The sequence below is a fragment of the Capra hircus genome, chromosome 1, assembly GCF_001704415.2.
Source record: "Capra hircus breed San Clemente chromosome 1, ASM170441v1, whole genome shotgun sequence".
Lineage (NCBI taxonomy): Eukaryota > Metazoa > Chordata > Mammalia > Artiodactyla > Bovidae > Capra > Capra hircus.
The window spans coordinates 49,508,800-49,652,978 of NC_030808.1; the positions used below are offsets into that span (position 1 = coordinate 49,508,800).

General features: G+C 37.3%; 1 pseudogene; it reads left to right on the forward strand.

The window, feature by feature from the left end:
* On the forward strand, positions 18,808-118,392 carry LOC102170735 (annotated as a pseudogene).

A 144,179-nucleotide genomic window follows, 5' to 3' on the forward strand; every position in this document is an offset into this window, starting at 1 on the left:
CCAAAAAAGATATCCTTTTCATTAGAGGGGACTGGAATGCAAAGGTAGGAAGTCAAGAAACACCTGGAGTAACAGGCAAATTTGGCCTTGGAATGCAGAATGAAGAGGGTAAAGACTAATAGAGTTTTGCCAAGAAAATGCACTGGTCATAGCAAACACCCATTTCCAACAACACAAGAGAAGACTCTACACATGGACATCACCAGACGGTCAACACCAAAATTAGATTGATTATGTTCTTTGCAGCCAAAGACAGAGAAGCTCTACACAGTCAACAAAAAAAAGACTGGGAGCTGACTGCGGCTCAGATTATGAACTCCTTATTGTCAAATTTAGACTGAAATTGAAGAAAGTAGGGAAAACCACCAGACCATTCAGGTATGACCTAATTCAAATCCCTTATGATTATACAGTGGAAGTGAGAAATAGATTTAAGGGACTAGATCTGATAGACAGAGTGCCTGATGAAACATGGACGGAGGTTCGTGACATTGTACAGGAGACAGGGATCAAGACCATCCCCATGGAAAAGAAATGCAGAAAAGCAAAATGGCTGTCTGGGGAGGCCTTACAAATAGCTGTGAAAAGAAGAGAAGAGAAAAGCAAAGGAGAAAAGGAAAGATAAGCATGTGAATGCAGAGTTCCAAAGAATAGCAAGAAGAGATAAGAAAGCCTTCCTCAGCGATCAGTGCAAAGAAATAGAGGGAAACAACAGAATGGGAAACTCTAAAGGTCTCTTCAAGAAAATTAGAGATACCAAGGGAACATTTCATGCAAAGATGGACTTGATAAAGGACAGAAATGATATGGACCTAACAGAAGCAGAAGATATTAAGAAGAGGTGGCAAGAATACACAGAAGAACTGTACAAAAAGATCTTCATGGCCCAGATAATCACTATGGTGTGATCACTCACCTAGAGCCAGACATCTTGGAATGTGAAGTCAAGTGGGCCTTAGAAAGCATCACCACGAACAAAGTTAGTGGAGGTGACGGAATTCCAGTTGAGCATTTTCAAATTCTGAAAGATGATGCTGTCAAAGTGCTACATTCAATATGCCAGCATATTTAGAAAACTCAACAGTGGCCACAGGACTGGAAAAGGTCGGTTTTCATTCCAATCCCAAAGAAAGGCAATGCCAAAGAATGCTCAAACTACCACACAATCGCACTCATCTCACAAGCTAGTAAAGTAATGCTCAAAATTCTCCAAGCCAGGCTTCAGCAATACGTGATTTGTGAACTTCCAGATGTTCAAGCTGGTTTTAGAAAAGGCAGAGGAACTGGAGACCAAATTGCCAACATCTGCTGTGTCATGGAAAAAGCAAGAGAGTTTCAGAAAAACATCTATTTCTGCTTTATTAACTATGCCAAAGCCTTTGACTGGTTGAATCACAATAAACTCTGGAAATTTCTGAAAGAGATGGTAATACCAGACCACCTGACCTGCCTCTTGAGCAACCTGTATGCAGGTCAGGAGGCAACAGTTAGAACTGGACATGGAACAACAGACTGGTTCGAAATAGGAAAAGGAGTATGTCAAGGCTGCATATTGTCACCCTGCTTATTTAACTTCTCTGCAGGGTACATCATGAGAAATGCAGGGCTGGAAGAAGCATAAGCTGGAATCAAGATTGCCAGGAGAAATATCAATAAGCTCAGATACGCAGATGACACCACCCTTATGGCAGAAAGTGAAGAGGAACTAAAAAGCCTCTTGATGAAAGTGAAAGTGGAGAGTGAAAAAGTTGGCTTAAAGCTCAACATTCAAAAAATGAAGACCATGGCATCTGGTCCCATCACTTCATGGGAAATAGATGGGGGGCTCCAAAATCACTGCAGGTGGTGACTGCAGCCATGAAATTAAAAGACACTTACTCCTTGGAAGAAAATTTATGACCAACCTAGATAGCATGTTGAAAAGCAGAGACATTACTTTGCCAACAAAGGTCTGTCTATTCATGGCTATGGTTTTTCGAGTGGTCATGTATGGATGTGAGAGTTGGACTGTAAAGTAATCTGAGAGCCGAAGAATTGATGCTTTTGAACTGCGGTGTTGGAGAAGCCTCTTGAGAGTCCTTTGGACTGCAAGGAGATCCAACCAGTCCATTCTGGAGGAGATCAGCCCTGGGTGTTCTTCAGAAGGGATGATGCTAAAGCTGAAACTCCATTACTTTGGCCACCTCATGCGAAGAGTTGACTCATTGGAAAAGACTCTGTTGCTGGGAGGGATTGGGGGCAGGAGGAGAAGGGGACGACAGAGGATGAGATGGCTGAATGGTATCACTGACTCGATGGACGTGAGCCTAAGTGAACTCAGGAGTTGGTGATGGACAGGGAAGCCTGGCGTGCTGTGATTCATGGGGTCACAAAGAGTCGGACACGACTGAGTGACTGATCTGAACTGAACTAAATGCCATCAAAAAACCGCTGAACATGAAATTGATTTTGTCCCCCATTGACTTAAAACATTCCAATATTTTCCTATTATAACCTTACTTTGGCATCAAAGCTCTTCACGATCTGGCCCCATTCCTCATCTTCAGTCTTATATTATATCCACCAAACTATACTATATACACTTCCTGCTGCCACACTGTAATTTCCACTTCCTTTGGGATAAAGCATTTATTTTGTACATGCATATGTTTTGGCCTAAATAAACGCATGTTAGCATTTTATCCTTGCAAAATCTCATTAGTCCTTCAAGACATACATTAAAAATTACCTTCAGTGTAAATTCATGCATGACTCTTCCAAGTAGAATCATTAGCATCACTCTAAAATGCATCCCCATAGCACTTTATTCATGTCACTAATATGGTACTCATGATATTTACTTGCTTATATGTTTTTCTCCTTGTTCTGTATTGAAAATGAGTACATATTTATACCCCACAAATTTAGTCCATTTCTAGAAATTTATTGGCCTTACTGCAAGAATACAAGTCCAAGTTATAAAGATATAAGTTGAAATTTCAATTTTGTGGCTGGATTCAAATTTAAGATCCAACATTGACTGGCTGTAGAAAATATTCAGCCTTTCTGTATATGAAATTATCTACAATATATAGCTTATAACACTTATCTAATTGCTATAATAGATAGTACAATAATTATAAAAATGATTTTACCTGTATATTACACACTCCCTTTAAATAAAATTTTTTATTATATCTCATTAGAAAACAGTTTAGGAAATGATTGTTTAAACAGTTCCATAATTTTATTATGTGGTTTAGCTTCTAGCCACTGAATCTGCACCCAATAACAGGTCAAAAAAGAACAGATATAAAACTACCTCTTTTGCTTAGATGAAAACAGTGCAAAGAATGTTGCTTCCACATCCACAATGAATAAAAGCTGAAAAAACACAAAATCACAATTTCTTGAATCACAATCGGAGAGTAAAACTCATAAGGGACTGTCAACCAGGTAACTTTCAAAGGAACAAGCTTCTCCAATGAGAAACAAGGTACGAAAATGTCCTATCTGTGATAGACCACAGAATAAAGAGACACCAACCCACCATTTAAACAAATAAGAAAAAACAGCCAAAATTTAACTTAACTGCCATAGTCCTAGTCTAAACAAGTTTATCAGTTTGAAATAGCTGAATCTTGGACAAAAAGGAAGTCTCCACTCATCTGCAGAACTTTCTCATAGGTCTCTACCAATTGAGATAAGAAAGATTTGGGGCAGAACATGAGCAGAGAATGAGTAATGCAGGTGTGTGTTCTAAGCTGTTCAGTCATGTCCAACTTTTTGAGACCCCATAGACTGTAGCCCACCAGTCTCTGTCCATGAGGTTTCTCCAAGCAAGAACACTGGAGTGGATTGTCGTGCCCTTCTCCAAAGGATTTTCCCAACCCACTGATCGAACCCTGGTCTCCTGTGGCTTCTGCATAATAAAACAAAGCTATTTAGTGTTATTATTGCATTGTATTCAAAATCATACCAATACAACTATACAAGAAAAGGAAATGAATGGTAAAGAGATTAAAAGGAAAAAATAAACTTTTTTGTAAAGAAAAATGTTTTCTTCATAGAGCATTCCAAAGTCTCCAGGGCGGGAGTGTGGGGGGGGGGTGGGGGGGAAGCTACTAGAATCAATAAGTAAAATTATTTGTATCTTTAAGCTATAAATGAAAAACTAATTGAAATAATTATTACCATCTGAAATAATAGTAAATATATAAAATTCTTAGAAATAAATCTATCAAATTATTTGAATTATCTATATGCTGAAAAACACTGATGAGATAAATCAATGAACCAAAATAAATGAAGAGATATACCATGTACATGGATATGAAAAGTTAATATTTTTAATAGGACTTTTATCTCCAGGCCAGAATACTGGAGTGGGTAGCTGTTCCCTCCTCCAGGGGATCTTCCCAACCCAGGGATTAAACCCAGGTCTCCCACACTGCAGGGGGATTCTTTACCAGCTGAGCCACCAGGGAGGCCCCAAATAGATGTAGAGAGTGAATGTTATCCCATCAGAAATTTCAGAAGTCTGTTTTGTTTGTGTTCTATTTTATTTTGCTTAATAAACAATAGGAATCTAAAAATTATATAGAAAAATAAATGACAACATGGATAAACACTTTGGAAAACTTAGAACTAACCTGAAGGATTCACATCTCCTAATTTAAAGCATACTATAGAGCTAAAATAATAAGTGTAGAATTGACAAATCAACAAATATAAAAGTTAATTAAATAGAACAAAATCCAGAAATAGAAGCACATGTAAGAAAAAATGATCTCCAACAAAGATACAAAGATAATCCAATGGAAGAAGTTAGTAATTTCAACAGTAATGCATGAAATACTGAACATTCATATGCAAAATAAACTAACTTTTATTATCTTGTGAAATATACTAATTTATGTCCTTCTTGAAAATACACTTATTGCAGCACAGTATCCCTAGTGTCTTAATTCATTTCCACATCCATTCTAAAGATTAAAATCCATATTCTTATCTAAATCAGACATGGATAGGAAGAGGACAGCTCATCCTGAAGCAAAATTGTACTCAAGCTGTAGACATGTAAAACCAGACAAGCTACATACTTCCAAAATACAGTGGTTGGACAGGCATAAGATGGACATTTAAATTCCACATGAAAGAAATCAGAAGGAGAAGGAATGGTGCTTTCCAAGAAAGTTAAACCTAGCAAGTCAAATTCCATCAGCTCTTAAGGTCTTAAAAATAATCCTTTTTGGTTTGATGTTCTGCCCTACAGGACAGAGTTTAACAGTGTTACTCCAACAACTCCTTTGGTTCACTAAAGCATCTCCACTCCAATGACTGTCTGTGGTAAATTCACCCATTAGACCTCTGTGATAGCTTCCCAGTCAGCTGTAACCTTGTTTCCCATATCAGTGGAGAGAGTGGCAGTCCTAATGATCTATGAATCAACTTTGGGGTCATTACTCTCTTTTCTTGAAGGATAGAGTGTTCTTGCAGCTAAATGCACCCATTGACCTGCCCTGAAGAATCCAAAAGTCTGACAGCTGACAGATTTCCTTAATTTTATTTCCTTTTATCTATCCCCTTTAATTCAAATTGACCTTGTCTCTGCTAGTATAATCCTATTTCCCTTCATGGCTTTGGTTAAGGTGGCTGTTCAAATCCATGAATCACACTCACAATTTCCTAATCAATGACTGTTCAGTCACACTCTTAGTCTTCTCTTCAGAACATGCTATCTCATTTTTTGCAGTGTGGATAGGCTGAGAATATCCTAGTTTTTCAAGTTCTCGTTTCTTGTTTTAACAATTCTTTCAAGTTACTTCTCTCCTCTTATTAAAAAAAAGTTAAGGAGAGTTTACAAAAGAGTTAAGAGGACAGTTCATCCTGTCCTCACTCCTTGTACAAAAGAGTTAAGATGAAGCAAAGCCACTCTTTCAACACAGTGCTTAGAAATCTAAGTTTCTAAATATTCAGTTTCACTGTATGCAATTTCTAATTTCCAAAAAACACTGGAACACAAGCTCCTTGTCACTATAACAAAGGATACCTTTCCTTCTGTTTTCGAATATGTTTCTAATATTTCTCTGAGGCTTCGCCAGAAGAGCCTTTAGTATTTCTACCCATATTGCTACAAAATTCCATTGCTGATGATATAAGAATAATAAAGGTTTAAGGTTTTCTCCATAGCTCATTTTTCCTTTTTAAGCTGTCATCAGAATCACCTTTAACATCCATATTTCTACTACCATTCTCTTCAAGACAATCTTGGCTATTTCTACCATGCACCTTCAACTTCTCCCATCTCTACCCAACATCCAGTTCCAAAGCAACTTCCATATTTTTAGATATGTGTTAAAGTAACACTCTTTCAGAAATCTTTTTCACAATCACCAATATCTGGAAAATATCCACATGTTCTTCAACTAGTGAATGAATGAATTAAAAAAAAAAAAAAGCATCCAAGGATGGAATCAATATGGTAGAGCAGCAAGATTCTAAGCTTACTGCTCCCATCAGTTCAGTTCAGTTCAGTTCAGTTCAGTTCAGTCGCTCAGTCACGTCCGACTCTTTGCAACCAATCAGTCGCAGCACGCCAGGCCTCCCTGTCCATCACCATCTGTCGGAGTTCACTCAAACTCACATCCGTCGAGTCGGTGATGCCATCCAGCCATCTCATCCTCTGTCGTCCCCTTCTCCTCCTGCCACCAATCCCTCCCAGCATCAGAGTCTTTTCCAATGAGTCAACTCTTCGCATGAGGTGGCCAAAGTAATGGAGTTTCAGCTTTAGCATCATTCCTTCCAAAGAACACCTAGGGCTGATTTCCTTTAGAATGGACTGGTTAAATTTCCTTGCAGTCCAATGGACTCTCAAGAGTCTTCTCCAACACCACAGTTCAAAAGCATCAATTCTTTGGCGTTCAGCTTTCTTCACAGTCCAATTTTCACATCCATACATGACCACTGGAAAAACCATAGCTTTGACTAGACAGACCTTTGCTGGCAAAGTAATGTCTCTGCTTTTCAATATGCTCTCTAGGTTGGTCATAAGTTTTCTTCCAAGGACTACTCCCATGGACAAATCTAAAACACAGCTACATAGAGAAAAAAAAAAATCTCTGAAAAAGACCCAACAATTAGCAAAACAGAACTTCTGCAATTAAAAATAAAAGGAAAAAAGACATTGAAACAGGTAGAAGGGATAGAGATGCAATCTATTCAGGACCCATACCCCCGCCACAGTGACTCAGAGGCAGGGCACTGTCTTTCCTAAGAGGTCTTTCCTAAGGAGTGAGAGGTCTCAGTCAAGCATTTGGCACTCCTGCCCTGGGTAATAGCACCAAGAAAAGTCATCCTCATACTATCTGGTTTTGAAAGCCAGCAAGGCTTTTATCTGGGAGAGCTTGAGGGTTGAAGGAAACTAAGACTCCATACTTAAAGGGCTGATGTACAAGCCCACTGGCTCCAGTACCAGTACAGAGATAGCAGCTTCAAAATACCTGGTAGTCCAGTCATATTGCCAAGGCCACCCTAGTTGTACTTTAGGTCAGTAGAGGGTATTACATAGTTGCAAGCTTTCTGAGATAAAGTCAAAAAATATCTTACTTTCTAGGAATATTCATTCACAGAGCCCCCTGAACTGCATTGCAGGAAGTCTGACTATCTTGAAACTGCCATTGTGGACAAACACAGAAGGAAATATACTTCAGAAATTATAACTATAAAGGGAGGGAGGGCTGCTTGCTCAACCCCACTGTAGGTATTGTAGTCATCCCAGAGGCTGTAGATCAGAGATTATCTGTCCTACTGTACACTGAACAGATTGAAGGTTTATGAGAGAAAGGAATGATTGTAGTTTAAGTCACCAAGTGTTGGCATGATTTTTATGCAATAATAAATGAAAGAGAAAATATTAAAATAAAATATAATCATCATTAATTGTGTCTAAGCAATCAGGGTAAATGTTAAACAAATGTTAATAACTCAAGCAAATAAAATTATATAGAACATAATTATTAAGAAAATAATTTCTTCCATTTGGGGGAATTTCTCTCCCCTTTCTTTTTCTAAAACTCCTTGAAACATGTTAATGGGAGTCACAAGATTGAAATAAAACAACCTGTTGCTTTAACTTAACGTTAATGTAATCAAGCTTTCTTACACTATTTCAACCAATAGTTTAGATATGATATTCCTAAAATCTAAGAAATACATTATGATTCAGATTCACAATGTGAACATTCTTAAACCTCACCCCAAATCCAGCTTTGGAATTTATGAAATGCAGTTAAGCATTTGTATGATAAATCATAGGATAATCTATAAATTGCCTATATATTTGTAATCACAGCATTTTGCTCAACAAAGTTAAAGCCATTTCTTTGCTAGACCCAGCTGTAAGGATTTAGTTATGAAAACATGATAGTCATTGGCCAATTTAAAAATAATAGTCTTTAAGGAAAACATAAATACCTCTTAGAGAAGGTATAACTGTAAAACTGTATATCTCCAGTTTTACCTTTTTTTTTTTTAACATGTTAAATGTACAAAATTAATTCTATCTGCCAGATAATAGGAACTTTCCTGGGTGACAAATAGTAAAATGAGGAGGAGCACAGTTAAAATTTGAGGGGCAATCAAAGCCATCTCTGAAATTTCTGATGAAAGAGACCCAACTGAATTACTGTTGACACTGCTAGGCTTAACTATTGGGAAAACAAAAGAGTGAAAACATATATACCAAATGACATTCCATAGTAGAATGTCAAGTCAGGATAGCCCCAGGTAGAACATTAATGAATCAGATATTAATGTATTGAAAGTAAAATCTTGAAAATAAGAAGAGAAAATAGCTTCAGCTCAAATAAACACTGATTCCTCCTTCACCTTTTTTTTTAAAAAAAAAACACATTCTTCTCTAATTTTGTAACCCATTTTCCCACCATCTTTCCCCTTTAACCATCATTGTGTGTTAGAATGCACTATTTTTCAAATTTCTACACCTTCTGATAGCATACAAACTTTCAGAGTAAGCTAGAAGAGAGATGAACAACAAATTTACTGCACTGACATTTACTGGCCTGCTGTTAATTGACTGTCCCCTTAAGAAGATAAGTCTTCCTTGATAGCTCAGTTAGTAAAGAATCTGCCTGCAATGCAGGAGACACCGGTTCAATTTCTGGGTCAGGAAGATCTGCTGGAGGACAGATAGGCAACCCATACCAGTATTCTTGGACTTTACTTGTGGTTCAGCCAGTAAAGAATCCGCCTGCAATGCAGGAGACCTGGGTTCGATCCCTGGGTTGAGAAGACCCCCTGGAGAAGGGAAAGGCTACCCACTCCAGTATTCTGGCCTGGAGAATTCCATGGACTGTATGGTCCATGGGGTTGCAAAGAGTTGGACATGACTGAGTGACTTTCACTTTTACGAAGAAGACAAGAGTCTAAATCAAAATGTAAAATATATATATATACATATATATATATATATATATATATATATATATATATATGGAAAAACCGTTCAGGAAAAACTTGAAAGAAGCTTCAAGCCAACCCAATAATTAGAGTTGTGGTAAATGCAACAGAACGCTGTATCAGTATCAATGTGTAACTAAGTCTTCCAGGTACAGCAGACTTGCTGAACACATCAGATAGACATTTACTGGACATTCATGAGTTTGCCAAGAGGACAAGTGGTGGGCAGTTTGGCCCAAGAAGAAGAGAATAGTAGATGCAAAGACGGGAGGCTAAAAACTGCATGATGCTAGGTATTTGATACATCATCCATAAGTATGATTAGGGCAGTAGCAGGAGGTAAGAAAGAAATCAGATCAAAAAGGGCCTTATATTTATACCAAAGCTAGAGGGAAGGAGTGAAGTTCTTTAACTTGAGGAGAAACATGATCAAATAGACATTTTTTTAAAGATCACATTAGCAATAAAGTGAAGGATGGCTACAGTGGAAGAAATTTAAAAACACATTTAGGTCACAGTGTCTTATCATAAGATTAATAGCCTTAAAAGTGGCAAAGGCATAGAGGGGTTAGTTTTGAGAATATTTATCAAGATTTTGATTTAATAACTTACTAATAACTAATTAGATACAGACACTGAGCTTGGAATAACCCTTAAGTTTAACCTGTTGCTGCTGCTAAGTCGCTTCAGTCGTGTCCAACTCTGTGCGACCCCATAGACGACAGTCCACCAGGTTCCCCCGTCCTTGGGATTCTCCAGGCAAGAACACTGGAGTGGGTTGCCATTTCCTTCTCCAATAGGTTTAACCTAAGGTAGCAAAATAACAAGTGAGTCATCATCCAATACAGGTATATAGAAGGAAACCATTTGGGGGCGAAGATGAGTTGAAGTCAGAAATTCGGAGGTTAAAGTGACCATAAAAAATACAGCTAGAAATGAAAATAGGAGTAGTTTGGATTTCCTCTAGCACTTGGAACTCCTACCTAATCAGTGACATTTTCAGGTTGCATTATCTATTAAGGCATATTTTGTATGAGTAGCTGCATCATGTGTGCAGAGCACAGACTCCAAGGCCAAACTACCAGAATTCCTATACTTGCTCTGCTACTTGGAGCTGCATGAATTCCAGCAATTGCTCAAACGTTATATGCTTCAGTTTATTAATCTGTAGAATGGAGGTAACAATGATTTTGTTTTCATAGGGATATTATGAGAATTCAATGAGTTATATTAGCACTGCGTTAAAAACAGTGCCTGGCACACAGTGAGGACAGAGTGCTTGCTAAATAAATTAAGCCAAGAGACAGGCTTCTTTGGTGGCTCAGTGGTAAAGAGTCCGCCTGCCAACGCAGGAAACACGGGTTACATCTCTGGGTTGGGAAGATCCCCCAGAGACCCACTCCAATATTCTTGCCTGGGAAATCCCATGGACAGAGAAGCCTGGTAAGCTACAGTCTATGGAATTGCAAGAGTCAGACATGACTTGGCAAATAAACAGCAACAACTAAGCCAAGAGAAACCATTGTTTCAATAGGATATAATTTGACGTGGTATAGAGACATACCATGACTACATTTTATCTTTATTGCACACCATAATGGCAGAAAGGGTTTTGTTTTTGAAAACATTTTCTTAAAAGTTGATAAAGTATTTGATTTATATGCTTCTAAAGAAATAAGGTACAGGGCTTAACCTTTGTTAATTTGTTTTTCTATTGATTGCAGTGTGGTTTACAGGAGACACAAATCTTGTTAAAGCTGTTCTGATTTGAAATTCAGCATTTAAATAGCTTACTATTTTTCACAGGAAGTCATAAAATCTGAAAAATAACTTTTTCATAATTTAAACTTGTTTTAACTTAACATTGGGGTGTAGGAGAGGAATACTCTTGTTTTAGGTCAATAATATTCTGATGGGAAAAATATAACTTTTAATTCAGTGGCAATGTAGCAGGGTTTTTTCTAGAAAAAAAAAGTTTCACAGGCTTACTCTATTGTATAGTTCAAAAGAATGGTTCATGAACTTTTTTTCTGTCAAGATGCCTTTTCATCATTTTATTAAAGTTCAATGATTCCTTTCAGAATCCCTCTGAACTCACACCCTGTTCACTCTCGTCAACTCATTAACTTCTGCTTCTTGCCTACTAGTCTGTGGTTTTTGCATTTCTGTATCTTTTTTAGTGCCTTCCGGAGTTAAACATCTTACTCCCCTAGAGATGCTGCATAAAGTTGGAAAATTATGGGGAAAAATTTACTTTTGGAACAACTTCATTGTAAATATTGCAATTATAAAGATGACTCTGAACATATGGCAAAATTCCAAAATTGGAACTGATTTTATCTGAATTAATGGCACTTTGGGGGGAAAGAATCATGGAACTGGTTAACTTTTCATCTTAATTCACTTCTAGAATATTACTTGAGTTTAGCTAGTAGTGATTACTTTAGAGTAATCATTCTCTTGGTACTTGAGGTAAGAAGAAGCAGAGATCAGCAAATGAGGAAAATTAGTCTTTTGGATACAGTCTCAACTGTTTAGTAGTTTCACCTTAACATAAACTCCTTTTCTTAAATAACTTTATGTTTTCTTATGGAATAAGTAATCTGGCACCATACTCTTGACTAATTCTAAATACAATATAAAACCACAGATATAATGAACAAAATGTCTGTTCTAAAACCTTCCTATTTTAAAACAATACAGCAATGACATCCTTGCCAGATATTGGCTACACAGAAAGCCCCAACGGTAAAAGATACACAGGGTGATTAAAAACCTCCACTCTCATATCATAAATTTAAAATAGAATTGTTACTAATATTAAGAAAGAAATTCGTTTCCATTATAAAAATTCAGTGGATTCTTGGAGAATAATTGTCTTGGCCCAGGTCTCTGCTAAAAAGCTATCCAGAGGAGCATGAAATCATGCCATCTTTTTATAAATTTCCCTGTAGCAAGCAGAAGCATTCAAAATCATTTCATTTGTTCAGACGGTGAGGACTCTCTAAAGGGACCTAGACCTTTACTGCAATCACCAGCACCTGCAGAATTTATTCTGGGGCTCAGCACACACCTGTGAGCCTTCATCCATCCACATCAGAAAAACTACTTAAAACCGGGGCAGAGGGATTATCAACCTCATCATGGGATTTGCTGTTGTATTTCCACTGCACACATGGGTGAGAGATCCACCCATGCATTCAGGCTCTAATCTTCTCATCCCAATACATCCGTCACCTTTTCCTTCATAACTGCTTAAATCCCGAACTCTGTCCTTACACTGTTGCAGCTTCAGCTGTCCCACCTGCCTTAGACTGCCTGTCAGGGACCTCAGCCTTCACATATAATATCGTGGATTCTATCCCCAGATGTTTAGTTTGAAAATTTGGCAAATACATTTTTTAAAAACTCATTTGCCTCTGGAAACATGCTTGATTATAGTAATTTACAAAGTTCTTTTATATACACTGTTTAATTTTGAAATCATAACCATTAAGTGAGATAAAGAGTCAACATTGTGTTACAGCCCCTGTATTTATCTTTCTCTTCCTGGTTTCCAGGGCTGAATCCATTCAGGGTCTTCACTTACAGACCCAGACTGAGTTTAGTTCCTGAGCCAATGAACAGTGGTTCGAAATAAAACTCTAGTAATGCTGTTTCCACACAGTAATTATTCAGTCTTTAAAATAACTCCATGAGCTAGAATATATTATTCTCTTCATTTTATAGACAAGGATATTGAGGCACAGATGAGCTTAATCAAATAGGAAACTGAGACTGTCATGGGAAGCAATGTCACTAAGAATGGTAACAATGATAGTAGCAGTTCAGTGACAGATTTTATTTTCTTGGACTCCAAAATCACTGTGGATGGTGACTGCCATGAAATTAAAAGACACTTGCTTCTTGGAAGAAAAGCAATGACAAACCTAGACAGCATATTAAAAAGCAGAGACATTACTTTGCCAACAAAGGTCCGTCTAGTCAAAGCTATGGTTTTTCCAATAGTCATGTATGGTCCAACATAAAGAAAGCTGAGCACTGAAGAACTGATGCTTTTGAACTGTGGTGTTGAAAAGACCCTTGAGTGTCCCTTGGACTGTAAGATCAAACCAGTCAGTCCTAAAGGAAATAAGTCCTGAATATTCATTGAAAAGACCAATGTTGGTTATTTATTTGACTTAATAAAACTCCTAGAGGAGAACATAGGCAAAACACTCTCCGACATAAATCACAGCAGGATCCTCTATGATCCACCTCCCAGAATACTGGAAATAAAAGCAAAAATAAACAAATGGAATCTAATTAAAATTGAAAGATTCTGCACAATAAAGGAAACTATAAGCAAGATGAAAAGACAGCCTTCTGAGTGGGAGAAAATAACAGCAAATGAAGCAACTGACAAACAACTAATCTCAAAAATATACAAGCAACTTATGCAGCTCAATTCCAGAAAAATAAATGACCCAATCAAAAAATAGGCCAAAGAACTAAATAGACATTTCTTCAAAGAAGACATACGGATGGCTAACAAACACATGAAAAGATGCTCAACATCACTCATTATCAGAGAAATGCAAATCAAGACCACAATGAGGTATCATTTCACACCAGTCAGAATGGCTGTGATCCAAAAGTCTGCAAGCAATAAATGCTAGAGAGGGAGTGGAGAAAAGGGAACCCTCTTACACTGTTGGTGGGAATGCAAACTAGTACAGCCACTATGGAGAACAGTGTGGAGATTCCTTAAAAAATTGCAAATAGAACTGCCATATGACCCAGCAATCCCACTGCTGGGGATACACACAGAGGAAACCAGAATTGAAAGACACACGTGTAACCCAATGTCCATTGCAGCACTGTTTATAATAGCCAGGACATGGAAACAACCTAGATGTCCATCAGCAGATGAATGGATAAGAAAGCTGTGGTACATATACACAATGGAGTATTACTCAGCCATTAAAAAGAATACATTTGAACCAGTTCTAATGAGATGGATGAAACTGGAGCCAATTATACAGAGTGAAGTAAGGCAGAAAGAAAAACACCAATACAGTATACTAACACATATATATGGAATTTAGAAAGATGGTAATGATAACCCTGCATGTGAGACACCAAAAGAGACACAGATGTATAGAACGGACTTTTGGACTCTGAGGGAGAGGGAGAGGGTGGGATGATTTGGGAGAATGGCACTGAAACATGTATACTATCATGTAAGAAACGAATCGCCAGTCTATGTTCATACAGGATACAGGATGCTTGGGGCTGGTGCACGGGGATGTTCCAGAGAGATGATATGGGGTGGGAGGCGGGAGCGGGGTTCAGGATTGGGAACTCATGTATGCCTGTGGCTGATTCATGTCAATGTATGGCAAAACCAATACAGTATTGTAAAGTAAAATAAAGTAAAAATAAAAATTTTTAAAAAAAAAAGAAAAAGAAAAGACCAATGCTGAAGCTGAAACTCCAATACTTTGGCCACTTGATGTGAAGAGCTGACTCATTTGAAAAGACCCTGATGCTGGACAAGATTGAAGGAAGGAGGAGGAGGGGACGACAGAACATGAGGTGGTTAGATGGCACCAATGACTCAATGGACATGCGTTTGAGCAAACTCCAGAAGATATTAAAGGATAGGAAAGCCTTACATGCTGCAGTGCATGGGATCACAAAGAGTCAGATACGACTTAGCCACTGAAAAACAACAGGTAACAACTGTAAGCTAGATTTTAACCCGCAAATTGTTTTGCTTCTATAATCCATGCTCTTAACGAAGAGTCATTAAATTCTGCATGAGCATGGACTTTAGATACTCCATCTTGAATCGCTGGTTTCCTTTGCAGAGGAGGTTACTATCACCAGTCTGTGTTTCAGCATCACCCTGTGCCCAAGTCCCAGCTTTAGAATTTCCCTCATTTAGTAGACTATTTCCAAATATGATTATAAGAATATCTTCCATATCATATACCCTCCGCATAGTGATTTCACCACTCCTCTCATCCAATGGTGGGACTGACTTTTTCTCCCCTTGAATGTGGGCTAGCCTGTGATTTGCTTTGTCTATAAACCATGGTGGAAGGGACACAGCAGGACTTCCAACATCTTTTAGGAGCTCTGTACCATTTATTCTCACATTCCTAAAATCTTCCCTACTGGAACATTTCTTGAGATCAGGAGGCAGTGAGAAAGCCCAAACTAGCTCCATGGGAAGGCCCAGTGGAGGAAAACTGAGTCACCTTGTCTGGCAGCCCACTGAGTCCTGCTCCTAGACAATTCCAGACCTAGAGGCAATATGAATCATCTAGGTTAGATCAGCAGTAAACTCACTCAGTCAACACACAAAATCATGAAAAATGAATCGTCTTGTTGTAGGACAATAAGTTTGGGGTGATTTGTAATGCAGAAGTAAATAACCAAAACATATTCCTAGTCCTGGGTTCCTGGATTCCAGTACATCTCATACTTCAGTTGCCTGAAATAGCACAGGTGTGAATTTTAGAAAAGATGAAACAAGCTCAGAGAGATTTAGTAAACTGTTCTAGACTATATTTGTGAGATAACAAAGCCTAGACTTCAACCTTACTTAGCCTTCTAAAATTTAAGTGCCCTAGATTCTTAAACCCACTCACTCCCCTATAACAATATATCATCCCTACCACTCCACCCTTAAAAACACAGGAAATCACATTCTAGTAGACAACCCGCTTATGTTCAGGCCTTTGAATTTTACCCAAGTTGTTTCCCAGACACAGCTTCTCCTGGAAAGCCCAGTGAGACAGCTGACACCACTAGTCTTATAATTCTTTTCTAAGAGCTAAAGTGAATGCTTTCTCATGAAAAATGGGAAAATGCTTCTCTCATGGACAACCAGTGGTAAAGCAAGGGATTTTTATAACATTTTTCACTTTTACTTTCTCCTAAGTTCTCAATTTATTCAAAGGAACAGATGAACTAATTTAGCACCAATTTCTGAAACATTAAGACTTGCTAATTGGTTATTCTTGCCTTTGTAGAAATTCTATTTTACCACTTGTTCACAAATATCCCATGGCTGATTCATGTCAATGTATGGCAAAAACAATCACAATATTGTAAAGTAATTATCCTCCAATTAAAATAAATTAATTAATTTAAAAAATAAATAAAAATATCCTCCCAAAAATTCAGGGTCCTTTAAATGTCTTTGAGAAGCCACAGGAAAATAAAAGTTTAGGATTTTGCATATAATTTTAAGTCAGCTTGAGATGGATTTTGTGTTCTGGCCATGTAAGAATTGTTGCTTCAGAATAGTTAAAATCTCATTTTACATGGGTACTAATTAATTAAAAATCATTAGATAAATAACACTGGTGAAACTAAAAGAATAACCATGTAACCTCACAAATCAGAAAGGAATAATTAAAATTTATTGAGTGCTTTTGGTGAGAGTTTGGATTCTGCTATAAGATTACATTCTAAAATGTTTTGCTTTTCTAAGATAACAACATGGAAGAAAGTAATATTAGATTGTCCTCATTATTTTTCTAAATTAATTTTTTTCATTCTGTCACAACTAAAAAACTTTATTATAATTGACAGCATTCACTTGTCCTATATATTCTTTTCCATACAATTTTTGTAAATAAGATTCATTAATATAAAGCTAAATGTGATATAGGTTTTCTAATTCTGCAATAGGTTTCATATTTTTAAAAAAAAATGGTGTAGGCCAGGTAATAACACTTTTGATTGAGAAAATGCTGGAATCATGAGTATATCATTCTTTCCTCACATTCCAACAAAAACAAATTTAGGAAAAATAGATGTACCCTATACTCCTAAGGCTAAGTAAGATTAAGATTATTCTTCTGTCCAGACATATATTCTTGGAAGCAACATTATAAAGGAAGCATGAAGAATTCTCTGCTATAAAGAAATGCCATATGTGTTATTTCTCTATTTGAATAATAATATATTGTCATGCTTCCTTCTTCCTTATTGACTTATAATAGAAAAGTCATCCCAGAAAATGACTTTAAATGTTATTAGAAATTTTTTAAATTGCATGCTTAAGTGCAATCATAGTGATGGAGATGCCATAAGTGATTTATACATTTTAAACCATGTAAATTAAAGCTAATACAGATAAAGATGCACATTCCACACAGACATCTCTGATGTAACTGTGAATAAGTGTCTTTATCTATTTGTAACCCAATTCTCAAACTTAAATTTTCTTCTCTAAGGTACTTGTTTATAAAGTACTATACACTCATGCATAGTTGATGAGTACATACATCAGTGCATCAATCATGCATACATCAATCATTCCTCTACAGATAAAAAAGAAAGTAACAGGTGTTCTCCATGTATACAGGCTAATAATAAAATTGTAATTGTAAAAGGACTGTGTACACTGTAGAGAATTCTGGGAATACTTTAATTATTTAATTCACTTAGGACACAGTAATAGCAACATCAGTCAGACATTCGTCTAGCATCTATCAGTAATTTAAATGCAAAGACGGCTGTTGGTCAGTTCTCTGCATCTTATTACCCTATTTGACTGAAGTGCCACAGTTAAAAGTAGAGTCTAATTTTAACAAACCAGGAAGCAGATGATTTTTCTTTCTGTACCTTCAACTTTTCAGGACTACTTTGCCCTCCAACCCTTCACATTCTGATACTATTCCATGTCCTGTTCCTACAGGACTGAGTGTCTAATTGGCTTTGCACTGTGGGATTAACAGATACAGCCTAAGATTTTCTAAGATGATTTACAATTTAATAGTTGCACTTTTGAAAATTAAAAACTTTTCACACAGAAGGAGTGAATCTCTATCTCTGAAAAGACAAACTGTTGGGACTTAAATCATTAGCACAATGATTTCTATTTGCAACTTCATCACCTCCTAGAACAAAGATCAGATCCTGTTCTGCTTTCTCTTGACATCAGCTCTAACAAGGCTTCTGTTAATGCCTCTTCCTGTTGATGACATTTCTCATACAAGAAGCATTTCTCCTTTTTATTATAAAGAGGAGAAGCAACAAAAAATTTGAACAAGCTTGCACATGTTTTAAAAATAAATATGGATAAATTATACAAACACACTAAGTAATTAAAAGCTGGGCAACTCTGTTAAAGTTCTATGACCCTGCTAAAGTATGCACTTAATTGAAGTTTCTTTCCATCAGTATGGCATTTCTTACCTGCAACATGTCAATTACTTTCCTATTAAACAAAATCTATGTGGGCAGAAGGCAAAATATGATGACTCTGGGTGAAAGTTAATGATTCAGGAGTCAAAGAAGGCTTAGCTTCAAAAAGGTCTTTGAGATTCACATCAGATCACATGCAATATGAACAAGAGCAGATGGCATGTCAGCCGCAGACAGGACATCAGCACTGGGGGATTAGCGTGGCAACTCGGTAAGTGTTCAGAAATGGGGATTAAAAACTTCCATGTTGGCAGATACTTTCCCTTCTCCAACACTTTAAATGTCATACAACTTCATCCTGGCTAAACATAACAGATGATGTTTGCATTCTCCCTGGATTTTGCCTTGCAATATCATTGCAAAAAATGTGGAAACAATCAAGACGTCCTACCTTTCAACATCAGTTTGATCTAGAGCTGGGAAGAATATAAAAATGACTTGGAGCCAAAATGTCCATAAAGAGAAATTTGACAGCCCTCTTTGGGGTTACCCTTTGGAAGTTACTCTTCACATACTCTCCCCTTGCATCTCTCAGTCATGAACATAAACCCTGGAATGTGTGCTTAGGAATGAGAAGCAACCTATGTGGGTCAAATGAAAACCAGACAAATAACAAAATGAAAACCAGGCTGTGAGGTTAGGTGACAGAGCATCTCTCCCTTTCTATTCTCTTTTCTTTTTACTTTCAAGGTCTCTTTGAAAGTATCAGTGCATCTGCTGTTGCCAGAAGTTTGTTGTGTGATAAGAAAAGGTAGAAGTAACCAAGAAGAAGGAAAATATCTGGAATAAATGCTGGACAATCAAATGCAAAGGTTGGGAATCAGCTAGAAACTAGACATTCATATTACCTTTCAAAATGTTTTGCAAACTAGATCTAAAACTTAATGTGAGAGGAGGAAAAGGAATGGAAGCAATAAATAAATAAAGATAAGTAGAATAATTAACTAGAAAGGGGGAAACAAAACAGGGATCAATGTGACAACCTGAAGGTCATATTGAAAAGCCCAACTAGCTCTGCTACTTTTCAAAACTTGAGCTGCTATTCTACTCCACTGCCCAAGCATAAAATCACTAGTGATGTGAGCAGCAGAGGCACGTTAGATGAAGTCACTTAAAAGAAACAACTTCACAGCACTGAAGGTCTCTCAGAATACAGAGGCTTTCAAAAGGAAAGTTATTGCTGTGATTTTCTTTGAAATGAAACTTTGCATCATTATCTGATGTTCTCATTAATTTCTAAGCTGTGCTAAGCATTTTTGTGGCAAAGAAAAAAAATGACCCATGTTCAGGAAAAAGGGTTGCTTTTCAATAATGTGTGCGTGTGTGTGCATGCTCAGTCATGTCTACTCTTTGCAACCCCATGGACTGTAGCCCATCAGGCTTATCTGTCTATAGGATTTCCCAGGCAAGAATATTGGAATGGGTTGCCATTTCCTCCTTCAGGTGATCTACCTGACTCAGGAATAGAATTCATGTCTCCTGCTCTGGCAGGCGGATTCTTCACCACTGAGCTAGTACTGTGAGCTCAATATTTAGAAGACAATCCAACAGTTCTGTGAATAGAAGACCAAATATAAGATTTCATATACTCTTTTAAAACGGCATTCAGATGTTTCAACGTTGACCTTCAGACAGTGAAGGAATCTCCTGAAATAGAATGCTGAATGCATATGTAACTTTTGCAGAGAAAGAGGGTCCACCGCTTTACGTTGATGAATCTATTTGCAGGGAAGGAATTGAGACTCACATGTAGAGAATGGACTTATGGACACAGTTGGGAAGGAGAGGGTGGGACAAATTGAGAAAGTAGCATTGGCATGTATACATTACCATGTGTAAAACAGATAGCTGGTGAGAAGTTGCTAAAAACACAGGGAGCCCAGCCAGGTTTTCTGTGATGACCAAGAGGGAGGGGAGGGAGGCTCAAGAAGGAGGTGAGATGTGCATAATTATGGATGATTTGCATTGTTGTATGGCAGAAACCAATACAACATTGTAAAGCAATTTTGCCTCTATTAAAAATAAATTAAAAAAAAAGAGTTCAAAGGGACATATGTTCCCAAGAAATTTAAAAGCTACTAAACCAGAAAATCTATGAAGTTTTCTCTAAGTCCATGGTTCTGAATTTTAACATTTTTTACATCAAGATAAAATTAGTCAATGCTTTCTGAAAGGTATGACTGGAAATTTGAATAATACCAAAATGAGTGTTATATTTTTAAATATTGTAATATGCTGGGCATTTGGCTTTCTAAACATTATCTCTTTTAATATATAAAACAAGCTTATAAAGTAGGTATTTTTATTGTTGCTTACAATTGGAAATGGGAACTCGGGAAAGATAGATATTTGCCAAAGATTAACAGGAAAAAACAGGGAAAAATAAGAATTTGTCATAAAAACTATATATATATCTGACTCCAAAGCTGGTGCTTTTATGAGTATACTTTACAACATTTCATAAAGACATGAACATGTAGCCTCTGCCAAGAAACTAAAAAAATAAGAATTTTCCTTGAAGGTCCAAAGCCATATATGGGATACAGAATAGCAAATGGGAAAAAACTCACTTTGCCTGCCAGTGTTTTAATTCATGTGTTCAGTTCAGTTCAGTTGCTCAGTCATGTCTGATTCTCTACCACCCCATGGACCACAGCATGCCAGGCTTCCCTGTCCATCACTAACTCCTGGAGCTTACTCAAACCCATGTCCATTGAGTCGGTGATGCCATCCAACCATTTCATCTTCTGTTGTACCTTTCTCTTCCTGCCTTCAATCTTTCCCAGAATCAGAATCTTTTCCAATGAGTCTGTTCTTCACATCAGGTAGCCAAAGTATTGGAGTTTCAGCTTTAGCATCAGTCCTTCCAGTGAATATTCAGGACTGATTTCTTTTAGGATGGACTGGTTGGATTTCCTTGCAGTCCAAGGGACTTTCAAGAGTCTTCTCCAACACCACAGTTCAAAAGCATCAGTTCTTCGGCACTCAGCTTTCTTTATAGTCCAACTCTCACATCCATACATGACTACTGGAAAAACCATAGCTTTGACTAGATGGATTTTTGTTGGTAAAGTAATGTCTCTGCTTTTTAATATGCTGTCTAGATTGGTCATAACTTTTCTTCCAAAGGGCAAACATCTTTTAATTTCATGGCTGCAGTCACTGTCTGCAGTGACTTTGGAGTCCAAAAAATAAAGTCTGTCGCTGTTTTCATTGTTTCCCCATCTATTTGCCATGAAGTGATGGGACTGGATGCCATGATCTTAGTTTTCTGAATGTTGTACTTGGACTAAAATAAGTATCAACTGGTAAAAGAAAGAAAGAAGAAAACAGAACACTGTACATGGATCTGGCATATGAGCCAATAGCCACAGTCAGTTCAAGAGCCTCAGGTGCCTGGGGAATCAGCTCACAGGTAACATCAATAGCACATTCTCCAACTCTTCCAGGTTCCTATCTTCCTTCTACAGTACAATGAAGGTACACGTTTCTTCTACCCTAGGGACAGCTCTGCTACTGATGTTTGGAGGATTGCAGAGTTGAAGGGGGGTAACCTTTGTAGGGCCAGTTTCACAGTGTGAGACCTGAGACCATGCTCAGAAGGACCCTGTGATTGTTTTAATGCTCTATTGTGCCATCTTGAAATTTCTAATAATTTTTGGAAAATGAATTCTACATATTCACCTTACAATGTACAATGAAAATTATGTAGCCAATCTTGGGTCTCAGTTTGAAGTTTATATATTACCTATTTTTTTGCTTCATTTACACTGAACTGCTAAGTTCTATCCACATTAATTGTTCCAGCTTCAGGATAGGGGTAAGGGTAAAGCGTTAAGTGAGACCTTTAGCTGCCCATACAGTACCACTCAGTATCAAGTCATCCATATTACATACTGCATCCCCTTTCATCCCTTTAATCCAATGTATGCTAAAGGTGAGAAAATGCCTTAATCTTCAACAGACTGATACTCCCATTTTTATAGGAAACTGATTCACTTCACTGAGTTTCATTCAAGCCATGAAAAAAAGATTCAACTAAGCCATTTCCCCGCTGGTCCTTGAGACCGCCTGTCACACATAGAAACACAATCTGATGAGAGAGGCTTCATGCTTGATAAGTTATCTTCTGCAGGTGGCTGAGGGCTACTAGTTGGTATTTGAACATAACTGGAGCCGCTTAATACACTTACTTGTGTTTCACAGTCCCTGAAGTGCTGAAATAGAACACTATATGCCCAATTAAATAGCTATTTCCTGGATATTTTTAATTCAGAAGGCAGAAACTTTATTCTCATTCAGTTTTTCTTAAACTTTCCAATACAAGAACCATTTCAGTAAAACAAAGTCTACATCTTCTTACCAACACCACCTCAATAGTCATAGAGCATTTATTTTCACAACCATTGTAATTTAAACTATAGATGAAAATCTATTTATCTCATTTTCTCTGGAAAATATACATTAAGGAAATCTGTTTTTGTTTGTATTTTTATGCTTGCCACCTGACAATATTAAGTATCTAAGAAAAATTCACAGAATTCTCAGAGAACCACAAATGAAACATCTTTCATATATGATATCTGGATAGAAAGAATACATTCTGAAGTACCTTGTAAGCTGTGGAGAGTAATAAAACATTGATTACTATTCTAAGAGTGATTATATTTAGTTCTTTTTCCAGAAAAGTGCACTTGTAAGAAATGTCAGTGAGACATTGAACAGTTTATTTAAAGTCATATAATTGTTTTGTATGTTGGAACATAAGCTCTACACTGAACAAAAAAAGACAGGATATTTCAGAGTTGTGGTAAGGTCTCCTTGTGATGAGATTCTGTCGCACAGGTTATGTAAAATACTTAAAACATTATCACAAGGAATATAGCTTCTATAGCTCAGGAGTCCAGGTGTGACTTACCTGGATCTTCAACACATATTTTCACAAGATTGCAATGCAGTGAGATTGGGCTGCTTTCTCATCTGAAGGCTTAATTAGGAAAAGATATGTTTCCAAGCTTATTTCTCCTTGTTTGCCTCTATCTATGTACAAGCACTGAATCTATTAGTGTCTACAAGGAGAAGGTAATATATTGAGAAATAAGTTGAATTAGTTTAAGCTTTTCAATATTTAGGTAAATGAAAGTCCAGGAGTAGTGGGTGGTATAGGGATGAAACAAAATTTATGGTTAGTCTGATGTACTATTAGACTCTTTTATTAAGGGGTATGTACACAAGGGAAGTGCTTAAAAGGGTCCCAGAGTATAAACAGAATGGCAAAATACCCCTGAATGCTTGAGAGAGATATATAGATATATTATCAAGGTGTGTGTTAAGGGGGCGAAGCAGGAGCAGAAAGGGAAAGTACTTTGTCATTATTCCCTCTTCATAGTCCCTGCCCCCGCCCCCTCCCCAGCAAGAGTCAGTCCAGACTCAGATTTTAACGTAAACTCATCATAAGGAATACGTGTGGCACCTGTCAAGACAGGCAAGGTGTACTTGCTGGTTGCTCTGAGTTGGGTCTAGGAGGTGAGGCAAGGTCAAAAGATCTGTCACTACCTTAGAAAAACCTTTCTTTAGTAGTCATGCCAGTAGAACACAGTAATGGCTCATGTATAAGTATCACAAATAAGGACAAAGACCTTCATGTCTATATTCTCTTTTAATCCTCAGAGACCTGTGTGGATATTACCATGTGGGAGACATACCCAAAGGTGACCCCCCAGCGAGTCATGGTTTTGTATAATCGCCTTCTCCCCGTAACTAGAGCTGGAGTCTCGGGCTTGCCTCTCACAATAAAATGCAGTAAAAGTGATGGAAGTCATGCTTGACTAGGTTATGTTAGATGTCACTACTGTAATTATTTTATATGAGATTCTGCATTAGTAGAATAGATCTAGAGTATCTCCTTGCTTGTTTGATGAAGTAAACAGCCATGTTGAGGTAGTCCTTATAGTAAGAACTTATGGATGTTATCTGGGACTTCCCAGGTGCCGCTATTGTAAAGAATCTTCCTGCAATGCAGGAGACCCAGGTTTAATCCAGGGTCGGGCATTTCCCCTGGAGGAGGGCACTGCAACCCACTCCAGTATTCTTGCCTGGAGAATCCCATGGACAGGGGAGCCTGGTGGGCTACAGTCCACAGGCCTGCAGAGTCAGACACGACTGAAGCGACAGCGCAGCGATGCACAGGTAGCCTCTAGGAATTGCCGTTATGAAGGATGATCAACAGTGAATCAGTTCAGTTCAGTCCAGTCGCTCAGTCATGTATGACTCTTTGCGACCCCATGAATCACACCATGCCAGGCCTCCCTGTCCATCACTATCTCCCGGACTTCACTCAGACTCACGTCCATTGAGTCAGTGATACCATCCAGCCATCTCATTCTCTATCGTCCCCTTCTCCTCCTGCCCCCAATCCCTCCCAGCATCAACTCTTTTCAAATGAGTCAACTCTTCGCATGACGTGGCCAAAGTACTGGAGTTTCAGCTTTAGCATCATTCCTTCCAAAGAACACCCAGGACTGATCTCCTTCAGAATGGATTGGTTGGATCTCCTTGCAGTCCAAGGGATTCTCAAGAGTCTTCTCCAACACCACAATTCAAAAGCATCAATTCTTCAGCGCTCAGCCTTCTTCACAGTCCAACTCTCACATCCATACATGACTACTGGAAAAACCACAGCCTTGACTAGACGGACCTTAGTCGGCAAAGTAATGTCTCTGCTTTTGAATATGCTATCTGGGTTGGTCATAACTTTTCTTCCAAGGAGTAAGCATCTTTTAATTTCATGGCTGCAATCACCATTTGCAGTGATTTTGGAGCCCCTCAAAATAAAGTCTGACACTGTTTCCACTGTTTCCCCATCTATTTCCCATGAAGTGATGGGACCAGATGCCATGATCTTTATTTTCTGAATGTTGAGCTTTAGCCAACTTATTCACTCTCCTCTTTCACTTTCATCAAGAGGCTTTTTAGTTCCTCTTCACTTTCTGCCATAAGGGTGGTGTCATCTGCATATCTGAGGTTATTGATATTTCTCCTGGCAATCTTGATTCCAACTTGTGTTTCTTCCAGTCAAAGTTTCTCATCATGTACTCTGCATAGAAGTTAAATAAGCAGGGTGACAATATACAGCCTTGACGTACTCCTTTTCCTATTTGGAACCAGTCTGTTGTTCCATGTCCAGTTCTAACTGTTGCTTCCTGACTTGCATACAGATTTCTCAAGAGGCAGGTCAAGTGATCTGGTATTACCATCTTTCAGAATTTTCCAGTTTATTGTGATCCACACAGTCAAAGGCTTTGGCATAGTCAATAAAGAAGAAATAGACATTTTTCTGGAACTCTCTTGCTTTTTCCATGATCCAGCAGATGTTGGCAATTTGATCTCTGGTTCCTCTGCCTTTTCTAAAACCCGCTTGTACATCTGGAATTTCACAGATCACGTATTGCTGAAGCCTGGCTTGGAGAATTTTGAGCATTACTTTACTAGCTTGTGAGATGAGTGCGACTGTGTGGTAGTTTGAGCATTCTTTGGCGTTGCCTTTCTTTGGGATTGGAATGAAAACCGACCTTTTCCAGTCCTGTGGCCGCTGCTGAGTTTTCCAAATTTGCTGGCATATTGAGTGCAACACTTTCACAGCATCATCTTTCAGGATTTGAAATAGCTCAACTGGAATTCTGTCATCTCCACTAACTTTGTTTGTAGTGATGCTTTCTAAGGCCCACTTGACTTCACATTCCAGGATATCTGGTTCTAGATGAGTGATCAGACCATCATGATTATCTGGGTCGTGAAGATCTTTTCTGTACAGTTCTTCTATATATTCTTGCCGCCTCTTCTTAATATCTTCTGCTTCTGTTAGATCCAGACCATTTCTGTCCTTTATTGAGTCCATCTTTGCATGAAATGTTCCCTTGGTATCTCTAGTTTTCTTGAAGGGATCTCTAGTCTTTCCCATTCTGTTGTTTTCCTCTATTTCTTTGCATTGATCGCTGAAGAAGGCTTTCTTATCTCTTTGCTATTCTTTGGAACTCTGCATTCAGATGCTTATATCTTTCCTTTTCTCCTTTGCTTTTTGCATCTCTTCTTTTCACAGCTATTTGTAAGGCCTTCCCAGACAGCCATTTTGCTTTCTTGCATTTCTTTTCCATGGGGATGGTCTTGATCCCTGTCCCCTGTACAATATCATGAACCTCATTCCATAGTTCATCAGGCACTCTATCTATCAGATCTAGGCCTTTAAATCTATTTCTCACTTCCACTGTATAATTATAAGGAATTTTATTTAGGTCATACCTGAATGGTCTAGCGGTTTTCCCTATTTTCTTCAATTTAAGCCTGAATTTGGCAATAAGGAGTTCATGATCTGAGCCACAGTCAGCTCCCGGTCTTATTTTTGTTGACTGTATAGAGCTTCTCCATCTTTGGCTGCAAAGAATATAATCAATCTGATTTCAGTGTTGACCATCTGGTGATGTCCATGTGTAGAATCTTCTCTTGTGTTGTTGGAAGAGGGTGTTTGCTATGACCAGTGCATTTTCTTGGCAAAACTCTATTAGTCTTTGCCCTGCTTCATTCCGCATTCCAAGGCCAAATTTGCCTGTTACCCAGGTGTTTCTTGACTTCCTACTTTTGCATTCCAGTCCCCTATAATGAAAGGACATCTTTTTGGGGTGTTAGTTCTAAAAGGTCTTGTAGGTCTTCATAAAACCATTCAACTTCTGCTTCTTCAGTGTTACTGGTTGGGGCATAGACTTGGATTACTTTGATATTGAATGGTTTGCCTTGGAGATGAACAGAGATCATTCTGTCGTTTTTGAGATTCCATCCAAGGACTGAATCAGACTCTTTTGTTGACCATAATGGCTACTCCATTTCTTCTGAGGGATTCCTGCCTGCAGTAGTAGATATAATGGTCATCTGAGTTAAATTCACCCATTCCTGTCCATTTTAGTTCACTGATTCCTAGAATGTCGACGTTCACTCTTGCCATCTCTTGTTTGACAGCTTCCAATTTGCCTTGATTCATGGACCTGACGTTCCAGGTTCCTATGCAATATTGCTCTTTACAGCATCAGACCTTCCTTCTGTCACCAGTCACATCCACAACTGGGTATTGTTTTTACTTTGTCTCCATCCCTTCATTCTTTCTGGAGTTATTTCTCCACTGATCTTCAGTAGCATATTGGGCACCTACTGACCTGGGGAGTTCCTCTTTCAGTATCCTATCATTTTGCCTTTTCATACTGTTCATGGGGTTCTCAAGGCAAGAATACTGAAGTGGTTTGCCATTCCCTTCTCCAGTGGACCACATTCTGTGAGACCTCTCCACCATCACCGCCCGTCTTGGGTTTCCCCATGGGCATGGCTTGGTTTCATTGAGTTAGAAAAGTCTGTGGCCCTAGTGTGATTAGACTGACTAGTTTTCTGTGAATGTGGTTTCAGTGTGTCTATCTCTGGTGCCCTCTTACAACACCTACCATCTCACTTGGGTTTCTCTTAATTTGGAAGTGAGGTATCTCTTCACGTCTGCTCCAGCAAAGCGCAGCTATTGCTCCTTACCTTGAATGAGGGGTGTCTCCTCAATGCCACCCTTCCTGACCTTCAACTTGGGATGGCTGTGTATAGCCAACAGAAATTTGTGGCCTTCAATTATACACTCTCAAGGAAACCAACTCTGCTACCAAACCCAGTAAGACTGGAATCATGTCTATCCCCAGTCAGCATCCAGATGAGAATTCAGCCCTGTCAGCACCTTAACTGCAGACTCGTATGACCCTGAGCAAGGGATCCTGCTAAGTTAGGCCCAGACTCCTGATTTACAGAAACTGTGAAATGATACATTGGTGCTATTCTAAACCACCAAGTTGTGATTTTTTTTAATCCTTTAATAAAAATATAAAACATCATATTTTATAATAAGCCTTAGATATCAGATAGGTTAAGTATCCTCATCCACCTTGAAACAGGGATCACACCTACATCTGTCCAGGAGCCAAGTCTGTGTTTCTTTGATTCTTATCAACACAAACATCAGGTGATAAACACTCATTCTTTCCCCTGCAACCCCAATCTCTAAGTTTCTTACATTTATCTTGCTTTTTCTTCAGCTTCTCAAATTTCAGTTATCCTTTACCAGACCTTACCCTTCACCTCTACTGTCCACAACTGCTGAGCCCAAGCCCATAAATAAGTTTTGGATGATGTTAATTTGGTTGAAATCTGAAACTATTCCAGATTGTTTTAATGGCTTACCCTTTGTCCTTAGGACAATATTAGAATATAAATTTGAAAGGTTGTTAATTCAATTTGTATTCTAAGATACAAAATTTATCATAAATCTTTATTAAGTTTTTGTCCTGGAAAGGAGGAATTCTCAAAACTAGAGTTTCTTTCAAGTTTTGGACAAAATTAATGCTTTTTTACAGTTATATTTTTGCAGTTTTAAGGAAGGAACTAAATATTTTTTAATTTTTTTATTTTAAATTATACTTGATTAGCAATGCTATACTAGTTTCAGGTACACAGCAAAGTGATTCAGTTATACATATATATGCATGTATTCTTCAAATTTTTTTCTCCCTTTAGGTTGTTGTATAATATTGAGCAGGGTTTCTTATGCTATACAGTAGATTCTTATTGATTATCCATTCAAATATATCAGTGTGTACATGTCAACTTCAAATTCCCTAACTATCCCTCCCCCTAGCCCTTCCTTTTTGATAACCGTAAGTTCAAGGAACTGAATAATTGGCCAAAATATATTGTACATCATTAGTGGCTTAATGTTGGGGTCTCCTCATAATTCATATGTTGAAGCCCTGACATCCAGTGTAGCTGTATTTGCTTTTATGGAAATAATTAAGGTCAAATGAGATCATGACTATGGCCCTGACTTGATAGGATTAGTGTTCGTATAAGAGACAACAGGGATCTCACTCACTCTCTCTTTGTGTGTGCACCAAGGAAAGGCCATATGAAGACATAATGAGAAGGTGTCTGTCTTCAGGCCAGAAAGAGAGTCCTCACAGGAAACTGACTCCTACCACCACCTTGCTCTTGGACTTTCGAGTCTCTAGAATTATGAGAAAATAAATTTACATGTTTAAGCCACTCAGTATGTGGTATTTTGTAATAACAACCTGAGGAGACCAATATACACATTTCATGGAAAAAAAAAAAAAAACAACAACACTTCAGAATTAGAGTACAAGAAATTATTTCTGATTCAACATTAAGGCAGATATAGTCAAATCTTACCACAAGCTAACTGAAAATCTTGTGTAAAAAAAAGTTCCAGAGCACCACCCCATTTAGATTCTTATTTCATAAATCTTGGGAGGAACTCAGTTATCTATATGTTTAGTAGTATGAAGACCAAAGTGCACTAAGTGATTCATTGCTGAGATGCTTGAACCATACATTGACAGGTATTACTCTAAGTATTCTGAGAACACTGAGGATCTCTAAGTATGTATCTCTTGTGGACTGTGATAATGAATTAGGGAAATACTTCATGTATTTCAAATGAACACAATTATTTTTCAAGATGAAAGAAGATATTTATTTAGAGCTAGTAACTTTCTGAATGTATGCATACCTAGGCATCCATGTTCAAATTTAATAACTGAAATTCTTTCTCTTAGAATAAAACAACAAAAATGTAATTCACATTAATTTTTTCTGTTCTAGTTGCATATTTGTTTTACCTCCACAGAAAATACACAAGGAAATATTCTTTTTTGTGATTATTTTACAAAGTTAATATACACTTAGCATTACAGAAAAGAATCCCAGATCTAGGAAACTGAATAAGAAACAGATGTTGGGAAATTAGTGAGATCTAAAATGCAGCCTACCTTCATTGCTATTATAAAGAGACCCACATCAGGACCCCTGTTGTGGCTATATGCTCTTAACAGAAGTTTCATTTGGATTTTTTTCCAGTAATAAAACCCAAGTCAGGAAGTTTTCAAGCTGCTGATACTCCTACAAAGACTATGGATTCTTTTAGGCGAGTTTTATTTTGAAAATACCTGTTCCATTCAAAAGATTGCTGCAGGGCACCAAAGCAATAGAAATTTTTTAAGCCCTGCTGTCCTTATCATACCCCGTCTGGTGCCCAGCATGATATTCCATAAGCAAATATATGAGCTACTAACTGAAAAAGTGTTCCTTTTAAAAACTTATTATTTACTAAATCTGGGGTGTGTCTCAGAACATTACCTACTCATGTCCTTCAAATCTTCAGCCTGTAGATTCTTAGCTGAGAGGACAACTTTGAGTATATTAAGACCAACTTTACTAAAACTCCATTGTGTTGATCCTTCTAAAAGAGGTAATTGTCAAGCCAAAATAAAGACATCCATCTTATGCACTGATAACCAATTGGGTTTAAGAACCATATTATTTTGGTGTCCTGATTTTCTGAAAGAAAATTACTAGTTTAAGACAATCAATGGGCTTCCCATGCGGTGCTAGTGGTAAAGAACCTATCTGCCAATGCAGGAGAACTAAGAGACACAGGTTCCACCCTGGGGTTAGGAAGATCCCTTGGAGGAGGGCATGGCAACTCACTCCAGTATTTTTGCCTAGAAAATCCCATAGACAGAGGAGCCTGGTGGGCTACAGTCCACAGGATCACAAAGAGTTATACACAATTGAAGTGACTTAACATGCGCACACAAAAGGCAATTAATGATACAGTCAGTCGGAAGCCCAGGCAAAGTGAAGGAAAACTGCAGACAGACATAACATACCTTAAAGACTCAATTTTCCCTACCTTCAGAAAAAATTTTAAGTTTTTGAAAATAGTTTTAGAAAATGCAGACCTAGACAAAGTAAACTTGAAGATTAAAACAATTAATATTCTTTTACTATTTTGTATATATTTTTAAACAATGTCAGGAACTAGTTTCTTTCGTTTACTTTTTGTTTTCTTTCTTTTACCTATCATCTGTACTCTTCTTAGAGTGTGGGTTTTTGTGATTTAAATGTAGTCCTAAATTTCTTTTTCTTTTCTTTTTTAAATAAGTTTGAACTCCCCTTTTTCCCTCTGGTCAAATCTCCAATACACAACCACCCCTACACATTTTACTACTGCTTTACTATGTTATATCACTACCCCAATGACAATTTCATTGATCAGTTAACAAAAGCCATCTGGTTGGTCACCTTCTGTAAAAATAATCTCCCAAATTTGTGAGATGACCGTTTAAACGTAATTTTTATTAACTTACTTGTGAATTTAAGATATTTCTCCCCACAATAAAAATAACTATAAAACAAGCAAACTAGATCTTAACTGTAAGAAAGTGATTAAGATAGTCTCTCTATAGTCCATAATGCTGTGGTTAATGCTTCTGAACAGAGGTATATTGTCTCCCTGGAGCTATAGCACCACATCATTTTTCTCAAAAACTTACTTGATGAAACAATATTTTTACAATATGATAACAGCTATTAAGGAAATAAAGACATTTGAGAAATACTGTAGCAGTTAAAATTTATCGGATGTATACAGTCTAAAATTTATCTTGGAATAGGTAAAACAAAAGCAGAGACATTCCTTTGCCAACAAAAGTCCGTGTAGTCAAGGCTATGGTTTTTCCTGTGGTCATGTATGGATGTGAGAGTTGGACTGTGAAGAAGGCTGAGCACCAAAGAACTGATGCTTTTGAACTATGGTGTTGGAGAGGACTCTTGAGAGTCCCTTGGACTGCAAGGAGATCCAACCAGCCCATTCTAGAGGAGATCAGCCCTGGGTGTTCTTTGGAAGGAATGATGTTGAAGCTGAAACTCCAGTACTTTGGCTACCTCATGCGAAGAGTTGACTCATTGGAAAGGACTCTGATACTGGGAGGGATTAGGGGCAGGAGGAGAAGGGGATGACAGAGGATGAGATGGCTGGATGGCATCACCAACTCAATGGACATGAGTTTGAGTGAACTCAGGAGTCGGTGATGGACAGGGAGGCCTGGCATGCTGCCTTTCATGGGATCGCAAACTGAGCGACTGAACGACTGAACTGAACTGAACTGAACAGAAATATGTAGTGCTTCAAAATTATGTGTTATGCCCATAAAAGGACTATGCTAACATTCTGTTCCTCTGCATATTTTTGGTATATGTGCTAACTGAGCAAGCACAAATGATTTGCTTTTCATAAGGCACTGCAGATCATTGAACACACTAATATATTTTGTAATTTCCAATGGGAAGAATGGAATGCAGCCAAATATATTTGACCAAAAATTCCACCCCCCATTCCCTCATTCATTGCCCTTACTGGCTTCCCCCTAGAAATCTTCCTTTGAAAAATACTCTGTTGTGCACAGCTGAAAAAATCCACTCTAGACAGGACCTTCACAATATGATATGTCAAAGAAAACACCAAAAGCACAAACCAGTACAGTGGAACTTTGGAGTCAAACAGAATTGGCTTATAATTCATTTGTCAATTATATAACTTGCTGAATTACTTGAGGATGTTTTTCAAATCTCTCAAAAATATAAGTTCTGCATCTTTGAAATGGAGGAGGCAATGCTATGCATCTTGTTGACAAAATTTTCACTAGTCCTTGTACATAATCATACCATTCATAAAGCACCTACTAAATACTACAGTCAGCTTAGAGCATATTAGTAAGGATAACAGTAAGTCAGAAAATTCAATTACACATAATTGGTTGTGAAATCTTGCTGGATTTAAGCAAATGCTCACTTTTTTATAGAAAATTTGTGATCATTTTTAAACAAGCGTTTTTTCCTGAGTTTTAAGGGCCTTTAAAACAGAGGTCATGTTCATCTTTCCATGAATCTGAAAAACAGTAGCTAATCAATTCTGATAAAATTCATTGAAAAATATTATGTCACAATATCTGGACAATCCTTTCCAACTATTCATGCCTAATACAACAAATTTTCATGTTATTAAATTATGAATAATATGTTAGAATAATTTATTAGTCAATTTATATATATAATGACAATTTAAAATCTAATTTTCATGAAGTTCAATAATTATTGAATGCAATTCATCAGTTCAATCAGTTCCAAATTGTTATGTAAATGTCTGGGTATGATTACAAAGTGAAAGCAGATTCTATCAAAAGCAAGTTTCTGTGATTTAGAAGCACATATAACTTTTTTAAACAACTGTATTCACTACCTTAAGTTTAAGATAGATGGCTTTTTAATGTGATCATTTGGTAGAAATTCAGACTTATGAAGAAAGTAGGGAAAACCACTAGACCATTCAGGTATGACTTAAATCAAATCCTTTATGATTATACAGTGGGTGTGACAAATAGATTCAAGGGATTAGATCTGATAGACAGAGTGCCTGAAGAACTATGGATAGAGGTTCGTGACATTGTACAGTAGGCAGTGATCAAGACCATCCCCTAGAAATAGAAATGCAAAAGGGCAAAATGATTGTCTGAAGAGGTCTTACAAATAGCTGTGAAAAGAAGAGAAGTGAAAGGCAAAAAGAAAAGGAAAGATATAGCCATTTGAATGTGAGTTCCAAAGAATAGCAAGGAGAGATAAGAAAGCCTTCCTCAGCTATCAATGCAAAGAAACAGAGGAAAAGAATAGACTAGGAAAGACTAGAGATTTCTTCAAGAAAATTCAAGACACCAAGGGAATATTTCATGCCAAGATGGGCACAATAAAGGACAGAAAGTGTATGGACCTAACAGAAGCAAAAGATATTAAGAAGAGGTGGCAAGAATACACAGAAGAACTATACAAAAAAGATCTTCATGACCCAGATAACCATGATGGTGTGATTACCCATCTAGAACCAGACATCCTGGAATGCAAAGTCAAGTGGGCCTTAGGAAGCATCACTACGAACAAAGCTAGTGGAGGTGATGGAATTCCAGTTGAGCTATTTCAAATCCTAAAAGATGATGCTGTGAAAGTACTGCACTCAGTATGCTAACAAATTTGGAAAACTCAGCAGTAGCCACAGGACTGGAAAAAGTCCATTTTCATTCCAATCCCAAAGAAAGGCAATGCTAAAGAATTCATCTCACATGCTAGCAAGTTCAGTTCAGTCGCTCAGTCGTGTCCTACAATTTGCAACCCCATAAACTGCAGCACGCCAGGCCTCCCTGTCCATCACCAACTCCCGGAGTCCACCCAAATTCATGTCTATTGAGTTGGTGATGCCATCCAACCATCTCATTCCCTGTCATCCTCTTCTCCTCCTGCCCTCAATCTTTCCCAGCATCAGGGTCTTGTCCAATGAGTCAGCTCTTCACATCAGGTGGCCAAATTATTGGAGTTTCAGCTTCAAAATCAGTCCTACCAATGAACACCCAGGACTGATCTCCTTTAGCATGGACTGGTTGGATCTCCTTGCAGTCCAAGGGACTCTCAAGAGTCTTTTCCAACACCACAGTTCAAAAGCATCAATTCTTTGGTGCTCAGCTTTCTTTATAATCCAACTCTCACATCCATGCATGACCACTGAAGAAACCATAGCCTTGACTAGATGGACCTTTGTTGACAAAGTAATGTCTCCTCTTTTTAATATGCTAGCAAAGTAATGCTAAAATTCTCCAACAGAGGCTTCAACAGTATGTGAACCATGAGCTTCCAGATGTTCAAGCTAGATTTAGAGAAGGCAGAGGAACCAGAGGTCAAATTGCCAACATCTACTGGATCATCGAGAAAGCAAGAAAGTTCCAGAAAAACACCTACTTCTGCTTTATCAACTATGCCGAAGCCTTTGACTATGTGGATCACAACAAACTGTGGAAAATCTTCAAGAGATGGGAATACCAGACCACTTGACCTGCCTCCTATGAAATTTGTATGCACGTTAAGAAGCAGCAGTTAGAACTGGACATGGAACAACAGACTGGTTCCAAATTGGGAAAGGAGTACATCAAGACTATATATTGTAACCCTGCTTATTTAACTTATATGCAGAATACATCATGCTAAATGCCAGGCTGGATGAAGCACAAGCTGGAATCAAGATTGTTGGGAGAAATATCAGAAGAATGAAACACATTTGCAGTTCTGGTTTAACAAATACTATGCAGAGTTCTATCATAATTCATATCAAGTTATACTTTCAGTGTAATATCTTTATGTCTTCATTTTCCATCATTCCATGAAAATAGGAATCCAATTAACCTAAGAAGCTATTTAAGAATACAAAGGAAAAGAAAAAATAGATGAAAGTAATGAAAAGAGAATAGTAGGCATCTAATGTGAGGATTATGAGTTTTTCGACTATGCTTCATCGACTATGCTGAAGTCTTTGACTATGTGGATCACAACAAATTGTGGAAAATCTTCAAGAGATGGGAATACCAGACCACCTGACCTGCCTCCTGTGAAATCTGTATGCAGGTTAAGAAGCAGCAATTAGAACTGGACATAATGACACCAGCTTTATGACAAAAAGCAAAGAAGGATTAAAGAGACTCTTTACAAAAGTGAAAGATGAGAGTGAAAAAGTTGGCTTAAAACTCAACATTCAGAAAACTAAGATCATGGCATCCAGTCCCATCACTTCATGGCAAATAAATGGGGAAACATTGGAAACAATGACAGGCTTTATTTTCTCGGGCTCCAAAATCACTGCAGATGGTGACTGCAGCCATGGAATTAAAGACACTTGCTCCTTGGAAGAAAAGTTATGACCAACCTAGACAGCATATTAAAAAGCAGAGACATTACTTTGCCAACAAAATTCCATCTAGGCAAAGCTATGGCTTTTCCAGGAGTCATGTATAGACATAAGAGTTGGACTATAAAGAAAGCTGAATGCTGAAGAATTGATACTTTTGAACTGTGGTGTTGGAGAAGACTCTTGAGAGTCCCTTGGACTGCAATCAGATCCAACCAGTCCATTCTAAAGGAAATCAGTCCTGAACATTCATGGAAGGTCCAATGCTGAAGCTGAAACTCCAATATTTTGGCCATCTAATGCAAAGAACTGACTCATTTGAAAAGACCTTGATGCTGGGAAAGGTTTTAGGTGGGAGAAAGGGTCAACAGGGGATGAGATATTTGGATGGCATCACAGACTCAATGTAAATGAGTTTGAGCAAGCTCCTGGAGTTTGTGAAGGACAGGGAAGCCTGGCGTGCTGCAGTCCATGGCGTTGCACAGTCAGACATAACTGAGCAACTGAACTGAACTGAACAATACTAATTTCAAAAAGCTTCAGTCATCAAATTTTCAGAAATGAACTGCCACAAATGACCACTAACTATACGTCTCTGATAGTGTCATCACTAAAAATCAAAAAGCATGGTTTTCACATGATCATTGATGCTTATGTATTCAGTGTCTACAAACTATAACTAAGTTAAATATTGACAGGAGGGTAACATGATGCTCAGTAAGACAGTGAAAAATAGAACTTAAGCACTTATAGAGAGAAATTTGAATACTACATTCTAATCCTTCAACTTTGAGTTCTAGGCATTTTCAGAGATTTCAGATTACGGTTCAAAGATTTCAGCACACTGGGACCTAGGATTCTCGGGAGATAACATGAGTTCCATACACAGAGACAGATCCAGCAACAGAGCAGGTAACTTGTGGGGTCATTCAGGGATCTTACATTTAGTTCAATATTCTGCTTTTACTGTGATGAAACTCATAATTTTAGCTCTAAACTTGTGTTGTAAGTCAAATCCAATGGGACAGCAGAGCACACACATGGGAAGAGGATATACACTAAGTGTAAACACAAGCCAAGGTCAGAAACCCTGGTGGGCAGCATGCACAGTAAGCAGGTGACCTGGCCACATGGTGCTCATGTCTGGGCCAGTTTGTGGCACCACGGGGCTTCAAGGAAGCAGTTTCGGCTGGGTGTTGGGTGCAGACTGGTGGCAATAATAGCAGCAATGGTAGCTGAAGCAACAACACCAGCAGCGGTGGTGGGGCACCAGCCTGTCCATGCATTCACTGCCACATACCGACCCTGCCACATCTGCACAAATCACAAAGAGTAACTCTGTAGTCAGCTCCTGATACAAGAACTGCCAGTGTTCCTGCTGTAAACCTTTTCACTAAATTATAACAAATCACAAGTGTACACATGAACATTGCAGTACATATCAGCAAACTATTAGAATTCTTGAAAGGATTTAAGCTCAGGTTTTGAATACTGCTGCAATGTTGCAAAGCATATATCCATAGACATAGAAATTGATTTTGAAATTGTCACATTTGATGAAAAAGAACACAATTTTCATGTGAAGTTTCAAATGAACCAATCATTTATATAGAAGATAATTTTAAATTGGTTTTTCTTATAATTGAAGACACAGTGAGAGAAAGCATAAACATTTTGAATTATAAACAAAGCATGAAGTTGTTTGCTTTTCTGTGTAACTTCCAAAAGCTTTTGTTTTTCTGTGTAACTTTCACAAGTTACAAGAAATGTTAAAGATATGTTAAAAAGACATTGTACAAGTTACAATTAAAATTAAAATTAGACTCACATGAAACTGATTCTTATGAAAAATTAAATATTTTTAAGAAAATTATATTTTAGGAACCATGAAACTGATTCTTATGAAAAATTAAATATTTTTAGGAAAATTATATTTTAGGAACCATCGGCTCTATACTAAAGTGTTTATTCTAAAATAATTATTGGAAAGTTACTCCATCTGTAGTAACAACTGTATCAGCAAAAATATGCTTCTCAAAAATAAAAATTATCAAAAAATATTGATATTACTTTCATTTATGTAGATTAAAAATAAAGTTGCTAAAGGTACAAATTTGATGACCTAATAAAGTTTGGAAAAGCAAGTCAGAAAAATCAAAATATAACATTAGTAAAATACTATCAATATATATAATACATGTAATAATGTATCATTATATATCATAATCATAAGCTGTGAGACTAAATTTAATTTTTCTGTAATTTTTGTTATTACTCATGTATCTCTATTATACCTGCTACATTTTATAAGCAACACAATTTTTTTAAAACAAAAAATTCTTGGACTTCCCTGGTTGTCCAGTGGTTGGGAACCTCCCTGCTAATGTGGCAAGCAAGAGTTCAATCCCTCATCTGGGAAGATCCCACCAGCTGCACAGTAATTAAGCCCATATGCCACAATTACTAATGCCCGCATGCCCTAGAGTTGGTGCTCCACAACAAAAAAGCCCACTGCAATGGGAAGCCTGTGTACCACAAGGAATAGTTTCTCTCACCGCAACTAGAGAAAGCCCACTCATAGTAACAAAGACCCAGGGCAACCAAAAAATAATAAATACATAAAACAAGAAAGATTTAAGTTTTAGTATCTTACTGAATATTTTCTTTCCTGCATTTTAAATAAAGGACTCTGAATTTCATTTTTACTGGAGCCCACAAATTGTGTATTCAGCCCTGTATACAGGTATCTTAATTCATGTCCACCTATCCCACTCCAGTACTCTTGCCTGGAAAATCCTGTGGACGGAGGAGCCTTGTAGGCTGCAGTCAATGGGGTCCCGAAGAGTCGGACACGACTGAGAGACTTCACTTTCACTTTTTGCTTTCATGCATTGGAGAAGGAAATGGCAACCCACTCCAGTATTCTTGCCTGGAGAATCCCAGGGATGGCAGAGCCTGGTGGGCTGCCGTCTATAGGGTCACACAGAGTTGGACACGACTGACACGACTTAGGAGCCACAGCATTCTTGCTATCTGACTTATTTCACTAACTTCTAAATTCTCCTCATTCATTAAAAAAAAAATTATACTTTCATTTATCTATTCATTTATAATTTATTTATTTTTGATTGAAGGATAATTGCTTTACCGTATTGTGTTGGTTTCTACCAAATATCAACATGAATCAGCCATAGGTTTACCTGTGTCTGCTCCCACTATCACTCTTCAAAAATTTTGGAGTTTTTAACCTGGCATGGTTACCCTAAGATAAAATGATAGATATTATAAACTAACTTCAAGCAAGGCACATAATATTTTCAAAATTTTAATTTATCCACCTGTAAATTTGGTTGGTGCATTATAGATTGTAATCTCTAGTGTTCTGCCAAATACAAATACTATAAATAGTAAAATATATTCTCTATCTTTTTGAATACCCTTTGTATTTTTTTTTGCAAAATTGTTATACAAATCAGTATATCTAAATCTCTAAAGAGTCTTGTAGAAATTTTATTTAACTCAAGATTGCACAGATATCTGTCCATGGGCCCTTTATCATATAATACTGGCTACTCTCTATGGGCTAGTGTTTCCTAGACATTCTCTGAGAAACATGTATAAACACATGGCTTTCTTCAGGATTAAATTTAGCTTTTTTTTTTTTTTTTTTTAAGTCATGCTAAATGCTGAGCTGGATGAATCCCAAGCGGGAATCAAGATTGCTGGGAGAAATATCAACAACCTCAGATATGTATATGATACCACCCTAATGGGGAACGCAAAGAGGAACTAAAGAGGAACTACCAACTCTTGATGAAGGAGGAGAGTGAAAAGGCTGGCTTAAATTTCAATATTCAAAAAACTAAGCTCCTGGCATATGGTCCCATCACTTCATGGCAAATAGATAGGAAAACAATGGAAACAGTGACAGACTTTATTTTCTTGAGCTCCAAAATCACTGTGGATGGTGAGTGCAGCTGTGAAATTATAAGATGCTTGATCCTTGCAAGAAAAGCTGTGACAAATCTACACAGCATATTAAAGAGCAGAGCCATCACTTTTCTGACAAAGGTCTGTATAGTCAAAACTATGTTGTGTTTTTCTTTTCCAGTAGTCACGTAGGGATGTGAGAGTTGGACCATAAACAAGGCTGAGCACTGAAGAGTTGATGCTTTCAAATGGTGGTGCTGGAGAAGACTCTTGAGTGTCCCCTGGACAGCAAGGAGATCAAACCAGTCAATCCTAAAGGAAATCAACCTTTCAAATCAATCAGTTGGAAGGACTGATGCTGAAACTGAAGCTCCAATACTTTAGCAACCTGATGCAAAGAACTGACTCATTAGAAAGGACCCTGATGCTGGGAAAGACTGAGGGTAGGAGGAGAAGAGGGTGACAGAGCATGAAATGGTTGGATGACATCACCAGCTCAATGAACATGAGTTTGAGCAAACTACCGGAGACAGTGAAGGACAGGGAAGCCTGTGTGCTGCAGTCCATGGGGTCTCAAATAGTTGGACACAGCAGGGACAGAAGAAAAGTCAAAATGCTTCAGGATGTAGGCTAATTTTTATGCTGTTCAGCTAGGATAGGTATTTGTTTTTGCTAGTTTCTAAAACACAACCTAGATAGTATATTCAAAAGCAGAGACATTACTTTGCCAACAAAGGTCCGTCTAGTCAAGGCTATGGTTTTTCCAGTAGTCATGTATGGATGTGAGAGTTGATCTGTGAAGAAAGCTGAGCGCTGAAGAATTGATGCTTTTGAACTGTGGTGTTGGAGAAGACTCTTGAGAGTCCCTTGGACTGCAAGGAGATCCAACCAGTCCATTCTAGAGGAGATCAGCCCTGGGATTTCTTTGGAAGGAATGATGCTAAAGCTGATACTCCAGTACTTTGGACACCTCATGTGAAGAGTTGACTCATTGGAGAAGACTCTGATGCTGGGAGGGATTGGGGACAGGAGGAGGAGGGGACGACAGAGGGTGAGATGGCTGGATGGCATCATGGACTCGATGGATGTGAGTCTGAGTGAACTCTAGGAGTTGGTGATGGACAGGGAGGCCTGGTGTGCTGCGATTCACGGGTTCGCAAAGAGTCGGACACGACTGAGAGACTGAACTGAACTGAACTGAATAAACAAACCTTGAAAGACATTTACACATATATGGATTTCCAACCATTAAACCAAACCAAAAATATATTTGTTTGTTTTTTTCCTGTCAACACTTCAAGTTTCAGGGAAGAAACACAAAGAGAAAATCTTACCAGTAGCTCAGTTATTTTTCTTTATAGGATACATGCTAAAATTATAACATTTTAATGAAAGGTTGAAAGTGAAAGTTTTAATCACCCAGTTGTGTTCAACTTTTTGCAACCCCATGGGATTCTCCAGGCAAGAGTACTGGAGTAGATTACCATTCCTTTCTCCAGGGAATCTTCCCAAATCAGGTACTGAACCCAGGTCTCTCTCATTGAAGGCAAATTCTTTAATGTCTGAGGCCACCAGGGAAGCTCAGCCAAAGGTTAAGATATATAAACTGTTCATCTGCTATAAATAATATGATCACACAAATATGTATTATAAGAATAACTTTATCTTCTTAAACATTTCTAAAAATTTAGAGAGATTGCCTAATTTTAAACATATAATCAATGAGTCATATTTACTGTTCTCTCTGATTATGCACAGGGTTATTTTTTCAGCAATAGCTTTTCTGAAATAATCAGTCCTCCAGTATTAATGTGGAAAAGGCAGGGTTAATATAGCTTACGAGGGATAACTGGGAAGTCATGCCTTAGCTTGACTAGATCAGTTTGCTGCCAAGTTATGCGGGGAAATTATTTTAAGATTTTTTTTATATATATAATGTGAAGCTTAAAACAGCTCTTATCTTTTAAAATTACTTTGAACGTTAAGTTAAAACATAAAAACAGAAATAAGATTAAAAGAATAGAGACAGAAGGACATTGAGATAAACGAAGGAATAGATTAAAAACCTAATGTAGTACAAAACCTAGCAGATAAACATCTTTTAATTATGTTCAAAGAGATAAAAGAGAATACAATATCCATGAAATATATATGGAATGCTATGCTTTTAAAATATAGTACTGTATATATTTTATTCTTTCTTTTATTTTTTATATATATACACACAATACATACATGTACAATGAAAGAATAAAATAACTTTTGTAAGAATTTAAATGATAAAAGCAGAAATAAAAAGTAAATGAATAAGAGTTATAAGATAAACCTGAAAACACCACTGAAAAAGTAAAGAAGAAAAAAGAGAATGGAAAAGATAACTAAAATCAAGAACAATCTTGGAGTTTCTATAGGCAAATCATTTGATTTTCAGGAACAGCAAGTAAGAGGATAATGGAGGGAAGAAGTAAAGCAAGACATAAATCAAGAAAATTCCCCAAAATTTTCAAAAAGGAGATACTCTTTTAGATTTAAAATATCTGTTAGAACAATAAATGTAAAGAGACTCACACCAAGTCACATTGAAATATTGCTTCAGAAATGGTGGTTGAGTGAATAAATTAAAACTTTAAAACCTAGAAGCATATAATCTATATGTGGAACAATTGCAGCAATACAGCCTGAGGGAAGAAAAGAAGCATTTTTACATATCTAAGTTTCCAAAAAGTGTACCCCCACTGCCTGCAGCTACTAGATTCACCCATCTGGAGGACATAAGGTGCTTCAAGGAACAAAGAAGTGGAAAAAAAAAACTGATTAAAATTCACCTTGTAAACAGAGGAGATAAAGAAAGAAGGAGTGGAGTAGAAGTCCCCAGGTGGTGGCAAATTGCAGTTCTCGGAAAACATCTGTGCATCCGTCTAACAGAACAGACAGTCCAGATCAAAGAAAGCAGACAGTCGTCTTCAGGAAGAATGTCTTTAACAGAAAATATATGGAACTGATAGAATCCTCGTGATATTGGACTATGAGGTGATGTTTCAGGTTTTGGGGAGAATGTGAAATAAATTAGTAATAAGCAAAAAAGAACAATAAGAAATGATGAAAAAAGAGAGGACTACTATTCCCATAAAAATAGATGCACAAAAGAGTAATGTAATTATTTACCATTCTATGGATAAAAAAGGAACAATGTTGTTATAGTAAGAAATGTAAACTTTAACAAAAATTGTGATATGTTTTGGAAGTATGGGGTCAGGGGAGAGCAGGAAGGGGTCAAAAGAGATACAAGGAAAGTAAAATATTGGTGTCAATTTAAAGTCAAAAGTTAATACCAAAGTTTAAATAGCAAAATACACACACACACACACACACACACACACACACACACATATATGGGCTTCCTTGGTGGTTCAGATGCTAAAGAATCTGCCTGCAATATAGGAAATCTGAGTTCAATCCCTGGGTTGGAAAAAAAAAAAAATATATATATATATATATATATATATGTCAGAGCAAAAATTACTTATAATGGTACCCCCTGAAAAGTAGAATTTGAGGGTAGGGATAGGGTAAAGGAGTCCTATTTTTCTTTATGGGACAAGTAGTACTATCTGACAATGTTTAAACTGTGGATATAAACTATCTGGATAAAATTAAATCTGAAAAATAAAAAGCAATGCCATGCAAACTATTTAGCACAGCTGTGTCCAAAAGTTACTTTTGTGCTTTACTTTTCTTTTAATCTATCTTGAACATCTCTCTGTAAGAAAATTTTAAAATTAGGGGATTTTTTCCATGCAACCTTCATTTATGGAACCTATTTCTTTTAATCTATCATTATTTAAAAAGCACATTTTATATACTGAAGTGTCAATAAAATAAATATTGCAATATCATCTCTTTTACTTTATCTATATGAATGTTTTCAAATTCTTCATATATACTAATTACCAGTAGATCTTGTTAAAATGCAGAATCTGATTCTGGAGACTTCAAGTGGCTCCTAAGATCCTTTATCATAAACAAATGCTCAGATGATATTGATGTTGATGTTTCCTGGACTATACCTGAACTAGCAATACAGATCCATACCAATTTTCCTCTTCACACTGAAAATAGAAGTTTAATTTATTTATTCCACTTCAAAAGGACTTAATAATAAAATAAATTTTGGAAATTTTAGGTTATACATTAACTGCATGAGTCACCAGGATTTTCAAAGATGCTAATGTAGATTCAGTTCAGTTCAATCACACAGTCATGTCTGACTCTTTGCGACACCATGGACTGCAGCACGCCAAGCCTCCCCTGTCCATCACCAACTCCCAGAATTTACTCAAACTCATGTCCATTGAGTCGGTGATGCCATCCAACCATCTCATCCTCTGTTGTCCCCTGCTCCTCCCGCCTTCAGTCTTTCCCAGCATCAGGTTCTTTTCCAATGAGTCAGTTCTTTGCATCAAGTGGCCAAATTATTGGAGTTTCAGCTTCAGCATCAGCCCTTCCAATGAATATTCAGGACTAATTCCTTTAGGATGGACTGTTTGGACCTGCTTGCTGTCCAATAAACTCTCAAGAGTCTTCTCCAACACCACAGTTCAAAAGCATCAATTCTTCAGTGCTCAGCTTTCTTTATATTTCAACTCTCACAACCATACAGGACTACTGGAAAATCTGCAGCTTTGACTAGATGGACCTTTGTTGGGAAAGTAATGTTTCTGCTTTTTTATATGCTGTCTAGGTTGGTCATAGATTTTCTTCCAAGGAGCAAGCATCTTTTAATTTCATGACTTAGTCACCAACACAGTGATTTTGGCACCCAAAAAAATAAGGCCTCTCACTGTTTCTATTGTTTCCCCATCTATTTGCCATGATGTGATGGGATCAGATGCCATGATCTTCATTTTCTCAATGTTGAGTTTTAAGCCAACCTTTTCACTCTCCTCTTTCACTTTCATCAAGAGGGCCTTTAGTTCTTCTTCACTTTCTGCCATTAGGGTGATGTCATCTGCATCTCTGAGATTATTGATATTTCTCCCACAGTCTTGATTCCAGTTTGTGCTTCATCCAGTCCAGTATTTCTCATGAGGTACTCTGTGAAGTCGCTCAGTCGTATCCGACTCTTTGTGACCCCATGGACTATAGTGCACCAAGCTCCTCTGTCCATGGGATTTTCCAGGCAAGAATACTGAAGTGGGTTGCCATTGCCTTCTCCAGGGTATCTTCCCAACCCAGGGATCAAACTCAGGTCTCCCGCATTGCAGGCAGATGCTTTAACATCTGAGCCACCAGGGAAGCCGGAGGTACTCTGTATATAAGTTAAATAAACAGGATGACAATATACAACCTTGATGTACTCCTTTCCCAATTTGGAACCAATCTGTTGGTCCATCCAGTTCTAACTGTTGCTTCTTCACCTGCATACAGATTTCTCAGGAGGCAGGTCCGGTGGTCTGGTATTCCCATCTTTTGAAGGCTTTTCCACAGTTTGTTATGATCCACACAGTCAAAGGCTTTGGCAGAGTCAATTAAGCAGAATTAGATATTTTTCTGGAACTCACTTGCTTTTTTGATGATCCAACGGATGTTGGCAATTTGATCTCTGGTTCCTCTGCCTTTTCTAAATACACCTTGAGCATTTGGAAGTTCACGATTCACGTGCTGTTGAAACCTGGCTTGGAGAATTTTGAGCATTACTTTACTAGCGTGTGAGATGAGAGCAATTGTGTGGTAATTTGAGCATTCTTTGGGATTACCTTTCTTTGTGATTGGAATGAAAACTGACCTTTTCCAGTCCTGTGACCACTGCTGAGCTTTCCAAATTTGCTGGCATATTGAGTGAAGTGCTTTCACAGCATTATCTTTTAAGATTTGAAATAGCTCAACTGAAATTCCATCATCTCCACTAGTTTTGTTCACAGTGATGCTTCCTAAGGCCCACTTGACTTCACATTCCAGGATGTCTGGCTCTAGGTGATTGATCACACCATCATGGTTTTCTGGGTCATGAAGATCTTTTTTGTATAGTTCTTCTGTGTATTCTTGCCACCTCTTCTTAATATCTTCTGCTTCTGATAGGTCTATACCATTTCTGTCCTTTATCGAGCCCATCTTTGCATGAAATGTTCCCTTGGTTTCTCAAATTTTCTTGAAGAGATCTCTAGTCTTTCCCATTCTACTGTTTTCCTCTATCTCTTTGCACTGATCCCTGAGGAAGGCTTTCTTATCTCTCCTTGCTATTCTTGGAACTCTGTATTCAAATGGGTATATGGTTCCTTTTCTCCATTGCCTTTGGCTTTTCTTCTTTTCACAGCTATTTGGAAGTCCCTCTCAGAGGATCTTTTTGCCTTTTTGCATTTCTTTTTCTAGAGGATGGTTTTGATCACTGCCTCCTATACAATGTCACAAACCTCCATCCATAGTTCTTCAGGCTCTCTCTATCAGATATAATCCCTTGAATCTATCTGTCACTTCCACTGTATTGTAAGGGACTTGATTTAGGTCATACTTCAATGGTCTAGTGATTTTTTCCTACTTTCTTCGATTTATGTCTGAATTTGGCAATAAGGAGTTCATGATCTGAGCCACAGTCAACTCCTGGTCTTGTTTTTGTTGACTGTGTAGAGCTTCTCTGTCTTTGGCTGAAAAGAATATGATCAATCTGATTTTGGTATTGACCATCTGGTGATGTCCATGTGTAGAGTCTTTTCTTGAACTGTATAAAGAGGGTGTTTGCTATGACCAGTGCATTCTCTTGGCAGAACTCTATTAACCTTTGCCCTGTTTCATGTTGTACTCCAAGGCCAAATTTGCCTGTTACTCCAGGTATTTTTTGACTTCCTATAATGTAGATTCCCATAATGTAGATTATGAGTCTCCATGTTAGGAATAGAGGAAGACTGTTTCCATGCGTTCTTCGCCACTGTTAAAGAAAAAATTATTGGTGACACAAAGAATATTAAGGCAGACTTTTTTCAGGCGTGTTTCTTTAGCCATATTTTACAGTTAGGGAGAGATTGAGCTCAACTTCAAATATAATAATAAAAATGGATTTATATAGCCTGAAGCAGGATAATGGGTTAGTGGATAGAAAACTTACTAAGAGATAGGGTAATATTTTTGCTAAACAACTTGGTAGGATTCTTTCTGAGTCAGGTCAGGGCAATCAAACACCAAAGGGGGAGGATTTTCTCTAAACTAGCTCATCAGGATTCTCCAGAAAACTAGAAAAAGTGGGCCAGGAACAGAGTCCAAGTTCAGGGCTTAATCAGAAAGAGGACTTCGAGGAGAATGAGGAGAATTAGGTCAAGGAAGGAGTCTTTGTCACAACATAATCATAAACTTTCTTTGTTTGTTTTTTGGCTGCACAGTGTAACTTGCAGGATCTTAGTTCCCGAACTGGGTATTGAACCTGGGCCCTCAGCAGTGAAAGCATGGAGCCCTAACCACTGGACCACCAGGAAATTCCCATAACCCATATTTTTTAAAAAAAGAAATGATGTATTAATATTGTTTTTTGATATTACTTATATTCCCAAGAAACTTAAACAGTTAAATATCTTCATATTTTATTTTGCTTGAAGAATGAATATACAGAAGAAAAATAAAAACTTTTAGGAAAAATATCTTAGGTAAAGAAATAAAAGCATAAAATTAATTCTTTGTAGAATTTAAGGCTTCCATTAACAAATTTAATTGAATATGTTCTACCTTGGACTCTGTTCCTGGCCCACTTTTTCTAGTTTTCTGGAGAATCCTGATGAGCTAGTTACACAAATAAATTAAACCAGTCAGTCAGTATCAAGAATCTAAAATTGTTTTGGAAAAACCTTGGAACCTTGGCAGGCCATAATTTTCAGTTTCATCTTTCACTATAGCAGGACATATGAAAAGGATTTCCTCCCTTCAGCAAGCTCTGCCTTTCAGGAAACTATTGTCTCAGGTGGTCTGTGTCTGCTGCTGCTTTTTAAATTTTGTTACAAGCTCTTTGACCCTAAGTTGAGCCACTGGTTCCTGAACATACTTATACCTCTGAATCACTTGGAGGAGATTTAATAAAGTATACATTTCTGGGCCCCAATTTATTCAGTATCACATCACTAGCTACTACCTATATTTTCAGCATGCACACTGGATAACACTGAGGTAGCCTGCCTGAGAGTTCTCCTTGGGCTAGCATTTGATTAGCAGTGATTAAACTTGCTGTCTATCTAGGGGTATGATGTCACAGTGCCTGAAACTTGCTCTGAAATTGTTTAAAATTGTGTGTGTGCAGAGAGTGTCTGAGAGAGACACAGAGCACTAGACAAAAAGATTTAACAACTGGTGAGTCTATGTCTGGGAGAAAGTTATTTAAACTTTCCATACAACTGTTTTTGGAGTTTTAAAATCTTTTAAAAAGAACATTGAGAAACATTCACAACGGTCCCTCCACTATCATCAGCATCACCAGCAGCCCCAGCAGCCCCTGCTGCTCACTATCCCCTTTACCCTACTTTATTTTTTCTTCCACAGCATTTATTATCTTCAAATAAACTATTTAACTACTTATTTATGATTTTTTTTTTTTGCCTGCTGTATTACTCCACTAAGAAATAGTCTCTGTGAAAGCAAAGATTTTCTTCTCTTTTGTTTTCTGGTATTTTTCAAAAGCCCTGATCATAGCCTGGCACAGAGCAGCACTGAGCACAAATTTTCTCATCTCCAAAATACATTACTATGAAGATATAATATGAATGTCTGCATTTACCTTTAAGATGTCTATATATTATCATAATTCCTTTACAAGTTACTTAATATTTTTAATCAATTTTAGGTTGAATCATTTTATATGCTTAACCTCATTATAAGCAAAACTATACAGGAAATTTTATAGTTTAGCTATATTTCTGAGTGAGTGAGTGAGTGAAGTCGCTCAGTCGTGTCCAACTCTTTGCGACCCCGTGGACTGTAGCCTATCAGGCTCATCCGTCCATGGGATTCTCCAGGAAAGAATACTGGAGTGGGTTACCATTTCCTTCTCCAGAGGATCTTCCCGACCCAGGGATCGAACCCAGGTTTCCCTCATTGCAGGCAGACACTTTAACCTCTGAGCCAACAGGGAAGCCCTAGCTATATTTCTAGCAAATATTAAAATAGTAATTATTAGAATAATCTCTAAAATTCCCTCACAGTTTACCAGTGGTGTTGAAAATGCAGAGCTTTTTGAGAGCACGAAACACAGTGACTGGTTTGTGATAAAATCTCAATAAACATTTAAATCTACTTGAAATTCTTTTTAATAAATTGTTTTTCATTGCAAATAAATAAATAATATATTAAGACAACCACCAGAAAAACTAAAAACTTTCAAAACTCAATGTGAAAAGTGGAACAAAGAAAACTTGCTCAAAAAGAGAGAAAAAATGAGAAATAATAAAAAATGTAAAATAGAAAATCATTAAAATACCACAAGCATAAAAACAAATATATTCCTAACAACAAAAATATGAGTCAAACAGATTTTATAGTTTAAAAACTCTCAAATTAAAGTGCTTTGTTTTGCTTCTTGTTTAAAAAAATCACCAGTATACTGGTTACAGGGGGCAAACATGACAGAGAATGGTTTAAATTAAAGAGGTGGCACAGAATATTTGAAGATCAATGCCAGTCAAAAGAAACTGAGTGCAACACAGCTAATATCAGATGAAGTGGAATTAAGACAGAAAACCTTAAATAGAATAGGAGGTCAAGCAAAATTAAAAATAAAAACTTTCATGGTCCAATATTCATTAAACAATATAGCTTGCAATATTATATGCTGGTCTGGTAAAACCAGTTAAAAACTGACATACAACATGCTATTTTAGTGCACATTTCTGAAAATCTAGTGTTCAGTGGAAAAATGGCATGAAAATAACTAATACTATAGAAAATTTGGGGAACACAATTAAATATACTCAAACACATACAACTTTTACAGTCCTATGAAAGAGCCAAAATCTCAATAAATTCCACATAAGCGAAAATAATTATGCCACATTTTTAACACAGTGCAATAGCATTAGAATTCTATTTACCAGTAGCATTTAGACAAAAAATCAATTTTCTAATCAGAAATTTGTTAACACTTCTAGTAACTCTAAAGGAAAACAAGTTATTAAATGGAAATGACAGATCATATATAAATGAAGATTAATACGTTTTATATAAAAATCTTACAGGATATAGACAAAGAACTATTTTCCGTAATTATTGAAGTTATATATAAACTATACACATATTCATATACTAAGAGGGGGAAGTTTGAATGTAAATAATGCTTTTAAAACTCAATTTAGAAAGAAAAAGATTTTTTTTAATATATTTTTGCATCCTTGGCTATTCTGAAAGGTTGAGCCATAGATATCTTTTCCAAACCTCCTTCTAACCCATCTTTCAGTACTGCTCCTTTCAAATTCCAAGCTTTCTAGAAGAGCATTATCCAAAACTCATAAAAAGGTGGCTCCTGTGCTCTGGTTGAATGATCACTGAGAGACTATCAATAATGACTGCAGCTTTTAATAACTAAATCCACAAGGTGAATAAGTCAGCTCTTTCCCCCTCCATAAAGATGACCTAGCTACCACCACTACAGAGAATCAGATAGTTCAGCATTAGCAACCAACTTCAAGGTTCTATATCAGTACCAATTATCAGGCTTCAGGGAGAAGAAAGAGTTAAACACACAGGGTGGCATATTGAACACCTTGAATTTAGCAGAAAGAACAAAATTAACTCATTGAAGTAAAAATATTCTGGAATGTCATAGCCAAAGAGGATTTATTCCAAGGGTTCAAAGTGTTTTATTATTAATTTGTTAACAATGCATTATATACATAGGTCAAAGGATCCAAATACTTCATTTTCCCAGTAAATGCCCCAAACTTATCAAAGAAATTCATCAGACATTTCCATTAAATGTAAGAGGTAAATATGTAAAATAAAATATAATTTTCCAAAATTTGTTAAGATTTAAAAAAGGAGACAAAAGTCCACAATATCTCCATTCTTACTTAAAATGCTAGTTGATGTAATTAAGAACAGTAAGATGAGTAAATACTATGTGGGTTATTTAAACATTAAAAAGAAAATATACATGTAAAACACAGGAAAATTAACTGAAAAAATTGGAAGAATTAGATTAGTGTAGAAGAAAGTGAAAAAATTAACACAAAAATGTCACAGATGAACATACAAATTCAAAGAAGTAAAGAATAATATTCAAGTTATAAGAATAAATATTTCTAAAATGGTATTGATGTGTTTGAAATGTGCAAAGGCATAACAAGGGAATCCTTCATAAACATATATAAGCACATAACCTATAAATTCCCGGACAGGAATCAAAAGAGGAGCTTTAGTATAAGGTCCAAGAATGAGAACTTCAATGAAAAGATGAATAAGGGTGATAGAATACAATATACATTGAATGTGCTTTTTAAAATTATAGAAATGTCATTACTAACAAGAAAAAAAAGGGAAGAAAACTGAAAAACAGACTAAGCTTGCTGATTTCCTGCTAAGTCATAACTGAGAACCCAAGGGAAGTTTCTGAAGTTGATAAACTGGCAAGAATTTAAAAGGAATCACTTTGTACCAGAACTGTTTCCAAATTCACCACAAAACACACCTTCCGGATCCATAAACGAGATCTGAAAACATTCCTGATATTGATCATCCTGGATACTACAGATGTCAATGTGAGTCACAGACTCTTGACAGCTGTTGCTGGTAACACCGGATAGAAAATTTAATTTCAGACTTTATACAGACAACAGAAAGTTCATTATGGATGCAGTTTTAATAATTATAGCCAAACTCTAAGTCATAAGGTTTCATTATTAGTATCATTACTTTCCAGTTCCTTTTAGCTGAGAATTAGTGAAAACCCAATAGAAGATTTGGAGAACTCCCCACATCTAAGCCAGCCTGACTTTCTTAGTCATCTGTGATCTGCTGTTTCCCTTGGAAATGCCTTGTGTAATTCTTCCTGGAGTGGTTTAAAGCTTGTATCAAAACTGTCATTACCAGTCACAGAAAGTTCTTGATCTTTGTTCTTGTTAGCAGCATAAATGCCATCACTGATCTTGAGCATGATCTCTCTGAGGGCACCGACTGGCTCCATCTTTGCAATCAAGTACATGCTGTTTCCTGACCCCTGCCTCTTTTTAAAGACCTGTTCTCATCAGGGTGGAGCCATGAGAAGGGTGTGTGTGTCTGAACTTATCACTTTTTTGTTGGGAGAAAAACAAGCAATCCCACTGGGCAGGAACATAATAATTGGGAGTTACAGTGATCAACGTTTATCCCTCTTCTTAACCTACCCTGCACTGTAAATGATTAAGAACTTGCTTTTAAACTATATCTACTTCTGTGCGAGTTTGAGGATAATTGGTGATATTCACTTAGTTTTATATAATTTAATATAAACAGGTAATATTAATTCCTGGGGGGAAAAAAATTGTGTTCTATTTCTTCCTATTAGAGCATCACAAACCATGCATTACTTTTAAAAAAAGGAAGAAGTATATATCAGTTGAAAAAGGAAATTAATTCACACCATCAGAGACATTATTAAATCAGTGATTTTCAAATTTTAAAGTTCATAAAAATCACCTAGAGATCTTGTTAAAATTCAAATTTTAATTCAGTGTGTGTCTGGAGTGGGGTCTACAATTTTGCATTTCTAACAATTTCCCCAGTCATGCTAATGCTTTCTATCTTTGGCCCATATTTTGATTTATAAGGATTAAGTAGACTTTCAAAACCTCTGTGCTTTATTACTAATTGTGACTAGAGAATTATGCATGTGTATACATGCATACACTCATACATACAAATGTTAAAGGAGACATTTTTAAAATGAGTCTTCCTACGGGGGAGCCTGGTGGGCTGCCGTCTCTGGGATCACACAGAGTTGGACATGACTGAAGCGACTTAGCAGCAGCAGCAGCATTAATATAAAAAGAAACATAGTATTTCTTATGGATTACCTTTTTCTGATACCTAAAAAAAAAAAGAGTATTTCCTTTCATTTAGTAAAGGAAAAATATCTTCATAAAACATCATCAAATTGGAAGTTGACTATTTTCTCATAATTCCTTACAGACTTTCTCAGGTTTTATAGCAATATCTGAAAAATCATAACAGTCTGCTACAATAGATATCATGAGGTAATGTTCAGTTTTAAGTGAAAACAATCACAAGAAGGATATGGTACACAGTACCATTCACAGGAATATATGCAGGCTTCAAAAATCAAAAAAGATTGGTATACATTAAGACATTTTAATGAAGCCTGGGAGAATTTATTTGTCCAGGTAAATGATATGCTTCAGTGATCACATGTTAACTTAATAAAAATACTTTTAACTAGTTCTAAGATATTTGTATCTTTTTTATACAGCAAATATAAAATATTACCATCATAACTATATTTTTTAAACAAATGTTATGAGTTCTTTGGTAAATCTTTATTGTCGAGGAAAAGTTACTTTAGATTATATCATTAGAAAAGACCCTGATGCCTGGAAAGATTGAAGGCAGGAGAAGGGGACAACAGGGGATGAGATGATTGGATGGCATCACCAACTCCAATGGACATGAGTTTGAGTAAACTCCCGGAGTTGGTGATGGACAGGGAGGTCTGGAATGCTGCAGTCCATGGGGTCACAAAGAGTCGGACACAACTGGGCGACTGAACTGAACTGAATATAATGATGATATTACCATTTGTTGAATACATACTAAGTACCATACACTATGCAAAGCATTTGTTTACTGAAGTATAGTTAACTTGTAATGTTGCATTAGTTTCTGGAATACAGCAAAGTGATTCAGTTATATATATTTTGTTCCTGTGTTTGTTTATTCAGCTATGGGTTGTGATCAGTCAATTATGTGTCTTTATTTCTAGCTACTCAGGTGAAAACAGGAACCCTTTGTATAAGTGCATCAAAGACATCTGTTGGTTAAGATAAAACCAGTAAAGGAGAACTATTGTGTGTTAGTTGCTCTGTCATGTCCAACTCTTTGCCATTCCATGGACTTTAGTCCACAAGGCTCCTCTACCCATGGGATTCTCCAGGCAAGAATACTGGAATGGATTGCCATTTCCTTCAACAGGTACCTGGTCTCCTGCACTGCAAACAGATTCTTTACTGTCAGAGACATCAGGGAAGCCATATATGTATATATACATATATGTATATATACGTGTATATATATATACACACACACACGTACACATATATATGTATATATTCATTTTTCTTTTCCATATTCCTTTCTATTATAGTTTAATACAAGATATTGAATATAGTTCTCTGTGATATATTATAGCACTTTGTTGTTAATCTATTTTATATATAATAATTTGTATCTGCTAATCCCAAACTCCTAATCTATACTTTCTCCTATCCTCTTTTCTCTTTGGTAACCATAAATTTGTTTTCTATGTCTGTGAGTCTATTTCTGCTTCATAAATAAATTCATTTGTATCACAGTTTAGATTCTACACGCAAGTGATATGCTGTTTGTCTTTTTCTCTCTTACTTACTTCACTTAGTATGGTAATCTCTAGGTACATCCGTATTGTTGGAATTAGTATTACTTCATTATTTTCATGACTAAGTAATTTTTTATTGGTATCTATACCATACCTTCTTTATCCATTCATCTATCAGTGGACATTTAGACTGCTTCCATATATTGGCTATTGTACATAGTGCTTCCATGAACACTGAGGTGCATGCATCTTTTTGAATTATAGTTTTCCCCAGATATATGGCCAGGAATGGGGTTTCAGGATTATATGCTCTCTAATTTTAGTTTTTTTTTACAATCTCAATATTGTTCTCCATAGTGGATGTATCAATTTACCTTCCCATCAATAGAGTGGGAGGGTTCCCTTTCCTCCATACCCTTTTCAGCATTATTTATAGACTGTTTGATAATGACCATTTTGACCACTGTGAGGTGATATCTCATTGTAGTTTGGATTTGCATTTCTCTAATAGTAATGTTGAGCCTCTTTTCATGTGCTTATTGGCCATCTGTATGTCCTCTTTGGAGAAATGTCTCTTTGGGTCTTATGCCCATTTTTTGATTAGTGTTTGTTTGTTTGTTTTTTAACTTTTTAGTATTGTGAGCAGTTTCCGCATTTTGAAAGTTAATTCCATGTTGATCTCATTGCTTGCAAACATTTTCTCCCAGTCTGTTAGTTGTCTTTTCATTTCATTTTGCTTATGGTTTCCTTTGCTGTGCAAAAGCTTATAAGCATAATTAGATCCCATTTGTTTATTTTTGCTTTTATTTAAGAAAACATTGGTATGATTTATATCAAAGAATGTTTTGCTTATGTTTTCTTCTAGGAGTTTTATGGTCTTATATTTAAGTCTTTAAGCCATTTTGAGCTTATTTTTACGTATGTTGTGAGAAGCGCTCTAACTTCACTGATTTACATGCAGCTGTGCAGCTTTCCATCTAGTCAAGGCTATGGGTTATTCCAGTAGTCATGTATGGTTGTGAGAGTTGGACTGTGAAGAAAGCTGAGCGCCAAAGAATTGATGCTTTTGCACTGCGGTGTTGGGGAAGACTCTTGAGAGTCCCTTGGACTGCAAGGACATCCAATCAGTCCATTCTAAAGGAGATCAGTCCTGGGTGTTCTTTGGAAGGAATGATGTTAAAGCTGAAACTTCAATACTTTGGCCACCTCATGCGAAGAGTTGACTCATTGGAAAAAACTCTGATGCTGGGAGGGATTGAGGGCAGGAGGAGAAGGAAACGACAGGGAATGAGATGGCTGGATAGCATCACCGACTCAATGGATGTGAGCTTGAGTGAACTCCGGGAGTTGGTGATGGACAGGGAGGCCTGGCATGCTGTGATTCATGGGGTCACAAAGAGTCAGACACGACTGAGTGACTGAACTGAACTGAACTGTGCAGCATTCACAACACCACTTGTTGAAAAGGCTATCTTTTCTTCACTGTATATCCTTGTCTCCTCCTTGAGAGACTGATCATAAGCATATGGGTTTGTTTCTGGTATCTCTATTCTGTTTCGTTGATTCATATGTCTGTTTCTGTGCTAATACCATGCTGTTTTGATTACTGAAGCTTTGTAGTATTTTCTGAAATCTGGGAGGGCTATGTCACTAGTATGCATAGCACTTTAAATTAATTATTTAATACTTAAAACCTCTTTTTAAAATAGTATTATAAGTAATAGTTCTACCTTACAGATAAGAATACTGAGTCTCACAGTAATTATGTGTTTTCCAAGGTTATACAGCTAGTAAATTGTGGAGCTGGAATTTCTAAATTAGGTCAATATGATTCTAAATGATGAGCTCTTTAAACATGCTATACTACTTCCAGTCATCCTATATCAGTGATTCTCAAAGACTGTTCCCCAGATCAAAAATATCCACATTATCTAGGAAACTGTTAAAATGTAAACTCTTCAGGCTGCCTTTGACTTACAGGAATAGAGACCCTAGGATCTGTCTTCAATAATCTATGTTTTAACATCTTCCAGGTTAACTTTGATGCATATTATAAAACGTGAAGCAGTAGTATTAAAAGGGTTTTGCACACTATTTCACTAGAGGGCAGTGGGAGAGAGGGAGTTTCCTCATGCTACCAAATAATTTTCCTACAGTTCAACTTACTGCTGACACTATTTACCTGGAGATAGCATCAAATTCCACAGACTAAGTGCTCAGTCCCATTAAGGTTGTCTCCTCTCCTTCACATGCCAATCACAAGTCCAGGTTGTTAACTGTGCTTCCAACTGACTAGCTATGAATCTGAAGTTCCCAAGACCCTCTTCTTGGCTTTAATTAATTTGCTAAACTAGTTCACATAACTCAGGAAAGCCATTTAGTAACCAGATTACTAATTTATTACAAAGGATATTAAGGCCATGTATCAAGAGAGGAAGAGATACATAGAGCAGGAATGAGGAAAGGATATGGGGATTCCACACTCTCAAGAAGTCACTCCCCCAATCTCCATGTGTCCACCTACTTGGAAGCTCTCCAAACTTCACCTTTTGGGGTTTTTGTGGAGGCTCCATTATACAGGCATGGCTGAATAAGTCATTGGCCATTTGGTACTGAATTCAATCTGTAGCTTCTTTCCCCTTTGTTGGGAAGTCAGGGTAGGTGGGGGTGATGTAAGTTCCAACCCTCCAATCACAGGTTCTCATTATAAAATGCTTGTTCCCCTGACAACCAATCTCACCCTTTTCAAGTTGTTTTTTAGGTGAACATTTCAGAAGTCACTTTATTAACATAACAAAAGACACATTTTGTTGCTCTCATCACTTAGGAAATCCCAAGGGTTTTAGGAGCTTTATTCCAGAAACTGGAATGAAAACCAAATATATATTTATTATAAATCATAATGCAATAGTATACATTAACATTAAGACCAAATGTTAGCAATTTGATTTTCCTTAAGTTAGGTATGATTAGAGAGATACGTTTGGACAAAAAGAAAAATGCCTAAATGGAATGATATGAAAGATTCTGGGAAGATGTGCCTACCTGAAGAATTACTTATGGTTCAAGGTTAACCTTCTTTTAAAAAGAACAAATTATTTCATACAATTAAAACTAAGGCACAAATTTAACATTCTTACACTGCCTAGAACCCGCATTCCATGCTGCTACTTCTAATTGATTTTTTGTTTGTTTGTTTGCTTCTTACTTTTTAAGAATCAAGTCTCCTAAAGCCTCTTTTAGTTGATACAATTATCATAATATTAACTGTCAATGAAAGTGTGCTTTCTGTCAAGAACCATGATCGGTCCAAGAATTTACCCTAGTTTTAGCCTAACAAGTCAGTCTGCAACTCTGTGAGAGTAATCACAAGACAAAGGACTTTGCTACTCACAGCAGTAACAAGAGCCAGAAAATTGGCTTTTTCTATGCAGGTTCCTCAAGCTCCAGTTCCCACAGGGTGATGCAGACAACCAGGTGATATAATACTTGTACACACAGTGAATTGCATTACCTAAGAGGAACAGTGAGCCTAGAGAAAACGTGAACCTTTTATAATGGGCAGTAAACATGCTTGCTCTTCACTCCAGAAGGAGCCACTATTTCCACCTTTCAAAGGTAAGCAAACATGCTTTTTTTGTTGTTGTTGTTCTAGAGGGAGATACTTCTCTACCTTCCAAAATTATTTGTTATACAAGCATCCTTGAAAAGAGAGCCTGGATAAAAGGCTTTCAGTCCTCTACTTACAGACATGCAGAAACACAAGAGACCCATAGAGAACTGTCTCAAGACACCTTCATTTCATGAATGTTTGGCAGGAGTGACCCTCTCCACTAAAATGCCAACAGCACAACTAATAGTTGTGCTAATAGCTGCACAACAATAAAACATTAGATTTGTTTGTAATATAATTGCTCATTACATTTTTAGAAGATGACATATGCTATGTATTTTAAAGTCTTTTGTAACTTAAATGAAAACATATCTTGATTAGAAAATTTTCCAGATCTTAGGAAGTTAAGTTCTGCTTCATATAATTTAAAGACATATATGTCATTTAATATTAACTTACAGATTAAAATATTTTTTAATCCACCACTATATTTTCAGAATTCAGCTCTTCTCACAGTGTGATGTTGCTTAGCAACAAGGCCGAGCAACACACTGCTTTTAGAGAGGAGCCAAAGTATCAAACTGGAGTGTCCCAATAAGAGGCATTTAGAAAAATAGCAATTATTTGCAGTGTAAAGTATTAATGTCTGATACAATTAAGACTAACACTTATTTTCCACTTTGGAATCAATTCTCTGACTTAACTGCTCACACTTCTGTCTGAATCAGGAAAAGGGTAAAAGCTGGTTTTGGAAGCAGACTGAGTAAATTAGTATGGCTCCATTTGTATTTCTTCCTTAGTAAATAATATTTCTTTAATTTAGGCCAATACCCTATGAATAACTACATCAGATGTATTTTATATTTTGACATGAGGTGATAATTATTTTTTCTGGTCCTTGTTTCCTGTTTTCATTTATTTACTAACAATAGCATTAATCGTAAAACCCTATCACTCTTTAAATACCTCTCAGAAAAAAAGAGCAAATAAATCAAACTGGTAGAAGGAAAGGAAGAAATGAAAGTGGGAGAGAAGGAATCAAAAAATAAAGAGAAAGTAAATTCAAGCAATTTAAAGTACATAGCTATTTCTTAAATGATTATGATAAACACTGAGAGAAACATATTCAGTTCAGTTCAGTTCAGTTCAGTTCAGTTCAGTCGCTCAGTCGTGTCCGACTCTTTGCAACCCCATGAATCGCAGCACGCCAGGCCTCCCTGTCCATCACCATCTCCAGGAGTTCACTCAGACTCATGTCCATCGAGTCCGTGACGCCATCTAGCCATCTCATCCTCGGTCGTCCCCTTCTCCTCCTGCCCTCAATCCCTCCCAGCATCAGAGTCTTTTCCAATGAGTCAACTCTTTGCATGAGGTGGCCGAAGTACTGGAGTTTCAGCTTTAGCATCATTCCTTCCAAAGAAATCCCAGGGCTGATCTCCTTCAGAATGGACTGGTTGGATCTCCTTGCAGTCCAAGGGACTCTCAAGAGTCTTCTCCAACACCACAGTTCAAAAGCGTCAGTTCTTCGGCGCTCAGCCTTCTTCACAGTCCAACTCTCACATCCATACATGACCACAGGAAAAACCATAGCCTTGACTAGATGGAGAAAAGAAAATTTTTTTCAAGTTAAAAATGTTTGCAATTTTGGCAACACTTTATTATAGAAATGATAGTTCAAACAACAAAATTTATCTAATACACCACAGTGACCACAGTGCTTAAGGCTTACTAACAGAAACTACAAATAACGTTGAGGTTTCTTAGTCTTTCTGAGAACAAATTCTTATTTTCTTAATATTATCACTCAGAATTGCATTAACACCAAGCTTTTCTTTCCCTAGGCCCATGTTAAAATTCATCCTTCATAATTTCCCCTCTGATTATTCTTCTGCTTTTCTTTTTAACTTTGTAATATCCATGCATGTATGCAGAGTAAAACATAAATTATTCTATAGCTTCTCAAGTACGCTTGTCTATAGAACTGAATTACTATGTCATTGTATAAGGACAGAAAGTCTTCTGGTTACTTCCTTTTGTAAAGCTCAAGAAAAGGAGAGGTGTGTAATCATACACCACATGCAGGAAGTACTCAATATATATATCGCTACTTAATGCACTAGCATGATAGCAATTTTAAGTAAAAATCAAAGTAAGATTGTTGCTCAAGGAATCACATGGAGATTCAATAAATTAAATAGTAGGAATCTATTTCAGTCATTTATTGTGTAACGAACCACCACAAAATGTGGCTTAAGGCAATAACCACTTTATTGGGTCATAATTCTGTTGGACTAGATGCTCATATGGGCAGTTCTACTGCTGGTTTATTTCACAGTCACTCAAGTGAATGAAGTCATCCGATGGCACAACTGGGGCTGGAAGACTTAAGATAGCCTCAATCACATTTTGATGGTTGCTGCTGGCTGGCTGATCTTGAACACATCTACTATGATGGCTTTTTTCTACTTGTGGCCTTTCATATTACTGTATGCGAAGTAGCACATGATGGTGGAAACATTTCAAGGCAAAAACTGCAAGGTCAATTTGGAACCAGACTCAGACATTGTACGTCACTTTGCCATATTCAAGGAAAGTTATGATGAGCCCAGATTCCAGGTGGACAAAAGGATTCAACTTTCAGTTGGGAAAAATACTTAAGCCACACTGCAAGGGGGCAGGCAAAGAAAGGTAAGGATAATTATTATAGAAATCATTACAGGTAATCTACCACAGGATTGATTTGAAGTTTATCCTAGTGTTTATAACATAATTAAAAATCAAAAACAGAGTAATCTCACACACATATACAATTTTGTTTCAAATTTAGGGAACTAACAATTAGAGTCCCCATTTCTCTTTGTATTTCACGTTCTAAGAGAAAGCACAGGCCAACATTATCCAGATATTTTGAGCCTATCTTTAACTTCTGACATACATACTTGGTGACATGACACAGATATGCATAGAAAGTAGATATAGATATGCATAGGGTGGATCATCAAATATTTTCAAAGATTAAGTTTTGAAGGGACAATCCAGAATTTTGACTAAATATATGTAAATGTCCATCTTTGGATTGATGCAAGCTCCTCTCTGATGTTAAAAGATCTTTTACATTTTGAAAATCTATGTCGAAGGCAGTTCAATAAATTTGGTCTCGCACCATCAACACAACCCTACCCCTAGAGTTCCCTGCCCTCATTTCTGAAAGTAAATCTCTAATTAGTGCTTTGATCATAAAATATGCTTATACATATTTGTGGAATAAAGTCTTGACCGCTGTCCTCTCCTAGCTATACTCAGAGGAACTTAAATGTGTAAACCCACAGAGAATATCAATCAGGTGTTTCCAGTGGATGTACAACACAGACTTCTTCATAAAAACAACAGAAATTAGGAATTCAAAAATTCAGTTCAGAAAGCATCCTGTCGAGGAATCTATTGCTATGTTTATGTGCTCAGTAGTGTAGTTGTGTCTGACTCTGCGACCGCATGGACTACAGCCCGCCAGGCTTCTCTGCCCATGTGATTTCTGGGACAAGAATACTGGAGTGGGTGCCATTTCCTCCCCCAGGGGATCTTCCCCATCCAGGAATCGAATCCACATCTTCTGTGTCTCCTGCATTGGCAGACAGATTCTCTACCACTGACCCACCTGGGAAACCTATACTGTTACTAGATTTTTACTAATTTTTTGTTTGTGATGACCTCTTAAGAGTCTGGAGTTAAAACACATATTCTTAAGGATGTTCATTCTGGACAATGCTAGAAATAGTTAGAACAGATAATGTAAAACATTTTGGTATGAGAGCCCTTCCTTTATTTCTCTATTATTATAATAATTTTAAATTGAATATTGCTTTTTTACTTTTACCATCTGGCCTCTCTTTTTTCCTAAATCCAGGAATAATCATCTTTTTATAAAATGTCTACTAAAATGAAAAGAATCCAAGTTCCAAATTCTGTATTGATTTCCTAAATATTCCTTCTAGAGATAGGAAAGATAGAACTTAGACTTCACCGCGTTTCAGAACAGCAGAACAAAATTGAATCTGAAAACCAAACTTCTAGTGATGCCCTTAGAAGGAGGCGCAAATGAGGCAAATAGGCCTTGACACCTCCACCCAGATGTAATAACTCCAGTCAAGTGGTAATATTATTTATTAAATATTGTCCTGGTCTTTGATGCCATGTGGGACAGGAGACAAATCAGTCCTTGACCCAAGGCATGTGCTTCCTTCATTATGCAAGTGAATCCAGCACAATGATAATTTGTGTACAAATTTCTCCCCTATTATATTGTATTGTGATATTTTCCTATGTTCACATCTTTGGTAAAATAGATTCTTTTTTTCAGAACTTACAGTTTGAAAATATAATATGAAGAAACTAAGAGGTTTCTGTTAAGAAATTTATAGGAATTTTCCACAAGTAAAGATATTGACTTGGAAAACAAAGCCAGACAATTCACATCCATTAATAAAATGAGTCCCTGCAAAGATGGACACAAATTTAAAAGCTTCACTGAAATTCTACAGTTAATATAAAAGAATAAGAAAATGAGCTGTGGAGTTGTCATGGATTCTAAATGGAAGAATTTACTTTGTTCTGTGGAATTCTCCTCTTTTCTCTTTTTGTCAAGACTTCAACCCTATTTCCTTTCAGAAGAGGAAATTACACAGGTTCCATACTTTAGGTTCTGGAGGTGGAGTGTAGATACCCCTGCTATATCCTCACAGAGGAGATGAAGCCAGCAGAGGCCTTAGAAACCAAGAACCTTTTTAAAGTCCTTTGTGGTAAATGTTCTGATAAAAGAGGAAGAAGAGTCATATGACAGGAAGGATGAAGACTAGAAAGTAAACTCTTCTGTCCCTTCATAACCTAAAATAATTCACTAAATTAGCCTTAGATATTTTCTAATGCAAAGAAGGAAATATCATCCAAAGGTTGAGGTAGAGGTTGACGTAACAGTCATCTGAAACAGTATGTGCCGCTTGCTAATGTCTCATTATATAGAAAACAGTCTCCTACATTTTGTACATAATTTGATATTGAACCATGGGGACAGAAATATTATATTTTTATGGAAATTTTTAATGATTTCTCCCTTCAACACTTATAAAGAGTAATCTATATGCTGACATTAATGTTTGTTTTAGATCTATATTACTTGATAAGGTAAGCAAGGAGAAGACCCATTCAGGCACTAATTAATAAAAAGTGTTGGCAACACAAGGGTGACTAGAAAAGACTTTGCTGTTGTTGTTCAATTGCTAAGTCATGTCTGACTCTTTGTGATCCCATGGACTGAAGAACACCAGACTTCCCTGTCCTTCACTATCTCCCAGAGTTTGCTCAAACTCACGTCCATTGTGTCAGAAAAGTCTAGAGAGTCCATCAGTTTCTTATATTTCCCTAACAATGATAGGCCCACTTTCCTTTGCAGTAAAGAAACAAATATGGCAAAAAAATCAGTTTCTTGTAATTAGGCTCATTATGGTATTATCTTACTAGGGGCTTACCTAGTAAGTATTGGTATTACCTAGGATTTCCCAGGTGGCTCAGTGGTAAAAAAATCCATCTGCCAAAGCAGGAGATGCAGGAGATGGGGTTCAGTCCCTGGGCCGGGAAGATCTCCTGGGGAAGGAAATGGCAACACACTCCAGTATTCTTGTCTGGAGGATCTCATGGACAGAGGAACCGTCCATGGGGTTGCAAATACAGCTGAGGACTAAGCATGGCACAGCACAGCATGGTGTCATCTATATGCAATTTACCAAACAGCCGTGATGTGCTGTGCTGTGCTTAGTCATTCAGTCATGTCTGACTCTTTTGAACACCATGGACTGTATACTACCAGGCTCTTTTGTCCATGGAGACTCTCCAGGCAAGAATACTGGAGTCGGTTGCCATCCCCTCCTACAGGGGATCTTCCTAACCCAAGGACCGAACCCAAGTCTCCCATATTTCAGGCAGATTCTTTACAGACTAAACCACCAGGGAAGCTCAGCAGCAGTTACACCAATAGTTATATTGATATTATTTAATATTTCTGAGGTCTTTTAATCATCAAATGCTTACTACTCTTTATCTTTGATTTTCTTTAGTTGGACTATGATATACCTAGATGTAGTTTTTTGTTTTCTCTTTTTTTCTTTCTTTCTTCTTTTTCTTCTTCTTTTTTTTAAACTATTTCTCTTTCTTAGTGTTCCCTGAGCTTCTTGGATCTGTGGTTTGGTATCTGATATTTATCTGGGAATATTCTCAGTCATTACAGTTTCCAATATTTCTCCTTTTCCTTTCACTCTTCCATCTCCTTCTGATATTCCCATTGCACATGTATTACACATTTTGAAGTTGTCCCACAGCTCTTGGATATTCTGCTCTGGTTTTCTCAGTTTGTTTCCTGATTACTGTTTAGTTTTGGAGGTTTCAAATGAGATATCATCAAACACAGAGATTCTTCCCTCAGCTGTGTCCAGCTTACTAATAATAAGCCCATCAAAGGCATTCTTGATTTCTGTTATAGTGTTCTTGACCTCTAACACTTAATTTTGATTCTTTTTTAGAATTTTCATCTCTCTGTTTACATTGCCTATATGCTGTCTACTTCACCTGTTTGTTCCCTTAGCATATTAATTATAGTTTTTTAAGTTGCTGGTTTGATCATTCACATCTGCCATGTTAGTGTCTAGTTCCAGTACTTGCTTTGTCTCTTAAAACTGTCTTTTTAGCCTTTTAGTATGTCTTGTAATATTTTCTTTATAGCTGGATGTGATGCAATAGGTGAAAGAAACTGTAGTGGTGAGGTGTAGGGGAAGGGAAGCATTCTATACCCCTATGATTAGGTCTTAGTTCTGTAGTGAGTCTATGCCTCTAGACTCAGACTTTGCAAGTGTTTTTCAGCTTTGTTTTGTTTTATTCTATCCTTCCCTTAGTGGGACAGGATGACTCAATGGAACTGGAGTTGAGTTTTTTCTTTCCACAGGTCATTTGGGCCTTGATAAAACCCCAGAAAGTTAGGCTTTGGTTAAATAGTTTCTCCCAAGGGCAGACCTTATTAAGAAGCACAAAATGCTCAGGTATATTTCAAAATAATTCATTTTGCCTCCCCTTGAAAGAAGCATGAGGGGATTTATATATACTCACTGTGAGGACCTGGGTCCTGATAGAGCTCCTGGAAATAAAATTCATGAAAATGGCAGGGTGTGTAGGATTTGACTGGGTCCCCTGAACATTTTTTGGCAGCATGTGGGATGGTTCCCCAACCAGAGATTGAACCTGGGCTTCTGCAGTAAAAGTGTGTAAACAGCAAATCCTAACCACAGGGTCACCAAGGAACTACCCTCCTTCCCAACTTCTTAAATATGAGTTACCCACACTGAGCCTCCAGCAATTCACCAATTACAGTTCAGGTTTTCCTCTCCCTGTACTTTTTTCCATTGATGTTTCTACTTGCAGGTTTCTGCTCCAGTAAGTACTCACTATTTGCCTGTCCATCTCTCCAGTTTTGAAGGCAGCAGTTTGTCCTGTGACCTCATTTCCCTTAGAGACCTAAGAAGATTTGTTGATTTTCCAGTTTGTTCAGCTTTAACTTGTTAGGACAGAGTGGCAACTTCCAAGTCTCCTACATACTGGACCAGCCTACTGCTGTCTACTAAGCAGTTCACATATTTTATCTCATAAAACCCTTACAACCATCTGTTAAGAAGTATCATTAGTCCCATATCAAAGATGAGGGAGTCAAAGCTTTCAACAGTTGATTATCTTGATCAGCGTATCCCAGGTAGTTTCTGACTGAGTTATCATCAAACCCAGGAATGTCTAATACCCAAACTGCAATACTATATCTGTGCACTCATCCTCTCTTTCACTTCCACTGCCCTAGCCTGCTCTATCTTATGATTTCTTTCTGAAAGTAGTCCATGACTCAAACCTTAAAGTCAGAAAAACCTTAATATAATGTAGAATGATATGCAATTTTGGGACTCATTAAAATTACTTAAGCCCCAATTTCTTATATATATATAATAAGAAAAATAATTATCATGGAGAGGCAATACAAAGGTTAGAGGGAACAATCAGAGACAGAGATGGCAATATATCCATTGACTGGATTCATATATGTAAATGTAATTATATCTATATTCATTCACATTAATTTAAATCTTCAATTTACTTTGCTAAAAGTATAGACAACTTGTTCTCGATGTAAATCAGCAAAGAAGAAAACAGAAAAAATCATAGACTTACTGATTCCCTAGACTCATTCCCTACTAATTTAGAGAAAAACTTCAAGTTATAAAAAATTATTTTGGGTCATTTAAAAACTCATAATCATAATCAGTCTCATATTTGGTAACCAGAAGCAGTTTTACTTTATTAAACCAAACAGCATTGTTAGAAATTATCTGACCCCTAAATTTTAAAGTGTGTTGATTTATTCAAAACTTATCTGTGACTACCATGTACCTAGAAGTCTTAAGTCCTCAATATATGGCAATAAAGAAGAAAATCTACATGCAAGGAAATTTCTAGTGGGGTGAGGCATGTGTGCATATGTATGTATAGGAGTTATAGAACATGTATGATAAAAAAACAAATAGGAAAAACTAATTTATGACAAGTGACGAGAGAATGACTAAGTCACCAGTTTAGATTTGATAGACAAAAATCTTGGGTAATATTTAACCCAAAATATAAATGACAAAAGGAACCAATTAAGCAAAGATGAAGAACAAGTGGTACACGGGTTTTTGAGTGGGAATGAGGAAGGAATAACCAATTTAGTTTATGATAGTGGATGAGAGAAAGAGTTGTACAGAGGGTAAATCACATAGGATTTTTGAGACAAGATGAAAAATTTGGATTCATCTTGATTGTGATGGAAGTTATGAAGGGTTTTGAAGGCTAATATAATTTGAAAGCTAATATAATTCAAATTATCATTTTAAAAAATCCCATTGACCTCTGTGTGAATTGTTAGCTTACATACAATAAACATTTTAGGATAAGGAAAAATGTACTGTCGGTTCTCTATATAGATCATTCTCTTTTGTTCATTTTCAAAATGTGAGTGTCAATTTGGGGACAAACACTGTACTTCTTGCTGGAGATACAAGTGAGCTAACATGGGGCCTCATTCTCATGAATCTTACAGTCTGAGAAGAGACATAGATATGAATTAAATAATCACACTAAGGATATATAAATACTATCTGCAAAAGTCCTCTGAAGAAAGGGAATGGGTTTATAACAGAGCATGTATCAAAGAATTCAAATCTAACTGGGAAGTCATAGAAAAGTTTCCAGTATCTGTAATCAAAAGAATGAGTAGGAATTAATTGATTTTTACCTTAAGTATAACAAAAGTTTTAAACAGGATGACGCGATTTGATGTGAGTTTTAAAGTGATCACTCTAGCTTCAGTTGAAGAATAGATTGAAGAGAGAACAGAATGAACATAGCAGGACTTGTTAAGCAGGATCTCTTAAGAGATAACCAAAGCTAAGAGCAGAGTAAAGGTAGCAATGAAGAGAAAACAGATTTCATAGATATTGAGGTGATAAAGGCAATTGGTCTTCAAGACAGATTAGATAAGAGGATTGAGGGAAACAGAGAGGACTGGCCAGAACTAGTGAATGAATGATGATGCCATTTACTGTGAGAAGGAATAGTGAAAGACGACCAGATTTGAAGAAAAAGACCGTGAATCTGGTCATGTACATATAGATTTGTGATATCTTCCAACTATCCAAGTGATGTGTCAAGTCAATAGTTGGATATACTGATATACCAGAGAAGAGCTCTGGGCTAGAGAAATAAATTTGGGCACCTGCATGGTAACTAGAACTATGAATGTGTTGAAATTTCCTGGTAAGGGACTATTAAAAAGGCCTGTTTCTGATCTTTAAGAAACTCCAGAGTTTGATGACCCAGTAGACAAGGAACTGCTTGCAAAGAAAATTTGAAAGGCATGGCCAGAGAGGCAACACTTGAAGAATGTCCAATAATGTCAAATGTTTAAGAAGAACTGCGGAGAGCCAAGGAGTTTTCTCTGCATAAATATCTGTTTCTACTTTATGAACACAGAAGACATGAGATTCCTGGGCTAGAGAAAAAGGACTTTTTGATTCATGGCAAAAATAGTCACATGATGCTCTTGCTGGTTCCTTATGTGTCCTAAATCCCATGGAGTGATGTGAGGTGCCCAATATGGATACCTGCACATTTAGTGGGTTGCATTATAGGAAAGAAACACTGAGCATGGAAGATTAACCACTTTTATAGTAAGGTGGAGACAAGCATGCTCTTTATCTGGAATAAAATGTCACCTACCCCTCAGGGTTGCTTGCTGGAAATACAACCCTAAAAAATGGCCACAAGTAAGAACTGGACATGAAACAATGGACTAGTTCAAAATTGGGAAAGAGGTACGACAAGGCTGTATATCATCACTCTGCCTATTTAACTTCTATATAGAGTACATCATGCGAAATGCCAGGCTGGATGAAGCATAAGCTGGAATCAAGATTGCTGGGAGAAATATCAACAACCTCAGACATGCAGATAATATCACTCTAACGGCAGAAAGTGAAGAGCAACAAAAGAGACTCTTGGTGAGGGTAAAAGAGGAGAGTGAAAAAGCTAACTTGACACTCAACATTCAAAAAACTAATACCATGGCATGTAGTCCCATCACTTAATGGCAAATAGATGGGGAGAAGTGGAAACAGTGGCAGATTTAATTTGCGTGGGATCTAAAGTCGCTGCAGACAGTGACTGCAGCCATGAATTTAAAAGACATTTGTTCCTTGGAAGGAAAGCTATAATAAACCTAGACACCATATTAAAGAGAAGAGACATCACTTTACCAACAAAGGTCCCCATAGTTAAAGCTATGGTTTTTCCAGTAGTCATGTATGGCTGTGTGAGGTGGACCATAAAGAAGGCTGAGAAACAAACAATTAATTCTTTCAAATTATGGTGCTGGAAAAGATTCTTGAGATTCTCTTGGACTGCAAAAAAAATCAAACCAGTCAATCCAAAAAGAAATCAACACTGAATATTCATTGGAAGGACTGATGCTGAAGTTGATGCTCCAATACTTTGGCCACGTGATGCAAATATCCGACTCATTGGAAAAGACCCTGATACTGGGAAAGATTGAAGGCAAAGGAGAATGGGGTGGCAGAGGATGCCATGGTTAGATAGTATCACTGACTCAATGGACATGAATCTGAGAAAACTCTGGGAGATAGTGCAGGATAGAGGAGCCTGGCATGCTCCAGTCCATGAGCTCACAAAAAGTCGGATACAGCTTAGTGACTTTTGAACAACCATGAACAACACAACAACAAAGAATAGTCAGGAACCTGATTGCTTAGCACAGCCAGGAAGAACACACAGGGATGCCTAGGGCCTGTTGGAGATTGTATCTTTCAACAATGATCCTGAAATGACAAACAAATTCAGGGTAGAAAAAAAGTCTGAAATGGATACACAAAATAGAGGTAATCTTCAACCTAATTAGGAGCTATTTCCTTACTGAGCATGCATGCTAAGTCGCTTCAGTTGCGTCCAACTCCTTCAGACCCTATGGACCACAGTCCGCCAGGCTTCTCTATCCATGGGATTCTCCAGGCAAGACTACTGGAGTGGGTTGCCATGCCCACTTCCAGGGATCTTCCTGACCCAGGAATTGAACCCATGTGTCTTATGTCTCCTGCATTGGCAGGTTAGTTCTTTATCACTAGCACCACATGGGAAGCCTTTTCATCAGGGTGGTATAATGTAAAAACATATTGTGGGGTGAGTGTGGGGAATTTTTTAAATAGGTCAAGTCTTGAGTATGTTTAAATACAGAAATTAACAAATGAAATGTTCTACAAACATATAAAATACCATTAAATTTACATTAATCCTGTTTAGGACATTATTATGAGTTTAATTGTGTCCTCCCCCCAAATATATAGAAGTCCTAGCCATCAGGATTTCTGAATGTGACCTTATTGGGACATAAGGTTATTACAGATGATCAAGTTACAATGAGGTTATTAGGGTGGACCTAATTCAATCCCAAAGAAAGGCAATGCCAAAGAATGCTCAAACTACCGCAAAATTGTGCTCATCTCACACACTAGTAAGGTAACGCTCAAAATTCTCCAAGCCAGGCTTCAGCAATATGTGAACTGTGAACTTCCAGATGTTCAAGCTGGTTGTAGAAAAGGCAAAGGAACCAGAGATCAAATTGCGTACATCCTCTGGATTATGGAAAAAGCAAGAGAGTTCCTGAAAAACATATATTTCTGCTTTATTGACTAGGCCAAAGCCTTTGACTGTGTGAATCACAATAAACTGTGGAAAATTCTGAAAGAGATGGGAATACCAGACCACCTGACCTGACTCTTGAGAAACCTGTATGCAGGTCAGGAAGCAACAGTTAGAACTGGACATGGAACAACAGACTGGTTCCAAATAGGAAAAGGAGTATGTCAAGGCTGTATGTTGTCACCCTGCTTATTTAACTTCTATGCAGAGTACATCATGAGAAATGCTGGACTGGAAGAAACACAAGCTGGAATCAAGATTGCCAGGAGAAATATCAATAACCTCAGATATGCAGATGACACTACCCTTATGGCAGAAAGAGGAACTAAAAAGGTTCTTGATGCAAATGATAGAGGAGAGTGAAAAAGTTGGCTTAAAGCTCAACATTCAGAAAATGAAGATCATGGCATCTGGTCCCATCACTTCGTGGGAAATAGATGGGGAAACAGTAGAAACAGTGTCAGACTTTATTTTGGGGAGCTCCAAAATCACTGCAGATGGTGATTGCAGCCATGAAATTAAAAGATGCTTACTCCTTGGAAGGAAAGTTATGACCAACCTAGATAGCATATTGAAAAGCAGAGACATTACTTTGCCAACAAAGGTCTGTCTAGTTAAGGACATGGTTTTTCCAGTGGTCATGTATGGATGTAAGAGTTGGACTGTGAAGAAAGCTGAGTGCCAAAGAATTGATGCTTTTGTACTGTGGTGTTGGAGAAGACTCTTGAGAGTCCCTTGGACGGTGAGGAGATCCAACCAGTCCATTCTAAAGAAGATCAGTCCTGGGTGTTCATTGGAAGGACTGATGTTGAAGCTGAAACTCCAATACTTTGGCCACCTCATGCAAAGAGTTGACTTATTGGAAAAGACTCTGATGCTGGGAGGGATTGGGGGCAGGAGGAGAAGGGGACGACAGAGGATGAGATGGCTGGATGGCATCACCAACTCGATGGATGTGAGTTTGAGTGACCTCTGGGAGTTGGTGATAGACAGGGAGGCCTGGTGTGCTGCAATTCTTGGGGTCACAAAGAGTCAGACATGATTGAGCAACTGAACTGAACTGAACTGAATTCATTATGAATGTATCCTTTTAAAAAGGGGAATTTTAGGCAAAGAGACAAACTGGCGGGGAAGCTGGTGTGAACACCTAAGGAGAATGTCATCTTCAAACCAAAGAACCCTTTATGTTACCAGAAGTTAGGAGACATAGAACAAAATCTCCACACAGCCTTCAGAAGGAGCTAACTACACCTACATCTTGATTTCAGACTTCTAGCCTCCTGAACGGTGAAAGTACATTTCTGTTCATTAAGCCACCTAGCTTTTGGTACTTTGTTACTGCCCCCAAAGAAACTAATACAATCATTTTCAGAAAGACTAATTTCAGGTTATAAGAAACAAAAAGCAAAGATTAAAACCTTATGAACATATTTTGTTTCACTGCTTTTCAGTGGAACAATGGTCACAGCATATGTCTTTTTCAGGGGCATATCATGTGACAAGCACTACTAAAATGTTCATTCTTGGAGAAACCTAGAAAAAAGAAAGTAAAGCAAGCGGGAACAGAAGCTTGTGAAACTGTTCGAGAGTTCAATGTATGTAAGTTGGCTTACTTAGTGGATATTCAATTATCAAATACTTTGCATTTGTTAATATAATTTTTCAAAAGAAAATAGGGAATACAATTTCTTTTAAGTATACATGAAAAATACCTGTGATTATTAAGGAAGTGGCTTTCTGAAATGGACTAAGCCCATCTGTCAGAACAAGAAACTTAAGCAATGACATCTCTAGTTAAAAATAAATAAATAAATAAATCATTTAACTGCTCACTATGGTTTTATGTTTCCTCGTATGCACATAAAATATTATATTATATCACCCCCCCAGAATGATTATGGGAATTATTTCAAAAACATATGTTTTTAGTATAAATGCTTGATCCTGCATGGATTAAACACATAACTGAAGCTGAAACCACTTCTGATTACCTAGTAACCTTTGGCTCCTATATACAATTCATTTGTTTTGACACAGATGAAAAACTTAATCTTTATGTTTTTTCTTCTTTTGTTTTCCTTAGGATGCCTTTCTGGGGTTTGCTCTGGACTCCATCTAGGGCTTTCTTTAATTCTTTTAGATAGAATGTTCATCCATTCACATGGTTCCAGCTACAGCTGGTTAAAGGAAGCCCAGATCTGCACCTACAGCTGAACAAAGGCAATCTAGCAGGCTGGCTATGGTTAATCTTCCACAAGTTTAACACATATGAATTTCTACAATCCCTAGCTCTAAAAAGTTATTTTTCCCTATTTTACAATTATTATTTATTTGAAAAAGGGAAAATATCTCATACTTTGTCTGGCTAAACAATCTTTGGGACATTTCCATTTAGCTCTACACATGCCTCCAAATATCACACAAATTTCTCCTTGCAGCAGAACTGAAATATAAGTCAATGACTCTGACCACATGATCAGAGAAATACTCCAGCAAAATCAAAGGTAAAGAGAATGTTCATGGACAACCCAGAGGAGCACATATCCATCTGGGCAAACAGAGAAGAAAAACTGGTTCAAGTTGTTGAAGTCATTTCAGATTATTGCCAACTCCTCAGAATGTACACTTCTGTGATGAAAACAAAATCAAACACTCATTGGAAATTTTACAATTAGCTATCTTGTTTCCCTAGTTCTTAAAAAAAAAAAAAATCCAAGGTGGGCAGGGAAAACTACACCCTCATTGTGCAGGTCAGTGATCATCAAATTAAAAATGGTTCAGTCATCCGAAAAAAAAAATCTTCATACAAAAAGTAAATAGCAGGCATACCAGCCTAGCCTTGACACACTGGCTAATGTTCACAGCATAACTTGAAAACAGCCTCTGGTTATAATAGTGCTGCAAATATGTTGTGGTGGTTTTAAGACAAATAAAACATGAAAAATCCATTTATTTATAAAAATAAACTCATCTTAACTTTTCATTTATACAAGTATGCTTTTGTGCAATGGCTTACCCTTCAAAAAATATAGCTTACATTTCAGAACTCTGCAATATCAAGTTCTAAAATTCCTGAGAGTTAGTTTTATCTTTATAATTACTATCATTAGTATTTTTTTATTATTTAAAAGTTATTTGGTTTATTATCCACTAGGCATGTAATTGTGCACATACACACACTTCAGTATAATTTTAAAGTCCATATTAAATTCTTTTAATTACATGCATTTGGGTATAACTAAAATCCTAGAAACTAACCTATATTTTTCTCCATATAGCAGTAGCTAGGCATTGGGGGCAGAGAGAGAAGGGAGTGACATACTGTGTAAAAATAATTTAAATATTTTTGGATAAACTCACAATTCTGTATCCTAGAGCTCACATTCAATGTTTTTTTCTTAAATTTAAGTCTCTGTTTAATAAATTCAGATAATAGAGTATTATCTCCATTATCATTTTCCAGTAGTTCAGCACATTCTCAAGAGAAAAACATACTATTAAAATTATATAGGATATTTGTTACATTTATTAAAGGAAATAGTTGCTTATTTTTTAATGCATGGATTTTATTATTTAGTTGTAGTTCTTATAATTGAATATACAGTTTTAAGTATATTGAAAGAATATAATACAGTTCTGTCATAAATATTTTAAAATATAACAGGAATATCCCAGGGCTCCTTTAATTACAAATAACATATCATCCTGTTTATTATTTTTTTTCTAGATTGTAATCTCACATCGTTCTTATGCACAACCAGATTGAAAACAAGGAAAGGAGCCATTAAAATCCAATGTACACTTTCTTAAGCTTCCCATCTGAAAAGGAATCAGAGAGAGCAGCCATCACAGGGCATCACGAAAACATTTCCTTTGGAATGATACAACAATTAGTTGAAAATTGTAAAACAATTTAAGAAGATAAAGGAGCTGTGACAGAGCTGAACATCATCCAAGTAACAGGGAAATTGAAACTATGGAAAAGGAAGAAAAACTCTAAGGAGGACATATATAGAAGAAAAACATTGGGTCAATGTATAAACCTTGGGAAATGTCATCTGAGTCAGGCATATGTCAAAATATGTATGAAATTGGGGTATTTCAGAAAAATTTTCAGGGTCCAGACTTCCACAAGAAGTCACAGTGTAATGAGTCTAAGAGGAAAATTAAGCAAAATTGTCACTTTTCCATTTTTAAAAAAGTACAGATTTATCAATTCTATTTTAAATTTTTATATATCAATGCTAGTTTGAGTTTTTTGGACAATGCCTAGTAACTGTATAAGAACTAAAATTACTAAGATTATAATATTGCTCTTCTAGTATGTCAGAAATGTGGATTCCAGCTCTACAGTTCCCCTTCAATATAATTATGTTCATAGGTATCCTATACATTCCAGTCACACTGCTATGACTCAAAATACTCTGAAAATATGTCCCAAGCCTGTAATATATCATTCTGAATACTCTGAATAGTGAAGCTTTCCATATGAAGGTATACTTGATTTTGAGACAACTCTAAACACAATTTGTAGTTTAAAACTACTATATGCAAAATGATTTTAAAATTGTTAATTAATAGCTCCTCATCATTGCTTCTTCATTTCCTTTCTCATCTTTGTCTTTTCCTTTTCAAATACCTAATCAGATGTTCTCAGACCCACTAGCATGCTTTTAAAAAAATATTTTTGCCTGCAATACATCTCTGGGGGTGGGCTCACACACTGGTATTTTTCAAAAGTTCCCAGAGATGATTCTTTTGTGCAGCCAATGTTGAGAAAACTAATTTGGGTAATTTTATACTTATTAACAGGCTTCCTGGTGGCTCAGAAGGTAAAGAATCCACCTGCAGTGGCGGAGACCTGGGTTTGATTCTTGGGTTGGGAAGATTCCCTAGAGAAAAAAATAACAACCCACTCTAGTATTCTTGCCTGGAGAATCATATGGACAGAGGAGCCTGGTGGGCTACAGGCTATGGAGTGGCAAAGAGTCAGACACCACTAATCAACTCAGCATGAGCATATAATTATTATCTCAAGAAGGTGATAGGGCAGAACTGAAAAAAAAAATCTTGAGTCTCTTTCTATCTTTGTGCTTCAGTAGTCTACCTCATTAAGGAACAGTCTGAGGGTTTAGAGAGGCAACTCCTGCCTTTGGACCGGGAAAGGATGAGAAAAATGAAAAGGTTCCAGGAAGAAAGGGTTAAGACAAAAGAGGACAAGGCAGCTATGTCACAGTCAAAGGGCAATGTAAGGAGTATTGTCCCAGCATCAGAGGACTGTGTAATCATTTAAGTCAGCCTAGATAAAAGGTCCCAGCTCCACCTAAGTGAGCCCCTTACTCAAACCAGAGCTTATATTAGCTGTTTTGTCCCATTCGCATCCATTGGCAAGTTCCCTTTTGTAGCGCCCCACACTTTTCCTAGATAAAGCCTTTCTACATCTTGAGAGTTTGAGTCTGTCCTTTCTCTTTCAAACTAAACCTGCAGCTTCTACTTGGAAATCCGAGAGAATAAATGTGATAGTCTTTTCCTACAGAATGACTTATGGCACGTTTTCAAAAGGAGACAGGAAAAAAAAAAAAGAAAATTTCAATTTGAAGAGATATCAACTTTTCTGTTTCTTTCTGTCTTTAAAAGGTATGGCAATGAAATGCCTTATGATTATCTAGGGCTTGTATTACAATGGGCTTCCCTTGTGGCTCAGCTGGTAAAGAATCTGCCTACAATGCAGGAGACCTGGGTTAGATCCCTGGGTTGGGAAGATCCCCTGTATTACAATAGGTTATCTTATCTTACAGATGAGAAATATACAGAAAATAATCACGAGTCATCCTTAGTCACAGAATAAAACAGGCCCTGAAGATCCCCTGTATTACAATAGGTTATCTCATTTTATAGATGAGAAATATACAGAAGATAATTAGGAATCATCCTTAGTCACAAAATAAAACAAGCCCTGAACCTATTCTTTAGCTTCTGAAATCTCTCCCATTTGGGAACTGAATTTTATGCCATCTGGCTCCAAAAGCAGAGCTTGCAATGTCAGGCAGTACTAGGAGGAAACAGCTGCATACAGATCACTCTGAAACCCTCATAAAAATATATGGTACTATCATTTTTTTCTTTTAAAAAATGTTTTATGGGATACCCCATAGTATCTTTCACTAGTCTTGCTGTAAAAATAATGTTTATGGTGATTGAATACACTTTCAGTAAATAGCTTCTGTGGCTATCAAATGACTGTTTTTCTTCTGCATTTAATCACCTAGGAGGAGAAAAAGTGATGGCAAACAGATTTCACTGCCTTAAACAATATTTGTTAAAGAAAGACTTTTACCCTGGAGCATCTTACTCAGAAAGTAATTTCCTGGTCACTGCTTTGGAGCCATTGCCTCATTATTTAGGATTTTCTTTCTTCAGCATGAATCAGCTCTTTTTTTTTTTTTTTTTTTCTTTCTTTGTCTAGCCACTATCTACATAGTCCTAAAATGACATCATAGTCTTTTAACATCGCAGTGAGTGAATAACATTCTCAATTTTCCTGAGGCTTACCAAGGCTCAGATATTCCTGTGCTGGTGATGTTGTATCTTATTTTGTATTCTTTTAAAAGTCCAGTGACCTTTGAGTAAACTGTGGATTCATGTGGATCTATGTGGATGATCCACTTAATTATGCAGCTTTTGAAATAAAATCTGGCCTAAGCAGTCTTAGAAATGTGTCACCCAGAATTAAAATGTCAGCTATCTCTGAAATCAATTTATTAAGTGAATTAATATTAAATGTTAAGTAATCAGTTTTTTATAGTTTTAATATATGTTTCATGTATATTTCAGATAAATTCTATCTGCTATCCAACTAAAAATTAGGTCTTTATTTTTGACTAGTTTCTTTCTCACTCAAAAAATATGGGTTCGCTTTTGTTTTTTATAAGTTTGTTCAGAATAATAGTAAAACCCTACCAACTGCTTCAACTTGAGAACATTTATTCCCTTTAAGAATGCTTGTCATTGTTCAGTCACTAAGTCATGCCAACTCTCTGCGACCCCATGGACTGTAGCACAGCAGGCTCCCTGTCCACTATCAACCTGAGTTTGCTCAAATTCATGGTCACTGAGTCACTAATGCTATCTAACCATCTCATCCTCCGCTGCTAATATGTAAGGCAGCATTGGATCCATGGCTTGCTCTTATGACCCCTGAAGAATGCAAAGATTTTACTCAGCATCTCACTATCTTTGCCAATGCTGCATCATTTTAGTCTGAAGATTTTGCCTTCAGGACATAGCAAAGAGTTAGTTCTCTGTAGTGGTGACCCCAGCAGCTCTTACCAGTGGTACAGCTTCTGCAAAACATCTGGGCTATACTAAATAGAGTCCCCTGTCACTTATTCATTGGTGTGGTACATTAGCTCCTCTAATCTCTACCAAGCAAAGAAAGGTGTCAAAGTCATCTATGCACTGATCTTCAGGGAGTAAGGAAAATCAAGGATTAGCCACCACTATTTACAATACTGACTGAGTCACAAAGGGATCTGGAAAGCAAGGAGTTAGAATTAACAGGAAACAGACTTTAAAATAGACCCATGTTCTTTATATTTTCTGATAAAGATAAAGAAGGTGCTCTAAGAACCAGTCCATTTCCCAAGTTCCAAAAACATAATCTTTAATGACACAAAGGACAGAGTATTTGAGTTTTTTATAGTTTTCTTTTTTTTTTAACTTTTATATCATAGCATTTTATGATGTGTCCAGCATATATGCACGTGCATATGTGTATGCTTGTACATATCTAAAATAGATATGCTTGACATATTATCATACTGATCGACTATTATACCACTTAAAAATATTTATTAGTCAAATTACTGACAAATATTTTGATACAAAATAAAACTGAGACTTTAGGAACCTGCTGTGTTTATACAACACAATCAACATTATTTTTTATTTAGTTTCAAAATAATCATTTGTAAGGGCAAAACAATGCCAATTATCAATCTGTTCCCAAGTCAACGTTTCAGTGTCCAAAGTATACTCTAGTGGAGAGTGAGTATTTTCAGAAGAATGTGTTTTCAAGATGTACTTAAGAATGATGACTGTGCTATGGTTTTTTACACTTCAAGATTAAATGATATCTACTAAAAATAGAGGTGTGAATAAAGCTAGCCATTAAAAGAATACACAGCTCATGTTGAAAGCAGCCTGGAATTGATACACTGACACTTAATGTCACCAATACAGATAATGATAGGCATCCTATGAAATAAACAAATGAGCTACATTTTCCATTTCTACCCTAACGTCAAACTTCTTGTATAAAATTCTATCCTCCAAGTTAACAGATAATAATAAACAACCAGTAAACAATTCATACTAAGATTAATGCTCATAAAACTCAAAACATTTTTTCTGTATTCAAAAAAAGAAAATGTAAGCTACTAAAAGCAAACTCCAATTTTGTAACACTTCTGTATATATTAATAGTCAGTTAAGGACAGTGGGCACTCAATAAGCTTAGATTTTTCTTTACTATTCTATTTTTGCCATGATGAAAGACAATGGTGTATCCAAATTATCATCGGCCAGTGCCACTAGAGGGCCCATTGGCTGTGTGTTTCGATGGTGAAGTAAATAAAGAATGGAGTTTAATAAATTTCCTACAAGAAACAGTTTAAGTTAAGGATTAGGTAATGTATGGTCCTACAGCCCACTTTAATTATCTGTGATGGAAATCACTGCAGATGGTGATTGCAGCCATGAAATTAAAAGATGCTTACTCCTTGGAAGAAAAGTTATGACCAACCTAGACAGCATATTCAAAAGCAGAGACATTACTTTGCCGACTAAGGTCCATCTAGTCAAGGGTATGGTTTTTCCTGTGGTCATGTATAGATGTGAGGGTTGGACTGTGAAGAAGGGTGAGCGCCGAAGAATTGATGCTTTTGAACTGTGGTGTTGGAGAAGACTCTTGAGAGTCCCCTGGACTACAAGAAGATCCAACCATTCCATTCTGAAGGCGATCAGCCCTGGGATTTCTTTGGAAGGAATGATGCTAAAACTGAAACTCCAGTACTTTGGCCACCTCATGCGAAGAGTTGACTCATTGGAAAAGACTCTGATGCTCGAAGGGATTGGGGACAGGAGGAGAAGGGGACGACAGAGGATGAGATGGCTGGATGGCATCACTGACTCAATGGACATGAGTCTGAGTGAACTCCAGGATTTGGTGATGGACAGGGAGGCCTGGCATGCTGCGATTCATGGGGTCACAAAGAGTCGGACACGACTGAGCGACTGAACTGAACTGATGTTATAAAAAGTTATGTATGTCTGTAAAACTTTCTAACTTTCTGTTGTTATATTTTGTCCTCATAAAGTTTTGTAAGGTAGGCAAGGCAGAAAGTGTTATCCCTAATGCACAGCTGTGAAGAGTGAGGCTTAGGGAGATCAGATGATTTACTTCAGGTCTCCAGATTCTTCAGTGTTGTAGTCAGAATGTGAATCCAGGTCATAATAATGCATCAGCATCAACTTGTAAAAACATAACAGGATAACAGTTATTATCTCCCCCTGCCCATCATCCCACAACGGTTGGGATTGCAAATATACATTGTATTAGGGGTAAACTGACCCAGATTTTACATGATTTACAATCATGGATAAACAGACTCAGATTTCCTGCCCCAAGAGAATATCTAAATATATAAATAAGAATCTGAGTCAGAAATTTTATCTAATGCCCTCAAAACACTAATGGCTTAATAAACAATGGTAATACAAAAGAGTACACAGGAAACAAAAAGACAAGAATTATTAAAGTAATTTTGCTATGAGCTTTCATGACTTATTCACCCCTCTTCTCAAATTTATATTTCTACATTCAAAAACCCACTGGACACTGAACAGCTCACAGACAGAAACTACTGTCTGTGACAGAAAAAATTGTCTGGAACATTCAAGCTTCCTCAGCCAAAGGAATGAGATTGGGGGAAACAGCGTCTTCCTCCTGGCAAAACTAGAAGTGACCCATTGCCAGTGTTCTCCAAGATATAAAGGAAGAAGTAAAAGTGTTATTTGCTCAATTGTGTCCAACCCTTTGTGGCCCTGTGGACTGCAGCCCTCCAGGCTCCTCTGTCCGTGGGATTCTCTAGGCAAGAATACTGGAGTGGGTTGCCATTCCCTTCTCCAGGGGATCATCCCAACCCAGGGATCAAACCTGGATCTCCCGCATTGAAGGCTAATTCTTTACCATCTGAGCCACCAGGAAAGCCACAAAAGGAAGAGATGAGAACAAAGAATATGGCTGTAAGTTCTTTGTGAGGGAGAAAAAAAAATTTAAGTGATATCTAAGTATCCTCCAGAGAAGGCAATGGCACCCCACTCCAGTACTCTTGCCTGGAAAACCCCATGGACAGAGGAGCCTGCTAAGCTGCAACCCATGGGATTGCGAAGAGTCGGACACGACTGAGCGACTTCCTTTTCACTTTTCACTTTCATGCATTGGAGAAGGAAATGGCAACCCATTCCAGTGTTCTTGCCTGGAGAATCCCAGGGATGGGGGAGCCTGATGGGCTGCTGTCTATGGTGTAGCACAGAGTCGGACACGACTGAAGCAATTTAGCAGCAGCAGCAGCAGCAAGTATCCTCTAACATTCTCCACTACTGGCCTCATAATCAAGGCAAGATAGTTACCATTTTATCTGGATCAAATCACCTATCTCTGCCTCCCTGCCTTTCTCTCTCACCCTTATCATTGATTATAACGTCTTCATGGTCAACTTTAGGAATGGAAAATATGCATCAGACATACCACCAATCCATCACCCCACACCCATGGTAAATACAATGGAACTTAGTCCTCTTTCTGCATTCTTACCTGAGCTGATACAATAGCATAAGAATGCTGGAAGTTTTCCATCCTTATATATACCACCTTGAGAATAATAGGAAACGTGTGGTCATATTTTCCAACTCTCTTTTGTTTACTCCTTCCCATAATGGAGGAATAACATAGTGAGACAGGTAAAGGGCACTGCTCATGTATGGGCAAGCATATTGACTCTTGCTCTACCTCCAGAATTCACCTGTCTATAAAGAGAGTATACTCCTTTCCTATTTTTCACCTCTGCCCAGTTGAAAGTTGAACATGTTCTTTGCCTACTCATTTTATTTTTTAATTAATTAATTTTTAATTGAAGTATAGCTGACTTACATCAGGTTAGTTTCAAATGCACAGCACAGAGATTCAGTTATACATAAATAAAGATATACATATACATATATCTTTTTAGATTCTTTCTACTTATAGGTTATTTCAAAATATTGAATATAGTTCCCTGTGCTATACAATAGGTCTTTTTTGGTTACCTATTTTATATATAGTAATGTGTATATATTATTTATTTATCCTATCTCAACTGGTTGTGAAGTATCCTGAGGTTTTCCAAGCAACTGGTTAGCAAAAGATCTGTTCTGTCCACTCACAGTCTTCCTCAGCCAAATCTCATGGCTTAATTTTTAAAAGTCATAAGAAGTTATATTTTGGTCTCAAATAAGAGATATACTCTGCAAACCGAATTTCTGATCAATAAAGGTAATATGTTGATACATTGATTGGTCACATAATCTTTAACATTGATCTGGGAAGCCATTACCTATTAATTGGAATTCTCACTCAAACTGAAATCTATTTGTCAATTTTGCTCTGGGTCATAATTTTCCTTTGAGGACTAGCTTATTTTTTATATTTTTTAATGAAACTCCCCCCCTCCTTCTGATTACTCTAATTTATTTTAATCTGTTACTACTAAATTCCAGTGTCCTTCACTGGCTTTACCACTGATCTAGTACTTAGCATATCCTACCTCATTATGTGAGCTATATATTCAAATATATCTTATTCTTTAAATGAATCATAAGCCCACTCAGGGGAAACCCTGCCTCTCATGCTCTTTAGACACCTCTAGAGTCTAAATTCAATGTTCAATTAATACTCCCTGACATCAGTGATGAGATTCTAAGGAAATTACCATGACAGACAATGGTTATAAATGATTTGTATATTAAATTACCCTTGATTCATTTTATGCACATCAGCCTGAACTTCCAACCTTCTGGACAGATTAAGTAAAGCAACATAAGGAACACTTTTTCAGAGAAATCTCCATTATAAGGATGGTTAGAAGCTGACTCTGTCTAAAATACAAGAGGTAAATATATCTTCTTTAAATATTCAGAGGCCATATGTTGATTCCTTTGAAATTAATGAATTGTAATTTGACTTATTCTGGTATCTCAGGAAAATGCTAAGGAATGTATTTCCCTGGCTGTATGGAGATTAATACAGAGAAAATACTGTTAAACATAGTTATGTAGTTTTGAAATCTCTAGGCAATATTTTTCCATATTTGGGGATATTATGAAGGAATATAAAGTAAAATTTGGTACAAGCCCCATTAAGTATATCTGAATGAACCCTTTTCTCTCAATGACCTTCTCAAGTAAAACATCTTTTCAACTCAGATCGTCATTGAACTTGCCAACCCAAACCATCAATTCTCCCATCAATTCAATTAATGTATAATCTTGAGCAAGTCACTCTACCTCAAATTAATTCCTGCTCTCTAGCTTTAATATGAAAATATTAATGCTTCCCATTTGCTGGCTTTCATGAAAAATGATATGGAGCTCAGGTAACTTCCAGAAATACTTTGTGCTCTTCAAAAGAAAGATGTTTAAATAATCACAAACCTTTGCTTTTAACTAAGATTTAGAGAATAATACTACCTACCAATGAGATACTAACATGTGAGCTAATTCATCAATGGATTCAAAATATTTCAGAAGTTTTAAAATTAGTAAATATAAGTTTATCATCGTTGTAACTTCTTCCTCAGTGGTTGTCTTTTTAAACTGACCTACTGGATTCATTACTTTTTTGTGGAAGATATTGTTCTGTAGTTCACATTAGAACAGGATAAGAGAAATTTGTATACTGAAAGCAAAATGGAGTACATTTTTACATGCTGACAGAACATGCTTCTGCATCTAAAATCTAGATAATATTTAATATGCAAAGTTAGCAGTAAACATAGTAAAGATAGTGGTCTACCATGTGTCACCCTTAGTATATTTAACATGTATATTTACCATCCTCCTAGTGACATAAATTCATCTTGTGCAAACATTCAGTAAATACTGCCAAAGGTTAACACTAAAGCTCACAAGCCAGCAGAATAAAATCACAGTATCTTAATCCTAAAATAAGCTAAATTTTAATGTAATATCAAAAGGAAACAATAACAACAGCAACAACCCTCTGAAGCACTGTTTAAAAATTTCAAAGGCATATATAACATAACTCTTTGGGGGACATGAGCATATGTACCCACAGAAACATATTAGCTGAATGGAGAAAACTTCTACCCTTTACTTCTCTACTTTAGAGAAGTCAGAGTAGAGAACCAAGAATCAAATCATGGAGAGAGAGAATTTTCTCATTCACTAGTTTATAAACTGCTTACATTTAAGAGACTACCATTCACTTTCCTCTGAGGTATTACCGTCTGCCCCTTTGTCTTCTTTTCAGTAGCTACTATGTTAATCCTTCACCATTAATCTTCCTGACTAGTCTTCATCCTTCTGCACACAAACAAAAGGATGATAATTTCATTCGAAATGTCCATAGTTGAAATATTTTCAGTCTGTCCCCTGTTCTTCCTCCTTTTCTTCCCCTCTTTCAATGCAAGTATCATTTATAGCTATAATGCATGCCAATGGAGGACAAATATGTGTAAAGGACTCAAAGAACTTTGCACATACTCACATAGTCAAATCACATATGCATATATATACATACACATGCACATAGCCATATGCACATCCTCACAATTGCAATTACATACTGTCCACAATCACATATACATATACAAGTACTTATACATAAACACATTCATAATTACACACATCACAATTATACAATCATATAATAACATATTCACATATGTATACAATTTAATCCTCTTAAAAATACTATGAATTGTATTCTATTATTATCATCTTCAGGGCTTCCCCGGTAGCTCAGCTGCTAAAAATCTGCCTGCAATGCAGGAGACCCAGGTTTGATTCCTGGGTTGGGAAGATCCCTTGGAGGAGGGCATGGCAACCCACTCCAGTATTCTTGCCTGCAGAATCCCCATGGACAGAGTAGCCCAATAGGCTATAGTTCATGGGGTTGCAAAGAGTCAGACATGACTGAGAGACTAAGCACAGCACAGCACATCATCATCTTCACTTTTCAGATGATGAAGTGAGATACAAAGTGTTGTACAATATAGCACAGCTTGTAAATAAGGCCTGTATTTGAAATGTAAGCAATCTGACTCATTCTTAATCAAAATGCTATTTGATCTTTTTTACCAACAAAATGCCTACAGTTTTTAATTCTGATAACTGATTTCCCTGTCAATACTCTGTGTTTATTCTATAATTATTCATTTCCTAGCCATATTGTTAGTCCCAAATCAAGACCTCTCAGATAAAGAAAAGTGTATCAGTTTTTATATAATTTCTTTTATAAAACACATTGGTAAATATGTAATAAAATAGATTTTAATTATATAAATTATTATTATAAATTATTATAAATTTAGGTAATTGAATCATCTTCTCTGAATGTTAAATGTGTGTTTGTGCTCAGTTGCTCAGTTGTGTCCAACTCTTTGTGACCCCATGGACCTCCAGGCTCCCCTGTCCATGGAATTTTCCAGGCAAGAATACTAGAGTGGGTTGCCATTTTCTACTCCAGGGGATCCTCTCCACCCAGTAATGGAATGTGTGTCTCTTACGTGCGTCTCTTGCATTTGCAGGCAGATTCTTTACTGTTGAGCCACCAGGAAATGCCTGAATGGTAAATATCTTCAAAATAATATTTTACTAAATTTGAAATATTTAATGATATCTGTGTGTACCTATGTACTGCTTCTTCCATAATATTCCAACTTCACTTTCTTTACTCGTGCATAGTATTCTCCCCCATTTTTTGGTTCTCTCTTTTCTATATTCTTTCCCATTACTTTTATTCTAGCACAGAAACACAAGAAACACATAACATTATCTCACCAGGATCATGTTCACCCTGAACCTTTGGACTCTGTCTGAACAGTATTAGAAAAGCACTATTAGAAAAACCAACCAAAGTAGTCATTGGAATATATGATCCATTTATTACACTAAAGTTGTAATTTACTAAGTAGATCTAGGAACTTTGGCTTTTAAAAATCTTTTTACAACATTTGAAGATTTTTAAGTGCTTCTTCTATTGACACAGGTTTTCTTTTGAACAATAAATATAGCCCCCACTAAATCCAGGAATATAATACATTTTATCAAGTCATTTAACAAAAAGAAAATATAAAACATTTTTGTAGCATTTTACCTATTTAACAGTACAGTAAAAATGGCTGTTAAAAAGATTGGATTTATCAATTAACTTCCTTGTCTAAATTTCATTTATTTATAAATTTATCAACTATTGGAACACTACATAGGCAATGCTTTAAAATTTATTTTCCAGCAGTAACACTCTTAATTATGTCAATAAAAAAAGCTTTCTGCCTTTCCATTTGGGAAGGAAAATGTGTATTTCACGAGAGCAAGAAGCTGTCAGATAACCAATTTGTAAACCTAGAGAACTATGAAAAAAAGATGAATTCATGCTCAGTTTACACTATCCCTCAGAAATTTATAATCCTGCAAAAATAGACAATAAGCTCAAGGAATATTATTCAGTTCCCTCTCCAGACCTCCTCCTTGCCAAGCTCCATTTTATAGACCAAGAAATCAATGTGCAGAACATTGTATACCACTTATTCACTTAAAAAAATAGCCCATCTTTCCCAATGTCAATGGCATTATATAGTAAATTTTTTCCATGTTTCTTACAAGGGAAATTTCGCCCTAAAATAATTCTCAAGACTTCTTTTCTCAGAAAAGGGTCTCTATATACCTATTACAAAAAATACGTACCTACATGTATGCATCTAGCTATCTAGATAGATAATCAATATTATATTCAAACTACAAAATCTGTAGAGAAGTCCATATATTCATAGCAACATTAGCAATGACCTCAATTCAAAGTTTAATTTAAATTACCAATTCATGGCATTAATTTACCAACCATACATGCACCTTACCAAGGACACACTACAATTTTAACTGCTGCATTTACTGATATTTTCTTTTAAAAAATAAATGCACGAAACTCTAGGTTTAATGTATTTTTCAAATTGTTTTGCAAAAAAGTAAAGAAAAACAAGAAATTCAAAAATCTTCATAAGCATTTACCTCTTTGGCAAACTGTCGGTCATGTAGAAATGTCAGCTATAGATTGTTTAATGAAAATAAAGATCTTGTTTAGGATCTTCTTGTGTCATGGAAAACATTCAGTTTCTAAGCTTGATGGAAATTCTAATTTATTTATGTGCAAATGACATTCTCTATCACCTGCTTTTTGTTAGTGTTTTGGGTGTTTTCCCCCAAGTCATTCTACCTGATAACTGGTTAGGAAATATTTTCTTTGCAAGCATATGTCTAATTTAGGAAGTGTCATTTCCTCTGTAGTTGAGGTCATGAACTTTGAAGAAAGAAAAATTATTCTCACATCCCTTTAGTGAGTCCATAAATGTTAATGCTACTGAGCATCAAAACAGTAGTTAATTCAGTGATATGATAACTAAACTAGTATTTTGATACTGTTTTTCAAATCTAAAATATTGCATAAAATTTATGCTTATTGTCCAGATGGGTTTAGCAGAGGATAAAGAGGTATACATTAATTCTTTCCACACTTATTTAAAAAATTTAAACATACAATTTTTGTTAGTTAAATTGCTATTATTTTAATTGGTTCAGAAGTTGAAATTGCTGTAAAGGAAATGTAACAGAATAAAACCATCCATCTTCCTATACTGAGAAGGTTTGTACCACCTTGTTAGTAGACTTTCTATTAATATAAATATAACCTATTACACCTTCTAAAGCAGAAAAAACAATAAGAAAGCTAGGAGATTAAGTAAAAGACCAGAAAAACAACAATCTATGCAACTATAGCAAGTTTCCATATAAAAATACCTCATTTAATCATGAGTTTCAATTGCCTTCTTCTTTTGAAGAACCTTCTGAAGAAAAAGACATAAGAAATAGAGAAAATTTTCTAAGTTGAGCTAAGCGAAGTTCAAGAAAATGACAGTGATGAAGCCAGAATAGTCCACAAACCAAGTAATCAAACTCCATATTTTTAAAAAGAAGCACTATTTATCCTCTAGTAATTACTATGACTTTTTTCAGTTTAAAGAATCCTTGACATTTAAATCTTACATCCAGTGTTATCTTAGCGGTAATAATTTCTAAAATGTGCATTGCACAGTAGCTAATTAAAATCTAGAATAAAGTTTCATTATATCAAAACTTCTAGGTGCTATATTATTCAGGTTACATGAATATATTTCAAATATTGTTGACTTTTCAACAAGAAGCTCCCACCTTATGTTCATTTCTAAATCCCCCTAATTACTTTTAACTAGAAAGACATTCAGTTATGTGACTCATTACAGTTGTATGACCCTGAACTAAGTGATGGGATGGCAGAGTAGTGAGTATGTAAAATATATGTCAAGGGTTTGACATATATTTTATATAACTGGCACTTAGTATGTGCTCAGTAAATTTAGTTCTCTTCCTTTCTTTCATAAAATAGATTTGCCCTCTGTTGACTAGGCCTGTCTTTCTTGTCCACTGCTCTATCTCTTCACCTAGCCCAATGTTTGGCACAAAACAAGAAATGCATAGGTTAAAAAAAAATCAATGAAATAATAGTCATTTGAATTTAGCTTAGAAAGTTCCATTATGTAGTCATTTACATGGATCTTCAAAATCATGAGAATTAGCATTTTGTCACAATAAATTGTAGTTTGAGCAGAAAAGTATTTTTAACTTGTTGCCACAAAATAAGTCGACTGTCTCAGTATTCCCACAATCAGTTCAGTTCAGTTGCTCAGTTGTGTCCAACTCTTGGCAACTCCATGGACTGCAGCACACCAGGCTTCCCTGTCCACCAACTCCTGGAGCTAGCTCAAGCTCATGTCCTTCGAGTCAGTGATGCCATCCAACCATCTCATCCTCTGTCATCCCCTTCTCCTCCTGCCCTCAATCTTTCCAAGCATTGTCTTTTCAAATGAGTCCAGAATACCATCACATATATCTGTGCATATGTTACCATGAGTTGGAGAATCAGTATCAGTTCAGTTGCTCAGTCGTGTCTGATTCTCTGAGACCCCATGAACTGCAATACTGCCAGGCCACCCTGTCCATCACCAACTCCCAGAGTTTACCCAAACTCATGTCCATTGAGTCAGTGTTTCCATCCAACCATTTCATCCTCTGTCATCCCCTTCTCCTCCTTCCTTCAATCTTTTCCAGCATCAGGATCTTTTCAAGTGAGTCAGTTCTTTGCATCAGGTGGCCAAAGGACTGGAGTTTCAGCTTCAACATCAGTCCCTCCAATGAACACCCAGGACTGATTTCCTTTAGGAAGGACTTGTTGAATTTCCTTGCAGTCCAAAGGACTCTCAAGAGTCTTCTTCAACATCACAGTTCAAAAGCATCAATTCTTTGGCACTTGGCTTTCTTTGCAGTCCAACTCTCACATCCATACATGACTACTGGAAAAACTATAGCCTTGACGAGATGACATTTGTTGACAAAGTAATGTCTCTCCTTTTTAGTATGCTGTCTAGGTTGGTCATAACTTTACTTCCAAGGAGCAAGTGTCTTTTAATTTCATGGCTGCAGTCACCATCTGTAGTGATTTTGGAGCCCCAAAAAATAAAGTCAGCCACTGTTGCCACTGTTTCCCCATCTATTTGCCGTAAACTGACGGGACCAGAGGCCATGATCTTAGTTTTCTGAATGTTGAGTTTTAAGCCAACTTTTTCACTCTCCTCTTTCACTTTCATCAACAGGCTTTTTAGCTCCTCTTCACTTTCTGCCATAAGGGTGGTGTCATCTGCATATCTGAGGTTATTGATATTTCCCCCGGCAATCTTGATTTCAGCTTGTGTTTCACCCAGCCCAACTTTTCTTATGACACACTCTGCATATAAGTTAAATAAGCAGGGTGACAATATGCAGCCTTGATATACTCCTGTCTCAATTTGGAACCAGTTCCATGTCCAGTTCTAACTATTGCTTCCTGACCTGCATACAGATTTCTCAAGAGGCAGCTCGGGTGAGTTGGAAAATATCTGACAGAGTTTTAACAGAGTTAATGAAAGCTTATTACTTGCTAAACTTTACAGAATGCCAAAATGGGCTCAATTTTGAAAACCTATCTCTGCTGTTTCATAAGAAATGATTATTTAAAGGACTTATGTATTGACCAACCCAAAATGAACACAGGACCTTCAATGACCAAATAGAACTTATGATATATTGGAGGACACGATTCACTCTGACTGTTTACAGGGGAACACTGGCAGGGTATCTCTAAAACCTGTGATGGGAACCTAAAGTCTACTGCTATAAATTTGAAAGCCTACAAAAATTTATTCTCAGGCATCTTTAACACCATTTTATTCACCTAATAATTAACTAGAGCATCAACAAAAACAACCTGTTAGTACCATATTTCAATGAGATTTGACTGAAAAATACTCCTTCCAGACACAAGCATCAGTAAATTCTATACAATGCTTTTGACTCTAAGCCAAACCAGTGTTATCAAGAAATGGAGGTTATGCATACTTTGGGAAAATCCAACTGTCATATCATAGTGATCTTCTAAACCTCAATAGCAGTCATGTCAAGTGTTGTTTTTCAGTCAACAAGTTGCATCTTACTCTTTGTGACCCCATAGACTGCAGCACACCAGGCTCTCTTGTCCTTCACTATCTCCTGTAGTTTGCTCTGATTCATGTCCATTGAGTCAATGATGCCATCCAAACACCTCATGCTCTGCCACCCCTTGTCCTTTCCCTTCAATATTTCCCAGCATCAGGGTCTCTTCCAAGGACTTGACTCTTCACACCAGGTGGCCAAAGTATTGGAGCGTCAGCATCAGTTCTTCCAATGAATATTCAGGGATGGTTTCCTTTAGGATTGACTGGTTTGATCTCCGTACAGTCCAAGAAACTCTTGAGTCTTCTCCAGTACCACAATTTGAAAGCATCAGCCAACTCTCACATGCATACCTGACTACTGGAAAAACCATAGTTTTGACTATAGAAACCTTTTTCAGCTAAGTGATGTCTGTGCATTTTAATATGTTGTCTAGGTTTGTGGGGCTTCCCCAGTGGCTTAAACAGTAAAGAATCTGCCTACAGTGCAAGAGATCCTTGGGTTGGGAAGATCCTCTGGAGAACTGAAAGGCTTCTTACTCCAGTATTCTTGGCTGGAGAATTCCATGGACAGAGGAGCCAGGCAGGCTACAGTCCATGGGGTCACAAAGAGTTGGACATGACTGAGTGACTAACACCTTCACACTTAGGGGCTTCCCTGGTGGCTCAGACAGCAAAGAATCTGGCTGCAATGCAGGAGACCTGGGTTTGATCCCTGGGTCAAGAAGATCCCCTGGAGAAGATAATGGTTACCCCTTCCAGTATTCTTGCCTGGAGAATTCCATGGACAGAGGAAACTGACAGGCTGCAGTCTCCTGGGGTTGCAGAGAGTCAGACATGACTGAGTGACCAACACACATTAAGTTTGTCATAGATATCTTCCAAGGAGCAAGTGTCTTTTAATTTCATGGCTGCAGTCACTGTCTGCAGCGATTTTGGAGCCCAAGAAAATAAAGTCTGTCACTGTTTCCATTTTTCCTTCATCTATTTGCCATGAAGTTATAAAAATATATGCCATGATATTTGTTTTTTGAATGTTGAGTTTTAAGCCAGTTTTTTCACTCTCCTCTTTCACCATCACCAAAAGGTTCTTTACTTCCTGTTCACTTTCTGCCATTAGAGTGGTATCTTCTGCATATCTGATGTAGTCAGTATTTCTCCCAGCAATCTTGATCCCAATTTATGATTCATCCAGCCCAGCATTTTGCATGTCATGTCATATTCTTTTTCAAAAACTTTGGTGAATTCCTTCAACTAATAAATAAGGCCAAGCTTATAGTATATTTTAGAATAGAGTTCAGGAGATCAAAGAACTATCAAAGATTACCCAGACATTTTATTTTTCTCATACACTGGGAAATCTAGATGTAAGTGAAAGAAAGGAAGAATGTCTCCAAAATTACAAGCAAATGAAAGGTTCTTTCCATTTACTCATGTGAAATGCTGGCCACACAATTCTTATGCCATAATTGCAAGATAGCTACTGTGCCTTCATCACTGCATCCTTAATCCATGCAGGCAAGAGTGGAAAGGCAGCTTCCTGGTACCCAGCAGCCTCTCCTAGTTCTTTCATTTACCCACTGTCCAACAAAGCCTAGTTCTCACATTCTCCTCTACTTAAGCCTCCATATCTCCATAGGACATCTTCACATTCAGCTTATGAACTTGCTGTATATTTGCCTACAAAACCTGAAACAAGTAATAGAAATTTTCTGTCAACTTCTATCTCCACATCTTCTCACCTGTCAGCTTTGACTGAATATTTTTCCAAAACTTCCTCTTGTGCATAATATTTGTCTATTTCATCCACCAGAGAATACTGTTCTCTTTCTCTTATTATTTCTCATCAGCAAATAGACATGTCATTTCTAAACCTTAGTTATAAGAAAAATCTCAAGTTTGCAGTCCCCTTAACTTTTTGGTGTTGTTAACTTATTTTATATTGGGAGTACAGTTGATTAACAGTGTTGTGCTAGTTTCAGGTATCCAACAAAGTGATTCAATTATACATATATGTGTATCTATTCTCTCAAATCCTTTTCCCAATTATGCTGTTGCAGAATATTGAGCAGAGTTCCCTGTGTTATACAGAAGGTCCTTGTTGGTTAAACACAGAAGTGTGTACATGTCAATCTCAGACTCCCTGCCTATCCCTCCCTCCCACCTTTCTCCCTTAGTAATCATAAATGAATTCTCTAAGTCCATGAGTCTGTTTCTGTTTTGTACACAAGTTCATTTGTATCATATTTTTTAGAACTGCTCCTTTGACCTTTATTTTAATAGCACAGTTCCTTGAAGAAATGACTTGTGTATCACAATTCTTTCCAATACTTCTCTTCCCACTTTCTCTTGCCCTCAATTAAGCTAGATCTTAACTTCACCACTCCACTCAGTTGTCTTGCCAAGCTCACTGATGAACTCCACGTTGCTAAATTCAGTGGGTATTGGCTGTTCTCTCCTAACTTGTACTACAGTGTGCATTTGAAATAGTTAATCTCTCTATCCTCTCTGAAACTTCCTTGACATACAGAACACCTTACTCTTTTGGTTTACTTCCTACCTGTCAGGTTGCTTCTAAATCTCCTTTGCTAGTGCCCCTCCCAACTCAAATTCTTCACCAGGGAAAGCCCCATGACTCAGCTCTTCCCTTTGCCTCTCTATGTACATTCAGTCCTCTGACAAGCTTTCATAGTATCAATATTTTAACACTGCCTTTATACTGAAGGGATCCAAATAAATGTTTCCCTCAAAGATTTCTCCCCTACCTAAATCCATGACAGTTCTATAAAAGTGTTAATAGACCTCTCGATTTTACGAGTCCCAAACTGAATCCTTGATGTCTACACCTTAAAAAAATAAATAACCAAAGCAGAACAGTAACAACAAAACCCTTTTTCCCCCAAATCTTTCCCATCTGGGTTTCTCAATAAAAAATCATAACAATCTATCATTAGTTTAGGACAGATGCTCATAATTTTCTCAAATTCCTATGTTATTTTCACACCCACATGCTCTCAGCAAACTACCTATCTTCAAAATACAATGTACACAGACTCTGACCACTTCCTTTCATCTTCCCTACTTCCATCCTGGTCTGAGCCACTAGCATGTCTCATTGATGACTCTAATAACTTCATAAAGTTCCTCTCCTCCATTAACCTTGATCTCTTAAAATCTACCATCAACACAGGAGCCAGAGAGATTCTATTAAAAGTCAAATCAGAGATTGTCATTTCTCTGCTCAAAATTTTCAATGGCTACCTATCTCACACTGAGTAAAATGTCCACAGAATTCTTGAGTATCTACCCTCTGAGTTCCTCTCTGACTGTCTTTCCTACTATTATTGATTTTCCTTGAACACACTAGGCACATCGTTGACTTGGGGTATCAGTACTTTCTGTTCCTCCTACCTTGAAAATCTCTCTTCCCAGAAATCAATAAGGAATTCTTCCTTACCTCTAAATTTTTGTTCCAACAACAGAGCTCTCTATGACCATCCTATTTAAAAAGAAAACTATTTTCTTGCCTATTTTTCCCCATGGTATTTGTGCAGCTTACTATATATTTACTTTTGAAGGAATTTGTGTTGAATGGCCTCCCTTTCCACTACTAGAATTAAGCTCATCCAGATTAGAGACTGTCTGTTTCATTTGTGTGTGTGTGTGTGTGTGTTTTCTAATTACTGTATTTCCAGTGTCTAAAAGAGTGTCTGGCTTAGAGAAGATAACAATAAATAACACGATAACAATAAATAACTGTTAAAATGAATTAAACACATATGAAAATTGTAATCTAGTCATTCCCAGAAGCCTTAGGAATGTACATTTTCTTGGGCACATCATTGCTGCAAAAAACGTAGGGTGTCATTTGTAAGGAAAACAGGTTGCAATGAATACTATGTATATAGCCAACAGTCTTTAACACAGTCTTCTAAGAAATGGCTCAAGCTAATATTCTTTAGCAACCTCTTCCTTAACTTATACAACAGGGCTATTTAGAGATCAGGCAACTAGCCCTTCTTTAAGCACAAGTAATTTTTCTTTTTTTTTTTTCTGAACTATCGCTAAAGTTTTCTTCTGTAAAATTCACACTGTCTATCTCTAATTTAGAGAAATCTTTGAACTTACATGACATTCTCCACTTCTGTTTCTGCAGTACTCATAATCAAATCTGAAGATCCATCTCAAGTACACTTGTCTTCTTCTGGAAAGCCAATCCATACCCTCTGGGGCTTTAATGAAATTGTCTTTAGCATGTTTTTGTTACTGTATCCCCAGTGCTATATCTGTTTTTTCTGACTTCTTAGCTGAAAAATTTGTAAGCTCCATAAATACAAGAATTTGTCTTATTAATTTCTTAAATTTATTGCACTAAAATTTGTTCTATATGTGCCCCATTTTTTTCCACAAATAAGTGAACGAAGGTGAATTGTGAAAGATAATTTCTTTAAAATATTTTATTTAGGAGAATTCTATCTCTAACTCAGAGTTTAAATATAGATTCTTTTCCTCCATGTTCCCCTTGCCCTTTCCCCTTGGTTTTCATTATCACACTCACGTCCATTATTTCGCTACTTAAGTCTTCAAATCACAGGCAAGAACTTAAAGAGAAACCAATTCACTAGTCATTAGACTAAGCTAAACTGAACTATGTAGAGCTTTAAAAAGAAGTCTGAGTTAATCAGGGATGGAATTCATTGTTCTAATACCATTCAACATGTGCAGTGCCTGGTACATAGTAATATCTAGTAAGTATTTGTTGGATAAGTGACACAATGAATGATTAAATGGAGTTAATATAAAACAAGAAACACAGAGTACATAGGAAAATTCAAGGGGTATATAGGAAAATACATAGGAAAATTCAGGAATGGCTACAGTGGTATTTAAACGGAACAGTGATTAAATGGTTTAGGACAATTGAAGAAGAAATTTAAAAAGAAATATTGAAGCCAATCTCATAATTTATTTCAAATTTTATTTAACACATAAATGGATTTAAAATTTTAAATAATATAATCTTGAAATTAGGAGGAAAAAATTGGTGAATTTATATTGTTTTCATATATTTTATATATCAAATAACTCCAGAAAGAAAGAAGAGACAAAACCAAATCAAAAACAACACCCAGTTGTGGATGTGCTTGGTGATAGAAGCAAGGTGCGATGCTGTAAAGAGAAATATCACATAGGAACATGGAATATTCGGTCCATGAATCAAGGCAAATTGGACGTGATCAAACAGGAGATGGCAAAAGTGAACGTCGACATTTTAGGAATCAGCAAACTAAAATGGACGGGAATGGGTGAATTTAACTCAGACGGCCATTATATTTACTACTGTGGCCAAGAATCCCTTAGAAGAAATGGAGTAGCCCTCATAGTCAACAAAAGAGTCTGAAATGCAGTACTTGGATGCAATCTCAAAAATGACAGAAAGATCTCTGTTCATTTCCAAGGCAAACAATTCAATATTACAGTAATCCAAGTCTATGCTCTGACCAGTAATGCTGAATAAGCTGAAGTTAAATGGTTCTAAGAATACCTACAACCCCTTTTGGAACTAACACCCCAAAAACATGTCCTTTTCATTAGAGGGGACTGGAATGCAAAAGTAGGAAGTCAAGAAACACCTGGAGTAACAGGCAAATTTGGCCTTGGAGTACAGAATGAAGCAAGGCAAAGGCTAATAGAGTTTTGCCAAGAAAATGCACTGATCATAGCAAACACCCTCTTCCAGGAACACAAGAGAAGATTTTAGACATGGACATCACCAGATGGTCAACACCAAAATCAGACTGATTATATTCTTTGCAGCCAAAGATGGAGAAGCTCTATACAGTCAGCAAAAACAAGACTGGGAGCTGACTGTGGCTCAGATCATGAACTCCTTATTGCCAAATTCAGACTTAAATTGAAGAAAGTAAGAAAACCACTAAACCATTCAGGTATGACCAAAATAAAAAACTTTATGATTATACAGTGGAAGTGAGAAATAGATTTAAGGGGCTAGATCTAATAGACAGAGTGTCTGATGAAATATGGACATAAGTTCATGACATGTACAGGAGACAGGGATCAAGACCATCCCCAAGAAAAAGAAATGCAGAAATTCAAAATGGCTGTCTGAGGAGGCCTTACAAATGGCTGTGAAAAGAAGAGAAGCAAAAATCAAAGGAGAAAAGGAAAGATATTCCCATTTGAATGCTTTTCCAAAGAAAAGCAAGGAGCGATAAGAAACCCTTCCTCAGTGATCAGTGCAAAGAAACAGGAAAATGATAGAATGGGAAAGACTAGAGATCTTTTCAAGTTAGAGATACCAAGGGAACATTTCATACAAAGATGGGCTCAATAAGAGACAGAAATGGTATGGACTTAACATAAGCAGAAGATATTAAGAAGAGGTGGCAAGAATACACGGAAGTCCTATAATAAAAAGATCTTCATGACCCAGATAATCACAATGGTGCGATCACTCACCTAGAGCCAGACATCTTGGAATGTGAAATCAAATGGGCTTTAGAAAGCATCACTACAAACAAAGCTAGTGGAGGTGATGGAATTCCAGTTGAGCTATTTCAAATCCTCAAAGATGATGCTGTGAAAGTACTGCACTCAATATGCCAGCAAATTTAAAAAATGCAACAGTGGCCATGGGACTGGAAAAGGTCGATTTTCATTCAAATTGCATGCCAAAGAATGCTCAGACTACTGAAAAATTGCTCTCACCTCACATGCTAGTAAAGTATTGCTCAAAATTCTCCAAGCCAGGCTTCGGCAATATATGAACCATGAACTTCCAGATGTTCAAGCTGGTTTAGAAAAGACAGAGGAACCAGAGACCAAATTGCCAACATCCACTGGATCATTGAAAGAGCAGAGAGTCCCAGAAAAATAACTATTTCTGCTTTATTGACTATGCCAAAGCCTTTGATTGTGTGGATCACAATAAACTGTGGAAAATTCTGAAAGAGATGGGAATATCAGACCACCTGACCTGCCTCTTGAGAAATGAGTATACAAGTCAGGAAGCAACAGTTAGAACTGGATATGGAACAACAGACTGGTTCCAAATAGGGAAAGGAGTATGTCAAGGCTGTATATTGTCACCCTTCTTATTTAACTTATGTGCAGAGTACATCATGAGAAACACTGGGCTAGATGAAACACAAGCTGGAATCAAGATTACCAGGAGAAATATCAATAACCTCAAATATGCAGATGACACCACCCTTATGGCAGAAAGTGAAAAGGAACTAAAGCACCTCTTGATGAAAGTGAAAGAGGAGAGTGGAAAAGTTGTCTTAAAACTCAACATTCAGAAAACTAAGATCTTGGCATCGGTCCTATCACTTCATGGCAAATAGATGCGGAAACAGTGAAGACTTTATTTTGGGGGCTCCAGAATCACTGAAGATGGTAACTGCAGCCATGAAATTAAAAGACGCTACTCCCTGGAAGGAAAGTTATGACCAATTTAGACAGCATATTAAAAAGCAGAGACATTACTTTGACAGACATTACCACAAGGTCCATCTAGTCAAGGCTATGGTTTTTCCAGTAGTCATGTATGGATGTGCAATTTGGACTATAAAGAAAGCTGAGTGCCAAAGAATTGATGCTTTTGAACTGTGATATTGGAGTATACTCTTGTGAGTCTCTTGCACTGCAGGAAGATCCAGCCAGTCCATCCTAAAGGAGATCAGTCCTGGGTGTTCATTGGAAGGACTGATGTTGAAGCTGAAACTCCAATACTTTAGCCACTTGATGTGAAGAGCTGACTCATTTGAAAAGACCCTGATGCTGGGAAAGATTGAAAGCAGGAGGAGAAGGGGGTGACAGAGGATTAGATGGTTGGATGGCAGCACCGACTCAATGGACATGAGTTTGGGTAAACTCCGGGAGTTGGTGATGGACTGGGAGGCTTGGCATGCTGCAGTCCATGGGCTCGCAAAGAGTCAGACATGACTGACTGACTGAACTGAACTGAACTGATATATTTTTGAAGAGGAGAAAAAATAAATAAAAAATTAAGTACTTTTGATTAGACAATAGTAGGAACTACAAATAAAAACAAAAAAAAAACCAAAAGGAAATTGGAATTATTGGTTTCATTTCAAAATAATCAAAAATTTAATAATTGCTATCTATATGCTAAAAGATTACTCTTTTATACTTTTATGCATTACTTAATTTTTATAATGATTTATTTATATAAGAAATTGTTTAATTTCCTTTTTCATAAGGAAAATTAGAGTAAATATAAAAGTAAATAAATTTTTAAAATCTCAGTGTCATGGTTTTCTATGGGGTTGAAGTTATCCTAAAACAGGATTATTTTCTGAGAACAGGAAGAGTCTCACTGATATGAAGAAACTTAAGGAAAAAAATCAAGACAGCAGATTATTGCAAAACTGCCAAAACAAGCAAACCTTCCTAAACCATCAATTTTGTAACTGAAATTACTAGCTTCAATATTTTTAGAGTTTATTCATTGCAATAGTTCCACACTATGATGGTACTAAATAGTGGCTCTTAATCTTACAAATATTTCAGTTTCATCTTGCTCTTACTTGAACCTAGAAACAAGCACCACCTTTGAAACCTAAGAAACAATGTAGTGATTTGCTTACAAATGTTTAGCAACTGGTTCTGTATGGGTGCTTATTGGAAGAACAGGAGCCCTAATTTGTACCATTTTTCCATTTCTACCATGTGAGTACTTTCATTATGGCTGATTTTCCAAAGGTGGGAAGAGATAAGCCAAATATGCTCCCAGGAACCAGTTTAAACCACATTAAGCCAAGTGTTCCATCACCATCCACTTCACACGTTTAACCTCCTCTTCCATCATTTCATACGGAACTCTCTGCTCAAGCTAAATAAGAACATCCTTTGCATGCTGGCTTTGCTCCTTGTTTCTATGATGCTTCCCTCACTGGAATTCCAGGACAACCATCTCTATCTAGATTGTACCCGCCAGCCCATATATTAACATTACCAATAGTTTTACACTGGATTCAGATTCACCTCATGTCACATGATAAAGTTTCCTTTGCTCCCCTATTTCTCAGTGATGTTTTCGTCTTCAGAACCCTTCCAGTTTATATATATATATATATATATATATATATATATATATATATTCTTAAACACTCTTGAGTTAGCACTAAGATCAGAGTCCACATACAGCACAACAAACAGCTACAGACCATGTCCTTATAAAATATACTTTTGAGATATTAATCAGGTACTCACAGCAGTGTATACAAGAAACTGAGTTGTTAAGAGAACAGCACATAACAGATGACTTGAAGTCTTCAGAGGGATCTTGTCTTCTGCCTCTGTGTGGTATATACCTGAAAGTATCTTGTGTTCCTGAACTTCAGGGTATATGTCTATTGCATCGACATTGATTATACCTTGTCTCAGCATCTTTTCTGCCTTTAGTATGTTTTCCAGAAGGGAGCAGGAGCTTTAAAAGAACGCCATGATCCTCCTTGACCTGACAGAAGAGCTGATGATACTGATGAGAGAGACTGTGGACGGAAAAGAATGTCTAGAGAGAAGAAGGAAGCCATGTAAGAACGAGGCTGACCCAGGGGCCTGGCCAGAGCACTAACTGGGTTGAAGCAGAGAAGACTGGGTAGAACTGTCCATGGAGCTGACAGCCAGGAAGCAGTTACTCAAGACGGAAGAACAACGACAGCAGTTCACCTAAGATCAGATGGAGAAGGATCTACACCTCTCACTGAACCAGCTTTCCCTATGCAAAAGTCTAAAGTGATGACTTTCATTTCTTTTCACAAAATCAGCATCCTCAAAAAACTGGGTATTAACAAATTTACATCATTCCATTAATGATAATGAACCAAAAAGATTAGGGACAATAGTAGGGTTTTAAACAATTAATATTTATAGGCATCTTCCTCGCAAAGATCTATTGATCAGCCAAGACCAACCTCCTCAACACTCAAAATCTCACTTTTATTCCAACCTCCCCAATACTAAAAATCTCACTTTTAATATATTTTATGACTGTATTTAGAATAATAGAAAAGGAGAAGGATTTGGAGGAAAAACAAATTATCCATCGTAGGTAGAAAAATCCTGATAGCTTACAAAAGATATAAAAAGATATCAGTTTGAAATGATAAAGCTTTCTTTCTTCCTCTATTTTCACAGAAACACTTTATATTAAAGTTTAGCTGATATGTAATATGTTCCACCTACATTAGATAGATACATGAATATTATAAATGAAATAAAAACACAATAAGTAAGACTTATTCTTAAGTACAAATTCATGTTAGATTTAGCATAATCTATGAATTATGTTTCTTATGGATGCCCTGTAAATGGATGTTGGAAGAATGTGAGATGTTGAGGAACATAAATAACTTAATAGAAGACACCCAGGTAATTTGACAAACTCACCACTTTACCTTTGGTCACACCAAAACAACTGCTTTGAGAACCACTGATATTCGGCCACCTTGCTCAAACCTAGCCTTGGACATTTGCCAGCATCATTCTTCTTTCAAGATAATATCAGAAAAAATAGCTCAAACTATCATAACTGTTCAGCACTGAATTAGTTTTATAATTCTTCTTCTCAGAAAAAAAAAAACATTTCCACTATAAAAAATACTTCTTGTATAAAGAATATAAAATTTTAATACCTTTGTAATGAAGCAAATCTTTCTAGCTCCTTTAATTTCCTTAATCTCAAAGAGCTAAATTAAACCTGAAGTGTTAGCGTTACTCGCTCAGTCGTGTCCGACTCTTTGCAACCTCATAGAATATAGCCTGCTAGGCTCCTCTGCCCATGGGATTCTCCAGGCAAGAACACTGGAGTGTAGAACCTATCCCTTCTCCAGGGGATCTTCCTGACCCAGGAATCGAACCAGGATCTCCCGCATTACAAGCAGATTCTTTACCAAGTGAGCAACCAGGGAAGCCCCCAAACCTGAAGACCATCATTATTATAATACCAAATCAAGCTTTTATTTATAAAAACAAGTGCTAAGTGAGCAGCACTCAGATGATCAAAGCATTTCAACATGTGCTAAATCTTTCAGAGTGCCCCCTTTCTTAGCTTTTATTTGTATACAGAACAAATTATTAGATTTCTGATACCAATGTCTCAGCAGCAATGATATTTTCCTTAATGACCTAATGTTGTACTATCAAAACTTTAAAATTTTCCTGACTTCTTCCAACATTTTCAGTGATAAACTAAAGCTAGAATAAGACGTCCAAGTGAGCTTAACACAAAGTCTCTTGCCCCCTGAGGGAACATCAAAGAATACCTATCCAATACCTCGTAAGTTCTGTTGCCAAGTCTGAGATGGTTTGATTTCCTTGAGTTTATCTTTTTTAGTTTTCTTTTAGTTTAGACCACTGGTTCTCAAATTTTAGCATACACCACAATTATGTGTAGACCTCATTAAGACACAGATGGCTGGGTCTCAACCTGAGTTTTGGACTGTGTACAACTGTGGTAAGACCCAAGCATTTGTTTTCTAATAAGTTTCTAAGTGATGGCACCTCAGGTCAAGGGATCACCATTTGAAAGCCACTGACTTAGATAATCACGGTATTCCACTTTAGGGTAAATTTTGTCCTCAGTTAGCTGCATTTGATCAAATGATTCTTAGGGAAAGTTCACAGCAATAATCAAAATTCCAATTTGAGAATCAACTTTCATCTATTTTTCAGTCTTCTTTTAATAGTCCTGCTGGGAGAACATTAAAAATATTCATACTAGTCATGAATAAAGACACATCAAGAAACTTAATATTTCTATAAAAGAGGAATCAATGTGTGTACAACATATTGGTTAAAGGTTAACAGCCAGAGGACAGCTATTATCACCTTTCTGCAATAAAGAAATACAAGTGTTAATAGCTTAAAGGACTTACCCAAGTCATTTAAAAATTCTCTAATGATGTTTAGAAGAGGATCTGATCAGCATTCCTATTTGCTTATTTGTTATAATCACAAATAAGTGGAGTATTTGTTATATCCCCTATAATAACCCCACTATAATGCGGCCTGCTCTTGGATGACAAAATCTCCCTATTTCTTCACATTGATACTTAAGACACAGTTTTAGAAAAAAATATGTTTTTAATATACAATTTAAAATAGAAATTTACCTAAAAGAAAATAAAAATATATATGACTGTCAGTCATGCATATTATTATAAATAGATAATGAGTGAAATTGCTATGATAAAGCACTTGCTTGTCTGGGACCTATAAATACACAAGGTCTTAAACAAAGGAATAAGAACAAATTCATCTTCACAGGGTGTTAGCCAAGGAACTGCCCAAGACTACGAACACCTTACACTCACTCCCAACCATGTCTCCAAGGAGCTTTTATGAAAACTAGACCACCTTCCGGACATAAGAAGCCTCGTCTGTAAAAGGAAGACTATTGGACTTGATGAGGTCTAAATTCATTCCAGCTCTAAAGTTTACAGTTCACCTAGAAGTCCAGTGGGCAAAAATTTGTTTCCTTTGCTTTTTATTTTTTTTTATTATAGATTTTAATTAGATAGAAAGCAAATCTTTAAAAGTATCTTACTCTGACCACATACCTAAAAAACAGAATCACTGCATTTTGCTGCAGTGAAATGACTGGTCCCAAAGGGAAGCAAACAAATACATAATCTGTTAAAGTTATTGCACACTATACAAATGATAAAGAACAAATGTATAATAATTTTTAAAATCCTACATGAGTTGTTTACTCTTTGTTAACATTAATGGGTAAGTTTATTTCTTTTTCCTTAAAATATGGCCTTGCTTTTCTTCTCTCTCAGCCTGTCTCTCTCCCATACACATGCGCTCTTTGTTTTCCTCCATTACGTCAACTTCAAAATAATTATGCAAAAAGGTTGAGCTGAAATTACAGTCAAGGTTTGATTGCAACTCCAATCTCAGCAAAAAGAAAACAACCTCCAATTGCTAAATTTAGACATCTGGGTAAACTTCAATTAAAGATGCTCACCAGGAGTCAAATAACTCAAATATTTATTAAGGATGTAATATCACCATTATGTAAATAGACAGCATTATCTCAAAACAATAATTTCAAATGTAGTTTATGAAAACCATCAAATTGTTCTAGCATCTAAATAGATACGTGAACATTTCATTTAGCTTTTATTTTCAAAGTAGCTTATCTATTTTTGCACTCTAAGGACAGAAAATAATCTTTTCATATAAAAAGGTTTTTCAAATCTAAATATTAGTCACAGATACACGAGACTAAAATATGCAAAATAGATGACTTCAAAATAGTCACCAACCTCCATTTATTTGTATCATGTTGCTGTTGACTGATCATGACCAACATGAATATACCACTGGAAGCAATAAACTTGGCTAGAGAATTCAGCCTACTATTATTATTAGGGGAGAAAAAAAAAAAAAACTCTCCATTCTAGAAAAACCCCTTTCTGCTTAGCATTAGATTTGCTGATATGAACAATTTTACTCTAAGAAAGAGTTTGGATTGTATGGGAACTTAAACATTTTTGAGAGATGTTACGCTTAATTTTCGTCCCCAATGACCATTTACAGTAAGCCAGACACACTGGCAACTTTAGGGTCACTTTAATGGCTACTACCCCATTGTAAAAATTAGGATGGGGGGTTAATTGATGAAAATAATGTAACCAAAGATTGCATTATTCTTAGTGCATTAAGATCAAAATATAATATTGATTTAATTTGAATGATTACTATTCTATAAATCATTTATATAATCACCTTAGATTTTCATTGTTCCTTTTATGGATTCCATGTACAGCAATTATCATGCTAGAGAGGAAGACAAGTTTCACCCTTTTGTTCCATTCTTCACTGAAGGGAACAATTTTGTGAGGCAGGTTTGTCTCTTTTCCTTCGTGATTCCTCCAGGCCATTCACACAAGAGGGACATGTTCTTGTTGGTAAAGAATGTCATGGGCTGGGGCTCTATCTGTCACCTCCCTCAGATTAGGTGCGACATATTAAATGTTTCCATGCTTCATTTCAGAAAAGCCCATCTCTTTCACTGTATGATTCCTTGGAAACACTCTCACCTTTGCATCTAAAAGCCACTAGTCTATATGATGAAATGTCATAAAGCTACTAGAAATCAGGTCTTAGAAGATTACTTACTAATAGGAAAATTTCCAAAATATAAAAGAAAAGTTGCATGTGTGCTCAGTAGTGTCCAATTCTTTGTGACACCCTGGACTGTGGTCTACAATGCTCCTCTGTCCCTGGGACTCTCCAGGCAAAAATTCTGGAGTGAGTTGTCATTTCCCTCTCCAGGGGATCTTCCCAATCGAAAGATCAAACCTGCGTCTCCTGCATTGAGGCAGATTCTTTACCACTGAGCCACCTGGGAAGCCTCAAAATAAAAGCTACATGGTCCTAATTTTTATAAAGTTTAATCTTAATTATATCTCCAAAATGCACAGAAAGAAATTAGAAAAAACTCATGAAGATTGTACCTATGTTTTCTCATTTTATAAATTACAGTAGATTTTTATGTTTTATTATTTTGCCTACTGTATTTTTAGATCATTTAAAAAATATGGAGCATTTCTAAAGTGCTATCATAAAACAAATGACCTCTGGAGGAACCAGTAGAAGTAAAGGACCAAATCCTTACTCTCATATTCATATCGAATTTGTCTGCCATGACTTTTAGAGGTCAGCAAGAGATCTGAACAGGCAAGGAATAAATATGAGGGGAATAAGTGTGAGGGGAATTGAATTTAAGAAATGAGAATAATCAAGATAGACATGGAAATATGAAGCACCAGAAAACAGTAAAGCAAAAAAGGAGATACCTTCCAAAATATTCATGACATCTTGGATATTGCATTTATATCACCAATTTAAGTATTAATGCAAATAAAAAGATGACACTGAACACAAAGTGAATGATTTAAATTATGATTTCACAACAAGCTATTACTTGAAACAAGGGATATTAAAACCACTATTTGATAGAGATAGTTTGGTCACTTTTCTTAGCATCGCAAATTATATAAAATTGCTTTTGTTATTCAGTCCCTCAGTAGCCTCCAACTCCTTGTGACCCCATAGACTTGCCCCACACAAAGCTTTCCTGCTCTTTACCATTTTCCGGAGCTTGCTCAAACTCATGTCCATTGATTCAGTGATGCCATCCAATCATCTCATCCTCTGTCGTCCCTTTCTCCTCTTACTCTCTATCTTTCCCAGCATCAGGGTCTTTTCCAATAAGTCAGCTCGTCACATCAGGTGGCCAAAGTATTGCAGCTTCAGCTTCAGCGTCAGTCCTTCCAATGAATATTCAGGACTGATTTAATTTACAATTGACTGGTTTGATCTCCTTGAAGTCCAAGGTACTCTCCAGAGTCTTCTCCAACACCACAGTTCAAAACCGTCAATTCTTCAGTACTCAACCTTCTTTATGGTCCAATTCTCACACTCATACATGACTACTGGAAAAACCATAATTTGACTAGATGGACCCTTGTTGGCAAAGTAATGTCTCTGTTTTATAACATGCTGTCCAGGTCTATCATAGCTTTTCATCAAGGAGCAAATGGCTTTTAATTTCATGGCTGCAGTTACCATCTGCAGTGATTTTGGAGCCCAAGAAAATAAAGTCTGTCACTGTTTCCATTGACTCTCCATCTATTTGCCATGAAGCAATGGGACTGGATGCCATGATCTTAGTTTTTTGAATGTTGAGTTTCAAGTCAACTTTTTCACTCTCTTCTTTCATATTTCTCAAGAAGGTCTTTAGTTCCTCTTTGCTTTCTGCCATAAGGATTGTATCATCTGCATGCTGCTGCTGCTGCTGCTGCTAAGTCGCTTCAGTCATGTCCAACTCTGTGCAACCCCATAGACGGCAGCCCACTAGACTCCTCTGTCCCTGGGATTCTCCAGGCAAGAACACTGGAGCGGGTTGCTATTTCCTTCTCTAATGCATGAAAGTGAAAAGTGAAAGTAAAGTCTGTCAGTCGTGCCCGACTCTTAGCGACCCCATGGACTGCAGCCTACCAGGCTCCTCCATCCATGGGATTTTCCAGGCAAAAATATTGGAGTGGGGTGCCATTGCCTCCTCCACATCTGAGGTTACTGATAGTTCTTCCGACACACTTGATTTCAGTTTGTGCTTCATCCAGCCTGGCATTTCCCATGATTTACTGTGCATATAAGTTAAACAAGCAGGGTGACAATATACAGCCTTGATGTACTCCTTTCCCTATTTGGAACCAGTCCATTGTTCCCTGTCTGGTTCTAACTGTTGCTTATTAACCTGCATACAGGTTTCTCAGGAAGAAGGATAGGTGGTCTGATGTTCCCATCTCTTCAAGAATTTTCCACAGTTTGTTGTGATCTATACAGTCAAAGGCTTTAGCATAGTCAATGAAGCAGAAGTAGATGTTTTTTCTGGATGCTCTTGCTTTTTTGATGATTGAATGTAGGTTGGAAATTTAATCTCTGGTTCCTCTGCCTTTTCTAAATCCAGTTTGAACATTTGGAGTTTTCAGTTCACGTACTGTTGAAGCCTAGCTTGGAGAATTTTGAGCATTACTTTGCTAGCATGTGAAATGAGTGTAACTGTGTGATAATTTGAATATTATTTATAATAAAAAGTGATATAGAGTTACAAGAGCCATCTACTGATCTTCAGTTTGTCTATTCACTAATGAATTTTACATAAGAAATAAACTTTATACCAGATAATTCTATCTAAAATATATTAATTATTAGAAATTCTACTTTTTAAAGGTAGGATTTATTCCTCATTTATTTATTCCATAGTTCATCAGGCACTCTGTCTATCATATCTAGTCCCTTAAATCTATTTCTCACTTCCATTGTATAGTCATAAGAGATTTGATTTAGGTCATACCCGAATGGTCTGGTGGTTTTCCCTACTTTTCTTCAACTTAAGTCTGAATTTGGCAATAAGGAGTTCATAATCTGAGCAACAGTCAGCTCCCGGTCTTGTTTTTGCTGACTGTATAAAGCTTCTCCATCTTTGGCTGCAAAGAATATAATCAATCTGATTTTGGTGTTGACCATCTGGTGATGTCCATGTGTAGAGTCTTCTCTTGTGTTGTTGGAAGAGGGTGTTTGCTAGGATCAGTGCATTCTCTTGGCAGAACTCTATTAGCCTTTGCCCTGCTTCATTCTGTACTCCAAGGCCAAATTTGCCTGTTACTCCAAGTGTTTCTAGATTTCCTACGTTTGCATTCCAGTCCCCTATTATGAGAAGGACATCTTTTGGGGGGTTAGTTCCAAAAGGTCTTGTAGGTCTTCATAGAACCATTCAGCTTCTTCAACATTACTGGTTGGGACATAAAATTGGATTACCGTGATATTGAATGGTTTACTTTGTAAATGAACAGAGATCACTCTGTCGTTTTTGAGATTGTATCCAACTACTGAATTTCAGATTCTTTTGTTGACTATGATGGATACTCCATTTCTTCTAAGGGATTCCTGCCCACAATAGTAGATATACTTGTCATCTGAGTTAAATTCACCCATTCCAGTCCACCTTAGTTCGTTGATTCCTAGAATGTTGATGTTCACTCTTGCCATCTCCTGTTTGACCACTTCCCAGTTGCGTTGATTCATGGACCTGACATTCCAGGTTCCTATGCAATATTGCTCTTTACAGCATCGGACCTTAATTCTATCACCAGTCCCATCCACAACTGGGTGCTGTTTTTGCTTTGGCTCCATCCCTTCATTCTTTCTGCAGTTAGTTCTCCACCAATCTCCAGTAGCATCTAGTCAAGGCTATGGTTTTTCCAGTAGTCATGTATGGATGTGCAATTTGGACTATAAAGAAAGCTGAGTGCCAAAGAATTGATGCTTTTGAACTGTGATGTTGGAGTAGACTCTTGTGAGTCCCTTGCACTTCAGGGAGACCCAGCCAGTCCATCCTAAAGGAGATCAGTCCTGGGTGTTCATTGGAAGGACTGATGTTGAAGCTGAAACGCCAATACTTTGGCCACCTGATGTGAAGACCTGATTCATTTGAAAAGACCCTGATGCTGGGAAAGATTGAAAGCAGGAGGAGAAGGGGACGACACAGGATGAGATAGTTGGATGGCAGCACTGACTCAATGGACATGAGTTTGGGTGGACTCCAGCAGTTGATGATGGACAGGGAGGCCTGGCGTGATGCTGTTCATGGGGTCGCAAAGAGTCAGACACAACTGAACGGCTGACCTGAACTGAACTATTTATTACAAGCTTTGTGAGATATTCTGATGCTCAACCCCCCCAACCCCATTCAGTGAATTGAGGCAAGATATCTACATGAAGTACAGGATAGCACAACCATTTATGAAGATTACAAAGTTATAATGTCCCTATTTTTATACCCAGAAGTTTAAAAATACATATTTGTTTAAAATGCAACAGAATTTGTCTGAAAAAAATCTTAATGGATTCAAATATGTCCTAAACTCTCTTGCAAGTGGGGGAGAGTGGTAAATTAACATTAACAAAATAAATGGTCTAGAGTATCACAAACGGTTATCAAAGAAATATATCCAGAAAGACATGCTAAAGATAGACATCTATTAAATTTATAAAGGTTATAAGAATTCATAAACCAATTCAGGCAAAGTTTATTAAAATTTCATATGCTAAATAAACAAGGTATTTCACAATCCGACCCTACAAGATTGTGGCCTTATTTCCTGTCACCCATCATTCTAGGAAGTGGAATAGAAGGTTTCTGACAAATTAAAATCTAAAATGAGTTTAAGACTCTTGTGTAAAAATAATATTCCTATAAATGAAAAAGTAAAACCATACATGTGTGTTTTGGAAATCGAGCTTGCCTGGAGAATCCCAGGGACAGGGGAGCCTGGTGGGCTGCTGTCTATGGGGTCGCACAGAGTCGGACATGACTGAAGCGACTTAGCAGTAGCAGCAGCAGCAGCATACAACACTTGTCCTGGAAGATGGATGGTTATAATAACCATACCAGAGTAAGAGTAACTTAGGTTTAAATATGCCCATATCATCCTGTTTCCAGTGAAAATTTAGACATATGTACAAAGAGTAAACAAAGAAAACTAACTTCTGATTTCAATCCACAATTAAATTAGTGGTAATAACCAAACTAATGAGGGCATAAGTTTAACCAAAGTTATAATTCTGATTCCAAATTAGCTACTTGCCTGAAAATCTCTTGAGAGAAAGAACTATGTCTAAATCACAGTGCTCAATAAATATTTTCAAAGTTAATTCCCTTATTTCAATTCAATTCAGTTCACAGTCATTGAACACTGACTCTATGATAGACAATGGTGATATAAAAAACAGATAGAACATGGATCTCCTCATTTTTAAAGTTATTTTGGCCTCAGTTTCCATATCTCAAAAAAGAAGACTACATTAAAATATTTCTAATGTTCCTTCTCACCTGCAAATTTTATGATTCTACTACCTGAAGTATTAATTATTTATGTTTAAAATTATGCAAAGCCTCATTATTATCCATTTTAATTTATCCCTGTTAATGGTAAGGAACAGCGGTAATGGTCTAAAAGCCCAGAAATAGATGTCAGACAGTCTTACATCTAATCAAGAGAAGCCACACAATAATTTGAAAAAGGAAAGTTTAATATAATGAATTATTAACTATAATGAAGGATTGGAATAAGGAGGTGTTGGCTAGTAAAACATAAAGAGAACTCTAAAAAATATAGGAATAGCAGCCATAAGAAGCAATCACTACTCTTAAAGCTGAGAGAGAACACCTGAAAGAATTCCCGCCCCCACCAGGACGAAGAAATAGACCTTGAAGGTGAGGAAGGCACAGCCATGACTGGCTGAATGGCAGAGAATTTTCTGTGGTGCCTAGCTGGCAGAACTTGATGGATATCTGTGGTCTAAAGTGCTGCTTGTGAAAGCTGTTCACAGAGACATGCCTGTGACTACAAGATCAGCCACCTGGAAGCTGCTGGTTACTAGATGCTGCTTGCTGCCACGCACTGCAGGGGCTGGGACTAATTGAGAAGCTACACAATTCAGGGGCCACAGAAGCCAAGCAATGAAGAAGCCAAGCAATGAAGAAGCCAGCCACATTATTGGAGACCGCTGGTCAAGCACTCCAAAACCGGAAAACAAAGCCCTTCCTTCTGCATTAACGCTCCACCCTTCTGATAAGGCTTAACATTGTGCCAATTGTCAAAGGGTCCAGATCCCTTTGCACAGAGCAAATAAAAAGTGTTAATTTGGAGCACATAGGTAATCAATAGATAAGGAGCACAGTCTACTTCTTTGACTCTCAACTTCTGCATGGTCCCTGCTGCTCACATTTTAGATCCCATACAGTAAAACAACTGCATATCACTACATAATAATGTAGAGTTATGCTTCTTAAAAGAGATTATATTACTTCCTTCAAATGAGAAACAGTCCAAAGAGTCATTGTATCCATCATTGGCTATGTTGATTGCTCCTCAGATTCAGTAAGACTCCCACTGAATACTCTGTTACCTAAACACTAAATTATAAATTTAACTGCCAATAGCAATCATATGACACAGAGAATAAGGTGAGATGTGAAGAAAACTGTAGGATACAAATAAGTGCACACACATATTAAAAAAAAGTAAAATAAAATTATACAGGCTTCTATAGGCCTCATTTCTGTGATTGATCCTGGGACTTTTACTAATATCTTTGGCTTTCTTCTCTCATTATCCATTAGTTATTACCTCTATCATCAGCCAAAACTTTAATTAACCAGGGTTTAAATGACCCAAAGATTCTGAGTCCTCAATTATTTCATCCTTGCACCTTTGGTAAGTTGCTTGTCCTCTTTAACCTCTTGTTACTTCACAAATAGCTAGTTTTCATCTCAAAATTTTGTGATACAGTTTAAATGAGTTAAGGTATGATGAATTCTAAGTACATAATGCTGCTGCTGCTAAGTCGCTTCAGTCGTGTCCAACTCTGTGCGACCCCATAGACGGCAACCCCGTCCCTGAGATTCTCCAGGCAAGAACACTGGAGTGGGTTGCCATTTCCTTCTCCAATGCATGAAAGTGAAAAGTGAAAGTGAAGTCGCTCAGTCGTGTCTGACTCTTAGCGACCCCATGGACTGCAGCCTACCAGGCTCCTCCGTCCATGGGATTTTCCAGGCAAGAGTACTGGAGTGGGGTGCCATTGTAGATATTTTGAAATTCGTTTTATATGTTTTCTGCATCAATTCTTCTTTAAATGAAGGTTACAAGAAACATATTAGAAGTTATATGTGTATCAATATTTAGCTTTTGACTTCCAAAATAATTTTAAGAATGAGTTTTACAGATCTTGTATCATAAACCATATATTTGAGTCCTATTTAAAAACTAGAAAATATACATGTATGCATACATACATATATATATATATATATATATATTATATCTCAGAAAGGTAGAATATGTCCAAATTGGGGTACAGTAAGATTGTTTCTTTCATCATACATTTCTGTAGTATTTCAATTTGTTACTATGAGTATGCATGATTTTTCTCATAGTCCTATGTTCACAAATTTCTAGATTTATTACCCAGAACACTTAACCTATCTGGAGCTCTTTTCTGATCTGTAAAATAAGGGAATTAGAATAGATGCTCTCTTAATTTTCTTCCAACTCTAACGTATATGATTCTATTTTTATAACTTCAGTTATACTTCACATATGATGAATAGTGTATCTCTAAGTTATGTAAAAAGACACAATCTTTGGACTAGAACAATATCAGCTCAGATGCCACCATTTGCTACATATATAACCTCAAGTGAGTTGCTAAATTTTGGACATAAATATCCTGATTTTTGTAAAATAGGAAAAAAAATAAGACTTCATGTGCATTAACATACAATAGGAGTTCATCTAATTGTAGTTATGCTCTTTAATCAAATAAAAGTTTGCACTGATCTTAAGATATATCATCACTATGTTATGATCCATGAAAAGGAAGGAGTGGAAGGAGGAAGGAAGAAGAGTCTACAATTAAATCGTAGCATGCCATTATTGTAGATCCTTTCCAACATCAGAGATGTCAACATGTGGGCGGAGGAAGATGGTTAAGCTTCTTTTTAAATCTGTGAAATAAGACAATACTGCTATTGTTATTCACTCATCATACACTACTCTGGTTGAAAAGGCAATTCAGCAATCATTTTTCATATCCAATTCCCATAATTAAAAATATTAAAACAATATTACAGAATATGGAAAGTGAAAAGCAAGTACTCTGCCTTTTATGAAAGGGCAGAATGCAGGCATTTTATAATGAATTAATTATTAAGTGTCTACTATGTGAAAGATAGGATCTTAGATGCTTGCGATAAAACAGTGAGTTAAAAGAGAAACCCTGTTCATATTGGACCAGACAGCCTAGAAGGGAAGAAAACTGTTCAGAGAATTTGGTGATGATAAAGAGTAAAAGAAGTATTAATATTTAACAAAACAAAATGGAGGACATTTCTGTTATCTTTTTCTTAAAGCAGAGAATTAAACTCTTAAAAAATATGAACACTTTTCAGTATTTGTCCTGGAAATTTCTATATGTATAAAATGAAAACACAGTATCAAGTTGAATCAACATGAAGCAAACAATTCAGTGATCAGGGAAATGTGCCACGAGGATTAGAGTAAAAAGCATTATAAGAAAAGAAGCAGAAATTTAAAATATCTGTTTTCCAAGCCTGACTGATTTACGAACCTTTCGTCTTATAAAATCTGGGGTTTTAACTCCTGACTTAAACAAACAAAAATGTAGGAAAGCAAATAGACTTGTTTGTCTAATAATAAAAGGGGGTGGAAGGTGAACTCATTGAAGTTTTCAATACGGAAACAAAAATGACACACTTTAAGGTTTTACTGTCATCTCAGTCAAGAACAAGCAGATATTCTCAAACTAGATAAGAGTGCTTATGGTAATACTGGACTAGCAACAGAGCCAGGAGGCATTTACTCATCTTTTATTTACTTAAACTCATACCCCGAATATCTTCTTTTTTTCCTCTACCTGTGTGAATCATTTTGATTTATTTTAAAGCTATTTTAAGAGTGTCCCTCATGGCTCAAATGGTAAAGAACCTGCCTCCGATGTGGAAGGCCCAGTTTCAATCCCTGGGTTGCAAAGATCCCCTGGAGAAGGAAAAGGCAACCCATTCTAGTATTCCTGCCTGGAGAATTCCATCGAGAGAGGAGCCTGGAGGGCTACAGTACAGGAGGTCGCAAGAGTCGGACACAACTTAGTGACTTTCACTTTCAAAGCTTTTGTAGGATAGATAGGCATTTTACCTAATGGTTTTCATAACAAAACAAGCCATTGAAAAATTTAAATTATATATATACAGGAGGTTTGTGGGGATTTGTTTTCTGTATATTCTCATATTTCTTTCGGTTCATATTTTAGGGAAATTGAGTTCACATGCTAGAAAAGTAGCTATCTCTTGCAAAAGTTTTCACAGTTTAACACATCACAATGGCTGCAAAATTTCTATCAAACCAGGCTATCTTCATTCATGTCTCTTTACAACAGTGTATTCTGTTTGTAATATTGAACAACAGAGAAAGGAAAGTTGAAATGACAAATACATTGAGGAGATTTCAATAGGTGATTGTGTGAACTCTCTTCCCTCCAGAGAGCTTGGCGAGGAGAGGGATGTTAGAATAAATTTGTATAAACATCTACAGAAAGGAATTCCTCATTTCAAACAACCTATTCGGTATTTATTCATTTGACAAGTCCTTTACTTGTATTCCATGGACATTAGAAAGAGAATGTGCAATATACTCTGTCTCTTGGTTCTATTTAGATTAACTTCATAAGGAAGCACTCTATTAGGTATGAAGTTCTGGACAGTTGCTACTGGTGACATTGTAGCAACATATAACACTTAGCAATAATTTTCCCAATAGCTTATTTTGAAAGAAAAAAAAAACAAATCAGATTTTATATGCTATATAATTATAGTTAAATAAAATAAAAACAAATATCCAGAAATTATCAAGAGGATAATTACAACTATAATGACTACCCTGTTATTTTTCCCCTGTTTTTCTTTCTGTGCATCTTTATGTCTGATAAATTCACATTCTCTAATCTTTCTACATTCTTGTTTTCCTTCAATCTGCAATGTTTAACACTTGCTGCGGGCGCTTAGTCACTCAGTCATGTCCGACTCTTTGCAGCCCCATGGACTGTAGCCTGCCAGGTTTCTCTGTCCATGGGAATTTTCCAGGCAAGAATACTGGGGTGGGTTGCCATCCCCTCCTTCAGAGAATCTTCCCAACCCTGGGGTTGAATCCAGGTCCCCCGCATTGTGGGCAGATTCTTTACCATCTGAGCCACCAGGGAAACCCAAGAATACTGAGTGGGTGGCCTATCCCTTCTCCAGGGGAACTGCCCTACCCAGGAATCGAATCAGGGTTTCCTGCATCGCAGGCAGATTGTTTACCAGCTGAGCTACCAGAGAAGCCTAACAGTTGCTAGGTACTTACAATGTTTTTAGATAGAAAGAAAAATAAGAGGATAGAATGCTTTATATGTATAATTAATAAAACATAATAGTTACATAAATATTATTTAATGCATGTTTATAATCTTAAAATAAGTTATATTAGAAAGGAAAGAAATAAGGAGCTTCCCAGGTGGTGCTAGTGATAAAGAACCTGCCTGGAGGTAAGAGATGCACGTTCAGTCCTTGGGTGGGAAAGATCCCCTGGAGGAGGACAGGACAACCCTCTCCAGTATTGTTGCCTGGAGAATCCCATGGACAGAGGAGCCTGGCAGGCTATACGGTCCATAGGGTCACCAAGAGTCAAACACGACTGAAGAGACTTAGCGCACATGCACGCAGACAGGAAATAAAATTCCAAAGAGCAAAGACAAAGAGGTATTTTTGAACATAGTTATTGTGGTAGAGTAGCTTCAGGAGCACAGATTCGATAAGTGAACTCAGTCAAGTTACAGAATACAGAACTAGAATTTGCGATGTAAGGAACAAAATTTATAACCTTTTGATAATATTGATCTTATCCATGGAAAGAAAGAGAGATAAAGATGAGGCATACAAGACAAAGTAATATCAACACATTTTTAATACTGAACACAGCAAGAGAGGGAAAGTAGAAAATACACAATTCTAGAATAAACCAATTCCAATCTGTGCCAATCAATGAAGAGCAGATATATGAGAAAACCCAGGAAGAGTTAATAGAATTCAGAGTGCCCATTATTATTCAATCTGTCCATGGAAGGATTCTTTAGCACCTGATATTTGCTTATGAAAGAAATATACTTAAAATTTTCTGTTAAGCATTGTGAATTTAATACATGCATTTATTTCTATTCTGTCTAACACACACACACACACACAAGCAATTAAAAAGGAACAGACTCATTTGCCTCCTTAGCAGAGTAGGCAGTGAATCAGTCTTATAAAAAAAGGATAGACTCACAAAGCCAAAGAAAATTAGAATAATGTAGTGATGTTAACTAAATTTTAGAATACTGGAAGCCAAATGGGCAGTTGTTAGAGATTTAGGAGACCTGACAGGGAGATTCTTCTGTGTGAGGAAAAGGAAGATTAACAACAAGGTAAACATGCTTTAAAATTACCAAGCATGATTTGCTACTTAAAAATTTAGGTATAAACTAGGACCAACAGACTGGTTCCAAATAGGAAAAGGAGTATGTCAAGGCTGTATATTGGCACCCTGCTTATTTAACTTCTATGCAGAGTACATCATGAGAAACGCTGGGCTGGAGGAAGCACAAGCTGGAATCAAGATTGCCGGGAGAAATATCAATCACCTCAGATATGCAGATGATACCACCCTTATGGCTCAAAGTGAAGAGGAGCTAAAAAGCCTCTTGATGAAAGTGAAAGAGGAGAGTGAAAAAGTTGGCTTAAAGCTCAACATTCAGAAAATGAAGATCATGCCATCTGGTCCCATCACTTCATGGCAAATAGATGGGGAAACAGTGGAAACAGTATCAGACTTTATTTTGGGGGCTCCAAAATCACTGCAGATGGTCATTGCAGCCATGAAATTAAAAGACGCTTACTCCTTTGAAGGAAAGTTATGACCAACCTAGATAGCATATTCAAAAGCAGAGTCATTACTTTGCCAACAAAGGTCCGTCTAGTCAAGGCTATGGTTTTTCCTGTGGTCATGTACGGATGTGAGAGTTGGACTGTGAAGAAAGTTGAGTGCCGAAGAATTGATGCTTTTGAACTGTGGTGTTGGAGAAGACTCTTGAGAGTCCCTTGGACTACAAGGAGATCTAACCAGTCCATTTTGAAGGAGATCAGCCCTGGGATTACTTTGGAAGGAATGATGCTGAAGCTGAAACTCTAGTACTTTGGCCACCTAATGTGAAGAGTTGACTCACTGGAAAAAACTCCGGGATGAATTCAATCTGTCCATCTGATGCTGGGAGGGATTGGGGGCAGGACGAGAAGGGGACGACAGAGGATGAGATGGCTGGATGGCATCACTGACTCGATGGACAGGAGTCTGAGGGAACTCCGGGAGTTGGTGATGGACAGGGAGGCCTGATGTGCTGCGATTCATGGGGTCGCAAAGAGTCGGACACGACTGAGTGACTGAACTGAACTGAACTGATCAGCTGTGAGAATAGAAAAGTATTTTTCAATATACATGCTCTCAAATAATTTCTCCCTCTATATAATCACCAGCAGCTCCTCGAGAATGTTCTAAAGCAAAACAAGGGAAGAAGCAAGAGAGGAGGGCTTCCCTGGTGGCTCAGTGGTAAAGAATTTCCCCTGCTAAAGCAGGAGACCTAGGTTCTATCCCTGGGTTCAGACGATTCCCTGGAGGAGGAAATGGCAATCCGCTCCAGTATTCTTGCCTGGAGAATCCCATGGATAGAGGAGCCTGGTGGGCTGCAGTCCATGGAGTCACAAAGGAGTCAGAAACAGCTTAGTGACTGAACAAATAAGAAAGGAAAGTACGATATATCTTCCAACTTTCTATTAGAGTTCCTAGTTTCAAAAAACCAAAGAGAATTCTAGATGATTACCTAGATGAATAGTATTATCTGAAAGATATGAGTCATTTGTAGACTCATTGGATGTGCTAGAAAAACAAGCCATACCACTGCACTGACCCCAAAGAAATGTGACATTTTTCATCTCTCAAGGAGTGGTGGTGATAGGAGTGGGGTGAGGGTGGTAGAATGAAAGGTTCAGTTCAAAGAACCCAAGATCATGTACATCTAACGAAGTCTGTTCATTAAATTATACAGATTTTTGGCCAGAGGCTCAATTCCGCCTTCAATCAAGTTGTACTGAAGAGACTTTTCAAGAGTCACACCAACTGGTGGTGCTCTGTCCCTTTCCCTGATGATCCAGAAGATGAAGCATCCTGGCCCCAGAAGACAAAACAGCTGTGGCTGCGGGGACTATAGTGGAGAACAACATGCATATCCAGGAAATGCCCAAACTGAAGTTGTGGGCTGTGCATGAGCGGACATGTGTGGAACCACATCCTCAAGGCCAGGGGTAAGATCCTCACCTTCAGCCAGCTGGCCCTGGACTCCCCCAAGGGCTGTAGCACCATCCTGCTCTCCGGCCCTCACGAAAGCAGGGAGGTATACAGGCATTTCCTGAAGGCCCGGGGAACAGCACGGCCACACCAAACCCTTGTGGGACCAGAGGTTCCAGTGTGCCAAAGTCCACCCAGACAGATGCAGCTCCAAATACTAACCCAATATCCTACCTTGTTATTAATGATTTTGGATGTAAGTAATAAAGAAAATGAAACAAAATGAAAAGAAAAAAATCACTGAAGCTTTTTGTTTTATTTTGTAAACAAAATCACTGGAGATCAGTGGACACCTTGGAGATGACAACCTAGATACATATTGGCTCCAGCCACTTGGTAGGAGAGGTAAGGAAAAAAAACAATGATTTCGGTGTATCACATGGTTACAATCCAGATGGTCAAACTTCTGTAGCAGCTCGAAAGAAGCAGTGAGAACAGGAATCAGAGAGGGCAGTTAACTACTAGAATTCCTTTCAAGAATTGATTGGGGGCCTTGAGTTGCCCCTACCTATAAAAAGAACTGTTCCTTACAGTTATTTCTGAAACCAATGGAGAAGAGCACTCCTTGCCCCTTCCTTTATCCATCCTAAGCCAAGTTAAAGTTGGCCATGGACACATTTGACTGAGACATCCTAGCTCATACATCTGCATCCCGAGTGAAAGGGTATTAGAGAAATGAGAATCTAACACTTTCAGCTCTGTTGGTATTTCATCACTAAGTCATGTCCAACTCCTTCGTGACCCCGTGGACTGTAGCCCACAAGACTCCTCTCTCCATGGGATTCTCCAGGCAAGAATATTGGAATGTGTTACCATTTCCTATGCCAGGGAAATTCCCAACCCAGGGAATATTCCCAACCCAGGGATAGAATATCTCCTGCTCAGTAGGTGGATTCTTTACCACTGAGCCACCTGGGAAGCCCAGCATTTTCAGCTACTATACAGTAAGACATTCTTTACTTTCCTACAATGTCCATCAGAGAGAGAACTTTCCTAATTACATAAAAGGCTTCAGATGCTGGGCATACAAAACAGACAGGTGTTTGTTTTGTTGTATTTTTACCTTTTTCTATGATATCCATGAAATAGTGGCCCTAACACTAGAGAGAGGTGAAAGGAATTTTCCTAGAGAACAACATGGAATATGAGGACGATGGTTATTCACTGAACTTAGAGAACAACCAGACAGACTGGAATGGAAGACTTCAGAATAAAAGTTCTGGAAGAGATTTCCTAAAATTAAATTAAAATTATTTCAAAAAATAGATTATTTGACAATTTTGACTTAGTGGAAAATGGAACTGAGAAGTCTTAAACAATATGGAAAAGTTAGGCACAGATTGTTAAGAAACACTAAATAACAATAATAATAATAATGAGAAATTAATTCCACAGATGAATACAAGTTGTGCAAGAAAAAAGTTTTAATACTGTGTATGTGTGCGCTCAGTTTGGCTCTGAATTAAACAATATACACATAGCCATAATAACTAGAAACTCTGAAGAAAGATTCAACTTGAATGTTAAAACCTGGGTTCGTTAGCTAGGAAGAGGAGATACACATATCTGTAAAAGGAACATCAGGATGTGAGAGCAGTTTAACAGAGCTATATTTCCAGTTTCTATAGTAAGAAGTCAATACACAATATCTGAAATTTGGGAGATATTCAAAATGAGTTATTTTAGAACCTAGCCAAATAAAAAAGAAGATGACTAAAAAATTGAAAATTGGCATCCACCAGGAAGTACAGAACTGTTGCTGGAAAGGATGGACAGGAGACTACAGTTTACATTTTATATATTACATTTTGATTTTTATATCATTTCCAAGATTTATTTTTACATAAGGCACACTTAATCTGTGAATTAAAAATCCATAGCTACAAAGAATTCACTACTTACTTCTAGTAGCATTAAAGTTGCATTATTTGAAAACCTGTAAGTCACAGTATAGCAAAAACTATGGAGATTTTTGTATCTTTTGACTCAGTAATTCCAATCATGACAATTTATCATGAGGAAACAATTCAATAAAGGGAAATATTATTTATTTTAGCATTATAGATTTGTGCATAAGAAAATAACTGTACAGGATTGATGACAAGCAAATATGTTAAAATCTACAAATTCAAACTACATTGAAAATATACCAATCATTTTAGAAGATAATATTTAACTAATTTACTACTTAGAAAGTGGTAAAAAAAGGGAAATAATCAAGTATCTAACATGTTTCTCCCATATAAAACAAATGTTTAACAAAATACTTGACAGCCTCAAAACAGACAACCATATATTATGTGCCAGCTGATAAAAGATACAACAACACATATAAATTGTTTTTGCCAAAAGTAACAAGCTTCAATCAGATCAAGCCATACAAATAATCTAGTTTTAAACAGATACATTGCAAGAATAAAAATTAATAGGAAAAGTAATATAAGATTTAAAGATACTAAAGAGATACATAAAAATAAATACAAAGTTTTGACTTTATTTGAATACTGATGTAAACAAACTCATTGTAAATAAACTATCGTATAACTAGCAAAATTTGAACATGGACATGTTATCAGATAATATTAATGGGTTATTTCTAATGCATTTTTAAGAAAAGATAATACTGTAGGTATGTTTAAAAGGGAATCCTTACCTTTTAGCAATATATGCTGCTATATTTACGGCATATTCTTGGAATACATTTATAATATTCTTGGAATATTTTCTATGTAAAATAATTGAAAGGAAATGTAAGATTTGTCCTTCACTTATAATATTAAAAATTAATTGCACAGACCAAGTAGAATTGCAGATATTTCATCAAATATGAAATCCAACTAACAATTCAAACCAAGTGAAATTGTAATTCTTTCATTCTTTCCTCTTCCTTATTCACTTCTTTTCTCTCTTTTTTATACTTATTCTCTATATTCATATTTCATCTTCCTTTTTCTATATTATTTACCTTCTTGCTCCCTATTTCTTTGTGAAATAAATTTACCTATAAAGAAATTTCATTGTGGAAGTGCATTATGGATGTCCAAGTTTAGTACCAAACTTCAGAAATTTCGGTCTATTAGTAGCAAAATTCAAATTTAACAGTAAATGCAGTATGGTCTTTTTCATAGTCATCTCCTAATATATACATAAAGACTTAATCACAATAGTAACACCAGAATTTTTACATGGTCCAACTGTTAAATAGCTCAGCATAATAAATTTAGCTATTTTCACATGAACCACTGATCCACAAAAATAATTTCCTTCTAATCAGTAATAATGACTATATACCCAATGAGTCACCGTTACACTTTAAGAAGAAGACTGTGCTAATGTGTGAATAATTATTGACCTGATTAAGTACCCAATCTTGCTCTCAGGAAAAAAAAAAAGTGCACATCATTTAACAATTCAGCTGTATATTGTCTGTGTGATAAAAGCAAGAGGTAATTTCGATAACTAATCCACAGCTAAATTCCATGAGGCAGTTCCCAAACGTAGATGATTTTCATCTCCCTTAAACATTTCAGGAACCTACATTTTTCTCTGTTTTGTGTCCTTAATGTGCTGCCAACTATTTTCCTTTTTTTTTTTTTTTTCCCCCTAGAGGCAAGGGGGAAAAAAGAATTAGAGAAAATGAAGTAGATGATAGGGTTTTATCTGTCTCTCAGTTGAGAGGGCTTGGAGTTCAGAGAAAAAGCTGTTACTAGTTAGTGCTACAGAACATTCCTCCACAAGGCCACTTTTCAATGCCATTAGAAAGGTAAGCCTTTTTTAGAAAGAAATGTACAGATTCCAGCTATTTACCAAAAACCAAGTTGGAGTGTGATAAAGAGCTAGGAGCTGTTATTTGAGGGATTATAGTTGTCTCTGATCAAATTGTTACTTGTTTGTTTCCCTAAGATTATCTGCCATTAAGTACAAAGAAAGAGCAGTTTTGCTCTCCTGAAATGTCTTAACATTGTTAATCAGATCAGAGGTATAAAGCAGGAAAGAGGACTACAGTCTGGAAAAGATGTAAAGTTTTTCCTTTAGTGAAAGGGCGTGTGAGATCTGAATGCTATGTTATTAACCGCTGGGTAAATAGACTACCGCTGGGTAAATAGACTACCGCTGGGTAAATAGACTGGGTCAGAAAAGCTTTCTGAAAAATTAAAATTAGATATAGCTTGGATTCTGCAGCAAACCTCTTGGGAAAGCATCATAACAAGTTTCATTAGTGTATACCACTATTTAAATTTTTCAGTTCTACTGGGAGAAGGGGGATTAGAACAGCAAAGCAATGTCCTTTCCTTCAAAGGAGACATTTGTTTATGACCCGATATGAAACTGTCTGTTTATCACCCAAACTGCACTGGAGCTAATAACAATAGAGAGTATTCCCACAACTAACATTCAACCAAAACAACTTTAATGATCCTCATAAGCAATACAGGGACCTTTCAGGAATAACTGAAAAATAACCACAACTCTAAGACGGGTAGAATATTTTCACTGAAAGATGCATTTAGACATAATCAAAGTGGAAAACAATAAGAAAACTAGAGCCATCTTTTTCCTTGGTGGGGGGCAGGGGAGAGTAATGTGGTTTGTGTAGCAGTTATGCCCATTTCAAATCATTCACTTTCATTTTAAGAGGAAGTGTGAGAATAAGCTACCTCAAGATACCTCAATCTATCTTTGAATCAATGAAGTAATATTGAGTTTTGGTGTCATGAGGCCAGTATTTCTATAAGTTGTTTGTACCTCAATATTAACTCCAGACTTTAATCATTTAACCTTTCAACTTCTTCCTTATGGAATGGTATTCTCTTTCTTCATGCTATGAGAATACCAAGTTTCTCACTGTACTCTATCACTGAGCCACTGAGAAGGTTCTGCTCACTTCAGATTGTAAATAACATTTCTATGCTATAGCACCAAATAATAATTATTCTTCATTCAGATGACTCTTGATCATTACTAAAATGAGCATGTAATGATCATCATGCTCTGTTTAGAGAAGCAAATCATAACTTCCACCCCAAATGATTAAAATGTAAAGCCACAATAAATAAGAATAATTTGGGTTATCAAGAAAATTTACTGGCCTGAAATCATTGTATTCCATTAGAGTATATAAATTACTGCTATATCAACATAATAACACTTATTATAATGTTTATTCCAACATAGATTTTTCCATCTCTAAAGAGACAATATGATATTTCTTCTTCTGAAATAGACTCATCTATATTTGGCAGCTTTGGATCAATCAAAAGGAATTCTGAATGGTGCAAACATAGTGTTAGATGAAGATATTCTAATGTTTCTGTTCCAGAGGTGAAGTTTATGTTTCTCTTGGATTAATTCAACACTGCAGAATGTGGGTTATAAATACTCATAAATAGAGAGGATTTTACCAGTCTTCCCCTGTCTTCTCTTCTCTGAGCCCCTTCTTCAAAGTTGCATGTCAAGAGAACTAAAATAGGTATCCTGCTCTCCTACCCAGTTGTGTCCCTGGATTCAGATAGTTCATAAATAATATCTCATCTCTGAAAGAAAAATGTATCTCCCTTATTGGCACTGTATTAATATTTTTTGTTCACCATTAGCTGGAATCACTAACTTGATGAAGTTTGTTTTTATGGTGCTACACAGAAATAAGAGGTTACGTCCTACATCTCCTTCTGAAGGCCAGAGTAAGTAAGAGACTCCTATGTGAAGACATATTTTCAGGGACAGCAACATTTAGTGCAACCTAGAGCAAGCAAGTTGGAAGAAGTGATGTTTTCAGGCACACTAAATTATCTGACTCTTGTGCGACCTTATGGACTATAACACACCAGGCTCCTCTGTTCTCCACTATCTTCTGGAGTTTGCTCAAATTCATATCCATTGACTCAGTATTGCTATCTAATCATCTCATACTCTGCCACCCCCTTCTCCTTTTGCCATAGGGAAAATATGTAATATTGAAGAGAAAAAAAAAAAAAAAAAGAAGAAGAAGAACCTTCCATTGCACTTTTATTTAGGATAGGGTATTCACTTGTAATGGTAAGTCAGGATTTTCAAAAACTGTTTGCTCCACCTACTTTTGTGAAATTTAAAATTAGAGAAATAATGCAATTAAAACTATGTTTAAAAAAACTCACCAGAAATACTGACTTGGGCATAAGAGAAGTGGAGAAATAAAAATATTATGCCATAAAATCTATGCTCACGAAGAGTCCTATGGCAGTCTGAACCTTCCTATTTACCAAGAGAAAGGAAGGAAAAGTAGAATTCTCAGCATCAAAATTTAGAATGCTCATCTGACCAAAGACTATACTTTCCTATACAGGCGAGCTGAAAGGAACCAGGAGTGGAGTAATTCATTCTCTGGATAAACACAAGGTTTTTTCTTTGAATGGGGCAGAGAGAAACATGAGTGTGGGTCTTTTGAAAATATATAACAACTAAAACAGACACCATATGGTCGTTGCTTTAATCCGTATGACCACATTTCTTTAATATGAGCTACTGCGAAATAAATCTCTCTTTAGCTACTTCTGGGCCTCCTAAACTGTGTATATATTTCTCTACAGAAAGCAAATTTTAAGACAAGTAGAGATTCAAACTAATAAGAACAATCTCACTGATCTAATAGCTAAAATTTTCCCTTCTTCTATTACAGACTGTTGTCCTTTGGTCATTGTTTTTTAAATTTATTTTTGGCTACTTTTCTCTAGTTGCAGCAAGCAGCTGCTACTCTCTAGCTGCAGAGCAGAGGCTTCACACTGTGTTGGCTTCTCTTGTTGCTGAGCATGGGCTCTAGGGCGCCTGGGCCTCAGCAGTGTGGCTCCCAGGCTCTGGAGTGCTGGCTCAACATTTGTGCTCCACAGACTTAGCTGCTAAACAGCATGTGGTATCTTCCCAGATCGTGGATCAAATCTGTGTCTCCTGCATTGGCAGGCAGATTCTTTACTACTGAGCCACCAGGGAAGGCCCTGGTCATTCTTATTGACACTTTGATTTTATAAGAAGAAAAAAAACTTAGTTTTATAACTTCATTGAAACTCTCTGCAAATATTTAGTAGGCAAGAAGATTTAAAACACAGGCCTAACAGGCTCAATTATACAATGCGGACTTCTATTTTCCATCATCTCCATGGTCTCTTACAAGCCAATTCAATTCTGCATATATTTAATGAGCACCAACATGTGATGAATGTAGACAGTGCTAGGAGTTATAGGGGTTGAAAAAGATATATATGGAATAGTTTCTTCCCTAGAGAATCTTTAAATCTTTATTGGAGAAGGAATACATAAAGACTTTCTTTTTTTAAGTGGGAAACATTAACATCAAATGATTTAGGGCACAAGCAAAAAAATTCAAAAGATAAGATTAGAAAAGAACAATTCAGAGAAGACAGAGGACTTGGACTGGACCTTGAAATAAAGTTGGTGAATGTAGGCCAGGGAAGTAATGTCAGCCAAGACTTGGAGGAAAGAATAAACAACAGACTTTTATTGGAGATTGAGAACTGTATATTGGGAGAAATGGAGAGCTGACAGCAGGAGATAAACAAGGATAGCTAGGAGGGCAAAAAAGTAAGTATATAAGTCTCCCTAGATTAGTAAGAGTACATAATTTATATATTAAATGTCATGCTGTAAATTCTTACACCGTAAGCTAAGACATTGTTTTGTTTCCACATCTATGAGAGTCTGCAGAAATTGCAGAGGTAAATTTTATTTCCTCTCTACACTAACTGGCAGAGTTAGTCAGAAACCCTGGCAAGCTCTGAGGGCAAGACATGTTTTACTTTTGCTTGGAAACATTAGCAGCTATTAAAATAATTCTCTTCATTTCATCTGTTACACAATAGACAGGAAACACATGGGAGAAAAACACATATACCCAAGATCCATTAGTCCTTTCACAGCTGGGGAGAAATGAAACCTTGCTTTATCAAAGTAATTGGCTTATTACATGATACTAGCTTCACTCCAGACCCCTTTCCTCTCTGTGGGCAAATATGTAAGCATTCAGTGTTTTGTATCCCCATGCCTCACTACAGCCCTTTTAAGAATATTTATTTTATACCTCAATAGATAATATATGTATTTTTGCAGCTTAAACATATTATTATAAGTTTATTGTTCATTAAATTATCATGTGAGTGCCCACTGTATATCAGGTGCTCTTATAAAGTACAAGAAACATTGTAATAAACATGGAGACTAAGGTCCCACCCACTGTGGAGCATACACACCAGTGTAAGAAGACAGCAGCAAGGAGAAAGTAGACATGATCAGCCCAAGTTGTGGCCAGGGCTGGAGTGGAAATAAACAGGGTCATACGACAGAGGATGATGGGAAAAGAACAACATCTTCTCTTGAACGTGGTGGTCACAGAGGTGACTCCTGAAAAGGTACCCTTGAGTTTTACTAGAAGAATGTGAGGAAGAAGTAGATAGAAGAGTCAGAAGAAGAGCATTCTAAGCCAACAGAACTATAAATGCAGAAGTCCTAAAGTCTCTGGAAAGAACCAGGTGTGTTTAAGGAATAGAAAGCAGGCAATGTAGCTTGGTTGTAAGAAAAGGGAGAATGGCAGGCATGAGCTTGGAAGATGGGAAGGAACCCCACTGAAGGGTTTGGTTAGATGAAGGAACAGGGGAGAAAAGAGAGGATCAAGCAAGTGGTTGAGAGCTATAGGGGGAGAAAGGAAAATGGCCTTTCACAAGGTTAAAAATCTTTTTCTTTTCTTGACAAACACATTCTCCCTAGTTTGCCAGTTTCTTAAGTAGGGAATTTTCTTTTTAATTAGCTACTTTAAGCTATAAGAAGTCAAATCAAAAAGTTTTATTTTCCCTCTCTCTGGACTTTTTCCAAGAATGTATATACAAAGGAATGTCAATGGAAAACTTCCAAATTGTCAACTAAATTTGACAAGTGCTTATTAGTCACTTACCGTTTGCTTTATTATTCCTGGCACTGTAGATACAGAAGAAGGCAGAAGACATGGTTCTTACCCTCAGAGAACTTATAACCTATTTGAGAAGACCTGTATAAATGGAAAGACTAGAGAGCAGTGCTATCACAAATCTCTACATAACCAGAAGGAATTAGAGCAAAGTTGTATGTTTAACTTTTTAAGTTGAGGAACAATATAGAACAATATAGAACCACCGTGGATTCCTCCAAGAATATTATGTGAAGTAGTTGAGACAAAGCCTAGTTATAAAAGAAGGGAGATTGATTTCTAAATAAGCAGTAACACTCACAAGGTTGGGCTTGAGTCTTGGGTTTCTAGGGAAGAACAGAGACTGCAGCTGAATGTTTAACTGGAGCTGAGGAGAAAGATTAACAATGCTTAGGCAAGGAAAGACAAAATAATAGTTTATACAACCATATTAAAAACTCTATCCAAGAGTTGGCAGAAAACTACTAGACTTTTAATGTCTGCATAAAAGTGGAATTTTTTATAAGAAACATACAACAAACACATGTAGCTCTTCTCATGTAAGAAATACGTTAAAGAAGTTTTTTAAAATCCTTATAGAAACTATCTAAGCTAGACCATATTAGATGAGATGGTTAGGCTGCATCACCGACTCCATGGACATGAATTTGAACAAACTCCAAGAGACAGAGAAGGTCAGAGAGGCCTGGCATGCTGCAGTCCATGGGGTCTCAAAGTCAGACAGACTTAGCAACTGAACAACAACAACAGTACAGATCATTAACCTCAGGTAACAGATAAAAAATTGGGGCACATGGGGTTACCTGACTTGCTCACTGTCACAATATAATCTCTCATAAAACCAGATAATAAAACCCACAGAATATCTCTTGTTGCCCAAACTTTTAACATCATCAAATATTATAATAGATGTGCCTATTCTATGAGCAAATGTGATACAATGAAAAGAGACCAGAGATGAACACCAGGTAGAAGGTTTTGGTATTGTGAGTTAGGAGCCTTTATCTCAGTGCTAAGAGTGAAATTGGGGAGGAAAGCATAAATCTAAAATTTCTTGTAAAGGATGACTGTCCAGGCTTTGGAAAGTATACATGTAATGAGTGAAAGAAGGAATAACACCAAACAGTTCACTTAGGAAATGGAGAGGATAATAGTGGAGTTGGCACAAATATAGAACTTGGACAGGAGGGTTAATTAGGGGTGAAAAATGATAGTTTTCTGAACAGAGTTTAAGATGTAAAAACTTTGCCAGGAAGGTATTCATGGGCAGTTGTAAAGCAGATAGCAAAGCAAATCAATTTAGAGCTTCATGCCAATTAGATTTCAAGTCAAAGTAACTTTTCTATTGTTGTTTTTCTTCGCTTTAAATTCGACTGCAAAGAGTGAGATTCAGAAGAGAGCCTAGTTTGACTTCAGGTGAATAAATCTAGCAGCTGTGTCTGACTAGTCATTCTCAGAGGGATGGGGTCAACTTCCATAGTTAGCTTGAAATTTTGTTCAAACTGAGCTGCCCATCTGCTCTGTAGACTAATAGTGCTGCTGTTCACAAAAAATACGGTATCTTGGTCACTTATGACCAGACTTGGGAAGCAGACATGCAAGAAATGATGGATGACTTTACCTCAGCAGGGTGCAGAGTGGAAGTAGGGGGGAGCAAAGGTGGGAGAGCAGGGAAAGCACCAGAGACTGAGAAAAAGGCCAGGTTTCCCTTAATTAATCTTTTGGTCCTTTATGACTCCATCTTCTTGCGGGTAAACCTCATTGAGACCCTCCATCACACGTTGATTTTAATTCTGATATTCCACAGTAATGATGCATACGGTAACCACATACTGAATTCTGCTATTCTCTCTCAGAAGACCCATGGCAACAGGTACCAGTTGGTATTAAGATGGCCTATCCCGAATCAGAATGGTGATTTCCATTTTTCAAGGGAACTAATTCGCTTATAATCCTCTTCTCACCATCTTTATTTTCCTTCTCATAAGGAGAAAACATGGGGTTTACAGAAACTTAGTTGTATGTTAACCCTGAAAATGAATCTGTTTAAACCTTGATCCGGCAAGATTGCCATAGAAAAAATATTACAATATAAAGGCAGAAACATTTATCCTTCCTCTCAAGCCACGGAGGCCGTATTTTCCACAGTTCATGGGAAAATCAAGTCAAATAAATCTTGAACACCCACTCCACTTTCACTATAGCAATCAACAATCAATTTACAAACAATAATCTCAATAAAGACTCAGGGCACAAACCTAGAATTATTCTATTTTATTGATGTAGCCTGCAGTAATGCGGATACTCTGGGACCGAAACATTGAATTGTTGACTGTTCTTTTTTAAGATATGTATTCTATAAGAGAAAAAGCAAATCTTGCCCTACCTGGGATATATGTAACAATTTACATCTGCCTAATAATAATATATCACTTTGTATAATGCAAATAAAATTGATAAAACCATGGGCTAATAGGTTGTTTTTTAAATATTGCAAGAAAGAAAATAGCTAACTACAGTCAGCAATTCTCATATCACTTCATTGTAAAAATTTGTGTGTTTATTTGCTCACTTGTTTTTTTTCAGTCATCCAGTAGAAGAGTGTTGGAAAACCTTGCAGTTTCACAAAACCATATTTGATTTTCTATTGGCTCCATAGATAACCTGCCATCAAAATACAATGTACAAAAATATCAGGCTATTATTTTATACCTGAAAAGACAACTAACTATTCAGTTCTGTGAAACATATTCAACAGACAAGTGTTTCCTTTTGTACTGACTTGCAATAAATTTGGCATTTCCTTTCTGAAACAGCTTTCAGGTTTTTCAAAATGGGTGCAATTTGAAGTCACAAATGCTTTATGTCTTTAGAAAATGTTTACAAAGAACCAGTCGTGAGACTGTGCTATTCACAAAAGCAGAACATAGTATTTCTAAAAGATAATATCCTTAATCTCTGGTGGCAGTCTTTGTCTGACAAATTCATGCACTTAGCATCTGGTTTAAGCTAAATAATACTATAATAACAATACCAGAGTCCTTCCATTTTAAGGAGGCTGAAAGCAACTTGGTCTTCAGGATTATTAACAGCTCTACAGGCACCCATTCAGTAGTAAGGATGCTGAGCCTCAGGATGTCCTCCTAGCTTATCTTCTAGAAAAGTGAAAGTTGCTCAGTTGTGTCTGACTCTCTGCGACCCCATGGACTATACAGCCCATGGAATTCTCTAGGCCAGAATACAGGAGTGGGTAGCTGTTCCTTTCTCCAGGAGATCTTCCCAACCCAGGGATCAAACTTTCTAAGCACATGTGAAAATAACTCACATTCAGGTCAGCTAAGTCGCTAAGTATCATACAGAAAATATTCTTTCCTGGAATAGAGTGTGTGCTTGTGTGCATGTGGAGAGAGTATTAAAAATATCTTCTGAACAATTTATAATCACTCTTTGTTGTTGTTTTGCTGTCAAATGATGCTAACAGATCCACTCAGATAAATTAACTTTCTTAACTAGATTGGTTCGCTTGTTGGGAACAGCATTAAAACAAAAAGCTTACTACAATAAAACTTCCATCAGACATATAGATTATTATATCATTTTGTATTATATCATTTTGTTTGCATACTAACAAGCATTAAATAGTGATCAGGCTAATTTTTTTTTCTTTCTTTTCACAGAAATATTCATTATCCTGTATTCTAACATATATTGGTGCATAAGAGGGTAAAAAGTCTTGTGGTTTCTATCCTAGGTCATGTGCGCTACATGTTAATTGACAGAAAACTTGCTGGTGATTGTTTTAAGGATAATATCTGAGAACACTTGAATAAAATTAGATGTGTTAACAATTTTTTTCTTTAATCTTTTAAATTCGGATGAAACTGGCCCTGTTTCCAACTTTAGGAATAAATCTTGATTGAACTAAGCCAGTCGTGAAACGTCCATTCCCCTCTCAATAGCCAGTTTTAGCAAGGGCATTTAATATAATTCTGGCCAATAAAAATGAAGGGAAGTCTTCTGAGGACTTCTGAGGAAAGTTTCTTTACTGATATAAGTGAGGACATATATGCTGACATTGTAATATTTGTACCTAAGGCCTAGAAACACAGCTGACATCCTGTAATCATAAAGGAGAACAGGTGAGGACAAGTCAGTGCAGTCCCCAGCCCTTCCCCAAAGGCTCCTCCTACTTTTTATCAGTAAACACAACTGAATAAAGAAGAATACCAAATATCCTATGAAACATTGCTAGATTTTCAAATATCATCACCCACCTATTAGGGTCAATGGTGTATAGGGTTATGTGACGGAGTTCTGACCCAAGCCTGTTTTGTGATTGCTTTCCAATTTCTGACTAGGAAGTCAGAATGGGCACACTGTTGGTTGATGAATCTTACACTCCAGTCCATGATAACTGAGTGCTCGCAATTGTACAAAGTCATAAACTGGCATGAGCCAAAAAGAAATATATCCTAAAACACAAACAGTATATCTAGGACTGCAATGAAGTCTAAAGAACTTAAGTGAGTTGCACAAATAAGTGGTCCAGATCTCCATGTCACCTACTATTTTTACCTCTATGTCTCTTTCTTAGCTCACACCTATGACTTCATAGAGAGTTCCCTATGATCACCTATCAGAGGAAGAAAAAACACAAGCTTGGTTCATGGACTGAGACTGTCTGACATACAATTCCAAGATGAACGATGACTGTTACTAAACTGCAGCCCCTGTAAGGAGTAACCCTGAAAGACAAATCAAGGCACAGAGCTTCCTGCTGTATACTTGATCAGCTACTTTTTGTAAAAATAAAACTGTCCCATGATAAGAATTTGCACAGGTTCATGGGCAGTGCCTCACTACCTAACTGGTTGGTCAGGAATGTGAAGAAGCAAGGTGGGAATTTTAGGAACAAGTGGATTAAAGAAATGACATCTGCAGGGATTACATACCAAATACCATTCATAGTCAGAAAGTGATGAAGTAGACCTTGGCTGTAGGTGATACATTAGCTTAGAAATAACACCCTGCAAAAACAGAGAAATATCCTTCAAGATGTTTAACCCGATGGCCACTGTATGCAACAGTATCCCATTAGAAAGAATGCATGGGTTCATGAACAAAGATGGAAAATTAGGAGTGAAATCACTCATCTCACTCATCTTTAGCCTCAACAACCAATTTTAAATCAGTGCTTCCTATATTCTCAAATTTTGTTTCATTAAGGCTGGAAACACTGATTTCCAGAGAGATGATTCTTCCACGTCGGATACAGTAGGAGTCCAGCTTAAGAAAAAAAAAAAAAAAAAAAACACTTCTTCTACCAGGTTGAGACACTTATTCCAGTAGATTAGTAGTCAAAGAAAGGAGATATCATACCAGTGGAAACAAGTGATCCTGCACATAACTAGAGATAAGATTGCTGCTACAAAATGAAGTCTGGGAGCAATATGTTATCACTGGGGTATCTACACTAAGTAGAACAGCTTTGTGAGCTGGAAATAGAAAGTAACTATTGGAGTTTGGAAAGTGGGAGCAGAGCTATTTCCCTGAAATGAACCACATTAGGCAATAAGAATCACAATGGCAATTGAAATCTAGTAAACCAAAATTTGCTTCCCAAATTTTCTGGACTTTAAACCTCTCAAAGCTCATAAATAATCCTAGAAAAGGAACAGTAGCCACCAAGAGGCATGTCTGAGATTTTATTTCCTAGAAACATTGAAAAAAATGGAGAATATAGTCAGATTTTTTATTTAGAAAACCATTGAGATATAACACTTAGGGGATTTCTCTAATGGCAAAGACAGTAAAGAATCATCCTGCGATGCAGGAGACTCAGGTTCGATCCCTGGTTTGGGAAGACCCCTGGAGAAGGGAAGGAAACCTATTACAGTATTCTTACCTGAAGACACATAGACAGAGGAGCCTGGCAGGTTATATTCCATGGGGTTGCAAAGGGTTGGGCACGACTGACTAACATTTTTTTATTATAAAACCTTTATTCTCTCTATATATTATCATGTTAAAGAACATATTCTTACTAATTATCTGTCTAAATATCATTACTTTAGATAGTTCAGTCACTCAGTTGTATCCAATTCTTTGCGATCCCATCAATTGGAGCACATCAGGCCTCCCAGTCTATCAACACCCAGAGTTCACCCAAACTCATGTGCATCAAGTCAGTGATGGCATACAGCCATCTCATCATCTGCCCTCCCCTTCTCCTCCTGCCGCCAATCCTTCCCAGCATCAGAGTCTCTCCAACGATTCAACAATTCATATGAGGTGGCCAAATTACTGGAGTTTCAGCTTTAGCATCAGTCCTTCCAATGAACACCCAGGGTTGGTCTCATTTAGGATGGACTGGTTGGATCTCCTTGCAGTCCATGGGACTCTCAAGAGTCTCCTCCAACACCACAGTTCAAAAGCATCAATTCTTTGGTGCTCAGCCTTCTTCACAGTCCAACTCTCACATCCATACATGACCACTGGAAAAACCAAAGCCTTGACTAGGTGGACCTTTGTTGGCAAAGTAATGTCTCTGCTTTTGAATACTCTATCTAGGTTGGTCATAACTTTCTTTCAAAGGAGTAACCGTCTTTTAATTTCATGGCTGCAATCACCATCTGCAGTAGTTTTGGAGCCCAAAAAAATAAAGTCTGACACTGTTTCCGCTGTTTCCCATCTATTTGCCATGAAGTGATGGGACCAGATGCCATGATCTTTGTTTTCTGAATATTGAGCTTTAAGTCAACTTTTTAACTCTCTACTTTCACTTTCATCAAGAGGCTTTTTAGTTATTCTTCACTTTCTGCCACAAGGTTGGTATCATCTAATTATCTGAGGTTATTGATATTTCTCCCAGATATCTTGATTCCAGCTTGTGCTTCTTCCAGTCCAACATTTCTCATGATGTACTCTGTATATTATTTTAAAAAGCAGGGTGACAATATACAGCCTTGACGTACTCCTTTTCCTATTTGGAACCAGTCTGTTGTTGCTCCCTGACCTGCACATAGGTTTCTCAAGAGGCAGGTCAGGTGGTCTGGTATTCCATCTCTTTAAGAATTTTCCACAGTTTACTGTGATCCACACAGTCAAAGGCTTTGGCATACTCAATAAAGCAAAATAGATATTTTTCTGGAATTCTCTTGCTGTTTTGATGATCCATCAGGTGTTGGCAATTTGATCTCTGGTTCCTCTGCCTTTTCTAAAATCAGCTTGAACATCTGGAAGTTCACAGTTCATGCATTGCTGAAGCCTGGCTTGGAGAATTTTGAGCATATTTTACTAGTGTGTGAGATGGGTGCAATTGTGTGGTAGTTTGAGCATTCTTTGGATCACTTTCATTGGGTTTGGAATGAAAACTGACCATTTCCAGTCCTGTGGCCACTGCTGAGTTTTCCAGATTTGCTGGCATATTGAGTGCAACACTTTCACAGCATCATCTTTCAGGATTTGAAATAGCTCAACTGGAATTCCATCACCTCCACTGGCTTTGTTTGTAGTGATGCTTTCTAAGGCCCACTTGACTTCACATTCTCTTTTTTTACAGTTTTTCTGTATATTCTTGCCACCTCTTCTTAATATCTTCTGCTTCTGTTAGGTCCATACCATTTCTGTCCTTTATCTAGCCCATCTTTGCATGAAATGTTCCCTTGGTATCTCTAATATTCTTGAAGAGATCTTTAGTCTTTCCCATTATGTGTTTTCCTCTATTTCTTTGCATTGATCGCTAAGGAAGGTTTTCTTATCTCTCCTTGCTATTCTTTGGAACTCTGCATTCAGATGCTGATATCTTTCCTTTTCTCTTTGTTTTTTGCTTCTCTTCTTTTCACAGCTATTTGTAAGGCCTCCACAGACAGCCATTTTGCTTTTTTGCATTTCTTTTCCATTGGATGGTCTTGATCCCTGTCTCCCGCACAAGGTCACAAACCTCCGTCCATAGTTCATCAGGCACTCTATTAGATCTAGTCCCTTAAATCTATTTCTCACTTACACTGTATAATCATAAGGGATTTGATTTAGGTCATACCTGAATGGTCTAGTGGTTTTCCCTACTTTCTTCAATTTGAGTCTAAATTTGGCAATAAGGAGTTCATGATCTGAGGTACAGTCAGCTCCCGGTCTTGTTTTTGCAGACTGTATAGATCTTCTCATCTTGGCTGGAAAGAATATAATCAATCTGATTTCAGGGTTGACCATCTGGTGATATCCATATGTAGAGTCTTCTCTTGTATTGTAGGAAGAGGGTGTTTCCTATGGCCAGTGCATTCTCTTGGCAAAACTCTATTTGTCTTTGCCCTGCTTCATTCCATATTCCAAGGCCAAATTTGCCTGTTACTGCAGGTGTTTCTTAACTTCCTGCTTTTGCATTCCAGTCCCCTATAATGAAAAGGGCACCTTTTTTGAGAGTTAGTTCTAAAAGGTCTTGTAGGTCTTCATAGAATTGTTCTACTTCAGCTTCTTCAGCATTACTGGTTGGGGCGTAGACTTGGACTACTGTGATATTGAATGGTTTGCCTTGGAAACGAACACAGATCAATCTGTCATTTTAGAGATTGCATCCAAGCACTCTATTTTGGACTCTTTCAGACTCCCCATGTCCGAGGTCAGGGGCAGAAGCTGGGAGGACCCTATGCCCGAGGGGCGGCAGCCAATAGGAGTTACCCAGAGTCTGAGGTCAGGGGCAGTGGCCGACAGTGCCAGGTTGCAACGGTGCAGAAATGGCCGAGAGGAGCTACCCCGCGTTCAAGGTCAGAAGCGGCAGCCAAGAGGAGCTACCCTGCGTCCGAGGCCAGGGGCGGCAGCTGGGAGGAGCAAGCCCAAGTCCAAGGAGCCATGGCTGTTCAGGCGCAGGAGGGCCTAGAGGAGCTATCCATGTTCCAGGTCAGGAGGGGCGGCAGTGAGGAGATACCCCTAGTCCAAGGTAAGGAGCAGCCACTGCGCTTTGCTGGAGCAGCCGTGAAGAGATACCCCACGTCCAGGGTAAGAGAAACCCAAGTAATGTGGTAGGTGTTGCAAGAGGGCATCAGAGGGCAGACACACTGAAACCATAATCACAGAAAACTAGTCAATCCGGTCACACTAGGACCACGGCCTTGTCTAACTCAATGAAACTAAGCCATGCCCTTTGGGGCCCCCCAAGATAGATGGGTCATGGTGGAGAGGTCTCACAGAATGTGGTCCACTGGAGAAGGGAATGGCAAACCACTTCAGAATTGTTGCCTTGAGAACACCATGAACAGTATGAAAAAGCAAAATGATAGGATACTGAAACAGGAACTCCCCAGGTCAGTAGGTGCCCAATATACTACTGGAGATCAGTGGAGAAATAACTCCAGAAAGAATGAAGGGATGGAGCCAAAGCAAAAACAATACCCAGTTGTGGATGTGACTGGTGATAGAATCAAGGTCTGATGCTGTAAAGAGCAATATTGCATAGGAACCTGGAATGTCAGGTCCATGAATCAAGGCAAATTGGCAGTGGTCATACAGGAGACGGGAAGGGTGAACGTCGACATTTTAGGAATAAGCGAACTAAAATGGACTGGAATGGGTGAATTTAACTCAGATGACCATTATATCTACTACTGCGGGCAGGAATCCCTTAGAAGAAATGGACTAGCCATCATGGTCAACAAAAGAGTCTGAAATGCAGTCCTTGGATGCAGTCTCAAAAATGACAGAATGATCTCTGTTCATTTCCAAGGCAAACCATTCAATATCACAATAATCCAAGTCTATGTCCCAACCAGTAATGCTGAAGAAGCTGAAGTTGAATGGTTCTATGAAGACCTACAAGACCTTTTAGAACTAACTCCCAAAAAAGGTGCCCTTTTCATTACAGGGGACTGGCATGCAAAAGTAGGAAGTCAAGATACACCTGGAGTAACAGGCAAATTTGGCTTTGGAATATGGAATGAAGCAGGGCAAAGACAAATAGAGTTTTGCTAAGAAAATGCACTGGTCACAGCAAACACCCTCTTCCAACAAGCCAAGAGAAGACTGTACGCATGGACATCACCAGATGGTCAACACCGAAATCAGACTGATTATATTCTTTGCAGCCAAAGATGGAGAAGCTCTGTACAGTCAACAAAAACAAGACCAGGAGCTGACTGTGGCTCAGATCATGAACTCCTTATTGCCAAACTCAGACTGAAATTGAAGAAAGTAGGGAAAACCACTAGACCATTCAGGTATGACCTAAATCAAATCCCTTATGATTATACAGTGTAAGTGAGAAATAGATTTAAGGGACTAGATTTTACAGATAGAGTGCCTGATGAACTATGGATGGAGGTTCGTGACCTTGTGCAGGAGACAGGGATCAAGACCATCCAATGGAAAAGAAATGCAAAAAAGCAAAATGGCTGTCTGTGGAGGCCTTACAAATAGCTGTGAAAAGAAGAGAAGCAAAAAACAAAGAGAAAAGGAAAGATATCAGCATGTGAATGCAAAGTTCCAAAGAATAGCCAGGAGAGATAAGAAAACCTTCCTCAGCGATCAATGTAAAGAAATAGAGGAAAACAACAGAATGGCAAAGACTAGAGATCTCTTCAAGAAAATTAGAGATACCAAGAGAACATTTCATGCAAAGATGGCCTAATAAAGGACAGAAATGGTATGGACCTAACAGAAGCAGAAGATACTAAGAAGAGGTGGAAAGAATACACAAAAGAACTGTATAAAAAAGATTTTCATGACCCAGAAAATCATGATGGTGTGATCACTCACCTAGAGCCAGACATCCTGGAATGTGAAGTCAAGTGGACCTTAGAAAGCATCACTACAAACAAAGCCAGTGGAGGTGATGGAATTCCAGTGGAGCTATTTCAAATCCTGAAAGATGATGCTGTGAAAGTGCTGCACTCAGTATGCCAGCAAATCTGGAAAACTCAGCAGTGGCCACAGGACTGGAAATGGTCAGTTTTCATTCCAATCCCAAAGAAAGGTAATACCAAAGAATGCACAAACTACTGCACAATTGCACTCATCTTACACACTAGCAAAGTAATGCTCAAAATTCTCCAAGCCAGGCTTCAGCAATACATGAACTGTGAACTTCCAGATGTTCAAGCTGGTTTTAGAAAAGGCAGAGTAACCAGAGATCAAATTTCCAACATCCACTGGATCATCGAAAAAGCAAGAGAATTCCAGAAAAACATCTATTTCTGCTTTATTGACGATGCCAAAGCCTTTGAATGTGTGTATCATAATAAACTGTGGTAAATTCTGAAAGAGATGGGAATATCAGGTCATCTGACATGCCTTTTGAGAAACCTATATTCAGGTCAGGGAGCAACAGTTAGAATTGGACGTGGAACAACAGACTGGTTCCATATAGGAAAAGGAGTACGTCAAGGCTGTATATTGTCACCCTGCTTATTTAACTTCTATGCAGAGTACACCATGAGAAATGCTGGACTGGAAGAAGCACAACTGGAATCAAGATTGCCAGGAGAAATATCAATCACCTTAGATATGCAGATGACACCACCCTTATGGTAGAAAGTGAAGAGGAACTAAAAAGCCTCTTGATGAAAGTGAAAGTGGAGAGTGAAAAAGTTGGCTTAAAGCTCAGCATTCAGAAAACGAAGATCATGGCATCTGGTCCCATCACTTCATAGGAAATAGATGGGGAAACAGTGGAAACAGTGTCAGACATTATTTTTTTGGACTCCAAAATCACTGCAGATGGTGATTGCAGCAATGAAATTAAAAGACGGTTACTCCTTGGAAGGAAAGTTTTGACCAACCTAGATAGCATATTGAAAAGCAGAGACTTTACTTTGCCAACAAAGGTCTGTCTAGTCAAGGCTATGGTTTTTCCAGTGGTCATGTATGGATGTGAGAGTTGGACTGTGAAGAAGGCTGAGCACCGAAGAATTGATGCTTTTGAACTGTGGTGTTGGAGAAGACTCTTGAGAGTCCCTTGGACTGCAAGGAGATCCAACCAGTCCATTATGAAGGAGATCATCCCTGGAATTTCTTTGGAAGGAATGATGCTAAAGCTGACACTCCAGTACTTTGACCACCTCATGCAAAGAGTTGATTCATTGGAAAAGGCTCTGATGCTGGGAGGGATGGGGGCAGGAGGATAAGGGGATGACAGAGAATGAATTTCTGGATGTCATCACTGACTCGATGGACATGAGTCTGAGTCACCTCTGGGAACTGGTGATGGACAGGGAAGCCTGGCGTGCTGCGATTCATGGGGTCACAAAGAGTCAGATACGATTGAACGACTGAACTGAACTGAACAGTCTGAACAGTCTGAACTGACTCTATTTTGGACTCTTTTGTGACCATGATGGCTACTCCATTTTTTCTAAGGGATTCCTGCCCACAGTAGTAGATATAATGGTCATCTGAGTTAAATTCACCCATTCCATTCAATTTTAGTTCCCTGATTCCTAGAATGTTGATGTTCACTCTTGCCGACTCCTGTCTGACCACTTCCAATTTGCCTTGATTCATGGACCTAACATTCCAGGTTCCTATGCAATATTGCTCTTTACAGCATCGGACCTTGAGTCTATCACCAGTCACATCCACACCTGGGTATTGTTTTTGCTTTAGCTCCATCCCTTCATTCTTTCTGGAGTTATTTCTCCACTGATCTCCAGTAGCATATTGGGAAACTACTGACCCAGGTAGTTCCTGTTTCAGTATCCTATCATTTTGCCTGTTCATACTGTTTATGGGGTTCCTAAGGCAAGAATACTGAAGTGGTTTGTGATTCCTTTCTCCAGTGGACCACATTCTGTGAGACCTCTCCACCATGAGCCATCTATCTTGGGTGGCCCCACAGGGCACAGCTTAGTTTCATTGAGTTAGACAAGGATGTGGTCCATGTGATCAGATTGGCTAGTTTTCTGTGATTATGGTTTCAGTGTGTCTGCCCTCTCATGCTCTCTCGCAACACTCACCATATTACTTGGGTTTCTCTTACCTTGGACATGGGGTATCTCTTACCTTGGATGTGGGGTATCTCTTACCTTGGATGTGGGGTATCTCTTCATGGCTGCTCCAGAAAAGCGCAGCCATTGCTCCTTACCTTGGATGAGGTCTCCCCTCCTGATCTTGAATGAGGAGTAGCTCCTCTTAGTCCTTACTTTAGATAGAAGATAGATAAATAGATAGATAGATGCTGCTGCTGCTGCTGCTAAGTTGCTTCAGTCGTGTCCAGCTCTGTATGACCCCACAGACAGCAGGCCATCAGGTTCCTCTGTCTTTGGGATTCTCCAGGCAAGAATACTGGAGTGGGTTGCCATATACAGATAGATAATGTTATTTTCTTGGTACTAATGATACCAGACTACTAGATCTACTAAAAAAGAGTTTCACTTGCTAAAATGCATGTAAAATATGAAAATACTCTTTTCCTCTTTAAGATTTCTATAAGTAATTAACTTGTATTTGTACATATTGTATACATTTAATCAATATGCTGTATCATTTTTCAATTAAGAATTCAATGATTTAGAATTTTGTAAATATTTTCCTTTAATAAGTTCTAACGTATCCAAAATAACTGTTTTTATTCATGTTTTCAACTATGAAGCTCAGAAAGAGATGGATCTGTGTTCGAAAACTAGCTTGCTTATGATTTTTATAGCTATGTGACCTTAGGTAAATTACTTAAACTCTTCAATCTTTTCATTTTTTTTTTCTGCCACTCCATGCAGCATGCAAGATCTTAGCTCCCCAACCACGTATCAAACTATGCCCCTTGAAATGGAACTGTGGTGTCCCAACCACTGGGCAACCAGGGAAATCCTAACTCTCAGTTTTCTTTACCAGTATGAATCCTTATCTTATAAGAATTATAAATATTAGATGAAATAATTTATGCAGATGTTGGCACCTTGTTCATTTTATATTGCTAAAAGAGAAAAGAAATACCAAACACACACTATGATTTGAATATTTAAAAGTATTTGACTGTTCCCAGAATCACGACATACATAAGGCATAGTGTTTATAGTGTTTCTCTGTTCTTTGTCAAGCATAGCATCTGTTGTGAGGTTACCTGGGATCCACCCTCATAAGTGTAGCATGAAGTCATTCTTTGCTGGCTTAGAAAGAATGCAGGTCCCATCTGCCCCACCTTGAGTTCCTAGTTGTAGAAAACATCCCTGGGGTCTGTGTGAGAAATGCCTGCTCTCTCTTCTTTTTTTTCTATTACCCTTTTCCCCGTACATATCCATGTATCAGTTAGGAATAAGCTAAGCTGAGGATACTGAAAAAAGTGAAAGTATTAGTCTCTCATCTTGTCCAACTCTTTGCAACCCCATGGACTGTAGCCCACCAGGCTCCATTGTCCATGGAATTCTCCAGGCAAGAATACTGGAGTGGGTAGCCATTCCCTCTCCAGGAGATGTTTTTGACCCAGGTATTGAACCTGAGTCTCCTGCATTGTAGGCAGATTATTTGCCATCTAAGCTACCAACCATGGTTAAATAAAAGTACAGGCTCTCTCAGGCAAAAGTCAGTAGTAGGCTGTCCAGGAGTAATGAAGGTGTATCTGCTCCACCAAATCTTTCTACCATGTTGTTTCACCAACCAAGGCCACCATCACCATCACCATAGTCAGAGATGGCTGCGCTGGCTTCAGCCATCAAGGCCACATTCTGAATGTTAGGGAAACAGAAGAGACAAAATAAACAGAGCAACACACAGACCTATTTGAAGGGAAGTGCCCAAATCTGCTGTAGGAACCTCTACCTTGGACAAAATTTCTTTCTATGTCCACAGCTGGTTTGAAAATCAGTTCAGTTCAGTTCAGTCGCTCAGTCATGTCCAACTCTGTGACCCCATGGCCTGCAACATTCCAGGCTTCCCTGTCTATCACCAACTCCCCAATCTTGCTCAAACTCATGCCCATCGAGTCAGAGATGCCATTCAACCGTTTCATCCTCTGTTGTCTACTTCTCCTCCTGCCTTCAGTCTTTCCCAGCATCAGGGTCTTTTCCAGTGAGTCAGTTCTTCACAACAGGTGGCCAAAGTATTGGAGTTTCAGCTTTAGCATCAGTCCTTCAAATGAATCTTCAGGACTGATTTCCCTTAAGAAAGACTGGTTGGATCTCCTTGCAGTCCAAGGGACTCTCAAGAGCCTTTTCCAACACCACAGTTCAAAAGCACATTCTTCAGCCCTCAGCTTTCTTTATAGCCTAACCCTCATATCCATACATGACTACTGGAGAAAACATCGCTTTGACTCAATGGACCTTCGTTGGTAAAGTAATGTCTCTACTTTTTATTATTCTGTCTAGGTTGGTCATAGCTTTTCTTCCAAGGAGCAAGCATCTTTTAATTTCATGGCTGCAGTCACTATCTGAACTGATTTTGGAGCCCCACAAAAATAATATCTGTCACTGTTTCCAATGTTTCCCCATCTATTTGCCATGAAGTGATGGGACCAGATGCCATGATCTTCGTTTTCTGAATGTTGGGTTTCAAGCCAACTTTTTCACTCTCCTCTTTCACTTTCATCAAGAGGCTCTTTAGTTCTTCGCTTTCTGCCATAAGGGTGGTGTCATCTGCATATCTGATGTGTTGATATTTCTCCCAGCAAACTTTATTCCAGCTTGTGCTTCATCTAGCCTGGCATTTTGCATGATGTACTCTGCATATAAGTTAAATAAGCAGGGTGAAAATATACAGCTTTGACTTACTCTTTTTCCAGTTGGGAAACAGTCCATTGTTCCTTGTCCAGTTCTAACTGTTGCTTCCTGACCTTCACACAGATTTCTCAAGAGGCAGGTCAGGTGGTCTGGTATTCCCATCCCTTTCAGAACTTTCCACAATTTGTTGTGAACCACACAGTCAAAGGCTTTGGCATAGTCAATGAAGCAGAAGTAGATGTTTACTGGACCTCTCTTGCTTTTTTGATGATCCAACTGATGTTGACAATTTGATTTCTGGTTCACTGCCTTTTCTAAAGGACTTCCCTGGTGGCTCAGACAGTAAAGCGTCTGCCTACAATGCGGGAGACCCGGGTTCAATCCCTGGGTGGGGAAGATCATCTGGAGAAGGAAATGGCAACCCACTCCAGTACTCTTACCCAGAAAATCCCATGGGAGGACCCTGGTAGGCTACAGTCCATGGGGCCTTTTCTAAATCCAGCTTGAACATCTGGAAGTTCATGGTTCATAAACTGTTGAAACCTGGTTTGGAAAATTTTGAGCATTACTTTGCTAGCATGTGAAATGAGTGCAATTATGTGGTAGTTTGAACATTCTTTGGTATTGCCTTTCTTTGGGATTGGAATGAAAACTGACCTTTTCCAGTCCTGTGGCTACTGTTGAGCTTTCCAAATTTGCTGGCATAGTGAGTACAGCATGTTTAGGATTCATCTTTTAGAATTTGAAATAGCTCAACTGGAATTCTATCACCTCCACTAGCTTTGTTCATAGTGATGCTTCCTAAGGCCCACTTGACTTCACATTCCAGGATATCTGGCTCTAGGGGATCCTACCATCATGATTATCTGGGTCATGAAGATCTTTTTTGTATAGTTCTTCTATGTATTCTTCCCACCTCTTCTTAATATCACTTGCTTCTGTTAGGTCCATACCATTTTTGTTCTTTATTGTGCCCATGTTTGCATGAAATTTTCCCTTGGTATCTCTAATTTTCTTGAAGAGATAAATAGGGCTAGCTAATAGTTATTTTGGAGGACAGAAGTGTCTAGAACTAAAAGTGAACTCTTGTTATGGAAGAAGGAAAAAAGAGATACTGGAGAGACCTAATAGTATTTGATATGACCCAAGCCTAGTTTGAAAAGTATCCAAATGTTTCTCAAGCCTCTGACTTATGGAACATAAAAATCAGAGAAATATGTAAACTATTTCCATCTCCTGCCCTTCTTCCTATCTTCTCTGAGGGACTAAGGATGAGCAAAGCTGCCTCCTTTAATAGATACAAAAGAAAATTCAGGAAGAAATTAACCTTAAATTAGCATCTAAAGTATTATAGAACTATATA